We start from the raw sequence: 130,017 nt of genomic DNA, 5'->3' as shown, positions 1-130,017 counted from the left end.
ATAATTCCTGATCACAAATATAGAAAAGGAAGAAACAATATAATGATAGCAAATTTTGAGAAAAGGGATCATAATAGGTAAATTCATTACATTAATTAGGAATGAACCAAAAACAACACAAACACATTAGGTCTTTCAAATAAAACTAAAAATATGTCTGCAGGATGCTCAAAAACAAAAAGTCATCACATAGAACTAACTGAAAATGGTTTCGCCACTTGAAAAGGAAGAAAAGAAATAACAAGCCCTATCATCTCTAATCTTCAACACGCGGAACAGGGTTCTGTTCCATCTTCAATTTCATTGTCCCCTCTGCATCTGGCTCAAAGTTGGCCCGAAAAGCCTGTGAAACTGCATCAGGCACTGATGGACATACTTTGATTACCCCTCTCACCTTGCCCAGATGGTATTTCAACCTTGTGACTCCTTGCACCTCGTGACCACAGTATATGCATTTAGCATAGGCTTTGCCTTTGTTGCCCCTGTAAAGTTTTTGGGCATGTTGCCAGGCACTATCTGCATAATATCATTTTGAGGATATTTCTCGTGAGATTCATATCATAACTTGTTTATACAAAAAATCTTTTTATTTTAATATGTATTTATAATATATAGTGCATTATAGGAGTATTGTTTTTATTTGAACACCCTATAAATAATTCTAAAAAAATATATGACAAGAATCAATTACAAATACTAGTTGAAGCTGGTGAATCTTTTAGTGTAGCATAAAAAATTATTAAATTAAATATAAATTATTTGTGATCCCAAATATTTTAAAAAATTTGAATACACCATATATATTAACCCTGGTGCTTTTTACTCTTGAAAGCAAATCATCAGCAGTCGAACTACTTCCACTAATATTGACTATTACTACCACCAGAACTAATTCTTCTTTAATATATTTGATAGATGCATCTTATCAACAAAATACATATGCAACTCTAGACATATAGATTGGAAAATTAGAAATAACTGAGTAAAATCAAATATTTAATCATTTATCTATAATTTTCGGACAATTAATCTACTATAAGTCCACACAATATATAATTTGATCAACTTTAGTGATAATTACTATCGATGAATGAGTGCAGAGATCAATTCACAAATAAAAAATAAGTTAAATAAGATAAGAACAAAATTAAAAAATTACAACAAATATAACATAAAATGAAATCTATGTGATGACGAATAACAATTAACAAAACATATATGCAACACTAGACATATAGATCCGGAAATGAGAAACAAATCGACAAAAAAAATTAATCCCCAAAACATAAAGGGTTAACTAAAATAATAATAACATAGATGAACATTTATTTGTATTATAAATTAGTAGAATTGAGATCAAGATCAACTCACTAGACATACCGATCGAGAAATGGGAAACAAATCATAAATGCAACAATAGACATATAGATCGGAAAACGAGAAACAAATCGACAAAAAAAATTACCCCTAAAACATAAAGGGTTAAATAAAATAATAATAACATAGGTGAACAGTTATTTGTATTATAAATTAGTGAACATTTATTTGTATTATAAATTTATATGCATCACGAATAACAATTAACAAAACATAACTCTAACACTAGACATATAGATCGGGAAATGGGAAGCAAATCAATAAAAAAAATAACCCCAAAAAATAAAGGGTCAAAAGAAATAATAACATACTTGAACATTTATTTGAACTATAAATTAGTAGAATTGAGATGAAGATCAACTCACCTGGATCCATGGAGACTAGGGCTAAGATGTGGCAATAGATTGGCTTTAGGCTATGAAGAGGGCTGAGATGTACAAAAGTGAGGCACAAAATTATGATTCAAAGAAGATTAAGACCCCTATACAGGATGAAATGTCACTCTGTCCTAAATTTTATATTCTTATAAGATGGGCCGATGAGGGTTTCACCTTAATAATGGGCTATATCAAGTTGGGCTTCTTAAATTTGTTATTATAATTATAATTAAATATTATCATTAAAACCGGGTTTAATATGAACTAAACATGTATACTTTAAAATACTATGCAAGTTGAACAAATTAATTGCAATGAATTATTTTTATATGTATATTTGTTTAACTTTTAATATTTGAAAAGTCTAATCTGAATTTAGATAATTACATATATAAAATAATTGAACATTAAATTTTTAGATATTATTTTAATATTTTAAATATATTGAATTTTTGGATAGACAGTATATTAATTACCCCTCATACTTTAACTCTCAAGAGCTGGACGAATTAGAGTAAAATGTAAAATAATAGCTAAATTCAAATTTTAACAGTTTAGTGGTGCAAATTTACAAATGGGTGTCCAAGTATTATTCTTAAATTTCATAAAATTGGCCACCTCCACTTATCTAAGATAAACTAATCCATTTCCCTAAAAAACTACTCCTAGCATAGCTTTCATTCGTCCTCTTCCTTCCTCTCAATTACCATTCTTATCAACTTACAACTAACAGGGCGTTGTGAGCCTGAATAATTAGAAATATAATACAAATTATTTATTCACACACATTAACAAATTTAAGAGAAAATTAACCAATTTCAATTAGAAACAACATTTTTAACTAAGAGACTTGATCTTATTTCATCAAGATGCTCATTTTTACAAGTGGAATGTCTTGTTCCCCTTCAATATCATAATCCAGGTGGCAGGATCGTGCTCAAAGTTTCTCCTAAAACCTTGTGAAAAGGCATATGACTGAAGTACCCATGGACAAACTTTAACAATTCCTTTTACTACAAAACCAATTCGGTGTGATCATGTAGTTTATTTTGTTTTGATGTTTGATCCTCCTTTCTTCCCCTTCTTTTCCTTTTCCTTCTTCTTCTTTGATTTTTTTGATTTTGTTCAACTTTTCAATGATGATCAAAGCTGAGTTTTTGTAATTAGGACAAAATTGACCGGTTGTCTAGATCAGGTGGTCGTTTATGTCGTTTAATTAATATACAATGACGTTGTGCGTACATATTTTCTATCTTTAAATAAGTAAGTATATATTTAACAATAAAAAATAAAGAGTTGAAACCGACCACCAGACCTGTCGGTTTTAGTGACAGTCCCGGTACGCTATCCGTTCAATTTAGCATATTCTTAATAATTAAATTAAAAATATTCAAGAATATAACCGAACGATATATCAGTCGGTTTTTAAGTGGTCACGTCAACCTTAAAACCGACCAAGTGTAATTTGCCAATTTAATTTTATGAAAATTTTGCCAACTAAGCAAGACGACGTCATCTGACCCTTAGATGTCGGTGGACTTTATCCCGTCATGTTTTTGTCGATGGATTTAGTCGGTCAGTTTTGTCGACTTTTTTTATAGTGAACCCTCATACGTACCTTTACTCTCGAAAGCAAATCATGATCAACCAATAACATTAGAACTAATTCCTTAATTCCTTGTCTTAGCTTTTTAGCTGTTCTTCTCTGGTAATTAGCAAGAGTTGCCTAACTGCCTGCTCCCGTTTTCTCCACTCATCATCTGTCAGCAAAAATTTTCCCTCGTTGACTGCTGTCTGTCCCCGGATTCTCTCCTCGTGAGCTTTCAAAGACCCAATTCACCTCTTCCATTACTAACAGCTCCTCCTAATTATTAAATTGTTCAATGGCTAAAGCAATCTGTAGAAATTTTGAAGGTACTGCTCGAAGCAGTTTTTCACCATGTAAGTCTCCTCAATCTTCTCTCTTAAGGCCCGAATATTTGTTACCAAGCCATTCGGTTTCATATAATATTCATTGAGTTTCTCAGTCTCCTTCATTTTTAAAGCCTCAAATTCACCTCCGTCTTGTGTGGTGCGCCTTGACACGCTCTCCTGATAACCACCGACGCCTCCTTGACTGTTTTTTTTTGATCAAGTGTCAACAGCTAATCCTCAAGGGATTGAATAAAAGCCGATGCTCGTTTGTCGACCTTATCTTCTATGATCGTCTTGACGTCCTTGGGTTCTATTGCTTCCCACACTCCGTGTGCTTAAATAAACACTTTCATGTTTATAGCCCATGCATAGTTAGTCTTAACAAATGACCCCTTGGTAAGCATCGTGTATCTTAAATCAAACTTAAAAAAATAGACGACTACTACTGCATGTAACTATTTTATAAGTGAAAGGTGGCAGTTACAAACCAGCAACCCCTTGCTCTTTAGATTAAATCCTAACGTAAAAACTGAAATTGCATCTACCCAGGTGCTTTTAGTAAACATACATGTCACTTGCACATTTGCTTGGAACATTTAGCGGAGAAATGAGGCCACCTACGCTTGCAAAATGGAAATCCACTTGAAATAGGTTAGCGTGCCTACACTACAAGAAAAAACACTAAAAGCCACCAAACAAAAGCGACCAAGTACAAAAGCCACCGAAAACGGTGGCTTTTGTTCAAAATAGAAATTTAATTTGACTGATAAACAAAAGCGACCGGGTTTGGTAGCTTTTATTGGCGGTCGCTTTTGTTTGGTGGCTTTTATGAGGAGTCGCTTTTGTTTGGTGGCTTTTAAATATAAAAGCGACCGGCTAAGTATTGGGGTCGCTTTTAACTTTCATATGTTTGAGCGGGAAATTTCCCGCCTAAGAGAAGTAAAAAAATATAAAAAGAAAAGCCACCATTTTATAGTCGGTCGCTTTTGTCAAGAAAAATTATTTTATGCTTTTTATAAAAAAATTCACGAGTCACACAAAATATGTTAATATGAGTTTGATTTTTGTGATTTGAAGAAATAAAAGTAAATATTTATTTATATATTTTTATTATAATCAAAATTAAATAAATTTTTTTAAATGACTAGTCTTGTGGTCTATGATATTTGATTTATTTTTCTCACCATTCAATCATAAATATCTTAATATGTGTTGATTTTAATTATGTGAAGAAATAAAAATAATGACTTAATTGTGTCTTCTCACAATATTCAAGAAAACTAAACAATTATTTTTAACTATTCATGTCACGAATGATTATTTTCATTTTTTTAGAATTATTTTTTCATGCAAAGACTTGATTTTATTGAGATAAAAAAATAAATATTAAACCCAAATATATTTGGAATATTTTTTTACAATATTTTTAAAAGTGGTCGAAGTTTGAGTCATATAATTAATTTTTTTTAAAAAACATTTTTCAATGATTCGATTGTGGACTATGTCAATATAATGTGCGTTTTTAGTTAAGGGTCTTTCATTATTCGAGTCTCTTAGCATCTCCAAGTGGGTTGGCTTGGGTATAATCGTTGCGTAAATTGGACTTGTAAGATATTATTTGTAAGATTTGTTGAATATGTAAGAGTTTGTGCTTCCATGGTGTCGGATATATTGGTTGGTTATTAATTAAAAATAATATGTTAATTAATACTTTAGATTGTTAAAATAGAATATATCAGTTCAATATGATAATAAATGAAGTGTAATTTTTTTGCAGATTTCTTACATGCTTGTAGAGGTTCGACAAATATAATCACTAATTAATGGAGGTTGTCTGGGTTGTGGTTGGAGTCTATTTTTTGGAGATATTGATTATATTTTTTATTTTTGGTATGTCAACTCGGTTTTCAGGTAAGGGCTGTGGTTGGAGATGTAATGGGTTGGATATTATTGTTGGCTAAACTAGACCTGGAAGACAATATTTTTTATATTTTTTGTTTTAACGGTACCGATTATATCGGTTGGTCATAATTTAAATATTGTATGTTATTATTATTTCAAATTGTTATAAATAAAATGTGTTGTTTTGATATGAGTAATCAATGACATGATATTTGTTACAAATGTGTAAAAGTTCTACAAATCTAACTATTCACACGAGGTTAATTAAAATTATAGATAAAACGAGTATAAGGAAGGAAGTACGAGATCTTGACGAGATAATCTTTAATTTATTTGGGCTATTTTTTATATATTTCGTTTTGATTGGTACAATGGGGTGTTATAATTGTTGACTAAGGATTTTAGAATGTTGGAATTGGTGTTCCTATTAAAGAATTACTCTCTTTGTCCAAGCCGAAAGTATATATTGAGGGAACTTGACACATATCTTAACTAGTTGAGAAGCCGCGCGTTGCGGCGGTCCATAAAAGTTATATTAATGATTCAATATTAATATTTGTAGAATAAAATAATTTTATGGCTGTCTATAAAAAGTATATTAATGTTTCAAAGTTAATATTTGTAGGATAAAATAAATTTATATCATAAAAATCTTGATTTAATACCAATACTAATATATAAAATTGCAAAATTAGACTATAATTTATGGTGAAAAAATGAAAATAAATTTATACACGTAATTAACAATTTAAAGCATGACGAATCTTAATTTTATTTGTTTTTTCTAAAATAATATAAAAATTAACAACAACAAACATGTCCGATGAACAAAACAAAAATTATAAAAGAATAACCAACAAACATACATCACTAATAGTTAATTTATTGACATCAACCATCAATATCATGTCAAGACTATATTCTTTTCCCATGTTTGGTTTTGTCGACTCCAATATAACGGTTTATAACGACATTTGCTTGCAATAACCTTTACTGTATAAACAACCTTCACTTATCGTTGCAGAAGAACGACACCTCCGAGTTAGAAATCGAGCAAGAGAAAGGTATTTCTAAGTTGATATTTTTCATCCAAAAATTTCAGAAAAATAGAACGGAGCGATGTGAGAGGCGTCACCTACCGCCCCTCGCTTCTCCTTTAAAAATCTGAGTAAGAGAACTATCAGGTAGGTTTGTGGTATTGAGAGAGGAGGTTGTGTTTAGATGATACAAAACCCTACGATCTATACGGGTATTTATAGGTGCAGAGAGACTTGTTTGCTACTCTTTCCCATAATTAAATAATCTGAACAAAATCAGATTAAAATTTTCAAGCTACTATATTCCATAAATAATCTGTCTTTCCCATAATTAAATAATCTGAAACAAAATCAGATTAAAACTTTTAAGCTACTATATTCCATAAATAATCTGAAACAAAATCGGATTCTGAAACTTGCTTCTAATATACCCGAAACTAAAAAAGGTAGTTCTAATAACAAAATCAGATTAATACTCTCAAGCTACTATATTCCATAAATAATCTGAAACAAAATCAGATTCTGAAACTTGCTTCTAATATACCCGAAACTAAAAAAGGTAGTTCTAATAACAAAATCAGATTAAAACTTTCAAGCTAATATATTCCATAAATAATCTGAAACAAAATCAGATTCTGAAACTTGCTTCTAATATACCTGAAACTAAAAAAGGTAGTTCTAATTTTTGATATTTTTCATCCAAAAATTTCAGAAAATTTAAAAAATAGAACGAAGCGATATGAGAGGCGCCACCTACACGCCCCTCGCTTCTCCTTTATATAAGTATATTGATGTTCTGTTAAACTTTCTATAATTTTATAAATATTTTTTAAAAAAAATTCCTCATATTAAAATTTCAACATTTAAATTTTAATACAAAAAACTATCTTTCTATAAACCTTCTTTCTCAAATTCAACCACATTATGAATTATATTAGTTTTTTTTTGAAAGAAATAATAATATTAGTTGAGTTTAGTGATGTCATAATATTAATTTTTTTTGGAGATATTGTTATAAAAATAAAAATAAACATAATTTGAATATCAAATTTTATTCCAAATAATTATATGAAATACAACTATTTAAAATAATAATATCAGTGTTTAATTTTATTATTACTCATTATTTTGTAATATAAAGTATAATATATATTAATTTAATTATTATATATATATATATATATTTACATAATTTTTTTTATAAAATCCAATTTTTTATTAATTTTAAAATTTAAAGTTTTATAAATAATATGAAAATAAAAAGATATTTCCATAAAGCATGTAAGAGTTAGGCGGTCTTCTTTCCCCCCAAACGAAAATTGGTGCCATTTCCCAATTTTGTTTTCCCCAAACCCACCTTAACTCCTCAGCCGCTCATTCACTCTCCCACTCTCTCATTTCCGCTTTCTTTCTTCATCTAATTTACTTTTATGTGCTTGAATTTGGGATATCATCCTTTGGTTTTAGTTATTTAATTATCGCTGGTTTGGGTTTTTTCAGGTGATTAAGGGTATTCTACTGATATGGATTTCGATTCATGCATCATCCTTTGGTATGACTCTGTTCCTACTTTCAATTGGTGATATTAGTTATGCTTTTACTTTCTTTGTTTATTCCAGGAACTGGTACTCCGAGTAAAGGATTGGTGTCTACTGTTTTGTGTTCAACAACTTGGAGGCTGGCAAGGTTAGAATTTGCAATTGATTTGTAATTCGACACGCAACTCGTTATTGTTTAGTGGTTTCATTGAATTACCTTTCTTGTTTTATCATTCCATTTGATTTGTGGTTGATTTATGCGGTAGAAAATAAGTCCGAAAGGAATATATAAGAAGCAGACTAGGTTGAATTGATTGTAAAACTTTCTAGAAAAGCTTAAAACTGGTTATTAATAACACATCTTGGGTTGTTTGGCTAAATGAGTCTAAAATTAGACAAATCATATTTAGTTATTAACAAACCAAATGGATGTGCTATGGAAGGAGGTCGAGAGCTATGACGAAATTATGTGAGAAACAATTGCTTGATTTTTACAAGAAAATTATTTCAGAACTTGCAGTTGTAAAATGTGTTCTGATTGTTGCTAGGGAACAGCCACCCCGGTTAATAGTTGGTGCCTCAAGTGAGTATGTGTTGCTCGGACCTTATAAACGATCGACTTTATGTTGGAGAGGTACTCGACTTCTCTTTATTTTTTATACTGCCAGCATTATGTTGAAAGAGGTTATATATATTTAAAACGTTTTCTAACGAGAAGAGTCCTACAACTATCTGACCAGCGACACAATGTTATCAAATGCAATGACTGAGCATGGGGTAATTAGTATGTTACAAGTATCTTTAATCCTGTTTTGTTTAGCTAACAGAATTCATTTGCATGATTCTACTTACACTTAACAGAGCATAGTGTTTTGATTTGCTTATACCTTGAACTTAATTTTGTTAGGTTTAAATAGGAGTCCTTGTAATGGGATGAGTATCCACTTACAGAGTAAACAGCAGATCATGTTGCTTTAGTTTATTGCGACACCAAAAATATTTGTCATAAATAGTTTCAAGTTTATGTATTGTCTCTTTAGATGGACCGAGTTAATTTTATAATCTTTCTGCTACAGACTGATGATCTTAGGGGTAAGGTTCCTGCCCATCGTTCAAAGGAAGGAATGTCGAATGCTTCATTCCTATATCTCTTAGTCCCTGGAAAAAGCATAGCTTGGCAGCTAGAAACTCTTCTCATCAACCAGGTACCCAGTAAGGGGTTTCAACTAACCAATTTAGCCGACGGCAAACATAGAAATTTTGGTACTTCTGACGTCTCCATGGAAAATTTTACATTGCATAGATGTACAGTCCAGGTGCCAAGTTATTCGAGACTGTTTGCGTTAATGTGTATTGTTACTTCTGTTTTCTTTTGTGTACAATACTTAGTTTCTGAATTATCCATAGGACTAGCAGTTTCTTTGTGGTAAGGATGTAACAGTATATCAAATTAACTTAACTTTCTGTAGTTTGTAATGGAATTTTGTGTTGAAGTCATTGAATGTTATATTTGGTTAATGATTTTAAGTTTAAGATTGTGGCAAGTTTATAATATTTGTTAATAATCCCCTTCCCTAATGTTCAAACAGGAGGTACAAAAAAAAAAGGCAGAATTTGTTTATAAATTGCCATATAAAAGCGACCAGAAGAAATCATGGTCGCTTATCAAATTCCACCGATATTGGTAGAATTTAATATATTTAGGCGGGAGATTCAAATTTTCATCAAAAAATAGAAGTAAAATTATTAATCTAAAATTGAACAAAAGCGACCGAAAAAACGGTCGCTTTTATATAAAAGCGACTGGAAGTGATAAAAGCGACCCCCTTAGAAGCTACCACCCGTTTGCGGTGGCTTTTAATCAAAAGCGACCACTTACGGTCGCTTTTAGCTAAAAGCGACCGCATTTAGGTGGTCGCTTTTAGTTATTTTTCTTGTAGTGCTATAAAAACTAAAATTGCTTCTACCTTCAGTAAAAATACATGTCAACCGCACATTTGCTTGGAACATACTGGAACATATATATAACGGAGAAATGAGGCCCACCTACGATCAAAATGGCAATCTACTTGAATAAGGTTAGTGCGCTCTTAAAAATAGGATTGTTGCCGATATAGATGCAGATCATTGACCAACACAGAATAAAGGGATAGCCTTGTTATGCTGAACACTGAGATTTTCCCAACAAACCTTTCAACCATTTTAACTCATAAGTCATGTATGCTAAGCTAAGTTTGAAATTTAATTAAGATTTGAATTTAAATTTTTCTTTGAGAAGTGAATTATATATCCCTATTGATCAATCTCGTGCAATTCACTAGCTACAATGAAAAATATATACCTTCAATTTAATTTGTGTGTTTCCCGGCATTGTGCCAGCGACATCGCAGTCTGCGATCTATATAAGAGTGGAAATAATCTAGTATCACTAATATAAATTACTGCAGAGATTAGATACTGGAAGATCATATCAGATATTGTAACACCTTCTCTGAGGGTTTTAAATTCGGAACTTTCCATGTAAAAGATGAAATTGCCAATTTAAAAAGACTGCATTTAAGTTTGAAAAATTTTTTCATTGGAGAATAAATCAGAAGCTAAAACATGTACACAAAGGTTATTCAATAAAACTAGAAAGACAGGTTGACCATGAAAGAAAAAACACGCCAAATAAAATTTAGAAAGACCCTTAGAAAGTTGATAAATCGTCCATTTCATTGGGAACAAACCAAAAAACAAGAAGAATATAACATGACATTACAACTTCTTGTTTTATTATCCCATGCAAGGGTCGCTTTTAAGAACAAAGGAAATGACAGACGCTCTATTTTGCACCTTGAGTGGACTCGTCCTCAGCTTCTTAGTTTTTCCAATACAGTATCCAAAGCCATAAAGCTTCCTCTTGAAGTGCTTTTTTTCAGCTCAACAATTTCGGCCTCAGCCTTGTGCAACTCAGCTTTCATCCTCTGCACCTTATCCTCCTTCCTTTGAATTTCCATTTCCATTAATTAGTTCACAGGGCGTTGGTTCACAAGAACGATCCTGCAAAATTGAGATGTATTACAATATCCTTATATAGTACGACAAATTCATATAAGTGAGAAAAGAACAATCAAATTTTGTTTAACAAACTACAATAAGAACTAAAAGGCTTGATCTTACATCAGTAAAATTGAGGATTATTTGGCAGAAATCCATAATGCTACCTCAAACACGAGTAGTAGCATTGATAATTCTCAGATCTACCAATTGACGAGGGCAATTAATTAAAAAGTCATTTATAGGAAGGTGACAGAATAATAATGTAAGATTTTGCAACCTGACAACTGCAGAGAAGAACTCGGGCATGTTAGGAGGATACACTATATCACGAACCTGCATCTTGAACTTCGTAATATAGTGTATCCTGCTAACATGACCGAGTTCTTCTCTGCACTTGCCAGGTTGCAAAATCTTACATTATTATTCGGGCATCTTCCTATAAAAGACTTTTTAATTAATTGCCCTCATCAATTGATGAATCTGAAAATTGTTAATGCCTACTCGTGTTTGAGGTAGCACTATGGTTTTCTGCCAAAAAATCCTCGATTTCACTGATTTAAGATCAAGCCTTTTAGTTCTTATTGTAGTATTTTAAATAAAATTTGATTTATTTTTTCTCACTTATATGAATTTGTCCGACTAGGGATATCGTAATATATCTCAATTTTACACGATCATTCTTATGAACCAATGCCCTGTGAACTAATGGAAAGGGAAATTCAAAGGAAGGAGGATAAATTTAGCATTGAGTTTGTCACCCTTATAACTCTCTTCGGCCTGCTCCCAGGCACTGTCCCAGCTGGGACAACAATCTGTGCATAATACAATTTAAAGATGATAATAAAAACTAGTAATCATTGTAATCACACATGCACGCACAGAGTGATAAATATACAGGGTGACCATCGTGTAAAACAGATACATAGATTAAACTTACATACCAAGATCCGTGGCGACCTCAAAATATATATGAAGAGGCTAAGATGTAGACTAGAAATTTTAGAGGGGTAGAGTTACAGAAGTTGTTTTTAGGACAGAGGACCAAATGATAGGGAAAGTTTGTTCTAGGTTGAACTAGATTAAAATGGAGGAAATGTTGTTGCTGTCAAATGAAAAACTGTGTTGTTGCAGGTAGATGAAAGAGATATTGGTGCGGCGATAAAATGATACTGATAATGTTATATATTTATAAGGGTGAGGCATGACTAATTAGGGTTTTGTGTTGAAAATGGAAGGGTGAGGCATGAGTAATTAGGGTTTTGTGTTGAAAATGGACTAATTATAGCAGCCCACAACTACATGTATTCCGGACCCAATAACCCAATCACAGATCGGCCCAAAAATATTAGCATTAGTATATATATTAGTTTGCTTGTTTATAAAAGGCCCAAATAATTTTTAACTGATTGATATGAAATGTGACAACAATAACCCTTGATTTGATATTATATTATTTTTTGAATAACTTTTTCATGATTAAGGTCAATTATATTCATTATATCCATGTGTTTAGAAACAACTAATTAATCTTAATATATTATTTTAATTTATAAAACTATTTATTGTTGATATCTGAAAAATTTCTATATTAACTATTAAATTGGGAAGTTATATCTTTAAAATGGATAAAATAATAGCTTACTAAATATTATAAACAACTATATATTTTAGTCATTTTACAAATTATTAATAAGAGATTTATTAAGAACATGACTAATTTAAAAGAAAATTGGTCTCTAAGTAACCAACACATCTCTCGGTAGTTAATTATTAATGAAATATTAATCTATAATGAAAATAAAATTTATATTCCAAACAACTCGAATTATGCACAAACAACTCCTAAATTACGCACTGCATTTCTATAATGGGATCCTTTTCTTCAGAGCCACTGGCCGGCTGTCGAAAATTTAGAATTTGACAATAATATTTTAGCAACAAATCTAATAAATCTAGTCGTTTGCTCAAAAATGATATATAACACATACCCGATAAAACTTGCAAGTAAATCAGATATAGAGATGGCTACTAAAGTTGTCGCCATTATTATACAAATCTATGATAAAGATCGTTTATCAGGCATTTTTTATCTTACTTTTTGAATAATAAATGCATTTTTTTATCTTACTTTTTGAATAATAAATGACAAAAATATTAACTGATACATCAATCATATATTTGGTCCGAACATAATAATATTTATTATAGCATGGTTTTTTTTCTTGGGGTGTTGGTCCTTACTGTCATCATTTTCAAGAAAAGGACCCCAAATACCAAATGTCGGAAAAAAATTACCCCGACCTATCATTTTACAATCCACAACGATAGATCGGGCGCTACAAAATCAGATATATTGAGACCCAAAATGTTGTAACATTTTTACTAAAATCGAACCCCTAAATTATCCGGTAGTATTTTAGTCTATTTCACACTCTTGATAATACAACTATAAGTTGTAATGCCATGTTATATTCTTCTTGTATTTTGGTTTATTCCCCAATAAAATGGATTTATCAACTTTTTAAGGGTCTTTCAATTTTATCTTGGTGAGTATTTTCTTTCATGGTCAACCGTCTTTCTAGTTTTACTGTATAACCTTTGTACATGTTTTAATTTCTGATATATTTCCCAATGAAAAAGATTTTCAAACTTATATACAGTCTTTTCAAATTGGCAATTTCATCTTTTACATAGAAAGTTCCGCATTTAACACTCTCACATATGCTCATGAGAAGGCAATTCTCATACGATCTTCGAGTATCCAATGTGCACTAATTTAGTGATACTAGATTATTCCCACTCTTATGTAGACTGTAGACTAATATTCCCACTCTTATATATGTAGACCGCAGACTCCAATTAATGTCGGTGGCACAATGTTGGGAAACACTTAAAATTGAAGGCAGATATTTTTCATTGTAGTGAATTGCATGAGAAAATCAATCAATAGGGATAATCCACTTCTCAAAGAAAAATCTAAATTCAAATCTTAGGCTAGCTTAGCATACATGACTTGTGAGTTAAAATGGTTGAAAGGTTTGTTGTTCATCATACCAAGGCTATCACTTTATTCTGTGTTGGTTAATCTGCATCTATATCGGCAACAATCCTACTTTTAAGAGCGCGCTAATCTTATTCAAGTAGATTGCCATGTTGATCGTAGGTGGCCTCATTTCTCATATGTTCCAAGCAAATGTGCAATTGACATGTATTTTTACCAAAAGCACCTGGCCATAGAAGCAATTTCAGTTTTTAGCTGGTGGCAAACTTAGGCATTTACAACCCTCGTATATGCTCCAACTTAAAGTTGGATCGATTACAAACTGTAATGCAATCTTTCACGAACAATCAACACTAATTTACTAATTTATGGATATACTATATTTTTTCCAATATTTAGACCGCAGTACCAGGTGGGAAGTGCCACCGGGCACCGCCAAGAAACTTATGAGGGTGACAAACTCTATGTTAAATTCATATACTCTAATCATGTGGTTTAAGGCACGACAAGGCTAAAATACCATCTAGCCAAGGGAAATGGAATTGTGAAAATTTGTGCACTGGTGCGGTTTCACATGGTTTGGGGGCTAATTTTAAGGATGATCTTGGCGACCTAATCATGAGATTGAAGGTAGATGGGATCTCAGACAACACAAATAATTCATCCAGAAACATAATTCCTGATCACAAATATAGAAAAGGAAGAAACAATATAATGATAGCAAATTTTGAGAAAAGGGATCATAATAGGTAATTAATTCATTACATTAATTAGGAATGAACCAAAAACAACACAAACACATTAGGTCTTTCAAATAAAACTAAAAATATGTCTGCAGGATGCTCAAAAACAAAAAGTCATTACATAGAACTAACTGAAAATGGTTTCGCCACTTGAAAAGGAAGAAAAGAAATAACAAGCCCTATCATCTCTAATCTTCAACACGCGGAACAGGGTTCTGTTCCATCTTCAATTTCATTGTCCCCTCTGCATCTGGCTCAAAGTTGGCCCGAAAAGCCTGTGAAACTGCATCAGGCACTGATGGACATACTTTGATTACCCCTCTCACCTTGCCCAGATGGTATTTCAACCTTGTGACTCCTTGCACCTCGTGACCACAGTATATGCATTTAGCATAGGCTTTGCCTTTGTTGCCCCTGTAAAGTTTTTGGGCATGTTGCCGGGCACTATCTGCATAATATCATTTTGAGGATATTTCTCGTGAGATTCATATCATAACTTGTTTATACAAAAAATCTTTTTATTTTAATATGTATATAAAATAATATAGTGCATTATGTTATATGACAAGAATCAATTACAAATACTATTTGAAGCTGGTGAATCTTTTAGTGTAGCATAAAAAATTATTAAATTAAATATAAATTATTTGTGATCCCAAATATTTTAGAAAATTTGAATACACCATATATATTAACCCTGGTGCTTTTTTACTCTGGAAAGCAGATCATCAGCAGTCAACTACTTCCACTAATATTGACTATTACTACCACGTACCAGAACTAATTCTTCTTTAATATATTTGATAGATGCATCTTATCAACAAAATACATATGCAACTCTAGACATATAGATTGGAAAATTAGAAATAACTCGGTAAATCAAATATTTTATCATTTATCTATAATTTTCGGATAATTAATCTACTATAAGTCCACACAATATATAATTTGATCAACTTAATTTAGTGATAATTAGTATCGATGAATGAGTGCAAAGATCAATTCACAAATAAAAGAAAAAAAGTTAAATGTGATAAGAACAAAATTAAAAAATTACAATAAATATAACATAAAATTAATGAAATCTATGTGATGACGAATAACAATGAACAAAACATATATGCAACACTAGACATATAGATCGGGATATGAGAAACAAATTGACAAAAAAAAAAAAATTAATCCCCAAAACATAGAGGGTTAAATAAAATAACAATAACATTGATGAACATTTATTTGTATTATAAATTAGTAGAATTGAGATCAAGATCAACTCACTAGACATACAGATCGGGAAATGAGAAACAAATCATAAATGCAACACTAGACATATAGATCGGGAAATGAGAAACAAATCGACAAAAAAAATTAACCCCCAAAAACACAAAGGCTTAAATAAAATAATAATAACATAGGTGAACATTTATTTGTATTATAAATTAGTGAACATTTATTTGTATTATAAATTTATATGCATCACGAATAATAATTAACAAAACATATGTGCAACACTACACATATAGATCAGAAAATGGGAAGCAAATTGATATAAAAAAAAAAAATTAACCCCAAAAAATAAAGGGTCAAAAGAAATAATAACACACTTGAACATTTACTTGAACTATAAATTAGTAGAATTGAGATGAAGATCAACTCACCTGGATCCATGGAGACTAGGGCTAAGATGTGGCGAATAGATTGACTTTAGGCTATGAAGAGGGCTAAGATGTACAAAAGTGAGGCACAAAATTATGATTCAAAGAAGATTAGGACACCCAAGAGAGGATGAAATGTCACTCTGTCCTAAGCTTATAAGATGGGCATGTGAGGGTTTCATCTTAATAATGGGCTATATCAAATCGGGCTTCTTAATTTTATTATTATAATTATAATTAAGTATTATCATTAAAACCGGGTTTAATATGAATTAAACGTGTATACTTTAAAATACTATGCAAGTTGAACAAATTAATTGCAATAAATTACTTTTATATGTATATTTGTTTAACTTTTAATATGTGAAAAGTCTAATCTAAATTTAGATAATTACATATATAAAATAATTGAACATTAGATTTTTAAATATTATTTTAATATTTTAAATATATTGAATTTTTGGATAGACAGTATATTAATTACCCCTCTTACTTTAACTCTGAAGAGCCGGACGAATTAGAGTAAAAATGTAAAATGATAGCTAAATTCAAATTTTAACAGTTTAGTGGTGCAAATTTACAAATGGGTGTCCAAGTATTATTCTTAAATTTCATGAAATTTGGCCAGCTCAACTTTTCTAAGATAAACTAATCAATTTCCCCAAAAAAACTACTCCCAGCATAGCTTTCATTCATCCTCCTCCTTTCTGTCAATTACCATTCTCATCAACTAATAGGGCGTTGATCCATATATATAACAGTGAGCCTGAATAATTAGGAATATAATACAAGTTATTTATTCACGCACATTAACAAATTTAAGGGAAAATTAACCAATTTCAATTAGAAACAACATTTTTAACTAAAAGGCTTGATCTTATTTCATCAAGATGCTCATTTTTACAAGTGGAAACCTGTCTTGTTCCCCCTTACAATATCATAATCCAGCTGGCAGGTTCGTGCTCAAAGTTTGTCCTAAAACCTTGTGAAAAGGCATAAGACTGAACCCATGGACAAACTTTAACAATTCCTTTTACTACAAAACCAATTCAATGTGATCATGAATTAAGAAGAATGGTTTAATTATTTTGTTTTGATGTTTGATCCTTCTTTCTTCCCCTTCTTTCCCTTCTTCTTCTTTGATTTTTATGATTTTGTTGAACTTTTCAATAAAATGATGACCAAAGCTGAGTTTTTTAGTTAGGACAAAATCGACCGGTTGTCTAAATCAGGTGGTCATTTATGTTGTTTAATATACAATGACGTTGTGCGTACATATTTTCCATCTTTAAATAAGCAAGTATATTTAACAATAAAAAATAAAGAGTTGAAACCGACCACCAGACCTGTCGGTTTCAGTGACAGACCCAGTACGCTATCTTGTTCAATCTAGCATATTCTTAAAAATTAAATTAAAAATATTCAAGAATATAAGCGAACGATATATAAGTCGGTTTTTAAGTGGTCACGTCAACCTTAAAACCGACCAAGTGTAATCTGTTAATTTAATTTTATGAAAATTTTGCCAACTAAGCAAGACGACGTCATTAGCCCTAAAACCGACCCTTAGATGTCGGTGGATTTTATCCCGTCATGTTTTTGTCGATGGATTTAGTCGGTCAGTTTTGTCGACTTTTTTTATAGTGAACCCTCATACGTACCTTTACTCTCGAAAGCAAATCATGATCAACCAATAACATTAGAACTAATTCCTTAATTCCTTGTCTTAGCTTTTTAGCTGTTCTTCTCTGGTAATTAGCAAGAGTTGCCTAACTGCCTGCTCCCGTTTTCTCCACTCATCATCTGTCAGCAAAAATTTTCCCTCGTTGACTGCTGTCTGTCCCCGGATTCTCTCCTCGTGAGCTTTCAAAGACCCAATTCACCTCTTCCATTACTAACAGCTCCTCCTAATTATTAAATTGTTCAATGGCTAAAGCAATCTGTAGAAATTTTGAAGGTACTGCTCGAAGCAGTTTTTCACCATGTAAGTCTCCTCAATCTTCTCTCTTAAGGCCCGAATATTTGTTACCAAGCCATTCGGTTTCATATAATATTCATTGAGTTTCTCAGTCTCCTTCATTTTTAAAGCCTCAAATTCACCTCCGTCTTGTGTGGTGCGCCTTGACACGCTCTCCTGATAACCACCGACGCCTCCTTGACTGTTTTTTTTTGATCAAGTGTCAACAGCTAATCCTCAAGGGATTGAATAAAAGCCGATGCTCGTTTGTCGACCTTATCTTCTATGATCGTCTTGACGTCCTTGGGTTCTATTGCTTCCCACACTCCGTGTGCTTAAATAAACACTTTCATGTTTATAGCCCATGCATAGTTAGTCTTAACAAATGACCCCTTGGTAAGCATCGTGTATCTTAAATCAAACTTAAAAAAATAGATGACTACTACTGCATGTAACTATTTTATAAGTGAAAGGTGGCAGTTACAAACCAGCAACCCCTTGCTCTTTAGATTAAATCCTAACGTAAAAACTGAAATTGCATCTACCCAGGTGCTTTTAGTAAACATACATGTCACTTGCACATTTGCTTGGAACATTTAGCGGAGAAATGAGGCCACCTACGCTTGCAAAATGGAAATCCACTTGAAATAGGTTAGCGTGCCTATAAAAACTAAAATTGCTTCTACCTTCAGTAAAAATACATGTCAACCGCACATTTGCTTGGAACATACTGGAACATATATATAACGGAGAAATGAGGCCCACCTACGATCAAAATGGCAATCTACTTGAATAAGGTTAGTGCGCTCTTAAAAATAGGATTGTTGCCGATATAGATGCAGATCATTGACCAACACAGAATAAAGGGATAGCCTTGTTATGCTGAACACTGAGATTTTCCCAACAAACCTTTCAACCATTTTAACTCATAAGTCATGTATGCTAAGCTAAGTTTGAAATTTAATTAAGATTTGAATTTAAATTTTTCTTCGAGAAGTGAATTATATATCCCTATTGATCAATCTCGTGCAATTCACTAGCTACAATGAAAAATATATACCTTCAATTTAATTTGTGTGTTTCCCGGCATTGTGCCAGCGACATCGCAGTCTGCGATCTATATAAGAGTGGAAATAATCTAGTATCACTAATATAAATTACTGCAGAGATTAGATACTGGAAGATCATATCAGATATTGTAACACCTTCTCTGAGGGTTTTAAATTCGGAACTTTCCATGTAAAAGATGAAATTGCCAATTTAAAAAGACTGCATTTAAGTTTGAAAAACTTTTTCATTGGAGAATAAATCAGAAGCTAAAACATGTACACAAAGGTTATTCAATAAAACTAGAAAGACAGGTTGACCATGAAAGAAAAAACACGCCAAATAAAATTTAGAAAGACCCTTAGAAAGTTGATAAATCGTCCATTTCATTGGGAACAAACCAAAAAACAAGAAGAATATAACATGACATTACAACTTCTTGTTTTATTATCCCATGCAAGGGTCGCTTTTAAGAACAAAGGAAATGACAGACGCTCTATTTTGCACCTTGAGTGGACTCGTCCTCAGCTTCTTAGTTTTTCCAATACAGTATCCAAAGCCATAAAGCTTCCTCTTGAAGTGCTTTTTTTCAGCTCAACAATTTCGGCCTCAGCCTTGTGCAACTCAGCTTTCATCCTCTGCACCTTATCCTCCTTCCTTTGAATTTCCATTTCCATTAATTAGTTCACAGGGCGTTGGTTCACAAGAACGATCCTGCAAAATTGAGATGTATTACAATATCCTTATATAGTACGACAAATTCATATAAGTGAGAAAAGAACAATCAAATTTTGTTTAACAAACTACAATAAGAACTAAAAGGCTTGATCTTACATCAGTAAAATTGAGGATTATTTGGCAGAAATCCATAATGCTACCTCAAACACGAGTAGTAGCATTGATAATTCTCAGATCTACCAATTGACGAGGGCAATTAATTAAAAAGTCATTTATAGGAAGGTGACAGAATAATAATGTAAGATTTTGCAACCTGACAACTGCAGAGAAGAACTCGGGCATGTTAGGAGGATACACTATATCACGAACCTGCATCTTGAACTTCGTAATATAGTGTATCCTGCTAACATGACCGAGTTCTTCTCTGCACTTGCCAGGTTGCAAAATCTTACATTATTATTCGGGCATCTTCCTATAAAAGACTTTTTAATTAATTGCCCTCATCAATTGATGAATCTGAAAATTGTTAATGCCTACTCGTGTTTGAGGTAGCACTATGGTTTTCTGCCAAAAAATCCTCGATTTCACTGATTTAAGATCAAGCCTTTTAGTTCTTATTGTAGTATTTTAAATAAAATTTGATTTATTTTTTCTCACTTATATGAATTTGTCCGACTAGGGATATCGTAATATATCTCAATTTTACACGATCATTCTTATGAACCAATGCCCTGTGAACTAATGGAAAGGGAAATTCAAAGGAAGGAGGATAAATTTAGCATTGAGTTTGTCACCCTTATAACTCTCTTCGGCCTGCTCCCAGGCACTGTCCCAGCTGGGACAACAATCTGTGCATAATACAATTTAAAGATGATAATAAAAACTAGTAATCATTGTAATCACACATGCACGCACAGAGTGATAAATATACAGGGTGACCATCGTGTAAAACAGATACATAGATTAAACTTACATACCAAGATCCGTGGCGACCTCAAAATATATATGAAGAGGCTAAGATGTAGACTAGAAATTTTAGAGGGGTAGAGTTACAGAAGTTGTTTTTAGGACAGAGGACCAAATGATAGGGAAAGTTTGTTCTAGGTTGAACTAGATTAAAATGGAGGAAATGTTGTTGCTGTCAAATGAAAAACTGTGTTGTTGCAGGTAGATGAAAGAGATATTGGTGCGGCGATAAAATGATACTGATAATGTTATATATTTATAAGGGTGAGGCATGACTAATTAGGGTTTTGTGTTGAAAATGGAAGGGTGAGGCATGAGTAATTAGGGTTTTGTGTTGAAAATGGACTAATTATAGCAGCCCACAACTACATGTATTCCGGACCCAATAACCCAATCACAGATCGGCCCAAAAATATTAGCATTAGTATATATATTAGTTTGCTTGTTTATAAAAGGCCCAAATAATTTTTAACTGATTGATATGAAATGTGACAACAATAACCCTTGATTTGATATTATATTATTTTGAATAACTTTTTCATGATTAAGGTCAATTATATTCATTATATCCATGTGTTTAGAAACAACTAATTAATCTTAATATATTATTTTAATTTATAAAACTATTTATTGTTGATATCTGAAAAATTTCTATATTAACTATTAAATTGGGAAGTTATATCTTTAAAATGGATAAAATAATAGCTTACTAAATATTATAAACAACTATATATTTTAGTCATTTTACAAATTATTAATAAGAGATTTATTAAGAACATGACTAATTTAAAAGAAAATTGGTCTCTAAGTAACCAACACATCTCTAGGTAGTTAATTATTAATGAAATATTAATCTATAATGAAAATAAAATTTATATTCCAAACAACTCGAATTATGCACAAACAACTCCTAAATTACGCACTGCATTTCTATAATGGGATCCTTTTCTTCAGAGCCACTGGCCGGCTGTCGAAAATTTAGAATTTGACAATAATATTTTAGCAACAAATCTAATAAATCTAGTCATTTGCTCAAAAACGATATATAACACATACCCGATAAAACTTGCAAGTAAATCAGATATAGAGATGGCTACTAAAGTTGTCGCCATTATTATACAAATCTATGATAAAGATCGTTTATCAGGCATTTTTTATCTTACTTTTTGAATAATAAATGCATTTTTTTATCTTACTTTTTGAATAATAAATGACAAAAATATTAACTGATACATCAATCATATATTTGGTCCGAACATAATAATATTTATTATAGCATGGTTTTTTTTCTTGGGGTGTTGGTCCTTACTGTCATCATTTTCAAGAAAAGGACCCCAAATACCAAATGTCGGAAAAAAATTACCCCGACCTATCATTTTACAATCCACAACGATAGATCGGGCGCTACAAAATCAGATATATTGAGACCCAAAATGTTGTAACATTTTTACTAAAATCGAACCCCTAAATTATCCGGTAGTATTTTAGTCTATTTCACACTCTTGATAATACAACTATAAGTTGTAATGCCATGTTATATTCTTCTTGTATTTTGGTTTATTCCCCAATAAAATGGATTTATCAACTTTTTAAGGGTCTTTCAATTTTATCTTGGTGAGTATTTTCTTTCATGGTCAACCGTCTTTCTAGTTTTACTGTATAACCTTTGTACATGTTTTAATTTCTGATATATTTCCCAATGAAAAAGATTTTCAAACTTATATACAGTCTTTTCAAATTGGCAATTTCATCTTTTACATAGAAAGTTCCGCATTTAACACTCTCACATATGCTCATGAGAAGGCAATTCTCATACGATCTTCGAGTATCCAATGTGCACTAATTTAGTGATACTAGATTATTCCCACTCTTATGTAGACTGTAGACTAATATTCCCACTCTTATATATGTAGACCGCAGACTCCAATTAATGTCGGTGGCACAATGTTGGGAAACACTTAAAATTGAAGGCAGATATTTTTCATTGTAGTGAATTGCATGAGAAAATCAATCAATAGGGATAATCCACTTCTCAAAGAAAAATCTAAATTCAAATCTTAGGCTAGCTTAGCATACATGACTTGTGAGTTAAAATGGTTGAAAGGTTTGTTGTTCATCATACCAAGGCTATCACTTTATTCTGTGTTGGTTAATCTGCATCTATATCGGCAACAATCCTACTTTTAAGAGCGCGCTAATCTTATTCAAGTAGATTGCCATGTTGATCGTAGGTGGCCTCATTTCTCATATGTTCCAAGCAAATGTGCAATTGACATGTATTTTTACCAAAAGCACCTGGCCGTAGAAGCAATTTCAGTTTTCAGCTGGTGGCAAACTTAGGCATTTACAACCCTCGTATATGCTCCAACTTAAAGTTGGATCGATTACAAACTGTAATGCAATCTTTCACGAACAATCAACACTAATTTACTAATTTATGGATATACTATATTTTTTCCAATATTTAGACCGCAGTACCAGGTGGGAAGTGCCACCGGGCACCGCCAAGAAACTTATGAGGGTGACAAACTCTATGTTAAATTCATATACTCTAATCATGTGGTTTAAGGCACGACAAGGCTAAAATACCATCTAGCCAAGGGAAATGGAATTGTGAAAATTTGTGCACTGGTGCGGTTTCACATGGTTTGGGGGCTAATTTTAAGGATGATCTTGGCGACCTAATCATGAGATTGAAGGTAGATGGGATCTCAGACAACACAAATAATTCATCCAGAAACATAATTCCTGATCACAAATATAGAAAAGGAAGAAACAATATAATGATAGCAAATTTTGAGAAAAGGGATCATAATAGGTAATTAATTCATTACATTAATTAGGAATGAACCAAAAACAACACAAACACATTAGGTCTTTCAAATAAAACTAAAAATATGTCTGCAGGATGCTCAAAAACAAAAAGTCATTACATAGAACTAACTGAAAATGGTTTCGCCACTTGAAAAGGAAGAAAAGAAATAACAAGCCCTATCATCTCTAATCTTCAACACGCGGAACAGGGTTCTGTTCCATCTTCAATTTCATTGTCCCCTCTGCATCTGGCTCAAAGTTGGCCCGAAAAGCCTGTGAAACTGCATCAGGCACTGATGGACATACTTTGATTACCCCTCTCACCTTGCCCAGATGGTATTTCAACCTTGTGACTCCTTGCACCTCGTGACCACAGTATATGCATTTAGCATAGGCTTTGCCTTTGTTGCCCCTGTAAAGTTTTTGGGCATGTTGCCGGGCACTATCTGCATAATATCATTTTGAGGATATTTCTCGTGAGATTCATATCATAACTTGTTTATACAAAAAATCTTTTTATTTTAATATGTATATAAAATAATATAGTGCATTATGTTATATGACAAGAATCAATTACAAATACTATTTGAAGCTGGTGAATCTTTTAGTGTAGCATAAAAAATTATTAAATTAAATATAAATTATTTGTGATCCCAAATATTTTAGAAAATTTGAATACACCATATATATTAACCCTGGTGCTTTTTTACTCTGGAAAGCAGATCATCAGCAGTCAACTACTTCCACTAATATTGACTATTACTACCACGTACCAGAACTAATTCTTCTTTAATATATTTGATAGATGCATCTTATCAACAAAATACATATGCAACTCTAGACATATAGATTGGAAAATTAGAAATAACTCGGTAAATCAAATATTTTATCATTTATCTATAATTTTCGGATAATTAATCTACTATAAGTCCACACAATATATAATTTGATCAACTTAATTTAGTGATAATTAGTATCGATGAATGAGTGCAAAGATCAATTCACAAATAAAAGAAAAAAAGTTAAATGTGATAAGAACAAAATTAAAAAATTACAATAAATATAACATAAAATTAATGAAATCTATGTGATGACGAATAACAATGAACAAAACATATATGCAACACTAGACATATAGATCGGGATATGAGAAACAAATTGACAAAAAAAAAAAAAATTAATCCCCAAAACATAGAGGGTTAAATAAAATAACAATAACATAGATGAACATTTATTTGTATTATAAATTAGTAGAATTGAGATCAAGATCAACTCACTAGACATACAGATCGGGAAATGAGAAACAAATCATAAATGCAACACTAGACATATAGATCGGGAAATGAGAAACAAATCGACAAAAAAAATTAACCCCCAAAAACACAAAGGCTTAAATAAAATAATAATAACATAGGTGAACATTTATTTGTATTATAAATTAGTGAACATTTATTTGTATTATAAATTTATATGCATCACGAATAACAATTAACAAAACATATGTGCAACACTACACATATAGATCAGAAAATGGGAAGCAAATTGATATAAAAAAAAAAAAAATTAACCCCAAAAAATAAAGGGTCAAAAGAAATAATAACACACTTGAACATTTACTTGAACTATAAATTAGTAGAATTGAGATGAAGATCAACTCACCTGGATCCATGGAGACTAGGGCTAAGATGTGGCGAATAGATTGACTTTAGGCTATGAAGAGGGCTAAGATGTACAAAAGTGAGGCACAAAATTATGATTCAAAGAAGATTAGGACACCCAAGAGAGGATGAAATGTCACTCTGTCCTAAGCTTATAAGATGGGCATGTGAGGGTTTCATCTTAATAATGGGCTATATCAAGTCGGGCTTCTTAATTTTATTATTATAATTATAATTAAATATTATCATTAAAACCGGGTTTAATATGAATTAAACGTGTATACTTTAAAATACTATGCAAGTTGAACAAATTAATTGCAATAAATTACTTTTATATGTATATTTGTTTAACTTTTAATATGTGAAAAGTCTAATCTAAATTTAGATAATTACATATATAAAATAATTGAACATTAGATTTTTAAATATTATTTTAATATTTTAAATATATTGAATTTTTGGATAGACAGTATATTAATTACCCCTCTTACTTTAACTCTGAAGAGCCTGACGAATTAGAGTAAAAATGTAAAATGATAGCTAAATTCAAATTTTAACAGTTTAGTGGTGCAAATTTACAAATGGGTGTCCAAGTATTATTCTTAAATTTCATGAAATTTGGCCAGCTCAACTTTTCTAAGATAAACTAATCAATTTCCCCAAAAAAACTACTCCCAGCATAGCTTTCATTCATCCTCCTCCTTTCTGTCAATTACCATTCTCATCAACTAATAGGGCGTTGATCCATATATATAACAGTGAGCCTGAATAATTAGGAATATAATACAAGTTATTTATTCACGCACATTAACAAATTTAAGGGAAAATTAACCAATTTCAATTAGAAACAACATTTTTAACTAAAAGGCTTGATCTTATTTCATCAAGATGCTCATTTTTACAAGTGGAAACCTGTCTTGTTCCCCCTTACAATATCATAATCCAGCTGGCAGGTTCGTGCTCAAAGTTTGTCCTAAAACCTTGTGAAAAGGCATAAGACTGAACCCATGGACAAACTTTAACAATTCCTTTTACTACAAAACCAATTCAATGTGATCATGAATTAAGAAGAATGGTTTAATTATTTTGTTTTGATGTTTGATCCTTCTTTCTTCCCCTTCTTTCCCTTCTTCTTCTTTGATTTTTATGATTTTGTTGAACTTTTCAATAAAATGATGACCAAAGCTGAGTTTTTTAGTTAGGACAAAATCGACCGGTTGTCTAAATCAGGTGGTCATTTATGTTGTTTAATATACAATGACGTTGTGCGTACATATTTTCCATCTTTAAATAAGCAAGTATATTTAACAATAAAAAATAAAGAGTTGAAACCGACCACCAGACCTGTCGGTTTCAGTGACAGACCCAGTACGCTATCTTGTTCAATCTAGCATATTCTTAAAAATTAAATTAAAAATATTCAAGAATATAAGCGAACGATATATAAGTCGGTTTTTAAGTGGTCACGTCAACCTTAAAACCGACCAAGTGTAATCTGTTAATTTAATTTTATGAAAATTTTGCCAACTAAGCAAGACGACGTCATTAGCCCTAAAACCGACCCTTAGATGTCGGTGGATTTTATCCCGTCATGTTTTTGTCGATGGATTTAGTCGGTCAGTTTTGTCGACTTTTTTTATAGTGAACCCTCATACGTACCTTTACTCTCGAAAGCAAATCATGATCAACCAATAACATTAGAACTAATTCCTTAATTCCTTGTCTTAGCTTTTTAGCTGTTCTTCTCTGGTAATTAGCAAGAGTTGCCTAACTGCCTGCTCCCGTTTTCTCCACTCATCATCTGTCAGCAAAAATTTTCCCTCGTTGACTGCTGTCTGTCCCCGGATTCTCTCCTCGTGAGCTTTCAAAGACCCAATTCACCTCTTCCATTACTAACAGCTCCTCCTAATTATTAAATTGTTCAATGGCTAAAGCAATCTGTAGAAATTTTGAAGGTACTGCTCGAAGCAGTTTTTCACCATGTAAGTCTCCTCAATCTTCTCTCTTAAGGCCCGAATATTTGTTACCAAGCCATTCGGTTTCATATAATATTCATTGAGTTTCTCAGTCTCCTTCATTTTTAAAGCCTCAAATTCACCTCCGTCTTGTGTGGTGCGCCTTGACACGCTCTCCTGATAACCACCGACGCCTCCTTGACTGTTTTTTTTTTGATCAAGTGTCAACAGCTAATCCTCAAGGGATTGAATAAAAGCCGATGCTCGTTTGTCGACCTTATCTTCTATGATCGTCTTGACGTCCTTGGGTTCTATTGCTTCCCACACTCCGTGTGCTTAAATAAACACTTTCATGTTTATAGCCCATGCATAGTTAGTCTTAACAAATGACCCCTTAGTAAGCATCGTGTATCTTAAATCAAACTTAAAAAAATAGACGACTACTACTGCATGTAACTATTTTATAAGTGAAAGGTGGCAGTTACAAACCAGCAACCCCTTGCTCTTTAGATTAAATCCTAACGTAAAAACTGAAATTGCATCTACCCAGGTGCTTTTAGTAAACATACATGTCACTTGCACATTTGCTTGGAACATTTAGCGGAGAAATGAGGCCACCTACGCTTGCAAAATGGAAATCCACTTGAAATAGGTTAGCGTGCCTATAAAAACTAAAATTGCTTCTACCTTCAGTAAAAATACATGTCAACCGCACATTTGCTTGGAACATACTGGAACATATATATAACGGAGAAATGAGGCCCACCTACGATCAAAATGGCAATCTACTTGAATAAGGTTAGTGCGCTCTTAAAAATAGGATTGTTGCCGATATAGATGCAGATCATTGACCAACACAGAATAAAGGGATAGCCTTGTTATGCTGAACACTGAGATTTTCCCAACAAACCTTTCAACCATTTTAACTCATAAGTCATGTATGCTAAGCTAAGTTTGAAATTTAATTAAGATTTGAATTTAAATTTTTCTTTGAGAAGTGAATTATATATCCCTATTGATCAATCTCGTGCAATTCACTAGCTACAATGAAAAATATATACCTTCAATTTAATTTGTGTGTTTCCCGGCATTGTGCCAGCGACATCGCAGTCTGCGATCTATATAAGAGTGGAAATAATCTAGTATCACTAATATAAATTACTGCAGAGATTAGATACTGGAAGATCATATCAGATATTGTAACACCTTCTCTGAGGGTTTTAAATTCGGAACTTTCCATGTAAAAGATGAAATTGCCAATTTAAAAAGACTGCATTTAAGTTTGAAAAACTTTTTCATTGGAGAATAAATCAGAAGCTAAAACATGTACACAAAGGTTATTCAATAAAACTAGAAAGACAGGTTGACCATGAAAGAAAAAACACGCCAAATAAAATTTAGAAAGACCCTTAGAAAGTTGATAAATCGTCCATTTCATTGGGAACAAACCAAAAAACAAGAAGAATATAACATGACATTACAACTTCTTGTTTTATTATCCCATGCAAGGGTCGCTTTTAAGAACAAAGGAAATGACAGACGCTCTATTTTGCACCTTGAGTGGACTCGTCCTCAGCTTCTTAGTTTTTCCAATACAGTATCCAAAGCCATAAAGCTTCCTCTTGAAGTGCTTTTTTTCAGCTCAACAATTTCGGCCTCAGCCTTGTGCAACTCAGCTTTCATCCTCTGCACCTTATCCTCCTTCCTTTGAATTTCCATTTCCATTAATTAGTTCACAGGGCGTTGGTTCACAAGAACGATCCTGCAAAATTGAGATGTATTACAATATCCTTATATAGTACGACAAATTCATATAAGTGAGAAAAGAACAATCAAATTTTGTTTAACAAACTACAATAAGAACTAAAAGGCTTGATCTTACATCAGTAAAATTGAGGATTATTTGGCAGAAATCCATAATGCTACCTCAAACACGAGTAGTAGCATTGATAATTCTCAGATCTACCAATTGACGAGGGCAATTAATTAAAAAGTCATTTATAGGAAGGTGACAGAATAATAATGTAAGATTTTGCAACCTGACAACTGCAGAGAAGAACTCGGGCATGTTAGGAGGATACACTATATCACGAACCTGCATCTTGAACTTCGTAATATAGTGTATCCTGCTAACATGACCGAGTTCTTCTCTGCACTTGCCAGGTTGCAAAATCTTACATTATTATTCGGGCATCTTCCTATAAAAGACTTTTTAATTAATTGCCCTCATCAATTGATGAATCTGAAAATTGTTAATGCCTACTCGTGTTTGAGGTAGCACTATGGTTTTCTGCCAAAAAATCCTCGATTTCACTGATTTAAGATCAAGCCTTTTAGTTCTTATTGTAGTATTTTAAATAAAATTTGATTTATTTTTTCTCACTTATATGAATTTGTCCGACTAGGGATATCGTAATATATCTCAATTTTACACGATCATTCTTATGAACCAATGCCCTGTGAACTAATGGAAAGGGAAATTCAAAGGAAGGAGGATAAATTTAGCATTGAGTTTGTCACCCTTATAACTCTCTTCGGCCTGCTCCCAGGCACTGTCCCAGCTGGGACAACAATCTGTGCATAATACAATTTAAAGATGATAATAAAAACTAGTAATCATTGTAATCACACATGCACGCACAGAGTGATAAATATACAGGGTGACCATCGTGTAAAACAGATACATAGATTAAACTTACATACCAAGATCCGTGGCGACCTCAAAATATATATGAAGAGGCTAAGATGTAGACTAGAAATTTTAGAGGGGTAGAGTTACAGAAGTTGTTTTTAGGACAGAGGACCAAATGATAGGGAAAGTTTGTTCTAGGTTGAACTAGATTAAAATGGAGGAAATGTTGTTGCTGTCAAATGAAAAACTGTGTTGTTGCAGGTAGATGAAAGAGATATTGGTGCGGCGATAAAATGATACTGATAATGTTATATATTTATAAGGGTGAGGCATGACTAATTAGGGTTTTGTGTTGAAAATGGAAGGGTGAGGCATGAGTAATTAGGGTTTTGTGTTGAAAATGGACTAATTATAGCAGCCCACAACTACATGTATTCCGGACCCAATAACCCAATCACAGATCGGCCCAAAAATATTAGCATTAGTATATATATTAGTTTGCTTGTTTATAAAAGGCCCAAATAATTTTTAACTGATTGATATGAAATGTGACAACAATAACCCTTGATTTGATATTATATTATTTTGAATAACTTTTTCATGATTAAGGTCAATTATATTCATTATATCCATGTGTTTAGAAACAACTAATTAATCTTAATATATTATTTTAATTTATAAAACTATTTATTGTTGATATCTGAAAAATTTCTATATTAACTATTAAATTGGGAAGTTATATCTTTAAAATGGATAAAATAATAGCTTACTAAATATTATAAACAACTATATATTTTAGTCATTTTACAAATTATTAATAAGAGATTTATTAAGAACATGACTAATTTAAAAGAAAATTGGTCTCTAAGTAACCAACACATCTCTAGGTAGTTAATTATTAATGAAATATTAATCTATAATGAAAATAAAATTTATATTCCAAACAACTCGAATTATGCACAAACAACTCCTAAATTACGCACTGCATTTCTATAATGGGATCCTTTTCTTCAGAGCCACTGGCCGGCTGTCGAAAATTTAGAATTTGACAATAATATTTTAGCAACAAATCTAATAAATCTAGTCATTTGCTCAAAAACGATATATAACACATACCCGATAAAACTTGCAAGTAAATCAGATATAGAGATGGCTACTAAAGTTGTCGCCATTATTATACAAATCTATGATAAAGATCGTTTATCAGGCATTTTTTATCTTACTTTTTGAATAATAAATGCATTTTTTTATCTTACTTTTTGAATAATAAATGACAAAAATATTAACTGATACATCAATCATATATTTGGTCCGAACATAATAATATTTATTATAGCATGGTTTTTTTTCTTGGGGTGTTGGTCCTTACTGTCATCATTTTCAAGAAAAGGACCCCAAATACCAAATGTCGGAAAAAAATTACCCCGACCTATCATTTTACAATCCACAACGATAGATCGGGCGCTACAAAATCAGATATATTGAGACCCAAAATGTTGTAACATTTTTACTAAAATCGAACCCCTAAATTATCCGGTAGTATTTTAGTCTATTTCACACTCTTGATAATACAACTATAAGTTGTAATGCCATGTTATATTCTTCTTGTATTTTGGTTTATTCCCCAATAAAATGGATTTATCAACTTTTTAAGGGTCTTTCAATTTTATCTTGGTGAGTATTTTCTTTCATGGTCAACCGTCTTTCTAGTTTTACTGTATAACCTTTGTACATGTTTTAATTTCTGATATATTTCCCAATGAAAAAGATTTTCAAACTTATATACAGTCTTTTCAAATTGGCAATTTCATCTTTTACATAGAAAGTTCCGCATTTAACACTCTCACATATGCTCATGAGAAGGCAATTCTCATACGATCTTCGAGTATCCAATGTGCACTAATTTAGTGATACTAGATTATTCCCACTCTTATGTAGACTGTAGACTAATATTCCCACTCTTATATATGTAGACCGCAGACTCCAATTAATGTCGGTGGCACAATGTTGGGAAACACTTAAAATTGAAGGCAGATATTTTTCATTGTAGTGAATTGCATGAGAAAATCAATCAATAGGGATAATCCACTTCTCAAAGAAAAATCTAAATTCAAATCTTAGGCTAGCTTAGCATACATGACTTGTGAGTTAAAATGGTTGAAAGGTTTGTTGTTCATCATACCAAGGCTATCACTTTATTCTGTGTTGGTTAATCTGCATCTATATCGGCAACAATCCTACTTTTAAGAGCGCGCTAATCTTATTCAAGTAGATTGCCATGTTGATCGTAGGTGGCCTCATTTCTCATATGTTCCAAGCAAATGTGCAATTGACATGTATTTTTACCAAAAGCACCTGGCCGTAGAAGCAATTTCAGTTTTCAGCTGGTGGCAAACTTAGGCATTTACAACCCTCGTATATGCTCCAACTTAAAGTTGGATCGATTACAAACTGTAATGCAATCTTTCACGAACAATCAACACTAATTTACTAATTTATGGATATACTATATTTTTTCCAATATTTAGACCGCAGTACCAGGTGGGAAGTGCCACCGGGCACCGCCAAGAAACTTATGAGGGTGACAAACTCTATGTTAAATTCATATACTCTAATCATGTGGTTTAAGGCACGACAAGGCTAAAATACCATCTAGCCAAGGGAAATGGAATTGTGAAAATTTGTGCACTGGTGCGGTTTCACATGGTTTGGGGGCTAATTTTAAGGATGATCTTGGCGACCTAATCATGAGATTGAAGGTAGATGGGATCTCAGACAACACAAATAATTCATCCAGAAACATAATTCCTGATCACAAATATAGAAAAGGAAGAAACAATATAATGATAGCAAATTTTGAGAAAAGGGATCATAATAGGTAATTAATTCATTACATTAATTAGGAATGAACCAAAAACAACACAAACACATTAGGTCTTTCAAATAAAACTAAAAATATGTCTGCAGGATGCTCAAAAACAAAAAGTCATTACATAGAACTAACTGAAAATGGTTTCGCCACTTGAAAAGGAAGAAAAGAAATAACAAGCCCTATCATCTCTAATCTTCAACACGCGGAACAGGGTTCTGTTCCATCTTCAATTTCATTGTCCCCTCTGCATCTGGCTCAAAGTTGGCCCGAAAAGCCTGTGAAACTGCATCAGGCACTGATGGACATACTTTGATTACCCCTCTCACCTTGCCCAGATGGTATTTCAACCTTGTGACTCCTTGCACCTCGTGACCACAGTATATGCATTTAGCATAGGCTTTGCCTTTGTTGCCCCTGTAAAGTTTTTGGGCATGTTGCCGGGCACTATCTGCATAATATCATTTTGAGGATATTTCTCGTGAGATTCATATCATAACTTGTTTATACAAAAAATCTTTTTATTTTAATATGTATATAAAATAATATAGTGCATTATGTTATATGACAAGAATCAATTACAAATACTATTTGAAGCTGGTGAATCTTTTAGTGTAGCATAAAAAATTATTAAATTAAATATAAATTATTTGTGATCCCAAATATTTTAGAAAATTTGAATACACCATATATATTAACCCTGGTGCTTTTTTACTCTGGAAAGCAGATCATCAGCAGTCAACTACTTCCACTAATATTGACTATTACTACCACGTACCAGAACTAATTCTTCTTTAATATATTTGATAGATGCATCTTATCAACAAAATACATATGCAACTCTAGACATATAGATTGGAAAATTAGAAATAACTCGGTAAATCAAATATTTTATCATTTATCTATAATTTTCGGATAATTAATCTACTATAAGTCCACACAATATATAATTTGATCAACTTAATTTAGTGATAATTAGTATCGATGAATGAGTGCAAAGATCAATTCACAAATAAAAGAAAAAAAGTTAAATGTGATAAGAACAAAATTAAAAAATTACAATAAATATAACATAAAATTAATGAAATCTATGTGATGACGAATAACAATGAACAAAACATATATGCAACACTAGACATATAGATCGGGATATGAGAAACAAATTGACAAAAAAAAAAAAAAATTAATCCCCAAAACATAGAGGGTTAAATAAAATAACAATAACATAGATGAACATTTATTTGTATTATAAATTAGTAGAATTGAGATCAAGATCAACTCACTAGACATACAGATCGGGAAATGAGAAACAAATCATAAATGCAACACTAGACATATAGATCGGGAAATGAGAAACAAATCGACAAAAAAAATTAACCCCCAAAAACACAAAGGCTTAAATAAAATAATAATAACATAGGTGAACATTTATTTGTATTATAAATTAGTGAACATTTATTTGTATTATAAATTTATATGCATCACGAATAACAATTAACAAAACATATGTGCAACACTACACATATAGATCAGAAAATGGGAAGCAAATTGATATAAAAAAAAAAAAAATTAACCCCAAAAAATAAAGGGTCAAAAGAAATAATAACACACTTGAACATTTACTTGAACTATAAATTAGTAGAATTGAGATGAAGATCAACTCACCTGGATCCATGGAGACTAGGGCTAAGATGTGGCGAATAGATTGACTTTAGGCTATGAAGAGGGCTAAGATGTACAAAAGTGAGGCACAAAATTATGATTCAAAGAAGATTAGGACACCCAAGAGAGGATGAAATGTCACTCTGTCCTAAGCTTATAAGATGGGCATGTGAGGGTTTCATCTTAATAATGGGCTATATCAAGTCGGGCTTCTTAATTTTATTATTATAATTATAATTAAATATTATCATTAAAACCGGGTTTAATATGAATTAAACGTGTATACTTTAAAATACTATGCAAGTTGAACAAATTAATTGCAATAAATTACTTTTATATGTATATTTGTTTAACTTTTAATATGTGAAAAGTCTAATCTAAATTTAGATAATTACATATATAAAATAATTGAACATTAGATTTTTAAATATTATTTTAATATTTTAAATATATTGAATTTTTGGATAGACAGTATATTAATTACCCCTCTTACTTTAACTCTGAAGAGCCTGACGAATTAGAGTAAAAATGTAAAATGATAGCTAAATTCAAATTTTAACAGTTTAGTGGTGCAAATTTACAAATGGGTGTCCAAGTATTATTCTTAAATTTCATGAAATTTGGCCAGCTCAACTTTTCTAAGATAAACTAATCAATTTCCCCAAAAAAACTACTCCCAGCATAGCTTTCATTCATCCTCCTCCTTTCTGTCAATTACCATTCTCATCAACTAATAGGGCGTTGATCCATATATATAACAGTGAGCCTGAATAATTAGGAATATAATACAAGTTATTTATTCACGCACATTAACAAATTTAAGGGAAAATTAACCAATTTCAATTAGAAACAACATTTTTAACTAAAAGGCTTGATCTTATTTCATCAAGATGCTCATTTTTACAAGTGGAAACCTGTCTTGTTCCCCCTTACAATATCATAATCCAGCTGGCAGGTTCGTGCTCAAAGTTTGTCCTAAAACCTTGTGAAAAGGCATAAGACTGAACCCATGGACAAACTTTAACAATTCCTTTTACTACAAAACCAATTCAATGTGATCATGAATTAAGAAGAATGGTTTAATTATTTTGTTTTGATGTTTGATCCTTCTTTCTTCCCCTTCTTTCCCTTCTTCTTCTTTGATTTTTATGATTTTGTTGAACTTTTCAATAAAATGATGACCAAAGCTGAGTTTTTTAGTTAGGACAAAATCGACCGGTTGTCTAAATCAGGTGGTCATTTATGTTGTTTAATATACAATGACGTTGTGCGTACATATTTTCCATCTTTAAATAAGCAAGTATATTTAACAATAAAAAATAAAGAGTTGAAACCGACCACCAGACCTGTCGGTTTCAGTGACAGACCCAGTACGCTATCTTGTTCAATCTAGCATATTCTTAAAAATTAAATTAAAAATATTCAAGAATATAAGCGAACGATATATAAGTCGGTTTTTAAGTGGTCACGTCAACCTTAAAACCGACCAAGTGTAATCTGTTAATTTAATTTTATGAAAATTTTGCCAACTAAGCAAGACGACGTCATTAGCCCTAAAACCGACCCTTAGATGTCGGTGGATTTTATCCCGTCATGTTTTTGTCGATGGATTTAGTCGGTCAGTTTTGTCGACTTTTTTTATAGTGAACCCTCATACGTACCTTTACTCTCGAAAGCAAATCATGATCAACCAATAACATTAGAACTAATTCCTTAATTCCTTGTCTTAGCTTTTTAGCTGTTCTTCTCTGGTAATTAGCAAGAGTTGCCTAACTGCCTGCTCCCGTTTTCTCCACTCATCATCTGTCAGCAAAAATTTTCCCTCGTTGACTGCTGTCTGTCCCCGGATTCTCTCCTCGTGAGCTTTCAAAGACCCAATTCACCTCTTCCATTACTAACAGCTCCTCCTAATTATTAAATTGTTCAATGGCTAAAGCAATCTGTAGAAATTTTGAAGGTACTGCTCGAAGCAGTTTTTCACCATGTAAGTCTCCTCAATCTTCTCTCTTAAGGCCCGAATATTTGTTACCAAGCCATTCGGTTTCATATAATATTCATTGAGTTTCTCAGTCTCCTTCATTTTTAAAGCCTCAAATTCACCTCCGTCTTGTGTGGTGCGCCTTGACACGCTCTCCTGATAACCACCGACGCCTCCTTGACTGTTTTTTTTTTGATCAAGTGTCAACAGCTAATCCTCAAGGGATTGAATAAAAGCCGATGCTCGTTTGTCGACCTTATCTTCTATGATCGTCTTGACGTCCTTGGGTTCTATTGCTTCCCACACTCCGTGTGCTTAAATAAACACTTTCATGTTTATAGCCCATGCATAGTTAGTCTTAACAAATGACCCCTTAGTAAGCATCGTGTATCTTAAATCAAACTTAAAAAAATAGACGACTACTACTGCATGTAACTATTTTATAAGTGAAAGGTGGCAGTTACAAACCAGCAACCCCTTGCTCTTTAGATTAAATCCTAACGTAAAAACTGAAATTGCATCTACCCAGGTGCTTTTAGTAAACATACATGTCACTTGCACATTTGCTTGGAACATTTAGCGGAGAAATGAGGCCACCTACGCTTGCAAAATGGAAATCCACTTGAAATAGGTTAGCGTGCCTATAAAAACTAAAATTGCTTCTACCTTCAGTAAAAATACATGTCAACCGCACATTTGCTTGGAACATACTGGAACATATATATAACGGAGAAATGAGGCCCACCTACGATCAAAATGGCAATCTACTTGAATAAGGTTAGTGCGCTCTTAAAAATAGGATTGTTGCCGATATAGATGCAGATCATTGACCAACACAGAATAAAGGGATAGCCTTGTTATGCTGAACACTGAGATTTTCCCAACAAACCTTTCAACCATTTTAACTCATAAGTCATGTATGCTAAGCTAAGTTTGAAATTTAATTAAGATTTGAATTTAAATTTTTCTTTGAGAAGTGAATTATATATCCCTATTGATCAATCTCGTGCAATTCACTAGCTACAATGAAAAATATATACCTTCAATTTAATTTGTGTGTTTCCCGGCATTGTGCCAGCGACATCGCAGTCTGCGATCTATATAAGAGTGGAAATAATCTAGTATCACTAATATAAATTACTGCAGAGATTAGATACTGGAAGATCATATCAGATATTGTAACACCTTCTCTGAGGGTTTTAAATTCGGAACTTTCCATGTAAAAGATGAAATTGCCAATTTAAAAAGACTGCATTTAAGTTTGAAAAACTTTTTCATTGGAGAATAAATCAGAAGCTAAAACATGTACACAAAGGTTATTCAATAAAACTAGAAAGACAGGTTGACCATGAAAGAAAAAACACGCCAAATAAAATTTAGAAAGACCCTTAGAAAGTTGATAAATCGTCCATTTCATTGGGAACAAACCAAAAAACAAGAAGAATATAACATGACATTACAACTTCTTGTTTTATTATCCCATGCAAGGGTCGCTTTTAAGAACAAAGGAAATGACAGACGCTCTATTTTGCACCTTGAGTGGACTCGTCCTCAGCTTCTTAGTTTTTCCAATACAGTATCCAAAGCCATAAAGCTTCCTCTTGAAGTGCTTTTTTTCAGCTCAACAATTTCGGCCTCAGCCTTGTGCAACTCAGCTTTCATCCTCTGCACCTTATCCTCCTTCCTTTGAATTTCCATTTCCATTAATTAGTTCACAGGGCGTTGGTTCACAAGAACGATCCTGCAAAATTGAGATGTATTACAATATCCTTATATAGTACGACAAATTCATATAAGTGAGAAAAGAACAATCAAATTTTGTTTAACAAACTACAATAAGAACTAAAAGGCTTGATCTTACATCAGTAAAATTGAGGATTATTTGGCAGAAATCCATAATGCTACCTCAAACACGAGTAGTAGCATTGATAATTCTCAGATCTACCAATTGACGAGGGCAATTAATTAAAAAGTCATTTATAGGAAGGTGACAGAATAATAATGTAAGATTTTGCAACCTGACAACTGCAGAGAAGAACTCGGGCATGTTAGGAGGATACACTATATCACGAACCTGCATCTTGAACTTCGTAATATAGTGTATCCTGCTAACATGACCGAGTTCTTCTCTGCACTTGCCAGGTTGCAAAATCTTACATTATTATTCGGGCATCTTCCTATAAAAGACTTTTTAATTAATTGCCCTCATCAATTGATGAATCTGAAAATTGTTAATGCCTACTCGTGTTTGAGGTAGCACTATGGTTTTCTGCCAAAAAATCCTCGATTTCACTGATTTAAGATCAAGCCTTTTAGTTCTTATTGTAGTATTTTAAATAAAATTTGATTTATTTTTTCTCACTTATATGAATTTGTCCGACTAGGGATATCGTAATATATCTCAATTTTACACGATCATTCTTATGAACCAATGCCCTGTGAACTAATGGAAAGGGAAATTCAAAGGAAGGAGGATAAATTTAGCATTGAGTTTGTCACCCTTATAACTCTCTTCGGCCTGCTCCCAGGCACTGTCCCAGCTGGGACAACAATCTGTGCATAATACAATTTAAAGATGATAATAAAAACTAGTAATCATTGTAATCACACATGCACGCACAGAGTGATAAATATACAGGGTGACCATCGTGTAAAACAGATACATAGATTAAACTTACATACCAAGATCCGTGGCGACCTCAAAATATATATGAAGAGGCTAAGATGTAGACTAGAAATTTTAGAGGGGTAGAGTTACAGAAGTTGTTTTTAGGACAGAGGACCAAATGATAGGGAAAGTTTGTTCTAGGTTGAACTAGATTAAAATGGAGGAAATGTTGTTGCTGTCAAATGAAAAACTGTGTTGTTGCAGGTAGATGAAAGAGATATTGGTGCGGCGATAAAATGATACTGATAATGTTATATATTTATAAGGGTGAGGCATGACTAATTAGGGTTTTGTGTTGAAAATGGAAGGGTGAGGCATGAGTAATTAGGGTTTTGTGTTGAAAATGGACTAATTATAGCAGCCCACAACTACATGTATTCCGGACCCAATAATCCAATCACAGATCGGCCCAAAAATACTAGCATTAGTATATATATTAGTTATTTGTTTGTTTATAAAAGACCCATATAATTTTTAACTGATTGATATGAAATGTTACAACAATAACCCTTGATTTGATATTATATTATTTTGAATATCTTTTTCATGATTAAGGTCAATTATATTCATTATATCCATGTGTTTAGAAACAACTAATTAATCTTAATATATTATTTTAATTTATAAAACTATTTATTGTTGATATCTGAAAAATATCTATATTAACTATTAAATTGGGAAGTTATATCTTTAAAATGGATAAAATAATAGCTTACTAAATATTATAAACAACTATATATTTTATTCATTTTACATATTATTAATAAGTAATTTATTAAGAACATGACTAATTTAAAAGAAAAGAAAATTGGTTTGTAACCAATACATCTCTCAGTAGTTAATTATTAATGAAATATTAATCTATAATGAAAATAAATATTTATATTTCAAATAAAGGATCTATTTCTGTAAAATCCTCTCTTGAGGGGGAGATAATTTCATCCTTCAAATTTTGCAACCCCATTTCCATCTCCAATTTTATGGACACTCAGGGTCTTGTTTGTTTCATAAAAATGAGCATGCAAAATGAGAAGTATAATACAACAATTTTAGCCACAGTATTTTATAAGCGCAATTAATATATATATATATATATATATATATATATATATATTAAATTTTATATAACAACCACGTTCAGAAATTATGGTTCAAAACTAAATAAATGAGCCCTTAAATTATCTAAACATAAGATCATATACCGTAAAATAAATATATTATGAAACCAAAAATTACCAATGAATAATATGTATAATATGATTTAAATTCTATGAAAATCACTATTTCCTTGTAGATCGTGGAGACGATGTATCTTTGAAAACTCATATTTTTTGATTAAAATTTTGTAAGATGTATTCTTTTGTTGAATTTGCTAGATTATATAAAGACTATTTTATTTAAAATCATGTATATTATCTACAAGCAAAACATGTCTTGCAGCTTGCAATACACGACTTATTAAAACCTATATTTTATTGTATATAATGAATAATAAATTTATAAAATAGTGTGTATAAGATAACCCATCACATTATGGTTATGTCATAATTAAAAGATTTCATATATTTTCAAACCAATTTTCACATTAATTTATTTATTATCAAGATGTAATCAACTCTTCGATGATTTTTCAGTTGTATTATCGTTAAAAAAAAAAAAGTCAAACCAATTCTCACATTAGTGCATCAAGTTGTAAACAACTCGAATTATGCATAAACAACTCCTAAATTGCGCACTGCATTTCTATAATGGGATCCTTTTCCTCAGAGCTCGTCGGCTGTCGAAAGTTTAGAATTTGACAATAATATTTTAGCAACAAATCTGATAAATCTAGTTGTTTACCAAAAACAATATATAATACATACCTGATAAAACTTGCAAGTGAATCAGATATAGAGATCGCTACTAAGGTTGTCACTATTATTATACAAATCTATGATAAAGATCGTTTATCAGGCATTTTTTATCTTCCTTTTTGAATAATAAATGAATTTTTTTATCTTACTTTTTGAATAATAAATGACAAAAATACTAACTGATACATCAATCATATATTTGGTCCGAACATAATGATATTTATTATTGCATGGTTTTTTTTCGTGGGGTGTTGGTCCTCACTGTCACCATTTTCAAGAAAAGGACCCTAAATACCAAATGGCGGAAAAAATAACCCCGACCTACCTAGAGGTAGGGGTGTCAAACGGATACGGATTTGCCCATATCCGTATCCGTATCCGCCTACTCAAAATCGGATCCGGATCCGGATATGGATATGCAAATTTTAGAATAAAAAGATCCGTATCCGTATATGGCCGGATATTATCCGGATACGGATAATATCTGTATCCGTTTTTTCAAACATCACCAAAAATCAAATATACATTCTGAGATTAATTAAAAAATATATTGAACCATTCAACAGAAAATGTATACCCAGTCATAAATTAATAACATACTTTAATAGAAGTTTGGGCATTCAGGCCAAATATTTCGAACAAAATATTAATTTTAACAACTTAAAATCACAAAAAAAACAATATCTGCAACGATTTTAAAAAGAAAAAGCTTGACGAAGATAGTTCCATTTTCTCCATTTGCAAGATACTTAATGTTTCTTTTTTATTTTAAATATTAATTCTTTTTCAAAATTTATATGATAAAATAAAAAATATAAGTAAATAATAAATTTATATAAGTATTATTATATACATATAATAATAATTTCGGATACGTATATTTTCGGATACGGATACGCCTATATCCATATCTGTATCCGCAAACCCCGGATTCGAATACGGATAATATCCGTTTTATTCCGGATACGGATTATATTCGCTTTTTCCCAAATACGGTAACGGATTTTTCGGACGGATATCGGATATTTCGGATTTTTTTGACGGCCCTACCTAGAGGTGTAAATGAGCCGAGCCGAGTCGAGCCGAACTCTAGAGTGCTCGTGTATCGTTTGTTAAAAAATTAGCGAGCTCGAGTTCGAGCTTGAATCGAGCCAAAAATACTGTTTGAGTATCGACTTATTAAGGAATAACTATGTTCACGAACGGCTCGCGAACCGCTCACGAACATATCTTACGAGCTGTCTCATGAGCTTTTGCTCACGAACTGCTCATTAACTTATGCTCACGAATTTTTGCTCACCAGCCGCTCATTAATTTTGTTTACGAGCTTGTTTAATAAACTTTGCTAACGAGCTAGCTTATGCTCATAATTAAATTTATTTACGAGCTTGTTTGTTATTTAATTTAATTAAAAAAAATAAAATTCTAACAATATATTAATTTATGCTCTAAGGAATCATAAATTCATAATAAGTCATCCATTAATAAAACTCCCACATACACGAGCCATGTTCATGAGTCGAGTTCACGAGCCAAGTTCACGAACTCATAATTCGAACTTATTCGCGAACTATCGAGTCAAACTCTACTGTGCTCAAGTTCAGCTCATTTATAAAACGAACCTTAAAATTGTGCTCAAGATCGACTCATTTAAGAATTGAACCGAGGTCGAACCGAACACCGAGCGGTTATCGAGCGTATCAACTCATTTACAGTCCTAGACCTACCATTTTATGATCCACAACGATAGATTGGGCAACGTTTATACTCTTTTTCTTCTTACGCTACAAAATCAGATATATTTTTTTTTTTGAAACCCAAAATGTTGTAACATATTTACTTGCATTTTGTAGGATTTTTCAGACCTAAACACTACACGGTCTAACATATTTTTTCAAAAATCGAAACCCTGAATTATCCGGTAGTGTTTTAGTCCATTTCACTCAACTATATTTTTTTGAACATTACTTTATGATTTTACTTTTTTGAACATTACTTTATGATTTTACGGTATCTGGTAACTTCTCTTTACTCTGTTGATTTTGTAGCATCTAGTACCTTCTCTTTTTGTGATGGTTAAAAATGATAATTTTCCTTAATTAATTAATAATAGCTTAATTTAATAATATTACTTGCCCAGAACTATTAATTGCTAAAAAAATTAGTTACAAGAAAAAAGCATGAAAACGAGGAATACAGAGATTACACGTTACTTGCACAGAATTACAGTCCCAAAGTATTCTGTTTAAAACAAATAAAATCAAATTTCGGCTCCAATAATTAAAAACATCCATCATAGTCCATCGTATGCACCGGACTGGAGGCACTTCATGTTGTTTAATTTAATACGTCTGTAGTATGTATATGATAATTGACCTGATGAGTACTGAGCATTAAGGTAGCTGCCTATGTCATCCACTGTTGTGCTGCTAAATAACTGAAAGTATACTGAAAGATGAACCCACTTGATGAAATCAACCCAATACCTTGTTTAGTCTAAACATTACTGGGTTTTGTAGTTGTAATTGCTACACAGATGAATAACACTCTAAACACAGTAAACATGGTGGGAGCATCTTTATTTTACAGTTAATATTATACAAAGCGAATAAACACAGGAAACATGGTGGGAGCATCTTCATTCTACAGTTAACATTACAAATCGAATACAAGAGCCTTCAATCATTTATTTCCCTTTTAACAAGATAAATAAAATAATTTGATAATCTTAAAAATAACGAAATTTCTATAACAGGAATACACTGATCCTATGAAATTTTAAAGTACTAGAGGAACTTGATAAACTAGATGCCCTGCAAGTTAGCAGCCAGATCTTCCCGAAAGATTGCTCAAAATATGTTCACCCCCAAAAAATCATGGCCAATACCGTTACATCCTCAGTTTATGGGTGTAGGAGAGCTACATTTCATTCTAATTCCTCACTTCAACCCAAATTGACAAGGCAACTGTATCTGTGCTCAAGCACAAAGTAAAGATAAAATAAATTAAATAGGCACCAGAGCACCAAGCATGAAGGAGATTTGAAGGGTAGAGATGATTGCTGCCCAGTTGTTTCCCAATTTTCAAAGAGAGCCTAATATCTGATCAACGGCATAAAGGGCATTTTCTACATATTTTACGAGGCATTAGAATGCGAAAGGGAAATTATCAAAATGTTTGGGGAAAGCCCTCCATCAGAAACCCAAAGTATCAAGCCAAGGGAATAACATTCTATCCAGACCCATATCTATGCATAATACATGTACAAACTGTTTGCAGCAGCACATGCAATTGAGTTTTCACTTGGATGCCATGCCAGATGGAGCAACTTGGTGGTGAAATCAAATGAATTACCATTGGCATCAATCCCTGGGCTTTCGGCCCCTGTCATAACATATTTAGATATTTGTAAATATAACTTCGTGAAACATGGGTACAAGGAGAGGAAAAAAGACGAAAAGATGAAAATGTGTTAACCTCGTCTAACAACACGAGTTAGACTGCTGCTTAAGGATCTAGCAGGCCTTGCAGGTGTCTGAACTTGTCGCCTGTGGAAGAGGTATTTCAAACATTTGACATCAGTACTTAGACGAGCCCAAAGAAGATAAGAAAAAGGTCAAATGCATTTTTATAAGATGTTACAAGAAATGAAAACCTGGAAGCAACTGTAGAAAGTAATTTAAAGTTTTTAGTTTTTTAGGTATCCAATCCATATATTAGTGACGCTGACGCAGAGTGCAATTTAACCAATCAATGTATTTCAAGTATCAAAAGTACAAGAAAATGATTAATCAATAATATAGTTCATATTACCTCATAGGATTTTTGCTAGCTTCCAATGTGGTCGCTTCAGTACTACCAGCAACAGATCCAAACACCCGGAACAAATTACTGAAATCATATTACATAATAATATAATATTTACAGTGTATGGCAAAGATAAAGGCAAATATAGATAACTAATGAGTTGTGGCAGACCTATAAGAACCAGTTGCTACCCGCTGACCATCTCCGCTCAAGCAACACTCAAACTTATCAAAGATGGAATCATTTTCATACAAATCACATAACTGCACAAAAGAAACGGTAAATACCACAAATCAAACTGCAAACATATAGCAGCAGATATATTGATCCAGAAGTACTCACCTTCGGTCTTAAATACTCGTGAACCTGAAAGGTTGAAACTGGGCCAGAATCCATATTGATATCCCACAACTAACATCACAGAAATACATAATGCCATCAATTGAAAAAATCAATGTCACTGGAAAAAATAGAATTTAAGCAAAAGTTGTACACATTATATATAAAACAAAAACAGAGGGTGAGACAATAATTTTCCAGCTTTAAGCAGATGCAACAAGATACACACAGATAGTTTGAGAGAGAGAAATTGCATAGCTAACATCATCAGTACTTGATATGCTTACACTTCCAGACATACTAAAAATATTTATTACATTGAAACACTTACAGACCTTAGAGAATTCCTATCAACATACATCTTAACATACTGTTGAGTGTTGTCCATAATATGTTATCAGACATTTAGGCTTTAGTTTCTATAGAAAAAGCTTGTGAGAACCACTATTTCTTTTAACTTCATGCATTCGTGTTTTTATCAAGTCTGATATGGTGCACAATGTGTAATAGACCCACAAAACACACACCCACACACGTCTCTCTTCTGTGGAGTGCAGCGTTTGCCTAACAGAACTAAAGGATTATTCGCTTTAGTCCTCAAATTCCAGAGATACTGTTCTAATATGTTGCTTCTGCTTACTTCTTCCTACCACGACCTAAAATATACGTTCTACCTACAGATGCAAATATAGCAGATTTAAGATTGTCATTGGTTGGATGGAAGTTCTTATTACTTTCAAGTTGAGACTGAATGATTCAAATTAAATTTCCAACCATTATATATACTAGGCTGGGATTTATTGGTCGTCTAGTCTTTTTTTGCTAAAAAAATTTGTCATCTGGTCTTTCTTTTAAAGTCATAATCCTAATTATAACACATTTACACATACAAAAGAACACACTGGCCACATATAAATAGAATGTTATATTCTGGAGAATAAAACCATGCACTTTCTGTCTATAGTTACCACAAAGACACAAGGAAAATGGACGTTTCATGCAATTCAATGTCCGACTTTTATGGATAAGGGACATTTCTAACTCCTCGTATACACATAATAAGCTACAATATGAGAAATTGACCAACAAATTAATTAGCACATAACGGTACCAAACCTTGAGAGTCATATAATCACGACTTAATATATATCTTCCATCTTTCCCAAATTTTATATCAGAAATAGAGGCGATAATCTCAGTGAAAAAAGATCTTGTACCAGGTGCTTCCTGTTCCTCAAATCTGTAAAAAAAACAAATACCAAGTGCATAGTCAGTAGAAATCAACAGATGCAAAAGACAGACCACAAATGAGTACTAAGTACTAACACTTACAGTTTAGAATGTGTGTCGCATAAAGCTGATTGTCGCAAATCAATAAGTCGGATTGATCCTTTCGAACTACTATATGCCAATGTGTTACAATGGGTAGGATGAAACTCTGCTGAGGTTATCACCTCTACAGCAAGAAACCAGTGCACATAATTATTTACATGATTAATAGCCAAAACCTATAATGTACACATTATTATGAATGGACAGCAACGAAGAACCAAATACATTGGTTATAAAAGGATCTTTCTTTTTCTTATTTCTTTTTTTTCTTTTTTTTTGGTGGGGTGGGGGGGGGGGGGGGGGGGGGGGGGGTAATATCTTTCTTTCAACCTCGACAATATAATAGATAAAAATAAACTAAATTCAAGACATATTTTCAGTATCATAATGCATTCGTCTTTCAGAAACATACCAGTTAGATCCTCCATATTTGCGGGTTTCACATCAACAATGTTAAAACTCTGATTACTTATTTCTAGGTTCCATAAGTTAATCCGCAAATCGTCCGCTGAAACAAATGTTTCCCCGTCACTAAAATGCAAGTAACATGAGAGAGTTAGTGATACAGAAACTGTGCAGCTATCAAGAGGTGCTACAGTACAATTCTAAGGAAAATCAAGCCAAGTAATTAACCATACAAATTCGAGACGAACGAACCATAGTTGTTCGTGGAGTAAAATCTAAAAGTCAATCTATATAAACAAACTAGACGGTGAGGCTTATTTTCTTGTTGCGACTTGCTAAATAACAAGGCAAGCAAAACATATCCTGAAATTAAAGTGATTGACCAATATATCATGTACGAAATCAAACCTATTAATCATGGAGGTGAATATTTTTCATTGAGGATATAAAGAAAGAATGCTACTGGATAACAATCTCTCATCAGTCCAGATGAATGGTTTTAGTTTATATCATTATAGTCAAGTAGAATAGATTTCTTCACTATTGAGCCTCGTGTGAAACTAAAAGTTTGGAAAGCATCAACAGTACAAAACAAAATACAAGCAGATAGAAACCTAGTTACTACATTACCATCCTGAGTTGCTGGAATTATAAAATAACCTTATTCCAAAAAGAATTCTAATTTAGGTTCTTGCATCATTGAGGGGACAACATACAAAAACTGAATCCATCTATCTGTGTAAACTATAAGATCTCAATATTCCTTCACTTTTAAGTTATAAATTGTATCTATAAACATACTTGTGTGCTATCTATGTAATAATTTTTTGTTGAGGACAAAATCACCTGGCTTGATGAGGTCTATACAATATCAATTAACTTTACTGAGATCGAATTTTGTGGTTCCATATTCTAGACCTACTGTTAACAGGAATGGACGTACTCAGTTGATCAAATATTTACTATCAAAATCTGATTATGTCTTCTATTATGGAATAGAATACATAGATTAGTCATGGAAGAAGGGATTGGTTAAAGCATAGCAACACATAAAAATATAGGTGCTCGAAATGAGCTAAGCATCTAAGATTCAATGATGAAAAAACTGCACCTATTATTCGAAATCGAGTTAATATGATAGTCATGTGCATGGGCATATACTCTTCTGCATCGTGCCATGAGGCTGGTCTCGTTGCTGGTTACCTACAAAAAAGTGCTTGTAATTTGTTGGACATGTAAAGGTAGATACACATATAGTTAGTTCAATATATCATATACGTATCCAAAAAAATATATTATTCATTTTCACATGCCAAGGAAACTATTGTATCCTACATGCATTCATATAAACAATCAATAATCTTAAGGAACCTAAATATAAGCAATACCCCCCCCCCCCCCCCCTCCCTCTCCCAGACCCACCCACCAAAAATATAGTTTGAGTATTCCATTAAAAATCAAGTTTCTTTCTGACGTCAAGTAATATACATGTCTTGAAAGTTACATAACCAGGGGCAGAGTGTTTGAAACCAAGTGCAAGTAATATAAAGATACTTTAAGGGGTAAAGGCACCTAAAAGGACATAGAAAATTGCATGAATCCTAGTGCAGGAAGATACACTATAGAAAAGCTTGACTGCAAAAGTGTACCCCACCAAAAATAATCTACAGAAGGCAGACTACAAAGCAATATATTTCTGTCATCCTAAGTACTCCGATTTGAGTCCTTCAAATTTTGGCATTATTTTATGAGCCAATTACCAGATTGACATCATGAGATGACATCAATTAATATTACTCACACATTACAGCAGTAAAAATTTGAAAGTCAAGTACAACTACCACAGGTAAATGTAGTGATGAAATCCCCCCTGGTGGGAATGATAAATCATTGCTTGAAAAAGATAAAGATGTATCTGAGCATCCTCCATTCGAACGATACAAACTTGGGCTTGAAGAGACACTTGAGCTGGCAATACTGCCATTCCCGTTACTTTTTACAAGGTCAGTGTTCATCTCTGATATTTTTTTGACCTTTTTCTCTTGAACCTATCACACGAAAACAATACATAAATACGAGGAATAAAGTATACTATTATTTAAGACAAATTTGGCTGTGGAAATAAACAAAAACTCTCAGAAGTACCTTTACAGATAGCATAATTTGTAACTAAGAATACTCTCAATTGTATGATTAGCATCAAATTGTTTCTATTCTTCAAAAGAGAAGGATTACTAGCTGTTTTCAGATCTCAAACAATTTCGTTTTTACTTGCATTAGGACAATAATATCGAATTTCTATACTGTATATAAAGAAGTACTGCTCTCATAGATTACACAATATTACACTTTTGTCTAGCACCACAGGTCTTCTGCAATCCATATTTATCATGAGAAGAAGCCATATAAATGTCTCCGCACCCAAATTGTTCCAATCTGATACTTGTTTATTACAACTATTTTTCCGTAGGACCTCCCCTACAGTACATTTAGAAGATACTTATTTTTGTGTAAAGTGCAGATACTTTAATTAGCAAAAGATTATTAATTTTATGTTTTTTGGTTAACAGTGAAACATTTTTTAAATGATACAATTTTAAAATATGATTACTAAAAGGTTTTACATAATGATTTCTAATTGGTCTACAGAACACATATAAACAAGAAAATAGAATTCTTATAAAAGCTTATGGTTGGAGATAAGGACTCTGTCGCTCACTGGAATTACTTCCTTCACACTATAAAGGAAACACTTCTTTAAAAAAGCACGTTGTTACATTAGAATACTCCAAGTACCTTCTTCTAATAACTTCAAAAAAATATTTGTGCGCTGATTTAAAGCCTACCATTATACCAATAAAGAACACAAATATAAATAAAATTTATGGCTTTTAGCTCCCCTTATATCTCTAACTCTACTTAGGCAAAGGTTGTCAGATCAAATATTGTTGTCCAAAATTTACTGTAGTGGTTTGCCCTGAGTGGTTGGCAAAAGTTATACTGATATTTTTAAAATATTTCCTTTATGACTGGGTCAGGTCTGCTGTAACTATGGTTATCTCACTGTCCACTGAACTTGAGAAAACATAGTTAATTTGAAAAACCAAAACCTTAAAGGTTTGCAAAGTGTAAAGTAGAAGATTTAATCAACTGGTAGGAAAAAACTTGCAAGACATACATGATATAAATTATGTAGTAAGTAGTAACACTCCAGATTTTCAACTACAACAGTAGTGGGTTTTAAAAGGACTGATTGAGATAATGCATTAACAACTGCAACTCTGGGAATTCGGATTGTAAAGCTTGCAATATCATAGGGGATGGATACATGGGATAACTTATAGAGAATGAACACTATAAATGTACAAATGAGTTTTCCTGCAAGCAGAAGTTATTATCAATAATTACTTGGTTTTGATGTTGCTTAAAACCTATTTGAGATTGTTTGTGTGAAACACTAAAGGATCAACAAATCATCTACCTTCCAAAATTTAATGGTCTTGTCATTTGTAGACAAAAGAAAAAGAGCCCCATTTGCTGTTTGGCACCATCTGATTTTGTTGATTTTCTCCTCAATCTCTAAGCTCTTCAGATAATCAAACTGAAAGAACAATATTTAAATGAAGAGTATAAACATTCCAAACTGACGAACAATACTATAACAGAAGTTACTTTGAGGATGCGAGGTTCCAACTATAATAAGATACATAACTTTTTTCCGGCTTCTTTTTTAGATTTCAGAATCAGAAATACGGGGTACTCACGCAACATGTTTCAATTCATTTGTGTTTAGGAAATTAAGTAACATACCTCAGGTTCATGACTTTGAAATTCTGTCTTGTAGCGGAATTCAGGATGCCTACTGACTGGATAATCTATCCTCTCCAAATCCCTTCTGCTTCCACCATGCTATGTACATCAAATTTTAAAGTTTGTAAAACAGATTAGGAGTAAAAGGAATGTAAGATCATGCATATGAAAATTTAACTAATAAGATGAAAAGGATATACAGCTCTACCTCTTTTGCATCAGTCCTTTCGAATAACACTACTCTACCCCCACGATCACCAGTAGCAAGATGGTCACCAGATTTGTCGAACTCAATAGCTGATATGATATCAACTGCAAAATTGTGAAAATTAAAGTTAACTGTTAGAGCCAATGTACTTAAAGAAAACAGCTAGATCCAAAAAATGTGCAACAGAGCATCCCTTTCTGGATCTATCAAATTCATATTCCTTTCAGCATAAGCATGTGCTCAACATATAAACTCCTAAAACAAGGGATTGAAGACAACAGTATTTAGTTTGATCACTTTAGTCTTTCTTGGCTTCTGAGAGAAATTCCAAAAACATCATTTAAGAACATATACACAAACACACAATTAACGAAGACAATTAATATTATTATCACACTAAAACACAAATTGTAAGAAATAACATAGGTAACTACAAAATTAATACATACAAGTAAAATTATTCAGAGCATGACTTACATACCTAAAGCGTTAAAAACTCCTAAAGTCTAACCAAATTCCACAGTCAAGTTTGGGAAGCTTCTATTCGAGTTTTTTAAATTTTTTAACTAAAAAATAACAATTATTTAAAAGGAACTAGAAGTATGACCAATTCAAGCCCATCGTTTTTTGATCAAGCATTATGGCTCAGTTTTAGCTAAGTTTAATGTCACTAAATCAGTCTCTTTCTATCTAAAAAATCGTGTTCAGGGATACAATCTTCAGAAAGAAGGGCAATAGAAGATTGATGAAGTTAAAACTGCAACTAAATCGTCAAGGAAAGCTGACACAACATACTGTATGTATATGATACGTTTCAAAATCGGTATTGTGTAAAGTTAAGCAACTCTCCCCTCCCCGCCCTCTCCCTCTCTCTTACCCCTCGCTTCAATTTGAGAGCTGAAATTACTAATTTACATGAAAACTTTATACCCTGAGGTTAAAGAGATGGTAAATACTAATCAGTAATCACCACATCCATTTTTCAGATTCGCAAAATTAACAACGCTGTTAACATATCAAATTATCAAAAATGAAAAGACCAGCAGACATATGAATGTCATGAACACAAATATTTAACCCAGATGGTATGATGTGGAAAAAATCATATACGAAAGACATAGATATAGATGTGAGTGTGACATTCAGACTTACTGCTGTGTTTGATTCAACTTTTACACACGCGCGCGCGCACACACAAAAAAGAACAAACAATATGGAATTGATAAGAAAGCCTCTTAACCAATGCTGAACAATTTGAAAGAGTGACTTTAGTGTAACTCGAAAGAAACATATCTTGTAAGGCTGACCATTCCATTATAACTGGAAAAGCTAAAAGAGCAAATGCAATGAACACGTATACTCATAACCTTGCTAATATGATGTATTAGGAAAGTTATAAACTTACAATTAAGATAATGATATACAGTAAAAGCAACTTTGGGAACTCAACTCATTTTGTTTATCTTCTTAATAATGAACCGCAAATATGGACCCCTTAAATCACGTCAAGGAGAATGACAAAGTAGCCAAAGCACCTATCCTAAGATACTAATGGCACAGAACGATATAATTAGATACTTCCAATAGTAACTTTTCTTGTAAGGCTGATGGTCTGCGATAAACAATTGCTTGTACAGCATATATTCAGATGAAAATGCCAACATCCAAATGTCAGGAAACATTAATTATTACTCTGACAACATAAAATGGAAGAATTCACAGAGCTAAATGTTCTAAAGTACACAAGTAACTGTAAAATAATATATGTCAAAAGAATATCTTGTCCTGGTACCAAACAAAATATTTTTAGAGAAGCTTTTTTTTTGTTAGTACATGAACTAATTACAATTATGCATTTACCTATATAGCAGCTACGAATCCAACTAAAAGACCGCCAAGTGCTCGTAGATAAGCTAGAAAGTTCTTCAATTATATAAAAATACCGTCTAAAATTAAATAATTAGGACACGGACACGAAACGTACAGCTTAAAGATCTAAAACAAAATCCAAGACACCATATTCGAGTAATAAACACTCGAGTAAACTCGCTTTCTAAAACTTCTGTAATAATTACTTAAGCAACTAATGAATCCAAATAACCGCCACATCTCAATTAAGTCGAATTGCATACTTCAATCAATATTACTCCAACACTCTCACGAGTAACAGTCTCTCGATTCTCCGACATCGCAATCAATCACTTAATAAAGCTAAATCTACTCAATTAATCACAAATTACAACACAAACAATCAAAAACCAGATCAACGCCACTAAATCAAACCCTAATTAACCAAAACACCGAACACAAAATCGGATCTCCGTACCTTCCTGAACTTCCTCGCCGGCGGTGCGCTCGCCGAAGACCTGCGAGAATTTCCACTCAAGCGGCGGTGGCGCTGCCACGACCTCTCCATCGCCGCCGTTCATCTCTTCTCGAAATCACCTAACCGAACCGAACCGACTCGCTGTGTCGAATAGATAGATGTATAGATACAGAATCTGTGTGTATATACAGAAGGAGATGATTGGATTGAGAATTGATCGGGTTTGTTAGGTATTGAGCTCGATCGGAAGCTTAATGATTAAGCAAAATGCATCAGAGAGTACTAGTAATGTAACTGTGTGTGTGTGCGTGCGTTAAGATTGAAGCATCGTTTTTACGAGCACCTCGATTACGAAGAGGACAACAATACAATAGCACAACACCAACACTCGGGATTTTCTATGAAGTCGGAGGGTAAGTTGGGGATTTTAGGCGTTCTGGAAGGAAACACAATGGCACTGCGTCACAGCCTTGGGTTTTTTTATTTTCACTTCATGTCTAATTTTGTTGTTGAATATTGAATTATGAAAAGGTAGATCAATTGCAAAATATTGGTCCGTCTTGCTTATTCTAATCTTAAACGATCAATTGTTTATTTTTAAATATATATATTTTTTAATGAAAATATGTTATTTTTGTAAAAAATTATTAAAATAATATTCCAAAAACAGAGTTAGATGAAATGACATTAACCAAATTGTTTCCAGGTGAATTCATTGATTTAAACTGATTAGTTTTGATTCAATAAAATCACTGTTTATATTTAAAAGCCCACTCCTATATTATGAAAAAGAATACACATATAAGTCCACGAAAATATTTTGCTTCTTTTTAAAGTTAGAAGCACTAGAATGTATGTGAGAAAATACTCGGATTGAAATCGAATTGACTTTTCGAGATAATAAGAATATACTTCTATGACATATATGACTATTTAAAGATATTTTCATGTCGTATTTAATCTACTACAAACTTATAAACATAATGTCTTTTTACTTTTTAGAGAAGACTATACAATTCAAATAGTTTACTATAGAATATAAAAAATACTCTTGATGTGATCTAGTTTTAAAATTGTGATACATTTCTAAGACGTGTGATTGGAACGCCTAATATGTATAATTTCGTGAATTTCTTTTCAAATGATTATTCTTAAATTAAAATTCGTGATAAATAATAACCAACATATTATTACAAACGATAATATAGAATTTACATAAGATTTCTGGACTGTATATTAAAATTAGATCGGTGTTAGAAACAGATTAATTTATTAGCCGTTCCGCCACGGAGCCTTCACTCGCCGGTTTTATAAATGATCATATTACAACTTCAATAAAAAAAAAATAGTTCAATACAAATATAGCTCTTCTTATTAGATTTGTAATGAGACATGTTTGCATGCAACAATCATGATCAAATATAACAATGTATTCGATGATAAATATAAATATGGAGCATTATTTATTACATTTAGAAATAGATGCATACTTGAAAATTACCGCACTTTCGAGTAGGTTTTTTAAATATCTTTGCGAAATATCGATTGCTCAACCCTCAAGTAACCCTAAGAATAAGAGGAATAAGAGAAAGAATTTGGGATAAGTTTACCAACAATAATATTATACAATTATCATTTTCTTTGTATAAATTCTATATTTTACAGTTATCAATTATCATATAATCTTATCTATTTCGATTTTTTTAATACAGATCATGCAAACATGTCTAAATAATGTGCATGGGGTAAACCCGCAGATAAATTTTTAAATACCATTATCATACATTCATAATTTGCGATATATAATCGGACGTAGAAACATTACATAAAACACAGATTTGATATTAATTATTTAAAAATTATATCATTCAAAACAAAAATTTCAAATCTTTACAAGACTTATCATAAATATTTTATAATCATTTTCTTACAATATATGAGGAGCATACAAATGAGTGAAATTTTATTCATGAAGGATAACAGACGATGGAAGTGGATGACTCGAATTATTAATTGAACTATGCATACACATGTATGTGTCACGTCATATACGTTCATGTAAATTTCGGATTTCATATATATTTTAAATAATAATTTACGTGTTTCAAACTATTATAACTAAATTAAATAACAATAAAATTAAATAAATAAATAAATATATATTTATGTATTTTTATTGTTGACATAAGTCTTACAAAATAAATTAGAAAGATAAAAATTTGAGTGTTATCAGCATTGAAAAAAAATACCATATTTGACCATATAGGCGTGCCTAAAAATATATACAGAAACCCACATGTAAATAAGAAATGTAAGAAGAAAACATAAAAATCCCCAAATTACAAATCCCGGTTGTGTGTTTGCCGGAGTGGCATCTCCACCTTCAATTCCATTTCAATCTCCAGCCCTAAATGTTCGGACCCTCCGGCAAGTCCGGCCGGGGTGGCCGCGGCGGCGGGAGCTCCGGCGCCAAGCGTAAGCTCCAGTCCAACTTCCATTCCGCCTCTCTTAATCGTCCTTCCGGTCGCCGTCCCTCCGCCGGCGCCGCTGCCGGCGGCTCTTCCGCGTCTCGTAACAGCCGGAAGACCACCACGACGCCGCCGAGTCCTTCGGCAGCAGCTCCTTCGGCTGCGGTGGAGGAAAGTTTCAGTCTTGTGACTGGAAATCCGCTGGATTTCGCTATGATCATTCGGCTGACGCCGGACCTTGTGGACGAGATCAAGCGTGTTGAGGTGCAGGGGGGGTCGGCGAGGATCAAGTTTGATGCCAATGCCAAGAATACTTCCGGGAATGTGAGTATAAAGTTCTTGAATTTCGCAGTTTTGAATGCTTTTTATAGTAAGTTATTTTGTTGCACAAGTAAAATTGGAACTAACTTATTGCTAGTTATTCAATGCCAATGATTTTGGATTATTATTACGGGCTGATTGGTTGTAAAATTATAGTATGCGCGCCTTTATTTTGTTGAAGATTGTCGGTTGCATAACAATGATCAGGCAATCACATCGTAGCTTACTATTCTTTTTATCTTTAGTTGTGCTAGGTTATTTGGTTTAGTCTAATTTATGTTCAAATAGTGTTCTTTCACATAAAAAGGAAGCCTTTTTTGTGTTAGAAGCAACTAAGGTTTATAGTGTTTTCGAATTTTGATGCATAATGCACATGCTAGTATATTAAGCGTTAGCCCGGTATTGGTTTCATAGGAACTCAAGTAACTAATATGGCCGAAAAAATTGAGGAGGTTTTTTTCGTGCCAAAACGCTCTTGATGTAATTCGTAATAGCCCGACTTTCCTAACTAATTATGGATTCAACCAGTGTGTTATGGGATTATGATCCTTATCTCCACTCAGGCGCTCACTGTTATATGTGAATGCTAAATAGCTTTAGTTGATGAATTTAACCTAATATTAATAATATATCATATCGGGGACATAGCTACATTAGGGCAAATGGGAACCATGGCATATCGCTATTTATATTGGATTCATGTATAATATGTTCCGTCAAAAATTCAAATTTTTTTTTTGGCTTTTCCTATTAAAGTTTAAACCTGGTATAACACGAGTATATAGTTTAGGCCACTACATCTTACTTTTGATTCATGAGTGAACTTTTCAAATAGACCCATAATCATGCATCAATCATGATTGGTGGATTTAATAATTAAAAAAAATGCAGAGAGCTGATTTAATATATCGGTAAATTGCGGTTTATGTGCATATTATTATTCTGCTTTATCACATTTCTTGCCGTCTCTTGTAATTTTTTAATGTTCCCTAGAATTGTACCTAGTGAATACCCTTCACTCTAGGGGTGGTGGCAAGATCCAATACAGCCTGGAGACTTGATACAAATTCAATCCGAGAAATAGTAACTGGGGCCAGAGGTTTTAGGGTCCAGTTTGGCCCAAAAGTGACCCAAAAGATCGGTGTATGTATTTGGTATTTATATAGTATATGTTCGTAAAGTTCACTAAATAAACTACTGCTTCTAGATCAAATTGAAGTGAGGAAACCCTTTTGCAGCGCATTCGAAAACCTAATCTTGCCTCAATACTAGATCTTATCCCTCATCCGAGCTGCTCTCTAAAAATCTCTTCACTTTCCTTTCCTCATCAGATCCGAGCTTTTCCTTTCCAAAATTCTGTAAGATTTCTCATTTACGAGCCCCATTATGAATTGGGGCTATTCTCTTTGGATCTATCACTGAATCTCAAGTTTAATTTCATCTACAGCTTAATTGAGTTCTCCACCCCCCCCCCCCCCACACCCCACAACACACTCTCACACACACTTACACACACACACACATGTTTATACATATTCGCACACTAAACTTAGATGCTGAACTATTTTTTTTTTTTTTTGGAATGGCTGTGTTATCTTAGATTTAATTTTTTAGATCTACTGATCAGTCATGAGTTCTTTCGGGTTGGTACCACCTCAAATTTGGTCCGGGTAGGCTACGGGTGAAACTGAGATCAATATATATATATATATATATATATATTAAGGGTTCAAGTCTCTGTGAAGTTAAATTCTGTGCGATTATTTACAGTTTCTGTAATTAAGCTTAAGCTTACCCGAATATACAGAAACAGAACAACACTAAAATTTGGCCTATCGTTCTGTTTTACCACCGTAGACAAGGATTCTTTTCATTATGACATGTCTTTAGCACCTCTTTTAAGTTTTACATGGTTTTGACTCTACAGTTTTATCATTACAAGCATTAACACTGTAATTTTTTAACAGGTTATCGACGTGGGAGGTAAGGACTTCAGATTTACATGGTCGAGGGAGATGGGAGACCTTTGTGACATATATGAAGAACGACAAAGTGGGGAAGATGGAAATGGTTTGCTTGTGGAATCTGGGTGTGCTTGGCGAAAGCTCAATGTGCAGCGAGTCTTGGACGAATCAACAAAAAACCATGTTAAGATGCGGTCGGAGGAAGCTGAGCGGAAGTCTAAATCTCGGCAGTAAGTTTAAATTTGTAGTAGTGGATGTTGAGTTTAAATTTGTGGAATACTTTATTTTGTGACAGCTGTGTTTTGCTTCGGTCTATTATTTTGGTTTGTGTTTATGTTTTAGTATGTTCCAATTTTAAATAACATTTATTATAGTTTTTTTTAGTACTAGGTGTGGAGCTGAATATTGCATAATCTGCATTCTAGAATGTATTTAGATTTCATATAAAAAGCAACAATTTGCCTATATTCGAATGTTGGATATTGAGACGTGTTTACAAGTAGGTCCTCTTAGTGTGTAGTTAATCTAGAATTCTTACTGCTGTGTTGCGTAACATCTTGATCAGAAATGAGTTAGACCATTTCTTTTTTGATATATTGACCACTAGAGCTGTTATGTTGTCTCTCATATATATATGACTGCTAAATACATTTGTCATGTTTTATATATTTTTACAGTAAAAATTTCACATAAGATCATTAGTTGTCGGATTCTATGGTTTTTGTTGATGTGTATATTTGGTTGTTTGTTCACTGTTCAAATATGCAGAGAAGTAAAAGGCAGTCCTCTTCCTACTGTTGAGTGTGCGGGTGTGTGTATACTTATTAAGGAGTGACAAATATAAGATTATCCTTCTGGCTTGTTTTTACTTGTAGTACTCCCCACAATAGTTCACTTGATTATCACCTTACATTAGATTATAAAGTATTTTTGTTTTCACATTATTTTTTGCGTGGTCATCTCTGATTTTATTGCTAATCATAGAATTATAAAATGCCTCTCAACAGAGCTATTATTCTGGATCATGGAAACCCATCAATGAAAAACCAAATGAAGGCGCTTGCTGCTGCCGAAGGTATGCTTTATGTCTAGATTTTTTGTCAAGCTTTGTTTTCGAACGGGCTTGGTTTCCCTCTGACATAATGATCGGATGATACGCCTGATTGGATAAATGTGCAGAGGAGGTGGATCATATAAAGTCTTTCACTTTGCTTTTTCTAAAGACACCACAAGTAGAAGGGCAAATCCTTACTATGCAAACAAAGATCTTTCTTGGTTAATTATAGTTGATATGAACCATATGTAGTAATATTTTATAAGTGGGCCAATGGTCAATCTGAACAAAAGACACGACTAGATGTTATTAAACACAGATAACTTACTTGAACTTGTGGGGAAAAAAAGACCAAGAGCTTGTTTGACTTATAGCTTAAATTTAAGTACTTTGTAGAAGTAATATTACATAAATGTTTTTTTTTTCATTAATATTCAGTAGTTATTGTTTTTATAGTCTCACATGTAAGTATATGCATATTTAATAAAGTGTTGTTTTAAGATAAATAAACGATTACTCAACAAAAAGAGGATGAACATAATTAGATTTTAGTGAATAAAATGGTGAGATATAGAAGGGAATATATGTAATTGTAATGGTTTGAGTAAATAGGTTGAAAGGCAGAAAAAAAAAATTGGGGGAGGAAGCATGCTCCAATTAAACTATGTCTGATTAATGTTTGTTAAGTTTATTTTAGTGATCTCCCTCGGTTGTTTGTTATTGTATGATCCACATTTAAGATGTATGCACATCTTAATTGGAGACTAACATCTTTTTACAATTCGAGTGCTCATGTGACATTTACATTTTCTATTTTTTGCTGCAGCTAATACCTGGAAAATGCCTTTTAAACAAAAAATAGAGCCTCCTTACAAAAAAAGAAAATCTGAACCTCCTCCAGGTAGTTGGGTGTGATAATGTTTTATTAATCTTTTTCTTGTAATGTTTATCTCTTATATAATGTGTTTCTGCAAACTGTATCTTGAATATAACCTTGATTAACTTAGGTTGTTGGCATCGAAGCAGGTTCAACAAGCTGATAGGGCATTGGCACTGATAGTTCATGCTGTTTCCTGATTGTTTTAATTGTAGGTCCACCTAAATCAGCTCACAAACATGGCTTCTCCTTGTCATCTTCGAAAGGGAGGATGTCGCGTTCACCCCTACCATCTACACCTGAGCAACCTCCTGCATCAGCATCCCCACTTGGACCTAGCAGTATCACTAGGGGATATGCAAGTGTAGAAGATACTATGCCAACCCAAGCAACTAGTAAAGAAAAAGCTTCCAGCTCTGAGAAAGGAACGCCCAGCAGAGTTGCTAGCACTGCATTACTAGATAAATCAGCTCGCAAGGGGAGTTTGGTAGTCAAACCTACTGACTTGAGAAGCATGCTGATTTCTTTCTTGACAGAGAATCCAAGGGGGATGAGCCTTAAGGTAAACAGTCGCAGAAAGCAAAATTATGACATGTAATTTGTTTTTCTAGAGTCTTTATCTTATTGTGGCATTATTATAATGTATGTAGGCATTGGAGAAATCTGTGGGCGAATACTTCCCCAACTCTGCAAGACAAATTGAGCCCATTATCAGAAAAGTAAGCTATTCCACAAACTCTATTTTTAGATGTCTATGTTAACCTTATTATATTCATTTATGTTATTTTGAACCTCAGATTGCAACTTACCAAACTCCCGGAAGATATATCTTGAAATCAGAAGCAGAGCTTGAAAGCCTTAAAAACCCTGTTCCCGGAAGGTATCAGCTATTTCTTATTACCTTGCAGTACTTTCTAAGAGATCCTACATTGCAAATCTTATTACTCATTCTTTTGCACATATATTTGCTCAATGATGTTATTTCTTAAGCATGTTGCTTGTATTGTGAATAATAAGTTTATGCTTGGTATATGGGTTTCATACTAAGTTGGATGTAGTCAAATTAAAAATATCTAGGATTTTTCAACTAATAATGTTAACTGTTAGGCCTGTATATGTTTATTTTTTGTTTTATTAAATAATAGTCCATCTTCTACTGTTTAATAAATGGGGTATATCATCGTCATTTTAAAATAGAATATATGGGGGAAATCATTAGAAACCCAGAGATCCAATCACACATCTCCATTACATGATTACAATCTTAGAGTAACACATACTAATACAAATTGACAATATATTTTCCATAATTTCTCATGTTAAGCATTTTTCACAGTTGTTTCAAATTATAGTTATATAATATATCCACCCCCTTCGTTAAATTTTTTTCTCAAATATTATTATAATTATAATATTTAGATTCTTGATAGTATAAGCTGTAATTTTTTTTCTTTGAAAGGTTGTTAAATTATAGGACATAATTATAATTTCGATTCTTTAAATTGTTTTTTTAGATATTTTGTGTCAGTATTTAAATTCTTTATAGTATATATTATAATCGTTATATTTTTAAAGTGTTCACTAAAGTATATATGTTATATGTTTCTGATTCTTCGAAATGTTTTTTATTATTATAATTTGTTGAAATGTTTTCGTTAGTATGTTGTTAAAACGTAAAAACTACAGAGGACAGACTATATACATTTATGTTAATGAATGATGCATGCATCCTGAACTTTTTTTCTCAGAAGGAATATTCTTGTATCTACTTCTTTTCCGTATGTTTTATATAATAGATAATATACTAGGGCTGAATAATAGATAATAATTATGTTTTAACGAATATTCTAATACAGATTCTAGAATACATTTATAGATTTTTTAAATATCCAATTTTGATTTTATAAAGTACTAGCTTGTATCCCGTGCATCCTTGGTTAAAATTTTAATTTCCAGCTTAATGATAATATAAATTATAAGATTTTAATTTTGTAATAACGATGTGATTGGACTTTGTATTGGGAAAGCACGTGCCTTGGAATATGTTTTCCAATAATTAGTCTTTTAATTTAGATCTACAATAAGTAGGCATAAAGATGTGCTTGGATTAATATGTTTTATTAAGTTCATTAATAAATTTTATTAATTTGATTCATTAAAACAGATTTAAAAAACAGAGAGGCCGAAATAAATATAAGTTTTAACAATTTTGATAATAGTTAATGAACCTGTTCTTGGTCAGTTATAGATTTATATTGTATATCTGGGTTAAGTCTATTGATCAACTGCTTTCTTGCTAGAATCTCTTTGTTTTCTGTAATAGCATAGTTGCTTGATCTTGTTAGTCGACCTATCAACTTTATGAGGCTCATTATGTTTTACTCGTGGGTCATGTTTAACTCCATATTTCTCAAATTTAAATGTTGTCACTTTCCTTTGCTGGCTATTCACGAGATATACATCTCTCTGTACCTCTTCAGTTCACCTGAAAATAATCAACAAGCACCTGTCCCTGGTAACAATCGCGGTGATACATCTGATCCCAAAAACAGTGCTTCCCCGAAATCCCGTGCACAAATCGATGAGCCTGTAAATCTTAATTGTGAGCCTGGGGAAGTAACAGTTTCTGAAAAAAATGATCTTCCTTCACCTGATCATTATGTGGAGGAAAAAGTTCCTGACAATAGCGAAGGGCATGTAGCTACGTCTACTGACAGCGGAAGTGATAGTGACAGTGAAAGTGATAGTAGTGATAGCGAAAGTGACAGTGGAAGCAATAGCAGAGGCAGAAGTAAGAGTAAAAGCCCTGTTGGAAGTGCGAGCGGGAGTAGCAGTGACAGTGAGAGTGACGCCTCTTCCAATAGTAAGGAAGGTTCTGATGAGGAAGTGGATATCATGACCAGTGATGATGATAAAGAACCAAAGGATAACTTGCAAGCTCACAGACCCGAATCACATGTATCGCCACTTCCATGGAGACCGGATGGTTTGATGGTGCAAAATATTCCTGATGAAATGGAAGATTTTCATGCTTCCGAAGTAGTTGAGATTATGGAAAACTCACCTGTCTATGCTCAAAAATCTGAAATTGATGCCTCTAATGGAGTAGTTTCCAATAAAGAAGGTGAAAAGCATGCACCAGTGATCAAAGCTTCTCCTGGCAATTCCTATGTGCATCCTGAAAGTCGAGTGTATACAGAAAACTTGCACAGAGGAAGGGACAAGACGGCGAGGGATGATTTGAGACATGAAGAATCTGATAGATATCAAAGAAAATCTGAAGGAAAATCGAAAAGACGTTCTGACGACAAGCATATTGATGGTTATGCTGTGCACTCTGATAAAGTAAAAGCAGGAAGTGCGACTCAAGCACCAATGTCCGAGGACACTAGCTTTATTTTCTCTGGAAGTCCAGGAAAGTGCTCTCCTGACTCTTACAAATCCCTGCATCCTCAAATTACACCCAAAGCTGTGAAGGAAAGAACTGATTCTGGTGTACATAGAAGTTACAACCAATCACATCCTGGTAAATCAATTTCTGATTCCCAGCTGTCTGGTCCAAGGCCTGATGATATTAGTGGACGAACGAAAGCTCCTTCCGGTATATATGCTGAGAACCTGGGCAGCAATGCTAAGTCTACTGAAAGGAGCCTTCAGACTCCCGAAGCCATACCTCTGCACAAAGAAAAAATTAAGCGTGATATACAAAGCGAAGATGGTTATAACAATGAAAAAAGACCACCAAAAAATCCTAGAGAAGGTGCTGTTGACAAAAACCTGACACCTACCGATTCCCATAGCAGGAAACGAGGTGAGTTACCTGGAAAGATCAGGGAGGTTGGATCATTTCCAAACTCACATGCGGGGTATCCATCAAAGGGAGGCAACAGATCTGACATGGACAGATCCCCTATTGTAAATGAACGAGGTCCATATCTTAGAAGGGAGCCCTCAGAGTTAGAGCTAGGGGAACTTCGTGATCCCTTGCCTGAAGAGACACCTGGAAGTACGAAGCAATTTGATAGAAAAGGTTCCTTCAAACAGTCAGAGAATAAGGTTACCTCTTTTGATTACTGGAATTCTGATCTAGGTAAAGGAAGACCTGCTGGGAGGACAGGTGTAGACCCCATGAAGCCTTCGCCACCCAATTCAGATTTTGAAGTTGTTGGTAATCTTAAAGGCTCGTCTAAGAAAAGGAGCCCCGGACATTACGAAGATTTAGCAAAAGCTCAGCACAAGGTTGTGCAGTCTCACCCTTCGCATCTAGCAAGAGTTAATCACGCCGAATTTAGGTCTCAGCCGACTGACCCAGCAGACGTTAATACTAAAAGCAAATGGAATGAACTTGTAGCATGTCAGGGAATTGGTCCAGAAGGGTCTGGAGATACTCAAAGAAAAGTTTTAGTACTTACTGAACAACATGATGCTGTACGCGGAAGACCACATTCTGCCAAAGGAAGTAAAAGGAGAAAAACTGATATATCTGCTGACCTTGGTGACAAATGCAAGGATCCTCGGTTGATTGACGATCATGCTGGGGGTAAGAAGACCAGAGAATTCTTTTCCAACGACAATAGTTTTGAATATTCCAAGTACGAAAAGGATGAACCGGAGCTTAAGGGTCCAATTAAGGATCATTTACAGTAAGTAGTATAATCTGTCTTATATATGAAGTGCTTGACTTGCTTATATATATATATAAATGTTTCTGAGTTGAATTATTACATCTTTATTTTAAATAAATATGTTTATAGGTATAAGGAATACGTGCAAGAGTATCAAGAGAAATATGATAGCTACCTCTCTGTAAACAAAATATTGGAGTCGCTAAGGTACCTCTAATGTTTCATCTTTTACTCTTGGAATTTTATGGGAACTTGTTTCATCCTTCGTCACTCTCGATTTTTGATGCAATTTATTTTCATAATTGCTTAGGAATGAGTTCCTACAATATGAGAGGGACCTTGAAGCTGCTAAGGGAAGGGATCTGGCTAAATGTAAAAGTATAGAGGAGCAAATAAAGAAATCTTATAGCCAGTGTGGAGCGGTACATTCTTCTTTTTCTTGTCATTTTTCATTATGCTTTCAGTTGTTCTCAAGTCTCCGTGCTTGATATGCATGATGCTTTGACTATCTATAAAAAACAAAAGAACATATATTATTGATAAAAGAAACAACTGTTAATCCCGCATGAACCTTTCATGCTACAATGACTGCTCTCACTGAAAGTCAGTTTGCAAGTCGATTAATTTAGCATTTGAAGATGTACAAGTATTACATGATTATTATTTCATTTACCCATCTGTGCTTAAAATTAAGTGAGTTCCAGTACATATCAGTGCAGAAAGTTTAGTTGGGTCCGTAAGTTTAGATAATCAGTACCATAGCATTTTGACTTTCTGGTGACTTTTTATTCTTTTCTGGTGAAATTACATTGACTACGTTATCATTTATAATCCATTCATGTTTGACTGCTTTCTCTTGCAGAGACACAAGCGACTGAAGAATGTATTTATTGTGCTTCATAAAGAATTAGAGGTATTGTCCTCCAGAATTAGAACTTTGAATTTGTCACCTTTATATTAGAGGCTATTCACCTCTTATGCTACTCACACCTGCCAAATTGTTTGTGTCCACAGAGGTTGAAGGAGATGATTAAAGATTATGCTAATTCATACACCCGAGATTGATGCCATCTTGTAGCGTCACAGATTCGCATTGCATAAAATTATATTCTCCTTCTCCAGTCGGTGTGGGCTTTGTGGGGGGGGGGGGGGGGGGGGGGGGGTTGTAAGAGTGGAGTGTGACTTTTATGCAGAACATGTATCTGTGTAGTGATTATGGGAATTGCATAGCGTATGTTTTGGAGAAGAAACGTGGTTTAAAGAGATGATGGATCAGAATGTTTACAAAAGAGTTTCGTTCCATGCTTTACAAGCGTGGACTTGGTTCCAGACAATTAAAGTTCATCTTTGCAAATTCAAAAAATGCAATTTTTTGTAATTAGGTTGGAGAGTTGGTGGTGTATATGTACATAAGCTGTACAATACACTCTTACATTTCAGTTCCTTATTGATAGTCTTGTGTTAGCATATTTGTGCTCCACAGAGTCTTAACTAGTTTTGCTGTGTCGACACAAGAGAGCTTGGATAGCTTCGTGTTAGACATTTCGGTCTGTTCAGGTTTATTAGTAGTCTTGCGTTAGCATAGTTGTGCTCTGCCTTGTCTTCACTAGTTTAGTAGTTTTACTGTGTTAGATACTCCCTCCGTCCCAAAATACATGTCACTTTCACTTTTTTCACGTAATTTGATATGCAAAAAAAATATATTTCGACATATTATTTTTCAAAATTTCCTTTTCTGAATAAAAATATAGATGTTAAATTTTTATTCAGAAATAAGAAATTTTGAAAAATAATATGTAAAATTATATTATTTTTGCATCTCAAATTACGTGAAAAAAGTCAAAGTGACATGTATTTTGGGACGGAGGGAATACAAGAAAGCTTAGATAGCTTCATGTTAGACATTTCTTCTGTTCAGGTACCATTATATTTCAAACAGGTAGGTGAGTTTACATGCCTCAAATTAAGTAACATTTTGAAGTGCCAAAAAAAATAAATAGCACAACCGAATCTAGAGCTGTGCCAAGTATTAGCGCATTATTAAAATTTCGGGTGCATACATTAGGTACTATTAGTGGTACATCTAGTATTTCAAACTGAAAATTTGTCTTTAATTTTTGTCGTTAGGGATTTGTATTACTTTTTTAAGTTTTCTTTTTTACGTATTTTAAACTGAGAGTTGGAATTAAAGGGGGGAAAAATCAATTCGATTTGAAGCTTGTAATATAAATGAAGTAGTCCTTGCATAGTTCTTTATAAACTTATACACGTCCTTTAAAATTTGAATTTTTTTTCTAAACCCAATTAATTTAAAATATTAAAATCGGGTCGGAACAAAATTCGACTAACGTTATTGTCCATAATCGTGCAGTTAGTTACGCCAACTATATAAATCATTAAACCGCGCTAAGCTTTCACTATCCTTCTCGTCTCTTCTAAACTCAACCCAAAATACACATTTTTCCAAATCAAACCTTATCGCCATGGCAACAACCAACCTAACCGCCCCGCCGAAAATCTCTCCGCCGCGGCTTCCTCTCCGGCGATCACCGGCCTCGAAGAGCGCGACAATGATGATGGCAAAAGGAGCGGCGAAATACAAAGGCACGAAGATGAGAGCAAAGAAGCTAACGGATATGATCGAGGCGAAAGTGATGGAAGCGAAGCAAGTTTGTGAAGGTGATCGAAGATCGAGCGAGTGTAGAGTTGCGTGGGATGAGGTTGAAGAAGTGAGCCAAGCGATGGCTGATCTTCGCCGGAAGCTTGCGAAACACGAGGATCCGCTCGAGTTTTTTTGCTCGGAGAATCCTGATATTGATGATTGTGTTGTTGATTACTAGTGTGTGTGTGTGCAGGGTTAGATTGTTTATGTTCATCAGTTTAGATCGTACCGTTTTATTTACCGTGACTCGATTCTCGCTCATCCCGAAATTTATATGTACTAAAATTTCGCTGATCGATTCTCGCTATCGCTCATTCCGAAATTTAGTACACAAATTTATATGTACTCGTGTGTATTTGTACAAGTCCAATTATTCAAATTAACGGGGGTGTATTCGATTGGGATTTTAATGCATTGTTTTTAGTCTATGGATTTTAATGGATTGTATGAGATTTTGATTTTGTGCGAATTCTCAATGCTTCAAAATCCCATTGAATTTGGTAGGATTTCAAAAAACTTAAAATACACTGACGAATGCCGCAAAATCCATCATTTTATGAAATGAAAAAAAATCCATCAGCATTTGAATACCATCAGATTTTAATGGATTTTAAACAATCCCAATTGAATACCATCGGATTTTAAAACATAATTTAAAATCTCAATTGAATACCACCTGAATTTGTAGCATAATTTAAAATCTCAATTGAATACCTCAAGATTTTAATAGATTTCAAACAATCCCAATCGAATACCCTCGGATTTCGTGAATGCAAAAAAAATGCTTTAAAATCTCAATCCAATACACCCCTCTAAGTTATTATATTTCTGTGCAGTTGTGTTGAACTTTCATGATTCGAACTGCACCTTATGTACACTTGTTGCTGCTTTTTTCCTGTTGATATATCAGTTTCACGATGGAGACGAGATTTCCTCATTCTATTATTGTGCAAATTTTCTTGCACAAAACTTTTGCTTAGAATCTCGCCTTAATGTTTATTCCAAGACACCTTTGAGGGTGTTTGGAAGTTAGAAATTTGGGGCAAAATTAGAGGTTTTGAATATTTTAGAGGTTTGACCATTTCAATCCGCTAATTGTAGTGTTTGGTAGTTAGCGGATTGAAATAGAGGTTTGCGCTCAAAAAGCTAATTTTCAAAAAACTAGTTTGGGGAGCTTTTAGGGTTAGCGGTTTGGGTATGTGTCACAAAAAACTCCTCAAACAGCTATTTTTACCAAACAGTTTTACAAGAAACCGCTAATTCAATCCGCTAGTCAAAACATCTATTTAAATCGGCTAGTCAAAACATCTAATTCAATCCGCTAACAGCTAACCGCTAATTCCCAAACAGGGCCAAACTAATTGGTCCACACTTAAGGAGATGAGCAACAAATTCACTTAACTAGAGACCGGGCAACCAAAGAAAAATTCCAGAAGGAATAAGCTGATAATAATTTTACATAAAAGCGTTACTTAGTTATGGAGTGAAAATCCTCATTTCTCATAAAGTTTCACATCATTGTACATTCTTGTTTGGGTCCAAATTTTGCGAAAGTAAGATCCTAACAGGATAATACTAGGAAAGAACGTCTCTCGCTAATATTTGCTGTCCCAAATTTGTAATGGATGAACTCAGTTCGTGTTCAAAATTCTGTTGTTTGCTGTTCCACACAAATATTCTAATTAGCTCTTTTTGAAGAATGGGCGGATGAGTCTGATTTTTCAGCCAGGTAGTGCTCGAGCATATCTTCTTCATCATCTGCAGAAAGCCAACAATATTATCAAAATATTCCTAATAAACATAGGAAACAAAATTACTGTGAACTGTGATCACCTTCAAAGTCTTCATCATCAAAGTCGATGTCGTCATCATCATCTTCCTCGGAATCTTCAGTAATTGCTGCTGCACCTTTCTGCAGATTAAAGGTAGCAATACTGATATTAGAGGGTGCTAGGAAGTTAGACTCGTCTCACAGAACCTCTCATCTGCCATTACTGGCCACAACTCAGATAGCTTATTTACATCAAGAGAATATGGGAATCATAGTCATTCAGCACACAAGAGTTGTTTAGTGCTCTCTAGCCTATATTAGAGCTATAACTACACATAAAGTATGGCCAAACTAGATATAAATCTTACTCATGACGTAATCCAATCTATGAACTTGGAAGATTCAGTTTGGTGATTACTGCTTGATCACCTTAAAATCAATTAAATTTGACATATCCACTGCCCGATATGTTTAGTATACACGCTAAATTCTCTGGAAATTTGGACAATTACTTGATAAAATTTAGATTATGTCAATAGAGAGCCTTTCATGACTTCTGCTACCAGATTGTTTTTGTGATTGCGCATGTAATTTGGAGTTTGGACTTGATGACACATTTATGATAGCAACAACCAGTCTGATACGCTCATATATAACTATGGATGAGGGTTGTAATAATTCCTTGATGTAAAATTAAAGAAAATCATACATACCATAGAAGCTCTTCCACTTTCAAACCACTGTCTACCAGTCAGCTTCTTTTCCTTGGTTGTTGTTAGTGCTATCTCAGGCATTAATCTGGCACCAAATTTGACATGTTATTACATGCTTAATGCCAAAACTCTAATTACATATTTATACTATCAATAACAATGGTCTACTTCAACCAAAGCACTTATTTTGCATCACACAAACATGTATCAAAAGGTTGTAATGCGATCCTGATCCACATATAAAGCCTGAGGGTACTATTGATTTAAAAACACGTGAAACTCAACTAAAACTTTGTAAGGTGATCTTGAATATCTAAATTTGTACACACATATTTTTGTAGTATGTTTATTAATCATTAGTCTGTGAAGTCCCTTCAAGTCCAACACAAGTTTTAAATAGTTATGCATTTGTTCGTTTAGTAATATTGACCTTTTAACCTCAAGATCAGAGGCTTTGCAAAAGAAAATGACCGAGAAATATGTCAAGTGCCCTTGTTCTGGGACATGCCTACAATGGAAAGGAAGAACTGAAGTTGGCTACATCAACAACTTACTTGGCTCTTTCCAAGGCTAGTTCTGCTTCAAATCTCTCTCTCCACGCCAAGAACGTATCAACAGTAACTGGTTCTCCATGTGGCACAATAATCTGAAGTAAAATACAGGCAATCATCATAATCAAATAATTGACAAGAAAGTACATGTAATGATTAAATGAAGTTATTGTTGTTGTTGTTATATTATTGTTATTATTATTATTATATAACATATAGATCTAAATAGCAGATACTTTTGTGATTAAATATTAAATATGAAAAAAATTATATATATATATATATATAGGGCCCTATTCCACTACAAACCACACTCCCATACAAACCTAAAAACCACTATTTCCACTCCCATTTTTGCTATGAGCACTCCAATCTATATATTTTTTTATTTTTTCTTAATTTTCTGGGGGGCCCCACTGCTGACGTCATCTGCCACGTCAGCAGGTCGGCAGTGGGGATCCCAGTGCTGAAGTGGCAGATGACGTGGCAGTGCCACGTCAGCAGTGGTGGACCCCAGTGTTGACGTGGCTGCTGACGTGGCAGTGTCGCGTCAGCAGTGTGGGACCCCAGTGCTGACGTGGCATGGTGACGTGGCGGGGTGGCGTGGCAGGGTGGAAAGTGTATGATAAGGTTGGCTCATGATCAAATAGAAACCACTTTTAAAATAAAAACTAGAAACCAATACAAGTTAGTGATATTCTCAGTACAATTTAGTGATATTCTCTTTAGGATTTAGTGATCTGTGTTGTAAGAATTAGTGAAAACTTGCTGAAGCCGCCCAGAATCTTCATATATGTTCCAAACACTGCTCAAAATCTCCAGATCTGTTTAGGTTTTCGATTCAGATGGTGGTGACGGTGGTGGAGATGGTGGAGGTGAAGGTGGAGATGGAGGAAGGATGATTGTAACGAAGGTGTGGGCGGCTTGAAGTAGGGGGTTGGAGCGTTGCCGGAATAGTGGCGGGTCCACCGCGTTTTGAAGTTGAGCCGAGGTGGAGAAAGAAGTATGAACGGGGGTGAAGGAGGTTGAAGCATCGACCAAGATGGGGTTGATGAAGATGGAGGTGGAGATTGTGTTGTTAGAGAAATAATGGAGGTGGAGATGGAGGGGGCGGGCGGCATAAAGGTGATGGTGGTTATGGAGGAGGTGACGACGGAGGTGGTGGCAGTGGCGGATGTGGGGGTGGGGTTGGTGAAGATGGAGGTGCGGTTGGTGAAGATGGAGGTGGAGATGGGGTTGTTTAAGAATTTAGTGGTATCTGCTTTAGGATTTAGTGATATTTCAGCTTGGTTTTTAGTTTCTAGAATAAGATGGTTTCTATTGGAGTAAGACTCTATATATATATATGTTTTTTATAATTATGTCAAATAAAATTATATTATGTTAAATTATATTATATATTTTATATCTTGTTAAACAATAGCTAATTATTATTTTATCAATCTCGCATTACCATTATATTACCATTATACCAAATTTGTATGATATGATTATATTATTATAATATGTTTCTTAGTACTCATATTTATTATTATATTTACACTTTTATGTGCATTATTTTTGTAGTTGTAGTTCTGAAATGATAAATATTATATAAATTCATTACAAGAAAAAATTTTAGTTATTTTATATTTAAATTTTATTACTAACTTCAACTAAAAATATTTATTCTTAAACATACACAAACCGCACCGCACCACACCGCATTTTTGTGGTGCGGTTTACGTGGTTTTTATCCTAGCGCGGTGCGGTTGCGGTTTGAGTTTTCAAGCAAACCGCATACGCGGTTTGGTTTGCGGTTTTGATGAAAAACCGCACCGCCCGCACCGCGATCACCCCTAGTATCTATGTTGAAAATTATTGAAAAAACATCACAACTTTAAAAATAATGCACAGATAAATCGTGCATTCAACACATTTGTAACTGGGGTTCAACATTGGGTGTAGAACACTAATTACCATTGTGTTGAATAAATCTATAGAGATACTTAAACTATACCTTTGGGGTTTGGGTAGGGTCTAGAAATATAAATATCGGTTAGATAATACGTTTAACTTAGTTCTTACATTGAAAAATTAGTTTATGTACTTCTCCAACACAATTTTAATTGATGTTCAACAAAATATCTTAAAAAAAATGTTGAACTCAAGTTATATATTTGTTGAACAAAAAAAGTTTGTGAGTTTGTACCAGAACCCTCCCCTATATATATGTGTGTGCGTGTGTGCGCGCGCGCGTGTGTGTGTATATGTCCTTCTCAGATATCGTCCTAACATTGTACAATCATAAAAAGTCTGCATATATGAAAGAGCACTAGACGGACCATTCACCATCTTGGACCGTCTGTGTATTCTTAGGAAACTTAAAAAACTATTCACAAGCTTATACCTCAAAGGATACTAATTGTCCCTTTCTTTTCTCTGTTTCTTTCACACCATTTAAAAAATATAATTATTTATAAAGAAACTCCTTTTGGCCTACTTAACAAAAAGTCGGGTGCTTATATAATACAAGCCTACAAGATGTATGTTCTTATTTGCAATTAATCTAGTTTCCTATAGACGTACCATTTCACCGAGCCACATTCTTCCATTCTTTTATATTTATCTAGTTAAAAGTGAAAGATTCAGCCGAAGGACATAAGAGGACACTGGGCAACAGTATTCTCTTACACATCCTGGATTAAAAACCTTTTTTTCTGTTTCTACATAAGTTAAACACCTTTTAAAGCTAGGGCCACAAATACATACTTCATCTTTTTTTTCTTCTGCTTCAGCGATTCCATCATTGTCATCTTGTGCAAACCTCTCAGCAAGCCACTCCTTGGCTGTTGAAAAAAGTGTGTAGACCATAGCCATACCAAGATTCTCTAAAGCCTGAAATTTGGAAAAAATAATAAAAGTTGCACAAAATTTTGCAGCCAATTAATGCCTATTTGATTTTACGATTAGCGGAATATTTTCATGCAACATTATTCTTATGCGTTTTACATAAGTGTAGAAGTTATGTTTTCTGCATTGATACGGATAAAAAGTTCTATATTGCTCTATCTTTGTTCTTTTTATCTATTACTTTAAAATATAATTATTCAAGTATCTACTTAAACCTACTATCCAATTGATAGGTTTAACTTTCTATAATTTGTTGTGGAATAACCACCTGTGACTTGATATTGACAGTGTAGTAGCATATATAATTTATTAGCCAACACAAAACTGTGATACATTTAAACAAACATGTGTCATTACCAGGACTTTCATGGACCATGATGTTCTTCGGAAGCTCTATTATATCTAATTTAATAGGAGTAACTGATGTATAACGAGGTTAGGAAAATACCTCTTGTTCGAGCCTGTCTTTCAAAATTTTTAGATCTCCTGTGTGAATGCCTTTCAAACTGCAGAGGTACAGAAGGTCATAAGCTACACGTACAAGAAGTGATGCTAATGCAAAATCAACTATTTCTACCATCTTTGTGTATAAACAATTTGATGCCTAAAAAAAGGAGCCTACTTGCATATACCAATACAAAGCACATAATTACACAAATAGTACACAACTATAAGAAGTACCATCACGTACACAACTATCATAAGTGCCGTCACAAAGAAGACTAGGAGTTACTGTAAGTATTAATGACAGAGGAACTAGAAAAGAAAATGGGTGAAACATGGTGATACCCACTCAGAAGTCAGAGGTACACAAAATGCAAGGCATAAAGGTACCATGACAAAGAAGAATAAGAGCTACATCAAGTAGTACTGACAGAGGAACAAGACAAAAAAAGGTGAAATTTGGTGATAGTGATACCCACTAAGAAGGTGCAAGTACACAAGACACAGGGCATACCTAATCACATTCAAAAGTGGTGGATCATCAGGATATTTCTCCGTGTGTGAGAAAATCAAACCCAACTGAACTGCAAGCAAATATAGTTGTTAACAAGTACTAAACATCACCTCAACTAAGAGTACAAGCTAAAAACAAGAATACTGCTCTGCTGAATAAAATAATGGATTATGTTTTCCCAGACCTGGAGTAGTCATTGAATTGTCAAAATCATCTTCCTGTTGGGAATGAACAGAGAGAGAATCTCCTCAGAATATCCAGATATACTACTTGACAAATATTTTGTAGTCATAAGAGCAATTCCTGTTCCTTGATTATAAATACATACCTCTGGAGATATCGTAATTTGGAAACAACGACTAGATGTGTTCAGCCCACTTTCACTGGGATGAATCTCTGAAAATTTGTCAAACATAAACACTGGTTAAATATTTTAAGAAATTAATAAAAAACTTCTTAACTGCTTAAATCGCATGTCTAACTGACAGACCTTTGAACTCATCCATAAGTATTGCTTCTAAAGCTTCGATTTCCATCTCCTGCTCCTGCAAATAATCTGTCCAGGGTTCAGCTCACAATATTTCTTTGCCAAATGATATTATGGCAGGCACAAATACAAAAAATTGCCAAAAGGCATGCTTCATTTGTAACTAGATGTGCATAACAGGCACAAGTTAACTTAAGCATATTACCTCCTCCAGGATGTAACACTGGTAGGTTGTAAGGACTGGCATGGGGTGGGCTAATAAATGCTTAACGAAAAAAACTAAACTAGACAAAACTTCATGAACTTTCGTTCATATATTACTTTATTTTTTTTGTTACGAGGGGAAGTGGAATGAGTGTTGTACAGACTTCATTTTAACATTAGCAACATGCCATTACCATCCGGATGTCCCTGATACTCAACATGTATTCATGATTCCATTCCTTCCTCATTCCCATTCCCTAGAATGTAGCTAGAGCTTAATACCATTGACAAAGGAATGCTCATTTCTTCTGCCTACTAATGTTTTTACAGACTTAATCATAGAAATTTAAAATCTTTTATTTTCTTCACTAATCATTCTTCTCTCTTCGATCCTTAACTTCACCTTTAACGGGCCTGAGATGAGGTTTAAGCAATAGATTTTTTAAGGATATAAATAAGATAGGCCCTGGGTTGGAGCCTTGGGGGGATTGAGCTATAGTTCATATTTTAACAAAAGCAAATATAATTGTGCATAAATACTGTAAAGTAAAACACCAACTCATTCCATTATCATCCCATTTCATTCCTTTAAAACAAATTGAGTGCAACCAACTAAGCTAAGATGGTGACGGCTTTATACATGTCCCAAATAAATTCGAATACAATCTATTCAATGTAAGTGAACACAACATGATAAGCTCTTTGATTGGAAAGAAATGGCATTAATTTCGCGAACAAAATTAAAGGTGAAAGAAGTAGTGAAATAATATACGAGTGCAGAATTCCTATGATTAGGATCATGAATAATAATAGAACTAGGGAAAATGCATTCCCATACAAATTTGTGGGGTTGGGATCTACATTTTTAATTATATGAATGAATTGGAATGCAGAACAAAAATACCATCCAAGATAATATAATTTACATTCCGTCCCAACCTGAATCCATTTCCTCCACCCAAACAGAGCATAACTTTCATTGTAACTGCTATGCTGTTCTTTAAAACCGAACATAATAAATAAACTTCAGTGAATTACTAAATTGCAGCTACAAATACAAGAAAGTAGCCAGCCACGTCTCCATTATCCAATCAAAACTACATACATATCAGTAGCTCCCAAGACTTTCAATTAAATTTGAATCAACCAAATCAAAACACAGTGGCGCATAGTCTGAAGTCACAAACTAACAATGAATTCAAAAAAACGAAGCCGAACTTAGAAAGCTCGATAAACCAATCACATAAACATTCCCTCACCAATTCCTACCACAAAACCCCGGTCAATTTAATAAAGGTTGCAAATTCATTAGCATTCGAAGCTCGTATCAAGTAAATAAAAGTAAAAGCAATCGAAACAGTTGTATTTGAGTTGAATCTACTGGAGCAACACGGAATGAAGGAGATCAAGATTATTAACAGAAATAAACTTAGATTATCAAAAAGAGTGTAAAAATTGAATCTTTAGAGTAATTACCAGTCATGATTGCGTGTATTGAGTCTTCTCAAGCTTCTTTTCCGGCAAAATTGCAGCGTCGGAAACCTAGATTGCTCCGGCGACAACACTGAAACTTTATCCCAGCACAGAGTAATTTTTATGCAAACTATCCCAATTCCCAGCCACGAGCTATTTGGTTTATATTTTTCTTCTATTATATTGCATTGCGTCTTTCGGTTTATAGCTTTATATTTTGGAAATGTATTAAGAAATACAACATTTTTAAAAATATAACAATTATATCATTTTTTAAAAATATTTATTAAAATACTCCTCACAACTAAAAACTATTTCTTTTATGGCTTATAACTAAATATAAATTAAAAAGATCTTTTAAGAGAAAATAGAATTATTTTTAATTCAACTGAATTTTAATTTTGATTGTATATAATTAAATTTAGATTGTATAATAAAATTTAAAGCTTATATGTTTATAAATTATTTATTTAAACAAATTCGTGTTAAAATTATCATCGAAACAATTCGTTATATAACAACTTGACTTAAGCTTAATTTTTAAGCCAATAAAAATTAAAAAGAAAGATTATTACACTACTCAAGTCTCAACATACCATCTTATAATATTTTTATATAAAATTATTTTGCAAATTTTATGAAAAGGGAAATCTTCTAGGTGCAAAATCGTCATTCCACAAGAAATCCTGCCCTCATTCTCCTCGCTAGGGTTTTAAGAGCAGTATAAAACGCAAACAATATGTCTGTCTCGCCTCTCAACTGAATCACTCATCGCCGCACCAAGCAAACCCTAGAAACCAGAGCAGGTTAATCTCTCCCCCGATCTCTCTCCCTCTTCTCTCTCTCTCTCTCGCTAATCTTGTGATTTGTGAATACAGCGAAAATGACAACAGTACCAGGACAGCTGATATGGGAGGTCGTCAAGAGGAACAATTGTTTCCTCGTCAAAGAGTTCGGCAACGGAAATGCCGGCGTTCAGTTCAGCAGAGAGCCTAACAATCTCTACAATCTCAACTCCTACAAATTCTCCGGTATTTTTTTCACTATTATATTTTGCATTATTTATTTGCTTATCTAATTGTGAGTTTAATTAGTGATTCTGTTGATCTGATTTTAATTAATTATGCCGTGTTTGTTGTGATATGTGGGTAGAAAATGCGTGTCTATGTATTTGATAGGTGATTGATAATTCATGATATGTATGTTGATATAATATGTGTATTTGCTTATTAATGATGGAGTAGAAGTTTAATATAGATAGTTGTTTTTGGTTATTGATGTTTGAATAAAGCTGAAGTCGGGATATAAATGCTTTTTATGTATACTTAAATAATACACGAGCATGATTTAGAAGGTAAGTTGTAAACCTAGTTTATTCTGATTTGAGACTCCTCTTTGGTTTTGTATTTTTTTAACTTGTTTGCTGGGTTTGGTATGTTACTCTACTGTACTAAATATATAAAGATGAAATTTGAGATTTATTCAATTCAGGAAACAGATTAGTTTACAATTTGGTGATATTATTGTGGTTCTTGTAGGGTTGGCACAAAAGAAAACTGTTACCATTCAGCCAGCTGGTAAAGATCAGGGTGTGCTTCTTGCTACAACAAAGAGCAAGAAACAGAGCAAGCCATCAAGTGTGCTCAACAAGTCCATCATGAAGAAGGAATTCCACCGTATGGCAAAGGCAGTTTCTAACCAGGTACTGATTGTCATGGAGCCTTGTTTATTGAGAATATTATACCTTTGTGTTTTTGTATTAATATGTAGATTTTCATTATTTTTTTATTAATCTTAATACAAGAGGATTATTTACCTGAACTTGCACCAGACGGACAGTAGATAGTCTGTCGGTAGTTTAATGCCTAGCATTGGATGATAAAATTACTCTGTACGGGGGAACTAGGCCCTTCTTAATTCTTTTTGCAAAGTACTTCACTAATATTTGAATCCTTTCCTCTTTAACCTGTACTTCATAGCCATGTGACCAATAATATATCTGTATACAGTATACACAAAAGACTTTTATATTTTGCCAAGCACATTGATTGTAGCATATAAGTTTTACTGGAAATGAAACTGAACTATCAGATGCTGGCCATGTGGCTAGTTGTAGACTTATTCTTTCAACTACACATGATCAAAGATTACAAATTCAGCTGGCATTTCATGAAACTTAACAATTTGATGCAGGTAGGTTATTGATGAGTAATGACAATACACGTACCTCAGTTGTGAGTTTTTACCTGGGAGAATCTTATTTTTTACTTTATTGCAACTTGCAAGTGTGCTTTATGGTTGGATGAAATGGAAAGAGTGAAAAAATGATGTTTGAATTAAGAATGTGCAAGGTTTAAAGTTGTGAGAATTGCATGGAAGAAGGAATGATAATCTATTATTAAAATGTGTTGTATTTTCGCAAATAATTGAAATTTTCACCCAGTTTCGTTCCTTCTTTTTTAAGATGCCCTCGGCCATATTTCCATCTGTTTCTCTTAATTTAATACAGCTTCTCGGCTGACAAACTTAGTACTTGTGAACTTAAGATGAAGTTATTATGTCTACTTGTCATGAATTATTAATCAAATTTCTTGCTTTTTGCAGGTGGCTGACAACTACTACAGGCCAGATCTGAAGAAGGCTGCCCTTGCAAGGTTGAGTGCTGTCAACAGAAGCCTGAAGGTTGCCAAGTCTGGCGTTAAGAAGAGGAACAGACAGGCTTAGGTCTTCCAGGAAAGAGATCTAAATGAGATGCTATGCTTGGTCTGTGGTCGGAAATTGTGTTCCCGTCTGTTCTGATCCTTTTTTGTTTTGGGATTGTAGTAGATTAATAGGTTTGTGGACACAGAATTATCATCATAATACTCTTCCTTCTATTAAGTTGTTTTTACATGGACATGTGTTACTTTTGGATTAGTTTGAGTTCTTGCTTATAAATCTTAAAGAACCTCTCAACATGGCTTGTTAATTATATCGTTTGGCTGTATGCTACTTTAGATTGGAAGCTTATTTTAGCTAGTTCTTGTATGAGTGTTCTGTGTTCTTTGTTTGTTAGTATGATGCTGTCTATTCTATTTCTACATATATATTTCAACATAATTTTTTATCAACAATTTTTGAGGAAAAAAATTAAGGAAATAGGGACTTTAAAAAATGATTAAGTATTTGTTTTGTGGTCAATGTGTTCTTGTACTATCGAGTATATATAATAATATTAGGTACCATGAAAAATATTTTCAGAAAGTTCTCAAATTTCACATATCATCTTTTTTATTGGAATTGGAATATTAATAATAAATAAATATGTAACTTTTTGTACCACCCATTCCGTTGTCATTTGAATTTATTTCAAGATAATGATTTGGAATTACAAACACTACTCATTTTATAAACATCACATTAGAGCAAGTCCAATAGGTGTGCTAAATCAAGTCTTAAATCCAAAAATAGGGAATATGGGATAAAATAGCACTCCAACACTATGCTAGTGATGTGCTAAATCACTAGCACAAGCCTCCCATTCCCTATTTTTAGAATATGCTAGCCACTTCTAAACTATTTGTTATCATTAAAATATTCATTTCTCTCTCTCCCCCACATCATTTCTCTCTCTCCTCCACTATAAAGTTGTTTAAATTTAATATTATTATAATAATAGGGAACGGATATAGGGAGTACTATTGGAGCTCATGTGCTAAATCTTGTGCTAAATCACTAAGACATATTATTTTATAATATTTTTAGGGAACCTCTTAGCATAGTGTTGGACTTGCTCTTACAAACTTACCCAACAACCCAAAACTTGTATATTTATATAACTTGGAGAAGTGAATATGCTGAAAAGTCCAAGTCAAATTATCAGAATACTTGCTTCGTACGCGGAATGAAACGAAAGTACGAGACACATTGTGACGAGTGTTGATGAAATGGCAAACTTTCCCTATAAATGTACGTAATTTTCTGGAGCAAACTTACAAAATTCGATCCTTAAATGCTCCCTATGAAAGAAAGCTCCAAAGACAGGGCTTTACCAAAGACGCCTTCAACCAACGAGCATAAAAACAAAGAAATTGCCAAGCGTTCGCGCTCCGATAAGTGCTTCTCTTATATTGAAGTATCCATGGAGCCGGGGATCAAGTCGTTGAAACGCCTGGACTCGAAGAAGTTCAAGGCTCAGATCAAGAAATGGGCCAAAGCTGTTGCGAATTACACTAGACAAGCTAGTGATCGTTCTGGCAGCTCTCGTTGAGCAAGAATTGGTTCTGTGTTTAGACCGTCATATGAAAAGTTGTAGTTGTACATAAGTGGAGTCGAGTCGAGTCGAGTTTTTGTTTTTCAAATTGTTCGGAGAAATCCACGTGTACGGAATTTCGTGCTTAAACAAACCGTGGATCTGAAAAATTTTTAAATTAGATATTATTATATTATTCTAATATTTAACTACTTACTCCGTCTCTTATTACTTTGCTCATTTGCTTTGGATTGGACACGTTTGTCAATGCACACTTTCTACCATTAATATCTTTAGTTTCATATTAGTATTAAATATAAAAACTTTATCGTATTAAAATACTCATAAATACGAATCCAATAAGATCACTCATGACTATATTTGATCTTATAGATTAGGCGTAAATTAATCATTTGTCTTATGTTATGAACAGTCCCGACATCTCAAATAAGCAAAGTAAAAAAAAACGGAGAGAGTAATTTTTTATAAATTCTCGATAAATTCTTACAACTAATTAAATCCGGAATTACTGCTTTTCCAAACACTATCACATGTATGAGTATGACGACTTCTAATTTCACATATTTTGTGGGTGTTGAATGATAATCATGATCCATGTGAAAGAAAATCACATATCATCTGTGTGTATTATTGGAAAAACCACCTTTTATCCTTGCAAGATATTTAGATAAACATCACTCATAATGAACAGAGTGCAGTTTAATGATTTGGCGCACATAAAACACAAGATTCATGATGTGTGTTAAGCAACAACATAAGAATCATGTGATAATTTATATCAGCACGAGGAGTCTATTATAACATGAAATGCATTAAAGTAACAGACGTTAGGCTCAGAGAGGACGGCTCTACATGTTTTTAACTACTTTCCAAGCATTTATATTCCTCCGTTTATTACTGGACACGTGGACCCTGTCCATCAATAATTTATGATTATTTTTTAGTAAAATATTTGTGTTAAATAAATTAATATATTTGTTGTAGTTTTATAATATATAATAACCCGCTAGGAATTTAATATTTTATATATTTTATATAGTAGCAAACTAGGTTTCTGCCGGGTATGCTATAAAATTTCCGAGATTAATTTGAATGGTTATATAAATCGAGATTTTTTTATTATTATTCCACATTTTTCTCATTTTTATGATTTAAATTTACACACATTAAGACAAGAATGGTAGTATTATAAAACCAACACTTGCTTGTTCCACTTGCATACACCAACACGACTGTTCTTGATTTTCTTGATCTTCTTGACATCAGAAGCTTCATTTTTGGAGATCCAAAAATGGGTTTCTTGGTATTAATACGGGCTTTCTTGATTTCTAATCTTTTAGTCTTTTGCTCACTACCCATTTGCTCAGATGCTTCTTTTAGCTCAGTTTCTGCTTCTGAGATTCCCGAAAAGTTTCTAAATTTAGCTAAGAGCCCAGAAGTGTTTGATTGGATGGTGAGTATTAGGAGAAAGATACATGAGAATCCTGAACTGGGCTATGAAGAATTTGAGACCAGTAAGCTTATAAGAGCAGAGCTAGATAAGTTGGGAGTCAAGTACAAATATCCAGTTGCAGTTACAGGTGTTGTTGGTTACATTGGTTCTGGTGAAGCTCCTTTTGTGGCCCTGAGGGCTGACATGGATGCACTTTCAATGCAGGTTTGTTTCGAGTTTCGACTTTTTTTAAGTTTCTCCTTTTGTTTTATGATAATCTGTAGATGAATCATGAATTATAATAGGGTATGAGTTTGGTGTGGTTGTGATGGAATGCAGTTTTGTTTTGAGTTTCCACTTTTTTTTAGTTTCTGTTTTATGATAATTTGTAGATAAATCAATGAATTATTATAGGGTATAAGTTTGGTGTGAGTCTGATGGAATGCAGGTTTGTTTCGAGTTTCGACTTCTTTCAGTTTATGTTTTATGATAATTTGTAGTTGAATGATGAATTATAATTGGGTATGAGTTTGGTGTGATTGTGATGAAATGGTGATTTATTTGATGTTATGTGTAATAACGTTGAGGGTTGTTTAGATGACTTGTAAATATATGTGTTTATGATTTTAAGTACTATTTTTAGTAGTCTTGTTGTATTGTATTTTGGCAGGAAATGGTTGAATGGAAGCACAAGAGTAAAAATCCTGGTAAGATGCACGCTTGTGGGCATGATGCACATGTTGCAATGCTGCTTGGTGCCGCAAAGATACTTCAAGAGCACCGTGAATCTTTGAAGGTTGGTTTTAATTAACCATTTATAACTTTTCTTTGCTTATATCAGTATTATTTTGTTTCTAAATGAAAACAACTGAACCAGTCTTACTTGATATATCTCACTTTTTAAGTAGGTCAGATGTACACAAACCTGACACATTCTCAAAAAATAAAGAGACTGCTTTAACAAAAAGACCTGAATTAGCTTTTCTTATTAAATTGGGGAAGCTTGATTAACATCTGTGTTTGTGTTAGTTAAAGTTTGGCATTGTCTGTGTTAGTTTACCATAAAAATGACAACCTGGGTTGAAGGTAAGAGTTGAGAGTGTCTAGAATTCTAAGCGATTTTATGCTAGTTCTTTGGCACAGGTGAGGTAACTTTTTCTTTTGGTTTGTTTTGAACTAGAAGTAGAAAAATGTTTGTCTATACACAAAGAATTGATTTTTGAGAACTTTAGGTACCATCTCCCAGATACTTGTAAACTAGAAAGAGGCTCGGAAAAAAAGAAAGGGAAAATCCAAGTTCGTAGAGTTCAGATAATGGTTGTTATGAATACAGATAACTGATTGATGTGATTAAATGCAAATAATAGATCATTGACATATAAACATGCTAGATTGGTTGACATGTCTTCCATTAAAGTTATGCAATAGAAAATTAACATGTAGAAGCGCCTACGAAAATATTATCTCATGCAGAAATTTAGTTATTAGCTTAAGTTTCCTTTTCTTGTAAGCTGTGGGTTAGAGCCTAGAGGTATTTACAGCCGTTATATATGTTCTTACTGAAACAAAAAAAATTGATATTGAGAGAGTAGCGGGCCTATGTGAAAGTGGGTGGTTTGATATGAAGCAATTTCAAAATCACTCAATTTCAGCAAAAAAACGCCTTGTGAAATATGAGAGTTTTATAGCAATCTTTGCCGTGTTGGCATTTTCAAGTCAGAATATCTCGGCTCTTCAGTTTGTATCATTTGAGTGCAAATTTGTCATTGAGGAACCTGATTTCTTCTCCTTGATTGTGAAAGGTTTTTTCCTTCACCAGTGATGGCTGACTTGTATGTTTAATTGCTGTTGACAGGGTACAGTTGTTCTTATTTTTCAACCTGCGGAGGAAGGAGGTGGAGGAGCAAAGAGAATTGTAGATGCAGGGATACTAAAGAATGTCAAAGCCATCTTTGGTTTGCATGTTTCACCTGGATTGCCTGTAGGGAAGGTGTCTTCCAGGCATGGCCCTCTTTTGGCTGGAACAGGCTTTTTTGAAGCTGTGATAAGTGGGAAGGGGGGTCATGCTGCCATTCCGCACCACTCAATTGACCCTATTTTAGCGGCTTCATACATAGTTGTAAGTTTACAGCATCTTGTCTCACGGGAAGCAGATCCTCTTGACTCTCAGGTTTTAATCCTTACCTTTCTATCTCTTAATACACACATCCACGGGATCATACCTCACAGTGCTGAGAAGCAGGAGCCAGGAATATGAATCCTAATTAATAGGCGTAATAATATACCTGTATGTGCATATCAGAGTTGCTACATCCATAACCAAATTAAAATAGTCAGTGTAAGCCTGAAATCTGAACTTTCATTACCTTCACTTGAAGTGGAAATTTGAAGCGGTGTAAAAGAGTACTAGTTACACAGATATTTTGTTAGTGTATAATTCCAAAGGTTCATTTAGCATATAACTTGCATTTTAGGTTGTTACAGTTGCAAAATTCCAAGGAGGCGGTGCATTCAACGTCATTCCTGATTCTGTAGTCATTGGTGGCACATTCAGAACATTCTCTAAGGATACATTTGTGCACCTGAAGATGCGAATTGAGGAGGTAATGTCATGTGATGCATACTACTCAACTGTGAATTTTACACGCTTCATTTTTTTTTGCTAAAGAACTTTAAACAATTCATTGTTGTGATGATCACAATTTTGACCAAAAATAAATAGTTAGTTATCGCTATGAGCGATCAATTCCCTTTCACATTAATCTCAATGAAGGCATTGAATGTCATAGTCTGACCTTATATATCAAACTTTAAATGAATGCAAACTAATCTACATGATGACACTTGGCTTACTTCTGTCAAGTTGATAGTTGCTTCTAATATGTTCTTAAAGATTTGTACAAAAAGAACTCCTGAAGATATTGTGAATATAATTGAATCCTTTATGACTATTGTTTATTTCTTTTTAGAATTCCTGTTTTTGCTTGGACCAAAAAAACTCCTGAAGATATTGTGAATAAAATTAAATTCTTTAAGACTATCCTTTATTTCTTTTTAGTATTCCTGTTATTGCTTGGGCAAAAGTTAATTCTTTTCCCTAACAGGTTATAATTCAACAAGCAGCTGTACAGAGGTGTAATGCAACTGTAGATTTCCTATCAAGTGAGAAACCGTGTTGTCCGCCTACTGTAAATAATGAAGCCTTGCACCAGTACTTTCAAAATGTCGCAGGAGATGTACTGGGCATTTCTAATGTGGAACACATGCAACCATTGATGGGATCTGAAGATTTTTCATTCTACCAAGAGGCCATACCAGGCTACTTTTATTTCCTCGGTATGAAAAATGAAACAAAGGGAAAATTTCCTTCACCACACTCACCTTATTTTGAAATCAATGAAGATGCATTTCCATTTGGTGCTGCCCTTCACGCTACACTAGCTGCTAGACACCTTATTGAAATCCAAACAAAAACTCCTCTGATAAGGGATGATCATCACGACGAATTGTAAGGTGCCTTGTAGAGTTATATGGACCCAAAATTGGTCCAAACACCTCTAGTATTTGATGGAGGCTTAAATCACACAGAGATGTAAAATATCCGATTCATTCAACTCCTTATTGCTAAAAATCAGGATATCTAAATAAGAAAGTGAAACTTAGAGTACCCTATCTTATGTAAATAGGGGTCAGATTTTGCATCAGGTATCCTGTGAATTTTTGTATATTTAAATCTCATTTCATGTAAAAATAGCTTCTTGCTTACAGATACAATGATAAGAGCAAGTCTGTTCTGGTTTATGCAATTTTTGAAACTGCTTCTCATCTCCGTCTTCTGATAACTGAAACTTTAATAAACATGAAGCTATGATGCAGAAAGATTGCATCAGGCTACTTCTCTCAAAGTTTCGGTTGATGATCATGAGCAGGGCCATACAGGAACTTAGTAGTACATATAATCTTTGAAGTCCAGATATTTAAATCATAGATCATCTTGATCATACATTGTTCGATTTGTACAGTGAAAAACTCAGCAGGTTCTATCTACATCGGCTAAAAAATCTGAAGATACATGCAGAAAGTTAATCAACAAAAAAGGTGTTTGGAAGGGCCAGGAGAAATCTTTGTCAATACCCGAAGTATTCTAATGAATGTTCTAACAATGTGTCTAAAGTTTCTGGAGCAAACTTTCTTGCGAAAAATAAACAAGCCTTGGATGGCTGGTTATTGTAAGTGCATGTCTGTTTTTTAGCTATTTTCGTAAAGAATTCCTTTGTGACATCGGCTTTTGTATAAGTGGTCGGATGAGGACCGCCCTGAGACCAGTCGACCCATGTAAGGGTCCTGTTTGCCAGAAGCTGAGGCGAACGGATGCTCAGCATTGTCTGGAAATAGTGCTCATCAACGTAGCATGCCGGTCTGCAGAACTGCTCAAACTTTGGGTAATAAGTGTCATCTTTAATAATGTCAACTGCCAGTTTTCGGTCTATTTCAAACCACTGTGATCCTTTACGCCAATTAGTGAGGTTCACTACTGGTTCCATGTTATGGTTATAGCGCCCTCTGCCACAGGGTCCAGGATCGTCGTATATCTCCATGAAGCTTAACCGGGAATTTGATATGTAGAGGTAAACAGCCGGGAAGCTTTGAAGAGGAATGCATGCCTCAGACAGGAGAATGAACCATTCGTTTGACATGTCGAGTAAAGCATTAGCAAGGAGTCGTCTCTCTGCATTACACATGCTCATCATCCCCCACTCCGTAACCTGCACACAAGGAGAATTCGAGATACAATTACAGATAATTCTAACAAAGGTAAGGAAAACACAATAAGGGATGCTTAAAAAACCCTAAAAGGAATCTAAGACCAAGCTCAGTCCCTCGTCACAGAACGAGCAGAGGCATAAGATCAATTTGGGACTTTCCTGGTCTGGAACTACCCGAAGGTATGATAACTAGAAAGAACAATCAGACGATTTCATAAACCAATCATATGAACATTTCAGCTTGTAGCGAAGAACAGAAACAAGCAACTGCTAATACCTTACTCGGAATTTGCCTCTGATAGAACGGTGAGAAAGGCGGATAAGTCTCATTATACGTTGGCAGGGCATGAATATAAATCGAGTACATCTGTTCATGCCCCTTGAAAAACCTCTCCCACAGAGGAGCCATAGGCAGTGGCCCTCTGGTCAAGAACATAAAGGCAATCTTCGGAACCCTCTCAAACGGGTAAGATTTGATCTGAGGATCAAACGAAGCCCGCCACAACAACTGAGCATCACTCATCCGATGCCACACATTCAACGGAGGCCTAATCCAGCTCTGAAAATCATTCGATTGCTGAAAACACAGATGAATTTTACTACTTGTTGCGGGGATAACAACATTCTCAAAACTAAAATGCCGGCTCATGAAGATACTAAAAACCGTAAAGACAATGCCGAGGCCTAGAATCACAGAACAGAACCGCAGAGACCTTGGGAAAGCCCTAGGCTGATTACTAATTGGCAATGAAGGCTCCTTACCTTCCTCCATTGCCACTAATCTCGCCTGCATCATTTCCCAGCTTTAATCGCATCCAATTCTTTACAACTCCGCGCAAAAAAAAAAAAAAATTCCGAAAATATTTCACATCAAACAATCCAACAAAATCTGTCACCACCGTAAGGCACCCCTGGAAACCAGAAAAAAAAAAAATCAAAATCACAAATTAACAAACATGAATCAACAGAACTCCGAAAAATCACAAAAACATTAATATACTCATCGCGGCATTTGAAATACACAAATTTATGTAAATAAATCGAAAAATCCAGGATTCAAATGTCTGTCACCTTTTGGCCTGTCTTCCTCTGTTACATCTGAGATTTCTATGTTCTCCCTGTTGTTGAATGTGTATTCTATATCTGTATGAATTTACACAACTCATGCAGTAATAATAAACAATGTTGTCGAAATGATCGAGATAAGTTTCGGAATGATCGAGGAAAATTTGTAGATTTTAACGTCCGAAAGAACGGCTTTAACGTTTGGGAAAGAGACAGAGGATGAGAGCGAGACAGAAAGATTTTGCGCACGTGTTGTAATAGAATTAGTTAGTTTCTTCTTTCAAACTGCTTCTCTTCTGTCTTGTGATATCTAGTGTCTTGTTTAAATTTATACGAAATTACATGATACTAGATCTTTCGATTCAGACTTCATTACCAGGGGCAGATTAGGATTATTTTCTTGAGGATATCAAGCACATTTTCGAAAAGCACATGTACATTTTCAAATTTTGTGGGTCACTTCAATAATTGTGTAAAATTTAGAATTGTGAAAACATGTAAAAAGAAATTTAGGGAGGAAACGTGTCCCCCGCGCCTCTTACTAGATCCGACCCTGAACCTGACCACGAAACATGAAATTAGATGATACGGAAATGTATGAAACACAAAAACGCGATACTATTGACATGTCTAGGAATAAATTTAAGAGATAAGAAACTGCTCCAACTGCATTTGATATAATTCAGTGACTCAATAATGGTAAGATCATACAATTGTACAGTGAAAAACTCTCAGGTCTTATCTACTACTTCTGTCAAGAATCCAGAATGCTTTACTATCTATGGATTACGTTAAGAGAAGAGAGCTATTTGTCAGTACCCAAAATATTCAAATGAGTGTTGTAATAATATGTCTAAAGCACTTGGAGCTATCTTTCTTGCAAAAAGATAACAAGCCCAGGTCGGCTGGCTATTGTAAAGGCACGTCTGACCATCAAACATTTTCTTAAAGAATTCCTTTGACATATCGGCTTTCCCAAATGTGCCTGGATGAGCACCGCCTCGAGACCAATCCACCCATGTTAGGGTCCTGTTTGCCAAACGATGAGGCCAACGGATGCTCAACATTGTTTGAAAATAGTGCTCATCAACATAACAAGCTGGTCTGCAGAATTGCTCAAACTTTGGGTAAAAAGTGTCATCTTCAACGACGGCAACCGCCAGTTTTCTGTTTATTTCAAACCACTGTGATCCTTTACGCCAATTAGTGAGGTTCACTACTGGTTCCATGTTATCATTATAGCGCCCTCTACCAAAGGGTCCAGGATCATCGTATATCTCCATAAAGCTGTACCAAGATCTTGATATGTAGAGGTGAACAATGGAGAAGCTTTGGAGAGGAATGCATGCCTCAGACAGGAGAATGAACCATTCATTTGATAAATCAAGTAATGCATTAGCAAGGAGTCTTCTCTCAGCATCACACATGCTCATCCTCCCCCACTCCGCAACCTGCATAGAAGTGGGATTCAAGATGACAACGACAAGTGATATTTAGAAGTTGAGAGACAACTGCCAGTATGAGAGATGTAAGTAAAATATGACAAAGGGCTATTAAAAAACCCGAGGGTAGCCTGTCATTGATCATGACATTGATAGTCAGGTAGGTCATCACATACCCAATATAATAAGATTTCACTGAGCTTCTATTAAGTGATAGATTTATTATATGGAGAACGAAAGATCGGTGGAAAGCAACTGTCTAGGACAGAGGATGAAAACTCCACCTCTTCTCTAAGCAGTCAAATATGGAAAACTCTGGCATGAACAAGCTAATAGCTGTGATGAGAGAATCTCGTCAGATATAACATGAAAAAAAAAACCCGTGTCAAATCCCACTTCCTTGGTCGTTGAAATGCAAAAGATATATAGCAAGAGTTTGATATTTGTTTGTTACTGCACTGGCAAAGTTGCAGGTTTTTACAGACACACCTCTCAATAGTAGAGGAAGACTTGCATACATATTACTTTAATTATAATTGGAAATTAAAATATTTGTCTGTCCTAATAAAAATAAATCACAGCTAGTTTCTCTGCTTTATATCGCCTGCAACCAGGCTCTCATTTATAGATGCCTGATTTTTTAAGTCAACAACAGAATGACAGCTAGTTCTCTGTTTTCCTGTTATAATTAAAGAGACACTTACTACCCTACAATGCATAGAAATACCTATTCCAAATGTATTAAATTTTTATAAATAAATCTTAAACTAATTTTCAGCAAACTCGTACTTTAGAGGATGTAGAAGGTACGATATCAAAGCTGAAAACCAGTTTTATATACAAAAGCATGGTGAATTAGTGTTGGACACAATCTTTGAGTTTCAGTGCCTCAACCGTTGAACGCATAAAGCAGACTCAAAGTTCTCCAATTCCACCTTGAGAAACAATAAATTATCAACAAATATTGGACTCGAATATAATGAAGCTCAGTAAATATAATTACTTTATTGCAATTCACATAAATGATTCTCTGCGAAAGCGATTAACTTTTTTGGAGCTACCCAAAGGTATGATGGTATCATGGTACGATGTAATACACAAAAACTCCCGCACCAAGATAGTGTATATCAATCATATAATACATTCAAACATGTGAAGAAAGTTGTCAAAAAGAAAAGCATGTGATGAGATGAAAAATATAGGGATTGTCATACCTGACTGGGAATTTGCCTCCGATAGAAAACTGATGAAGGAGGATAGCTTTCATTATACATAGGTAGTGCATGTATATAAATTGTATACTTCCCTTTATGCCCCTTAAAAAACCTTTCCCATAGAGGAGCCATAGGCAGTGGCCCCCTTGTCAAGAACATAAAGGCAAGTTTAGGAACCCTCTTGAATGGGTATAATTTTATTTGAGAATCAAATGAAGCCCGCCAAAGCAGTTGAGAATCATTCATCTGGTGCCACACTTTTGATGGAGGCTTTATCCAACTCTTAAAGTCATTTGGTTCTTTAAAACATGGCTGAATTTTACTACTTGTTACAGGGATAACAACATTCTCAAATCTAAAATGCCGGCTCATAAACATACTAAAAATCGTCAAGGCAATGCCCATGCCTAGAAATATCAAAAAGAACTGTAATAACCTAACCGGCAAAACCCTAGGCTGACTACTTCTAATTGCCATCGAAGGTTCCTTACCTTCCTCCATTGCCATTAATCTCGCCTGCATCATTACTTCAGCCTCTAATCACTTCCAATTTCTCCGAAGCACCCAACAAAACTTCCACATCCAAAACCACAATCCAAATAGATTTCACACTACACAAATCCAACCAAATCTATTACCACCAAATGGCAACCCTAAACAACAACAAAATAAAATATAAAATATAATCAAACATAATAAATTTAACAAGAATCAACAAAACTCAAAAAAATCACAAAATATTAAACTACACAGCTAATATAAATGAGCAACATACACAATCATGTAAGCATATTCAAGGATCAAAATCCATGGCATTTTGCAAAATAAATAAATAAATAATGGATGATTTGAACTCAGAAAATTCACAAAATATTTACTCTACACATATTCAAGCATCAAATCTATGCCATTTTTGTAACAATAAATAAACAAATAAATAAATAAAACAAGAATTGATGTGGGTGAGTCACCTTTTAGCTTATGTTCCTCCATTACATCACACATTTCTATCTTTTCTTTCATCTTGAACACATAATTTTACATATGTATAATTATATGTAGATGTATACGTATAGGTGTATGTATAGGTTCATACAGTGATTTCTGGACAACCCATGTCGAGATGATCGAGATAGAATCGTAGATTGAAATGTCCGAAAGAATGGTTTAAACGTTTGGAAAAGAGAAAGTGAGTGAGGGTGAGACACAGACAGATTTTGCGCACGCGCGCGTGGTGTAGTAGAGTGGGATTATGTTTGTTGAGTTTGTCTTTACATGGTAACTAATGTCATTTTTTTTTGTCATAAGCTAATGTTCATATTTAAATGTACGGAGTGACTTAGAGCATTCACAACGGGTTTACCACTTTTTTTTGGATCGGGTCAAATAACTAAATAAGCATCAAATGAGAAGGGCCCTTTTTAACATAATTTTTATAAAAAAAATAAATGACAAAAATTTGAACAACTCAATTTATTTGGTTGTCTGCAAGTGCAAAGAGAAGTGTTAGGTGCATATAATTGTATCCATAAATTTTGTATATAATAATATGATAATTGACGTGGAGTGTTTTAATTAGGATGATTGATGTGAATTTAGGGGTCTCATTCCAATTAAAATCCATCACATGTCATTATGTACAAGATTTTGTACACAATTATGTGCACCAAGCATTTTCCAAATGCAAATGTAAAACTTATTTAATGAAATATTACAGAGAAAGTGTCCCGCGACGGCGTTGAGAAAAAAAAACCGAACTCGTAAAATCGAACCGAATCGTAAAATTTCAGTTCGGTTCGATTTTTGATATGACATTTATGTTTAAACTGAAAAAATTGAAATTTTTGTTACATACAAAATAAAAATATTTGCTTAGCAAAAAAAAATATATATATTTTATACACATCCGGTAGAGTATCTACATGATATCGTAGACGCTAAATCTAATTTTCAATCTATACACTTACCTTCATCAGCTTACACTACACCTGAACAAGACAGTATTCTCGTAAGTGTATTTCTATCGCATAAACAAATTTTGAAAACAATGATTTTAAAAATAGTATGATTTTAGTTGCGACGAATTATAGATAAAAAAAACTTAGAATTTGAAATTGAATCAGTTTTTTTCAATTTTATTTTCTAATTGAAATTATTGCAGTTTTAGTTTTAGTGTTAGAACTAGTTTGGTATCGAAATATGTAAATGTGAAGATTATAAAGATACTGTTATATTTATAATATTGAATCCGCTGTTTCTAAACTCATATTTAGATAATATATTGAAAAAATGGTACTCCAAACGCTATACTAATAATTATTTAAATTTTAAATTAAATCACTAGCCCATTTCTAAATTTTCTAAGCATGATCTATTTTTCGATAACCTCCGTTCATTATCTACTCAATATATTATGAATAAAGATTTATTTTCCTACTTTATTTTCTTCTCCTTTTCCTTTCTTCTCCTCAAATTTATTGTTAGAATAATAATATAAAACAAAAATACAGATTGCTGCAGGAGAGTGAGAGTTCAGTACTCGCTAGGAACCTAACTTGCTGTTATAGATCAGAAGCCCTTGAAATCGAGAAATGGGGACTAGAGGCGACGACGGCGAAAGGTTAACGGAAGTGGACTTGTTAATTGAGGTGCTCTCGAGGCTTCGTGTGAAGCCCTTGCTTCGTTGCAAATCCGTGTCTAAATCATGGTACGCTCTCATTTCTAGCCCTAATTTTGTCAAATCTCATCTTCAACGTGCAATCACAAGCTGTGTTGTAGACGATGAGGATAAAAATAATTTCATACTTCACTTACATAGAGATTGGGCTCGTCTTAAATATAGAAAAGCAGATGGCTCATTTTCACTCTTCAATCTCGAAATTGGTCATACTACGACAAATCTTAAGTTTCCTTACCCTCAAGGGGAGTATGACACGGATCCTCCCTCTCTTCTTGTTGGGTTTGTCTGTGGAATTGCTTGTGTTTGTGTCGATGACTCGTATAATTTTAGTAAATACTGGGTGCCTACTGCTGATCTTCCAACTAAGATATACCTTTGGAATCCCGCAATTAGACAATCTAAACTTATTCGTCCGCATACTATACATGATGATGGTGGGGCGGGAGTTGCTTTAGGCTTTGGATTTGATCCCATTGATTTTGATTTTAAGGTTGTTAGAGTTGTTAAAGCTAATTCGTGTGCCATTTCCGCCGCGGTCTATTCTACAAACAGGGATGCTTGGCGAAATATTGATTCTAAGTTGACTGATGTACCCCGCAGCACAAGGTTAAAGGTATGCCTCCATGGGTTTTTAATTACGACTGGAAAAAGGGGTCTGATTGCTTTTGATCTAAACAAGGAGGTGTTTGTTTGTGATATTAAGCTTCCTGTCAACATTAAAAGTGTGCATTCCTTATATGATACTCAGGACGTTGTCTTCAAGGATTCTATTGCTTTTATTGCCTATATGATTGATAAACCTCATAGGATCAACTTGTGGACATTAGATGACGAGGCATGCCTTCGTGGTGGTGGAGTCCAAGCATCATGGACGTTAAAGCTTAATATTGGTCTTGATGAACAATTTTTCGATGTCCAGGGCCTTAATAACATCGTTGACTTGTTATTTTTTTCTAGGGGATGGTGGTACAGTTTAGGCAAGATTGTGAACAGATATATCTATCCCAGAGATGGAGAGTTTATTTATTTTGAAGAAGACTTTTTCAAGTATTCGGAGAGTCTGCTTTCATTTGAAGGATCTATACCAGTCAATTGGTGTGCTGATGAAGATGTTGACTCGGAAGATGAGGGGGAAAGCATTGAAGATTTCAAATATGATCCTGAGGAGAGCATTACTGATTCCGAAGATATTGAGGAAAGCTCTGAAGCTGATAATGGGGAATGTCGTGATGATTCTGCTAGTGAGTAATGAGAATAATTGTCACAATTATCGTATTTCTGTAGCCTTCAATTTTCTCAATCAATTTTATTTTTTTTTAAATCTTTTGTGTTGACATTGTTAAACTTCTACAATATATTGAAATTGTTTAACTTTTGTTTTGATTTAATATCTTTTCACTCCAATTTTATATGTGATTTTTCCATTGTCAAAGAATCTGATGCATAAAAGTACCTTCTAACAATACTTATTTTGCTACTTTTATGCCACTGTTCTCATTATAAATTTTAACAGGACTTAAATCACAAACGTTTGAAACGTTAGTGATAATATTGAGTAAAATAATTGTTTGGTTAAGTTTCTAAAAGAAGTGAAAAAATATATCTACTATCGGATTAAACAAAGCAAATTGGACGTGCAATTCTCTCTTGTGATTAGTCACTTTATCCTTCTGCAATTTGGTGATTTCAAACAGTGCAGTTCCTGCTGTCTTTGAGGTTGCTGGCTTGAACCTATCAGTGGAGGCTGATTTTTAAATTTTGAATGGAATATGGGTGCAAATGTTGTGAGCTTGTTATAGTCAGATATAAAACAATTTTAGGCTTGTAGCACCCCTACGCTTGAAGATTCAACAAAGCCAGATAATGCTGTTGGTATCTTTGGTTCTGGCAGCAGGGGTTATCACTTATCTAAATTTCTTCTTAGGTGACTAGTCCATCTACTATTCTACTTTTTCTTGTTGACCAGAAGGAAGTGACAGCAGCGTTGTGCAGTTTACTTTTCTTACCTGCTTTAGGAATTCATTTAATAGCGAGCAGGATAGCAAGGATCATCTTCCAAGACTTGTAGCCGGCTCTCCAAAAATTCTCAACAAATCTGGCGAGGTAACTTCTCTCCTAATCTCTATATTTTATTACTTCAATCTTGACCCCTTTTTTTCTTCACACCTGTTCCCCTACGGGCTATATCTTTCACATTCTTTTCCCTAACTATCAGTCTCCTAATTATTATTATAATCTTTCCGGAATGGCAGCTATATGAAATACAGGTAGATACTCTGACTTATGAGTCACTTTTCAAGTAATATAGGTGGCTTGGAGCAAGGCTGATTGCAAACCTTAATCATCAAGGAGATTGTATGATGTACCTGTATCTTAATATTTAAGATCCTTACATATTAATTTCCTAATATACCTGTTTCTGTGTTGTACTTGTTCTATTCAGTGACCGACATGCTTTTAGTCTGATGGTGGAATGTAATATCGAGTCTAGCAAAGTTGTAGAGGATGAATGTTCTGTCAGCTGTCTCAGTGGAGGAAGAAAATAGTCCAGAAGATGAATATTATAAATAATAGTTTCACTGATTTAAGATCCTTATTTCGTATGTCAACACTACAATCACTATATCTATTCTTTAGTACTAATACTCCCTCCGTTCCCCTGAATTGTATATACATTGGGGGACGGGGATGCGGCACACACTTTAATGCTCCTGTAAAGTATAGTTCTATAACTTATTTTTAAGATTTTCTTTTTCTAAATAAAAATTTGATATTATAGTGCGCGTCGAGCCCCTGTGCACACATACTTGTATGGTAATTGGCTTTAATCTTAGACATTGGATAACGATGCACGCCTTTGTGATGCTGAAGTTAAGGCTTCGTGGATACAATGTTCACGGGTAAGTTTTCTGAAGGGCTACTTTAACATACTGATTTCTTATGTTATGTTGATGATTGTGACCTCTGTGTGTATAATTCCGGCTTGGAAGTGGTCACTCACGTCCCTACTTGTGTTATTTGGAGTGAAGATTTAAAGTATATACGGAGAGCATGGTTTCAGTTAGAGGATCTAAACTAATCAACTGACTGGCTCATGAAGATGATAAGTAGGAATGAAGAGCTGGACAGTCAAGTAGTGCATTTCTTCAATGTTCACTTCCTTAATAGTACTATACTACTTCTCAATCATGTGAAATAGTTGCAGAATGATGAGGCCCCTGCTTAACTTTTTAGAAGATCAAAATTGGTGTTACACAAACCCGAAGAGGCAAGGCAGAGGGAGTAGAGAGTTGCCTGAATATATCACAAAGATCTTAGAAGACGCAGATCAGTAACACAGGTAGATACTCCGACTTATGAGTCACCTTACAACTAACATAGGTTGATACTTATGGATTCTTAATGGTGTGAGTCCAGGAATTATCTGGTACTCGCGCATATGCATCTGTCTTGTAATTCATAGCTTCTTATTCTGTTCTACAATAAGAGTTTCTTCAATTCACTATAGTCTACCATATTGATTTTACGCTATTGTATCCGAAGTTGCCTGTGAACCGAACTTTGACAGTCACTGTCAAGACCATGTTCAGCCACTTTTCGGAATAATAAGATGATCAGCAGAGATGGGCTGCCACCGGCACTTCCAGAGTTAGTTCTGGAAACTGCTTGGGAAAATGACTGGTCGTTTTCGAGATGGCTGGTACCTCATCCATCCCACACGGTTTTTACCCTTTAGTGTTTTGTCCGAAAATCGACATTGAATAAGACACGGCTCTGCATTACTGTTCATGCATCTAAAATCAGGACCTTTGCCATCACTGTTGGAGCCCTTAACTTATTGCATATGCTATCTTTTTCAGTGCCGAGTGCCGACATGCTCTTCCCCACAGTTTGTCATGTGTTTTCCTGCTCTTAGGATTAAGCAATTTGTATTTTTTTTCTAGATCAGGTATTGCTTGATTTTAGATTTGTGGGTTTATTATTTGAACATTGCTTCTAAATTAACTTCCACTTCTTTCTTTTTTTTGACTTCTACGGAGATTTAAAATTCATAAGTCAAATGTGTCCTGTCTTCACGAGATGTGAGGAGGATACGGTATTATAATCTAGTCCTTTAGAAGAATAAAGGGCTCTTTTCCTGAAGAATATGCTAATGGTGGCTATTGTAAGTCTCACTTCGTTAAGTACGATGGATAACTTTTATTTCAGCAAAAAAAAATTAAAAAATAATACACAAAAATAAAATAATACGCAGAAATATGTTTTTTGTACACCTCAAATTACGTGTATAAGCGACTAATATAAAGAAAAGGATAATACAAAGGAAAGGAGAAAGGAGGGAGTATATAAAGACAATATATTACAAAAGTCACGAATCTGTATGATATAGGAAATGTTGGAGATGAATCAACATATATAACAAACCATTCGAATATTGCATTAATAATTTCATATACACTTTCAAAAGATGCAATCAACATATATAACAAACCATTCGAATATTGCATCAATAATTCCATATACACTTTCAAAAAATGCAATAAAGGCTTAAGATTCGAGACCAAAGATTTCTCGACTTGAGTTGATGAATCCAAAACAGAGTTGTCCCGGAAAGAAGATACAGTGAACGAGTGATTAAAAATGGTCCCCGCCGCTATCGAAATCAATTAATCGCTCGATTGATTGAACCGGAGCTTATATATATTACTCCTCTTCAACACTTCATCTGTTTTTCAAATTTTCCACCACGTGGGAGATCGTTATCTCGCTGCTTCATGTGCCACTCATGTCACGCCAGGTGTGCATTCGAACCTTGCTTCACGTGTGGATCAACCCATAGAGATATCCCGGGACCACCTGTGAGTTGTACTCCCTCCGTCCCAGTCAATAGTATACATTGGGGGACGGGGGCGCGGCACGGACTTTAATGCTTCAATATAATATAGTTATGTAAATTATTTTTAAGATTTTCTTTTTTTGTATAAAAATATAACATTTATACTTTTATAAAAAAAAAGAAAATCTTAAAAATAAGTTGTAGAACTATGTTTTATAAGAGTCTTAAAAAAGCGTGTCGAGCAGTGAAAAAGAAACGTATACAATTGACCGGGACAGAGGGAGTAACACGATTTCGAGTTAAAAGTACCCAAAACACGAGGGTGACTCTCGGGTGTATATTCCATTCGTATTTTAAAATAATTTTTTATTTATAAAATTCAGACTTATTTGATTAAGATTTTAAAAAATATATAAAAAGTAATGATATTTTATTTAAAATGTTAGTTTATGTTATAAAGTTTGGTGTAATTTGATTTTTAAATTGTATTAAAAGTCTGATATATTCAATTGAGATTGTTTTAAAATCTGGTAGCATGTAGATGGATTTTTTCTCTTCATAAAATGATGGGTTTTGCGGAATTATTGAGTATATTTTATATTTCTGAAATCTCAACATAATTCATGATATTTTATGTTTAAATTTGCATCAACTCTATATCAATTTTACATGTTTTATTTTATTTATAATCTGTATATAATTAAAATTATATATACGAAACTACTCCCTCCGTCCCTATTTATCTGTCCATTTTGGAAGTAAAAATTTGTCCCTATTTATCTGTCCATTTATACTTTCAAAACTAATTTAATGATAGTTTTTCAAATATATCTCCATAATTTCAATTTTCAAGGTTTGACTTATTTAAAACTTGGTTGAATTCATGTTTTCAAGACATAAAGTAGGGGTATTCCACCATTTTCAAGATATTAATTAGAGGTATTTAATGAAAAAATTTATACAATCAATTATTTCTTGGTATGTGTTTTTTTTCCAAAATGGACAGATAAAAATGGACGGAGGGAGTAATAAATAACAGTTCTTCAAATTTCTTGATTACATGTTGTTTGTAAAAATTATTTGTAATTGTTTCGGTTTCGATTATCATTCAGCCGGAAAAATAACATCCAAATTGCAAGTATTGAATGAATATGATGATTAGATGTATATGTAGATCAAAATAATAAAAAATTTAAAAATAAGTAATGAGTCCATGATTAAAAATAATTAGCAGAAAAAGTGATAGATAAAAAGGGTCAGATTGGATTAGCCGGTTTGGTGAAGAAAAAAGAAGCAAGTTGATAAAGAGACAAGGGAAGGGCCTGGTGGGAGGCCATTAGTCTCCTCTCAGCTAGCTGTAGTGTTATGGGGCGCATGTGTGCCTACAACTCTTCATTGTCATGTTTATGCATTCTATTCAGATTTCATGCGGATATTGTGTCGAGCATTGAAAAAAAAAACGTATGAATAGGATGGAAGGAGGTACTACCTAAGCATGCATGCTTACTTTAACAAGAACTTGCTACATGGATTCTCACGAAAGCAGGCCGGTCTTTTTCATACCATCAAGGATTATTTTATTACTGATCGACTAATGACCACTTGTTCAGATGGTATCTCCCTCGCGTTTAAATATCGGAGAGAATAAAAAAATGGAGCAAATAGGGAATGTAAACTGAACCAAGCCTGTTTACATCCTTTTCTCTAATAAAGTTGTACTGCTGGTATTTAACACTATATATAAGTTGGCTGTTCTGTGACACTGTTCACTCTTGTCAATTATATTCAAGTCCTTGCAGTTGAGCACAGATTTACACTCTTAACATAGCAAGCAATTAAGTCCTCAGTAGCAGCTTTCTTATCCCTTCTTCACACACAAAAAAACAAATTGCAGTCTGTAATTTTCCCCGGAGTACTATACTAATCGAGTCGTTTCAACTGTGAATAATCTGACGTTATCAATGCTTCTGTTTTGTGATGATCACAGCTCCTAGTGGATTTTATACAAGTTGACAGATTGAGCTAGCTGCAGCTTCATCCAACCGTTTTGCGTTGTCCAATTTTCTTTAGGCCAGGCCAGTTCATAAGCTGTCCTTATTTGACTCGACTCGTATCAGAGTAAGTCTGTTCTCAGCTCTTCTTTATTTTGCATGATTATGTAAACTGATATTGCAATCTTTCTTTAGGAATAGAATTCGATGGACAATCTGGATTGGGAATGCTCAGCAGCCGCGACAAATGTGGCATCCTCATGGAGCAATCAGTTAAATGATATGGGGGAAAGATATGCTGCTATGGTTAATAGTTGTTCAAATCTGAACCAGAAGTCGAATCAGATGGAACAACAGATGGCAAGTGTGAATTATTTACGAAGCCAAGAGGCCTTAAGATTGGCTGCTGAGAAAGTGTTGGCCAACTCTTGTTCTTGGGGATGGGGAGAAGGCTCCAGTACTGCAGAACTTTTTTCTCCTCAAGTCATGGACCCTTTGAGTGGCCTAATGGTTGATTTAGACGTGCCAGTTCTTGGCCAGCCGCGGTATATTGAAGGCAAGGCTGCGGATACAGCTGGTTCTTTAGGGTCCCTTGATTGTCTGATATCTGCAACTAATAGCAACACGGATACTTCAGTTGAAGATGATGACATAAGTTCCATACTTTTCTCCGATGGAAAAAAGTTATGGAATCCGAGATTCATGCCTTTGGGAGACTCTGAGAACATCACTGCCAAAATCAAAGCTGAACATTGCAGTAGAAACAGCCTAATGTGTGAAACAAATGAAGCTGTTTCTCGATGTTCTGCCAAAAGGACTAATCAGTCTTCTGGGTTCATTTCTGACAATCAGCCTAAAGGAAAGAAGCCCAGATTGGAGAAGCGCCCGAGTTCATCAAACATCAACTTTCAACATCCTGATCATTCATCTAACTGTGATGAGGAGCCAGATACAGAGGCGATAGCACAGATGAAGGAGATGATGTACAGAGCAGCAGCATTTAGGCCACTGAATATAGGAGAGCTGGACACTGCTGAGAAGCCAAAGAGAAAGAACGTCAGAATATCTAGCGATCCCCAGACGGTTGCAGCAAGGCAAAGAAGAGAAAAAATAAGTGAGAAAATTCGGGTTTTGCAAAGGCTGGTTCCTGGTGGAAACAAGATGGACACAGCATCAATGCTAGATGAGGCTGCAAATTATCTAAAGTTCCTAAGGTCACAGGTTAAAGCTTTGGAATCACTTGGTCCTATCACCACTCAATTCTATCCTTTTCCCTCACATTCTCCATTCCCATTCAACCACTCATTTCCTATGCAAATCACTAATAATTTCTCCTTCCCAAAACCTTAAACTATCAGGTACTCGAGGCAAAATAAAGAGTCGGGGTAATACAGACGTTAACCAAATTCACTACCCCGCAAAGTGAATTTATTTACATATACCTTCTTCTTCTTCTTTTCCTTTTACCATCCCACGTATGACATATATAATCATGGTTTCATCATCAGTGATCAACTCGAAAGTCAGATTAGTTGCTTTAATACCGAAAAGTTTCATCATATCCTCATCATTACATATTTTTTACTGTTATTGCATTTTGCATATATGATTGACTCAGTTATGATCATCATGATGAATCCCACTGTATATTCTGCAGACTTCAGAAACCTTTCTTAATTTCTCTTTAATTCTTCTTCTTTCAGTACTCAGAACTTAATGCATGCAAATCACAATAATTTCACTAATCAACATAGAACATTATCATAGCTTTAGTCGAAAATTAAACACTCTTTTCATCAGTAATTATAACATACATGATTGACAAGATCAGAAGGGGGAAAAGTCACAACTTTACTATGCACTTTATATTAAAAAAAAAGCCGACAATTTCTTTAAGCTGCTAATTAGTTTAATTACTGGGAGCTAATCAATGCTGCAAGTACAGACATATATTCTCTTGTAGCCATTGAGTCAGAACTGTTTTCTTGATTAACTCCAGATTAGCAAGCGTGCCCCTCGATAATCTCCACTAATCCCTGAAACTAAACACTATATTCCTCAGCACATGTGCTCCATCGACGTATATTCTTCTTTTCTATCTTTTCCTCTTGGCCGGCTACTTGTTTACAGTAAAATTTTAATCCGACATATTTATTAAGTACTAATCGAGCCACGAGTTTCTTCTTCCACATTGGGGATAGAGTACTTTAAATTAGAAGATGTCACACACATTTGGGCACAGATATATTTAATTCAATAAGATAACAATAGATGGAGTATACTATTCTGTTTCGGTTGCAATAATGGATGCAGGAGGATTAGAAATTTGCAGACGGTTTCTAAATTTAGAAATTTCTGTTGCATAATAATGCAACAGATTAGGAACCAGTGGATCATCGTAACAATCTCATGACACAATCACACCAAAGTCAGGGGACTCAAACTCGACGCCTCTCAGAAACTAAAAAGATAATGATATTAGTAAACAATAACATAAGTTACGATGGCCTCAGAGTGCAGATGCACAAAAAATCTGGTCTGCAAGGTCTGCTCCCGGTTTAAAAAAGACCGGGGTGATTAAGAGGCGGGGCAGTTCAGATCCTTCTAAGGGAGCCGTGTAGGACAGGACTCAACAACTTAAACAGTTGTGATAAATCATATGCGTGTGATTAAAATATTTATGAGGATCATGTATTATAGTACTTCTTTTTGCTAACGACAGCTACATGGAAGATCGAGGCTGAATCAGAGGAGGACCCCTTCATTTTCTTTTCAACAGCCAACAACTACTAGTCTGCTACATGTAGTTAGAGCAAGTGGTTCTTCATTAATTATGTGAGCCTCCATGACTGTTTAACATGGACACATCTTTGTAGTCAGACTTGCTTCCCCATCTGTCCTGTTACAACAAGATGTTTGATTTATCATCGGATCCTTAAATAAGTGCATAGTTAGCCTGATACTCATTCCCGAGGGCCAAGCTAGGAACGCGCAATGAGTTTGGAACTAGTAATATGTAAAACAAAAAATTACACCTTGTCGATTCTGTTTCTTATTTTAGTTGGTAATTTGTTTGCATCTGCTTGTATATGACTTCTAGCCTGTGCATTCAATCTTCTGTTAAGACTTAACGAAAAAGATCCAAGCTACTAATTCAGTATTTGTACTTTTGTGTTTGTGTATGATCAGCATGAGCACATAGATATAAGACAATCTTCTTGACCAAATCAGAGAGTTAATTTATTCGCATCTATGAACTTTTTGCATATAAATAAGCTCAATGTGCAATCTTTAACAAGTACCATTTCAAATAGTACTAGTTCTGGAAATATATTAATCTTTCACAAAGTAAAAATCAATAGGCAATGGAAAAGTTTGCTCTTCCACCAAGGTTCGTTCTATTAGCAATGTTAATGGTGGTCGTAATAGCCTTTCCTAAGCCCTTGTTCTGTGAGGCAACTCAGCTGTTGCATCGAGGTACACACACACAAACACACACATCTGATATTTTTTTGATGAAGATATTAGGTACATTGCATGTTTGAAATTCTTTTTTCCTCTTTTTCTTATTACGTCGAAATCATAATTTATTTATTTTTGCAGGCCTGCTGCAGAGTGGTGGAATTATATGCCCCGATTGTGTATGTTGTGAAGATCCAAGGCCATCAGTGCGTCGTACCTCGTGTTGTGCTTGTTGTTCCACCCCCACTGCTCGTCAATCTGATAAAGGATTAAAGGGAGCTGGTTTTTAGCTTGATTTTAACCTGCTTATAATCAAATTGAAACAGTTTCGTGGTTTTAACAGATTTCACAAAATCTGTTCATCGACATATGTTTAAGTCTGTTAAGCTTGCCTCAAAATTTCATTACAGTTGCCTTTGTTCAGTTCGTGTTGGTGAGCTAGGATTGATGTCATTCATGGTTGTTCTAGCTTAATTTCAGTTGTGCAAGTATCAAATTGTAAGCACCAAGTCGTTGTAATGAATTTTAAGAACTTGTTGATCCTAAAATCCAAGACCTGCTCTGATACCACTTTTTAGGACCCAAGAGTTAACCACTACACTAAAACCACCAAAGCTTTAAACACTACTCTTGATACATGTACTTATGACGTAACTATAATATTTACAGTGTAGCAGTCAGCGTCACGGTTCGAGTTAAGGAAATGCTGGACACCCGACATTGATACCGTGTTAAAGTCCGTGGCAATGGGAGAAGATCATGCAAAAAGATTAGCAATCGGTGTAGTTGTATAATGCGAAGAATCCTTGATAGAATTTAACTAAGCATCTCAGCTCCTGGTTCCTTAACGTAGATGCCTTCAACTGATCGAAGCAAGTGAACGTGTAGTAAAAGTTAGTGGAAAATCTTACATGAGGCGTGCAGGAGCAGATAATAAAAATGAAATAACGTGGGGTGGAGAGAAATGAAAGCAACACGATATTTTGAAGCTCAAGGATGATCACAACTTGTGTGTCAAATATTAACACTGACAATCTTCACAAAAAACCTGACAACTTGGTTGGTTCATAACTTAAACGCACACCAAATTTTCATAACCATATACTCCATGCTACTAAGGATTGCACCACCCGTCTCTGTCATCCTTTCAATCCTTTATTCGACTCTGGCTCATCATATCTGGTGAGTTTTAGTAAAATTAGTGTTTTAGAAAAATCAAAAAGTTAAACATAATTGATCTAAAATCCAGTAAAAATTTAGGTGTGATTGGTTGATCACATGCTGGTTAAACTTTTTATAAAAAGAAAATTAAAAAATAAATGTGATTGGTCTAAAATTTAACTATGATATCTGATTGGTTAAAATTATTTTAAGGGGCCGTTTGGAAACATGCATTTCATTTGAAATATGGATTTCAAATGATAGGATTTGAATTGTCATTTCAAATTCTCAAATTTATATTAATATTTGAATGTGCGGATTTCAAATGAAATACAAATCCAAATTCCCAAACAAGTTATTTGTTCAAATCCAGAATTTCAAATTAAATCCAAATTTCCAAACAGGCCATAAAACTCAATCGATTAACTGAAAAATACGATGAACTTATTATAATAAAAGATATAACTAAAACCAAAATAACATAATTTTATTCCGATCTCCAGAATGTGTTATAAGAATTGGGATTTTAATATATGGAGATTATATTATTAAAGTAATAAAAATACAGTGAATATTCGAAGTGGGCCCACATGAAATACTGAGGCAAGAAAGTTCTAGCGAAAAAATAAAACAACAGTATATAACACAGTGTGGTCAGCGAGAGTCTTTGATAAATCAGATCGAATTCAAACCCGAAGAAGAAGAAAAGCGAAGAGATAAAACGATGTCGTGGCAAACATACGTTGACGATCACTTGATGTGTGAGGTGGAAGGCAATCCCGGTCAACACCTCTCCGCCGCCGCTATCATCGGCCACGACGGCAGCGTTTGGGCTCAGAGCTCCACTTTTCCCCAGGTTCATCTCATTTCTATACACACTTAATCGATTGTTAATCTGTGATTAATCTGATAATTATGTGAATTCTGTTTGTTGATTTTTTTTGTTTAATTTTATCTGTGAGATCCGATGTGGACAATGGATCTGAATCTGTGCTGTTTATTTTGATGTGTTAGCTGATTCGTTTGGATAATTTGCGAGGCTGATTTTAATCGTGTTATGTGTGTGTAAGTATATGCTCGATTTTGTGATTAGAGAATGTTGATGTGTTAAGAGCGAGTTAAGAGATTGTTGCTTGATGTATCGAATGACGAAAGCTTTGTTTTTGGAATTGAGTAAATGATTGGCACCAATTCGCTAAGACAGACACCGTGGTTTGTTATTGTTTGTTTTGATCCTGCTGTATAGTTTGTGAATTTGTGCTTCTAGTTTTACTTGTGTCTTGGAGTCGTGTTAGTTCAGGTTATGTCAAATCTGATTTTTATTACCTGTTTTGTAGTAAAGTTTGTTGCATTGTGTGATCAGAGCAATGCTTCGCAACACTCTCTACCCTAGATTACGTGTTTTTAGGGTTATTAATAGTCATTGATGTCATGATTCGTGTCGTTTAGCGGGTTTTTTTTCCGGTTAAGATTTGTCGATATATATATTTTTTTTGTTTACTATTATCCCAACATTTTGAACATTTATAAATCAGGAATAGGTGTTATAGTCTGTCTATGCCTTTTTGATGAATTGAGACTATGGAATTGAATTAAATTTATTGATTATTTATCAAATCACTTTAAATCTTTAATGTTTATTGGACCAGGGAGTTTGTAGAAGTAGTTATATATTAGTATATCAGCATTTATTTCCCGCCCTGCATTCAGGTTTCATGATTCTGATCAATCTTTGAGGCCGAGGACACCTTTTAAAGTAGGACCTAATTTTGTGTATTTGCAAATGTGTACTGAAGTAACAAATCCACAAAGACGTGTAGTTTCAGATTTGAGAGTTAAGACCCCACTACAAATTAGTGTCTAACTTCCATTTTTCTTTGTTAGCTTATGTTTATTGTTGTCGTATTAAATGCTGCCTTTCCATTTAGTACATCTATTCGCCTATGGTTTTTGTGTGTCTGTTTTTGTTGATATTTTTTTCTGACTTTTGAGTTGCAATAATTGGGTGATCTAGTTTAAGCCTGAAGAGATTGCTGGTATTATGAAAGACTTCGACGAGCCAGGCTACCTTGCTCCCACTGGATTGTACCTTGGTGGAGCAAAGTACATGGTAATTCAAGGAGAGCCCAATGCCGTTATTCGCGGCAAAAAGGTACATTCCAATACTGTATGTTATTTCATATTAGGCTTGTTATGCGGCTCATCCATCTGTCACCTAAAATTATCTAGATTTAGTATGCCATGCTTTACTTAATGCGTACATCGTAACCACACTTCTTTCACTCTTTAATTATCATATAGACACATTTTAGGTTATATATCACACATACTTCATACTGTTTTTGTTAAAGACAACGTTTTTGGCTCACTTAAATTTTATTTATGGATTTAGTTTATTTGAGAATTGTGCATTACTATCATGCTGCATTAGTACATAAGAAAAGACCTTTGTCCTGGACATATCAGAAGCATCTGCTTCATTGTGTAGATATATCTTATTTCTGATGTTAGTTTATTGGCTGATGCCCATCTGGAGTTTGCTTTATCTATATAAATTGGATATTTTGAAGTTCCTAGCTTCCATTTCTCTTGTCCACGCAATGTTGATCTTATTCTGTTACATATTGGTAACACCTAGTCACCTACGGACATATATTGGCTGCCTGTTCTTTTTAATATCAATGATTCGATAGTCCAAGCATCATCGAAAGCACATGTGTCAATAGACTCAAAACAAACAACTGACTTGACAATATAATATCAATAGTGCAGCTGTATGACTCTTAAGGCATTAGTTATTATCGAGAAAATGTCTGTAATTTGTCAAATATAAAATTCATATAAGAAATTGAAGGAAAACGTGTTTAAGCCATAAGCTGGCCTGGTTGTTTGACGGTGAACTTATTTTGATGTTGGCTCTTTCTACATATGCAGGGCTCTGGAGGCGTGACCATAAAGAAAACTGGCCAAGCTTTAGTTTTCGGAGTCTACGATGAACCTGTTACCCCAGGACAATGCAACATGATTGTTGAAAGGCTTGGGGATTACCTTGTCGAGCAGGGCCTGTAGGTCCCTTCACAAGTCATACCATTACTTTCTATAATTTCAATACATTGGCTATATGGTTTTGTTGCTTCAAGTTACATGTATGACTGAACTGGCAGTGCAGTGAAGTGTTGGCTGTAATATAACAGTGGTGAACTTGTTTGGTTTTTTTAGTTAGTGTTATGGTCTTCTGTTACTGCCCATCTACATCTACATTATAGTGTTTCAAATTGACTGATGTTACCTTTGTAAGAGTTCGGATGTCCGAAATTGGTTGTTATTTGACACCTCCATTGATCGTGATTCAACTGATATCTTATTATCTGCTTGCTTATCTGATTTGTTGCATCTATATCAGCAAACATCATGATTGTGTATGTGTAGTTTAGAAATGATCCTAATTGTGTAGGTGTAGTTCAGAAATGAATTACAATACCTACAAAGTAATGCTCATTTCTTCCGCATTTTTTTCTCTCTTAAATATTTTCAAAACTTTCCAGAGATGGTAAATTCTTAGAATATAAATATTATTTTCATCCATTTTTATATGTATATTCATTAAATATTAATGAGTCTCTTCACATTATCACCTTTTTTATTTTTTTAAAAAAAGATTCTTTTATACAATTTTCATGGAGAGTAAATTTTTGAACCAGTTAGTCAGAGATTATATGCCCTCCTGGTGAGCGGAAGAGTAATGGTTGTAAAAATCAAAAATGGTCTGTTGGTCTAAGTAATGATCGTATAAATTGAGAATTGTCGTTTGATTTATAGATTCAGAATTTATAGAAGTCTTTCGATAATCGAGAACTTTTTAAGAACTCGGTAAGAAATTTTTTGTGTTGTTTTAGCTGAGTGTGATGATAGCTGTGTTCTGCTTGCTAAAAATGTTCCGTGTATTTAATACGGCGACAAGTCATTATAATAAGGGGCTTTAGTTTTGAGTACAAGATCATAACAAATATTAATAAGATTGATATAATTTTTTTTAGTGAACATCATTATTAATAAAATTGGAAAAAAAAATATCTATCATTTAACTGAAAGGTGATTATTAGTAAGTGTTCTCATCACACTTGAAAAACCATTATAACAATTTACAAAGAGGTTGTTGGGTGTAAGGTCGTCTCATATAACACCATGAAAGTATCAAAATTACAATAGTAAATTAGTCATCAATGTTTTATGCTTATGCTGTAATTTGTTCGAGTCTAAAAAACAGTCCGGGCAGCCAGTTTTCTCCTAATCTCCTTCACAAAACATACAGTCGCAGCAAAATTATGAGTCCGCACCTTTTTAATCTACTACTACTTGCTATAGCAGTAAGGTCAGTGGGTCCAGTTGGAAAACCGTGGGCATCTTTTCTTAATACCAGGTGCGAATGTCTTAGGTCAATTGTTTCCTCCTCAGCTTATCTAAAACTTTATTTCTATATAATTATTTCATACTATAAGATACCAAAATAATGATCATAGATAAATAAAAAGATAAGATGCGGTTTGTGTGAGATGTGTGAGTAGGAAAAGAGGTGGAAGATATGGACGGTTTCCCAACTTTATCAAGCTTATCCTTTCCCTTTTTGATTCTCCTCTTTCTTGTTGTAGAATATCTGTTCATACAATTAACAATTCCCAAGTCAAAAGAGTTGCAACAACAATATTCACAAGATAATATCGAATCTACAAGATAAGACCATGTAGCAAAATGAGAGTACTTTAATAATAAATCCCGTATGATCCAGCGCTAAACAATGATGTGATAATTACGGATAAAGGAATGATGGAGAGCTTGAACGATGATCTGATCCGAACATGATAAATCACGGATGATTGAGAGTCGAACAATGATTGATTAAAACTGTTATTTTAAGTATTTTTTTTGTTATCATGTTTTTATTTCAGAATATTTTATAATTTTATTTTGAAATTTTTTGCAATTATTATTTGTAACTAAAAAATATAAATAAAACTAAAATTTTATAATTGGCTACGGAAACAAATTATTCTACTTTAAAAACATGGAAAAATTCAAAGTGGCCAATTAGTGATAGATAAGAAGCAAAAGACCTAATCCACACATTATTTTATGCATGCATGCCAATGCCACCTTTGCCATTTCATGTTCATAAAGTTCCTTACAATTTACAAAAGGTCCCCCCTGGACCAAACATCTTCTCTAACCAACTCATAAATTCTCAAGTTTATTTCACTTGCTTGCCTCCTACTATCAGAATTTTATTAGTTTCTGCGCTACAAGAAAAGCGGGTAAATTCGGCCAGAAAGAAGTTGTGAATCCGATATATATGATGATGACAATGGATCATACACAAGAACAAAGACAATTGTATCAAGATTCATGTAAAGAGTCATTGATGATCTTTTCGAGAAACTTGAAAGATGATCAGAACTGGGATTTAATTGGCAAAGAAACCTGTGATTCCGAAAAATCATCATCGATTGGAGAAGCTTCGATGAATTCGAACGGATGTTCAATATCCTCTTCATTAGACACAACAGATGATGCATCTTCTTCATGTTCTTCGTCTAATTCTGCAAATTCAAGTGGATCTTTATATGATTTATCAGACCTCATGTCTCAGTTGCCTATCAAGTAAGTCATTGCTCTGCACATAATTTGCAACTTGCAATTCGGTCACTTTGCTTTTATTAGTTATATTCTGAGAATATATTCATTCCATAAGCTATTCACGATGAGTTGAGTATTTGATCATTGTATTATCTTTATCAACTAGACAGGTTATTTCCGTAAAATGAATGTATGTTGGATACTAGATTTCGAACTTCATAAAAAATTTATTATATGCAATAATGAGTTGAGCACTTGACCATTGTACTATCTTTTATTAAACAGACTTGTTATTTCCGTAAATGAATGATGTCGATTGTCGGATAATAGATTCGAACTTAATAACATTTGATTAAGATACTGGCATGAGTTGAGCACTTAATCATTGAGTCGATCTATGTGTACTAAACAAAGTTTATACATGTGATTTTCAGGAGAGGGTTATCAAAGTTCTATCAGGGGAAATCTCAGTCATTTACTTCCCTAGCAAGGGTGGGAAGCGTAGAAGAGCTAGCCAAGAAAGAAAGTGCTTACAACAGAAGAAAATCAATGAAAGGATGCAGAAGCTATGGAGGTAGTTTGAACAATTATAAATCACACACCCTCCCAAAGCCCATCATTTCGAAGAAAAATTCCCGGGGATTAGTTTCTTCTTCGTCTTTTTCAAATAGAAGGGGATTTAAGGCTCCGTTTGTTTGACCACCGAAAATTATTTTTCGGAATGTAAACAGATACCAGAAATGAGATACATATTTTTTTTCCTTTATCAAATTGGCTTTAGTTGAAAATTGCAAGTTGATCTTTTATAATTTTAGAAAATTAAAGTATACATCCAAAAGAAGATTATACTTTTTATTAATAAATTTTACAACTTTTTTTTAGATGATATATGCAAATTTGATTACAAAAAAATATATATATAAGGACTCGAATTACCGGAAAATCTTTAAGCCTAGGATCATTTTTTGGTCAGGTCTAAATGTCAGGATTAAAAAATGAATAAACACACAATTGAGATTAAGGGACCGTTAACTTTAAAGATAATCAATGATCAAGATCAGAGTGCACCTTCAAATTCAAAGTTTAAACTTCTGATTACTGCATTAAACTAACCTCTATCCCATTTAGCAGTATAATAATCACTTTCATAGTACTAATTTGAAATTAAGATCCTGATGACGAGAGCATAGCCGTTTACAACCAACCACTAACAGCTCACTTTACCTCGAACCAAGTGTGTTTCAATAATCTAATCACATTATTTCGTGTTCTAAACAGAAGAGACAGACCACTTTAACATAGTTTAACGTCTAATCATGTGATTAGTGCTAATTTTCTATCTGTTCAAACCGCAAATCTGTAGACCTTATGAAGGTGATTTAATTATGGAATTGTAAGCCTTTCTCTGAAAGAAATTACTTATCCTCCCTTTTCCCACTTATTTACTTATAATTTTTTATTGTTTATTACAGATTTCGAAGTCTATATAAATTATAACATAGATTTTTTACCTTTTTTTTCAAAGTTTGTCGCACATTTATCTCAGAATTTATATTAAATTTTATTATTTGAATAAAATTTAAAAAATAAATAAAATAATTTATAAAATTATATAAAAGTAAATAATATGTATCCTTGACGAGAAATTAAAAGTGTTTTACATACCTTGACTTTAGTTACTTGATTTGATTTTGATTAATCAAATATTCTGCTGTATTAGCAAGGTAATTTTGAAAACGAATTTTCTATGATGTGTCATGGGTACATAATGGTCACTAACTTCTATGAAAATATTAACTTTTGATTGATTGATGGATATTAAATGTTAATGGTCTTCCGGCATTTATATCAGTTCCACCGATCAAATTAAGACATTTTCATGAGAGTTGGTGCTCAGTATCTACCTATGAGCACAGACTATAAAAAGCGTTTTGAAAAACTAGTGTCGGAGAGAGAAATGCATTTGTAGATCTTATCTGCACACTGCACAAAGCCCAAGTGTGATGTAAGCTCGCACTATAATAATCCAGTCAAACTAATTTTATTACCAATGTACCCTCGTGATCGCCTTTTGTGAACGACACTAGGAATTACAGAGGGCTGAAATGACTACTGATGACTACAAATTTCAATGGAATCTCAGCTTATGAATCATAGCAATACCCTTAATCATTGTTCATAAGAAATTTTATATTTCTGTACCTCCCTCTACTATTATGCTGATATCATGGTACATGATAACATTTTCCCTCCGTTTCAAAATATGCATGTTACTTCCGTTTTGAAATATAAGTCAGTTACGGAATCAGTGACAGTCTTAGTTCCGCAGCTGGTAGCTGATGTATAGCTGGAAATGAAATCAGAACTGAAATAAACAAACTAGTTAGATAAAATTTACAGCAAGCACTCAGCTATATTCTGTTGCTTTCATGACTACTGCTACTTGAAGAACAAAGCGCTAAAGAAGTTCATGAGAATGTAACTTCCCTATTAACTAAAATCTACTAGTATATATCCAGCCATTGACTCAGTTTCGATAGGACATACAAATTTTTCGGAACAATGAGACAGCTATCGCTGCATTTTAACACTGCTGAAGCTAGACCTCGACGCCATTATTTCAGTGAGTGACATCTTTTTTGGCCCCTGTTCTGGTCTTTGCTTAGGAGCACTGTGAGACCGCAATTTTGCTCTGAAAGACTGCGTGTTGGCCATGTAACTAGGGTGGTTTGAGTATGGCCTTAAGAAGCTGTCGCCGTATAAGCTCTTGGGCGGTGTGGCTGGTATGTTTGAGTATTCAGAGTTTGCAAATCGCGGAGTGCTATGTGCAGTTGGAAGTTTATGTTTTTCACCGATGAAATTCCAATCAAATTCTTCAAAATGTTGATGATCAGGGATGTGGATACGAGCAGGAACTGCGCTTGAAACAGGTGAACTGCTACTTTGGAAATACGGGTCTTCGCCAGAATCGGATGAAGATGTTACAATCCTGCGTGACCTTGATCTCGTTGTGTCAATTTCAACGTTTTTGGGGCTTTCGTCAAAGGCAGTATATTTTGTTTCATAAGAAGCTGAAGACCTCTTGCTATGAAATTCATGTCTCTCCTCAAACTTCTCCTGAGAAACATAGTAATCATCAACGAGTTAATAATTAGCACAACATGCATAAGTTTTATGAAAATCTGGTTAAATAGAAGTATTTGATACTTACAATTGACTTTCTATGTCGGGTTACTGGCTGACAATGCTGATCATAGTTGAAAGAACGACGAGCCCTCTGAGATCTAATAGAGGCCTGAGCTCTGATGAGAGCTTGCATACTATAAAGAGTGGCAGCAGCTCTCTTCCTCACAAGGTAGCCTCTGACAAGAGCTTGTAGTTTCACCAGACCTTTCAGAGCCCGGAGAGCTTTCCGTGACTGGCAGTTAATCATAATTAGACAGATACCACAATCTAAACGCAGAGTCAACAAAGCAGATTCAAAAAATGATACAAATACAAATAATTTCTAGCTGACGTTTCAAATTCCTCAAAGTAATGAAACTTGAAAAAGACACAAACAGAATATAGATGCAATTACAAAAGAAGAACCTTAAATAACTTAACCTGGTGATTACTCAGAAGACTACCATCATCATTCATAGTAAGTTCTAAATTTTGAAAATTTCTAATCAAAACAGGATCATATAACGATACAAGTGCTTGTGGCCATTACAGAAAATCAGATGATTAAACTAGTAATGCTGGACAGAGGACATTTTGATATCGGAGTAAGCTGATAATTAGCACTAAGAATAAGACGTCAATTTTATTGTAATAGGATCATATATACAAACTGTCTTAAACAATCAGATACTAAAAATTAAAAAGATGGTATTGAAACAATTAAGTATAACAGACACTCACTTACCAGAAAACCTCGAAACACAGACTGAATCTTGATCGCAGCCCACTTCTCCCTGCCAGTAGCCGATACAACTCCTCTCCCTTGGCTAGTAAGTCTAACAACAGTCATTGCCGCCTGAGCTGCAGCAACAGCAGCATCAGCCGCAGCTGCTGTGGCCGCAGCAACAGCAATTGCATGCCTATTCTGCTCTTTCTCCGACTCAGACGTATAAGATCTCGACCTATTGGAATCACTTGCATAATTATTCTTCCCTCGAGTTTTATCCACAACACCGCGATCCTTAGCAGCCTTAACAGAACTCTGCCTCCTCTTATCATTCGTCTCACTTAAATTAGAATTATCGACATTTTCCTTCTCCTTCTTCTTCCCCAATAAGCCCCTCAACCATCTAGTAGCTCTCCCCATCTTCACTTTCACCGCAAAAACTAAAACCACGAAATATAAATAATAAAAATATATAAGCAGTGAAAATGAAGGAGCAAAAGAGAAGTGAGGAGGACACTTAGAATCTTAACATGTTAAGAGCAGAGAGGTGATGAGAATAAGTACAAGGTGTGGTGTAAAAGGTTAACACAAGGCATCGAATCTTAGAATAATACCTTATAGCTAAAATTTAGGTTTTTTCACTTCTCCAAGTTTGAATCTCACCTTTAATTCTGACACTACCTCGGAGAGAAATTAGTTACAAGACAAACTTGTGTCATATAAAGAAACAGATTAAACAACTCCTCTTCCAATATTTTAATACACACCCTCTCATGTTTACCAATCAACAAACCCAAGAATTTGCCCATAAGACCTCAGTTTATAATCAGTGTTCTAAAAATCGATCTAAGCAGCCACCTAGAAGCTAGGCAACATGAAATCACTCGGACTCGACCTAGACAGTGAATTAGGCCTTTTTTTTCAAAAATGGGTTCTCATTCATAATTTGTACATCCTAACTATCATGTACAACACGTGTTCTAGAAATCGGTCTACGCAGCCACCTAGGCGCTACGAGTTGGGCAACATAAAATCACTCAGACTCTGACCCTAGATGATGAGTTAAGCGTTTTTCTAAAAATAAGTTCTCATTTATAATTCGAACATCCTAACTGTCGTGTACTCAAAACGAAAACCCGAGAATTTCAAAAAATTAGGGAACCAAAGGAAGTAAGCAACTAAAAACCAAGGAGAAACACAAACAGAAACAGATCAGGCATAAAAACAAAAGCACATTCATGTAACAGCCCTTACACTTCCATCCCAAGAACATGCAAACTACAGTACACCACAACTGCAACTACAGTCAAGAATCTAAACGAGTAAATGTTATCAAAAAAGGAGCAATGATTACAGAGAAATATGCTCACCTTTTTGAAATTCAAAAAAAGGTAGGTGATTTCTGAGGGAGCCAGAGCTTAAAAAAGTTAGTAGTATTTGGTTATGTTTGGGGCCTGCATGGCTCTTACATAAATCTCAGCTATCTCTATCAAACTCAAATAAAATATGAGATTGAGACAACTGATAATGTGGGTCTTCTACAAAGCTTATGATTGTTCACTGTACGCCAATCCTCTGGGCTCAATATTTATTGCATTTCACCAAACTAGTGCTCGTGGGGATGCATTTTTTGATATCATATTAATGTTGAGAGATCTCTTAAAATATGGTGGCAAAAGATAAAGGAGAAGAGGGTTTTGTTGGGTTTTTAAGCTGATTATGGATAAGAATTTATAACGGCAGAGAGGTTTTATTCGGGGAATTGGTAATCCAGATTATGAATATGGTAGTGTATATTTATGGTCGGTGACTATAGATCGATTTTTAATTTGAAATGTAGTTCTCTTTTGAAAAATTAAAGGCGTAAGAGAATCGGAGTCGGAGGGATTTTCGACGGACATATTACAAAGTTACCAATCGCGTAGTAGTTGTTAAGATTCAAAATAATCACAAATTCCGCTAGAATTTTATACTGACAAAATCAAACAAATAAATAAGATGAAATCGAAAGATATGATTCAAATAGATTTGTTAATCTCTCAACCCAATTTATCAAACTCGAGCAGAATAAATACGAGCGAAGTTACAGAATTGTACACCTAATTTACAATTCTAAAATAAAATTGCTGCAGAGTATTGGAAAATTTTGAATCAAGTATAGGTTCAATAAAGTATTTAAATTACTCGAATTTAGATTTAATATGATTATATTCTATAAATTTCAATATGTTATAGTTGATCGTAATTTTACCAAAATCTAACGGAGTTGATCGTAATAAAAAAAAATCTAAGTAAAAGTCAGCGTAAAGTTTTCCAGACCTTTAGAATCTCATAGATATTTAAAAAGTTTCAAATAATAGTAAATAATAAAAAAATTCAAATAATATATGCGTTTCTCGGAAGTTTCGTTTAGTATTACTGAGAACTCTAAATCTTTTTACTCGTTTTTTATTCACCGACATGTTTGTTTGTACAAAAGTTTTGGAAGTCTGGGGAGATAGTCAAATCTTAAGAACCTTCTTTCTTCTTTTCCGAACTCTTGACTAAATTTGGTTAAGGAGTATCTTTTCGCCTTTACAGTAGCACAGTACTCTTATTTTCCATCCATCGAAAGCTGGCACCAGCTTTACCGAACCCTCATATTTTCATATTTTTAAGTAATTATAAATGGTTCAGAATAGCTCATTTCTTTTCGGGCAGGAAGGTTAGTAATATTATTATTATTAACACGCTAATAAGGGATAAATTAACAGAAAAATATAAATAAGTCTTTCTTTCCTGTCGAAAGGAAAAAATTATAAAATAAATCATATTTTCATTTTGAAAATGTGAGATCACTATTTTCCGAGGAAAAATTGTTGATAAATTAGTCTCTCACTAATGAATAATATTTTTATATATTAAAATATAAGATATTATTAAAAATAAATTAATAATTATAAAATTTTGATATTAGTAATTTAATGAAAGTTTAATTTATACATGTAGTCAATATATCATGGCATGGAGTAAAATGGTACAACACATTATTATTGTATTTATCTGTTTGTTTTTAGAGATAAAGTAAAACAAACCATTTTCAAGTTGTGCCTACTGGCTACTACCCTATCGTGTGTCGAATTGTCAATCACCGGCAAATTTGAAAATTTTATCATCCTGCAAATTAATGATTATCTTTCCATGTGTTACATGTTTGTACACTTGGTTGACCGGATTTATTTTTTTTTACGAAAGTTGACCGGATTTATTATTGGGGATGTTTGTTTCCGGTTTAAAAGTCGGATTTTTAGTTTATAAGTTACAAGCAATTATTTGTGCCGTTTGTGTAAAAAATTAAGAAGCACTTATAAAAAGCTAGGAATGATAATTTTTGTTTCAGGGCTTCTGTGTAACGCCCCAACCCGCATAACTTAATAAAAGAAGACTTACTACAATAATATTGCGAATTCATCATAAAAGCAATAGCATTTTTTTATTTTTTTCCAACAAAACCATATTACACACATATAAAGTCTACTTTCATTCTTTAATACAAACCATACTCGTGTCATTACTAGGTGACATATAACAAAACATATAACTAGGCCATCCCCAGGTCAAAGTAGCCATATGTACATCATCCAGGCAAGATTCTGCTTCAGCTCGGTCCCCCTTCTACTTATTTTTATCTTTACCCTTGCCTGCAACATAAGAAAACTATGAGCTACTTCGCTCAGTAAGTAAAGTAACTGAAGATAATTTAACACACAAAAATAATCCAACAGGTATAAATGCATTTCATCTTATCTTTAATCTTTATGAATCCTGACACATTTAATTAGTGCACCATGTTCAACACAATTGCCTGCAGGGCTTTCTTATAACATAATATCCCATGGGAAACCTCCTCAGGCGCCATTACCAACAGAGTGGCTCGTTGTATACCTTATTCTATCGTTGCCCCGTCGAGCTCAAGACCTAAGGCGGCCTTGCTCTGTGGTATCTGATCACATAGATCTTAACAACATAGAGGAGGCAAGATCAATTCATATTCGATAATCGAACCTGGCCTGCCCTTAAAGGGCTACCCTTACAAGCCTACAAAAGGCTTAATAAAAACTTTATCTTATCTCACAGTTACACAGTTCAATTAAACCATCATATTCTCATTTGATCACATGCATAATTTCATATTATATGTTATCAAAATTTCCCGATAAATATACACAGCCAATCACGTACTACAACCACTTCAATCTTCACAAAGTAACAAAATTGAAGGACAGATCAAACAAGTAATCTTGTGTTGCAGTTAAGTACTTTACTTACCTCGGGTCCAACTTAAACGATAAGATGCTTTCAATCAAGGTCACAGTCACCTAAAATCATACATATTTTCCTTTGTCATAAATCATTCTCTATGCCACTTACAAAATTTATAACTATCGTTCAGTTAATTAAACCATAATTCCACCATTAAATAAATTAATAACTACTTATAATAATAATATTATACGTAGGATCTAAAAAGTTACTAAATAAAATATTGAAATATTATTCAATAAAATAAGCAGAAATAACAACTACTTAAAAGAAGTAGTTACCTCAAAGCTGAACTTAGCTTTTACTCCTCCTCCTACATTAAAGGAGGACTTCCCTCACTTTATATGGATGAGAGTAAACCCCTATTCCTCTATTTATTCGATGTGGGACATTTGATTTAAGTGAAATAAACCACAAGCAACAAGTGCACTCATGGCAAATACCCTAACAAAGTGTTGTTTAGGGGTGGCAATTTCGGGTAATGGGTCGGGTTCGTGTCGGGTTGTCTTACCTGGTCCAGTTTTTGGGTCAACCCGAACCCGACCCGAACCCGAAATGGGTCGAAAATCTCAACCCGAACCCGACCTGTTTCATACCCGATTGACCCGAAAATGACCCGTTTTGACCCGAAATTTATTAAAAATTAATTATTTTAATTATATTTAATTATAATATATTAATAATAATTTAATAAGATTATATGTGACAAATATATTCTTAATATTTTATAAATATATCATAAATATATGTAATTTTAAAATATAAATATATATAATTAATATAATATATTTATATATAAATATTTCGGGTCGGGTTCGGGTACACTGGGTCAACCCGAACCTGACCCGAGTTTTTCGGGTAAAAAATTACCCGACCCGAACCCGACCCGAAATGTAAAAACCCCGACCCTAATTCGTATTTTTTCGAGTCGGGTTCGTGTCGGGTTTCGGGTCGGGTCTGATTTTGCCACCCCTAGTGTTGTTGCCTTAGTTTGACAATGCCCCCGCCAACTCATTTGCGCAACCGACTATCCATTATAAGGTTAGAAGTATTAGATATATAGCAGCCTATTATCTATAAACAAATCGATGTGGGGCTATAATACAACTTGAAAACTACATTGCAAAAGTGTGCTTTCTAATTCACTTGCTAGCCTTCCCATAGTTCAATTTATAGACACAAGTTCATACTCTTTAATCACTCAAGTTCATATTCTTTTTATCACCTGTTGGATCTCAGGAAATAGATTTATTATTATAAAGCATTATTAATAATCATGGGCGTTGAAACCCAAGCCTAAAAGCCATTGCTCTTGTGTACAACACTTGGGAACCTTTCAAGTTTAAGTAGGCTCCTTGAGCCTAGATCTCCTACACCTTTCCGATGTGGGAGGAAAACTTAGTTCCTTTAAACATTTTCTTAGCATATATATAGGAGTTACAGTTCCATTCATCTTATTTGGTCTCGATGTGGGATACTAACTCAAAAACTTTCAACCCACTATACACAACACTTAAGTTGTTTATTATGCTAGGTAAGAGAGGACTAATTAGAGCTATTCTCTTTTAACCAAGCTTAGTAAAAATTCAGTTTGATTAAAGAACATGGACTAATAGAGCAAAGGCTTTAAGTCCATATAAACTTTAACTTATTTTATAATGGGTTGAGAGTCGCCCATTCCTTCTTCTTCTCGATGTGGGAAGTAGAGAAGAAAAGTTTCAAACTTGGAAACTTACTTATCAAGTCCATTATGTTAAAGAATTCAACACCTCCATATACTTATATAGATATGTGGCTAGCACCTCTATCAATTTGTCTCGATGTGGGACAAAATACCAATACATTAAATTTAAACTAGCACTTGGGAGTACATAACAAAAGCTTGTGCTTTCATTTATAGATTAATGATCCATCTTTGCTCACATTCTCCCCAATGTGGGAAGTGAGCCAAGTCCCAATTACACAATCTAGCCCCAATACCCTCCATACATTATATAGTGCAAGAAGGGGTTCCCCTCTTATTTCTAATCAATGTGGGACAATGGTCTAAATAACAACACACAATATTACCCTAATATTAATAAAACATGTCTCACATAGTCAATAAATTTAATCAACGCATATCTCAAACATTATTGTAATAATATAAAATATCTCATATTTTATTATATAGTCAAACCTGGATATTACAAGTCTCCCCACCTTATAAAAATTTCGTCCTCGAAATTTGTTATTGAAATAACTCTGGGTACTTAGATCTCATTTCATCTTCTCGCTCCCATGTACTTTCTTCTATTTTTGAGTTCCTCCACAAGACTCTTACTAGTGAAATCTTCTTATTTCTAAGCTCTTTTTCTTTTCTATCAAGAATTTGCACAGGCTTTTCCATATAGGTCAGATCTTGACTTAATTCCAAAGGTTCATAGTTAAGCACATGAGATGGGTCGGTCACATATTTTCTTAATAACGAGACATGGAACACATTATGAACCTTTTCTAATGATGGAGGCAAGGCTAATCTGTAAGCTACTTTTCCAACTTTTTCGAGTATCTCAAAGGGACCTACAAATCTTGGGCTTAATTTTCCCTTCTTTCCAAATCTCACTATCCCTTTTACTGGTGCTATTTTAAGAAATACTTTATCTCCAACCGAGAACTCAACATCTCTCCGTTTTGGATCCGCGTAGCTCTTTTGTCGACTCTGTGTGGCTAACATTCTCTCTTTAATTCTTTTAACCGCTTCTGTTGTATCTCTGACCAGCTCAGGGCCAAGATAATTTCCTTCCCCCATTTCATCCCAATGGATAGGAGATCGACACTTTCTACCATAAAGAATCTCGTATGGAGCTGCACCAATTGACGCTTGAAAACTATTATTGTACGAAAATTCTATTAGTGGAAGGTACTTACTCCATGAACTTGAGAAGTCAAGAACACACGCCCTAAGCATATCCTCTAATGTCTGAATCGTTCTTTCACTTTGACCGTCTGACTGTGGATGAAAAGCAGTACTAAACTTTAATCGGGTACCCATGGCTTTATGCAAACTTTCCCAAAACTTAGAAGTAAACCGAGCATCCCTATCAGAAATTATTGATACTGGCACTCCATGCAATCTAACTATCTCTTGAACATACAATTCAGCTAACTGATCCATACTATATGTCATGCGTACTGGAAGGAAGTGTGCTGATTTTGAAAATCTATCAACAATAACCCAAATGGCATCGTGCTGTTTAAGAGTCTTTGGCAATCCAACTACGAAATCCATGGTGATCTCTTCCCATTTCCATTCAGGGATCTGTATTGGTTGTAATAATCCAGCTGGCCTTTGATGTTCAGCCTTAACCTGTTGACACGTTAGACACCTTGCAACAAATTCTACCACATCTTTCTTCATTCCTGGCCACCAATAATGTATTTTTAAATCGTTATACATTTTGGTTGTTCCTGGATGTACAGAGTACGGGGTACTATGAGCTTCCGTAAGGATTTCTTTCTTTATCTCTTCATTGTCAGGAACACATATTCTATCTTTAAACTTTAAGCTCCCATTTGTCGATATCTTAAACTCTGTTGCTTTACCACTTTCCACTTCACCTCTTCGTTTATTCAACTCATTATCTTCGATTTGACCTTGCTTGATTCTCTCGAGTAGTGTTGACTCGATACTCATTTTATCCAATCTACTGGTAATCAATTCAATTTCTGATCTACTAATATCCTCTTGAAGAGGTTTGGGCAATGACCTCAACACTGATAAGTTACCATAAACCTTTCTACTAAGTGCATCTGCAACTATGTTTGCCTTCCCTGGATGATACATGATCTGGCAATCATAATCCTTGACTAATTCCAACCATCGTCTTTGTCTCATATTCAACTCCTTTTGAGTAAAGAAATACTTCAAACTTTTATGATCCGTGTATATCTCACATCTCTCTCCATACAAATAATGCCTCCAAATCTTAAGAGCAAATACAACTGCTGCCAACTCTAAGTCATGTGTAGGATATCTCTTTTCATAATCTTTTAGTTGCCTAGATGCATAAGCAATAACCTTACCATTCTGCATCAGTACGCATCCTAAACCCTGTTTGGAAGCATCACTATAGATAACAAATCCTCCTGATCCTGACGGAATGGTAAGAATTGGAGCAGACACTAAACGTTTCTTTAATTCTTGAAAACTCCTTTCACAAGCATCCGTCCACTCAAACTTATGACTCTTTCTAGTTAGTTGTGTCAATGGGGTAGCAATTTTAGAAAAGCCCTCGACAAATCTTCTATAGTATCCTGCTAATCCAAGAAAACTTCTCACTTCTGACGCATTCCTCGGTCTACTCCAGTTGCTCACTGCTTCAACTTTGGCCGAATCTACTGAAATACCTTCTTTTGATACTATATGCCCTAAGAAAGTCACTTTTTCCAACCAAAACTCACATTTCTTAAACTTGGCATATAACTTCTCTTCTTTTAACTTTTGTAAGGTCAATCTCAAATGCTCTTCATGCTCATCTCTAGATCGAGAGTATACCAAAATATCATCTATAAACACTATCACAAACTTGTCAAGATAATCCTTAAACACTCTATTCATGAGGTCCATAAATGCTGCTGGAGCATTGGTTAGTCCAAACGCCATCACTAGAAACTCGTAATGACCATATCTCGTTCTAAAAGCGGTTTTGGGTATATCTTCTTCTCTTATCTTTAATTGATGATACCCAGACCTTAAATCAATCTTTGAAAATACCACAGATCCTTGTAATTGATCAAAAAGGTCGTCGATTCGTGGAAGGGGGTATTTATTCTTAATGGTAACCTTATTTAACTCCCTATAATCGATGCACATTCTCATGGTTCCATCTTTCTTCTTTACAAACAGTACTGGGGCTCCCCAGGGTGAGAAACTAGGTCTAACGAATTTCTTTTCTAATAGTTCATGCAGTTGAGTTTTTAACTCTTTCAGTTCTGCGGGGGCCATCCTATAAGGTGCTTTAGATATTGGAGCCGTACCAGGTATTAAATCTATTTCAAACCGTATTTCTCTATCGGGAGGTAAACCTGGTAACTCTTCTGGAAAAACTTCTAAAAATTCTTTAACTACAGGTATCTCCTCGGGCTTATTTCCTACTACGAGATTAGTACCTAACACATTTCCAAAATAACCAACACAACCGTCTTGTAACATTCTCCTTGCTTGTATAGCTGAGACGGTAGATATCATGTTATTGGGGAAGTCAGCAACAAACTCAAATTGATCCTCCTCAGAAGGTTTAAACATCACCTTTTTGTTTTTACAATCAATAGTAGCATTATACTTAGATAACCAATCCATACCTAGTATCACCTCATAGTCATACATCTCTAAGACCACTAAATCAACATACAATTCGTGGTTATCAATACATACAGGAACCGCTCTTAACCATTGATTAGAATATAATATCTCTCCAGACGGTAATATTGCACTAAACTCACTTGATAACTTTTCAAAAGGTCTTCTAAGTCTTTTCAAATAATTCATAGACGCAAATGAATGTGTGGCTCCTGAATCTATCAATGCATAAGTAGGAATGCCATCAATAGTGATATTACCTGACACCACCGTATTGCTAGCATCTGCATCTGCTTGCGTGATAGCAAAGATTCTGGCATTAGTCTTTGAAGGCTCCTCCTTCTTCTGCTCATTTTTCCACATCAGACAATCCTTGATCAGATGATCCTCCTTTCCGCATTTATAACACCTCCTTATTGCTGCTTTGCATACCCCGAAATGACGTTTTCCACACTTTTGACATTGTGGCCAAGGTTGTTGCCCCGACTTGTTGTTTTGTGGTTCACCTTTAAATCTTTTATTTGGATCAAATCTATTCTGAGATCCTTGACCACCTCGTTTGTTTGAAAACCGATCTTGATCCTTATTAAATGGAACATCCCTTCTAGGCATTGTAGTAGAACCCTTCACCCTCATTATCTTTTGTTCCCTATGTTCAGCTCTCAAAGCTTTTTCAACTGCTTGAGAATAAGTGAGAGGCCCAGTACGTCCCATGTCAACATCTCTAGCTAACTCTGGTTGTAATCCCTCAAGAAAACGATTCACCCTACTAGCCTCAGTGACCACCAAATCCGGTGCAAACTTAGCTAATCGATCAAACTTTCGAGCATACTCAGCAACCGATAGACTCCCCTGGTACAATCTACTAAACTCGTTTACTTTAGCACTTAACATAGCTTCACTATAGAACTTCTCGTTAAAAAGGGTCTCGAAATCAGCTCAAGTCATCTGACTAACGTCACGTGTAAGCTTAACAACATCCCACCAAATCTTAGCGTCTTTCTTTAACGTATGCACGGTGCAAGACACCTTTTCCCTATCATTTAATTGCATAAACTCAAAGATATCTTCTAGGGAACTCTTCCAATCTAGTGCTTCTAATGGGTCACTGCTACCCTCAAAAGTAGGTGGGCGTTGTTTTCTAAATCTCTCATATAAAGGTTCCATCTGATGTAGGGGAGGTGGTGGAGGAGGTGGGACAGCTTCAGCATTACGTCCTTGTCGCAACTCTTGAGCTAACTTCTCAATCTGCTCACCTTGTCTACGAATAATTTCTTGTAATTCAGCTAATTCCCTGACATGCCTTTCTCGGGTGGGACTATCACTAGCTTCAGATGTTTGCCTTTCAGCCATCTCTTTCTACTCAATAAATCATACAATTTAATTATTTATCTATACCGAGTAGCATATCAACATATAGGCAATTGAACCAACATATAACTAATAAATATAAACACTTACTACCGAGTGAAGCATTTCCTTCCTTGATGTGTACATATGGCCGGTCTACAGAACCGCTTTAAACCTGGGCTCTGATACCAAACTTGTAACGCCCCAACCCGCATAACTTAATAAAAGAAGACTTACTACAATAATATTGCGAATTCATCATAAAAGCAATAGCATTTTTTTATTTTTTTCCAACAAAACCATATTACACACATATAAAGTCTACTTTCATTCTTTAATACAAACCATACTCGTGTCATTACTAGGTGACATATAACAAAACATATAACTAGGCCATCCCCAGGTCAAAGTAGCCATATGTACATCATCCAGGCAAGATTCTGCTTCAGCTCGGTCCCCCTTCTACTTATTTTTATCTTTACCCTTGCCTGCAACATAAGAAAACTATGAGCTACTTCGCTCAGTAAGTAAAGTAACTGAAGATAATTTAACACACAAAAATAATCCAACAGGTATAAATGCATTTCATCTTATCTTTAATCTTTATGAATCCTGACACATTTAATTAGTGCACCATGTTCAACACAATTGCCTGCAGGGCTTTCTTATAACATAATATCCCATGGGAAACCTCCTCAGGCGCCATTACCAACAGAGTGGCTCGTTGTATACCTTATTCTATCGTTGCCCCGTCGAGCTCAAGACCTAAGGCGGCCTTGCTCTGTGGTATCTGATCACATAGATCTTAACAACATAGAGGAGGCAAGATCAATTCATATTCGATAATCGAACCTGGCCTGCCCTTAAAGGGCTACCCTTACAAGCCTACAAAAGGCTTAATAAAAACTTTATCTTATCTCACAGTTACACAGTTCAATTAAACCATCATATTCTCATTTGATCACATGCATAATTTCATATTATATGTTATCAAAATTTCCCGATAAATATACACAGCCAATCACGTACTACAACCACTTCAATCTTCACAAAGTAACAAAATTGAAGGACAGATCAAACAAGTAATCTTGTGTTGCAGTTAAGTACTTTACTTACCTCGGGTCCAACTTAAACGATAAGATGCTTTCAATCAAGGTCACAGTCACCTAAAATCATACATATTTTCCTTTGTCATAAATCATTCTCTATGCCACTTACAAAATTTATAACTATCGTTCAGTTAATTAAACCATAATTCCACCATTAAATAAATTAATAACTACTTATAATAATAATATTATACGTAGGATCTAAAAAGTTACTAAATAAAATATTGAAATATTATTCAATAAAATAAGCAGAAATAACAACTACTTAAAAGAAGTAGTTACCTCAAAGCTGAACTTAGCTTTTACTCCTACTCCTACATTAAAGGAGGACTTCCCTCACTTTATATGGATGAGAGTAAACCCCTATTCCTCTATTTATTCGATGTGGGACATTTGATTTAAGTGAAATAAACCACAAGCAACAAGTGCACTCATGGCAAATACCCTAACAAAGTGTTGTTGCCTTAGTTTGACAATGCCCCCGCCAACTCATTTGCGCAACCGACTATCCATTATAAGGTTAGAAGTATTAGATATATAGCAGCCTATTATCTATAAACAAATCGATGTGGGGCTATAATACAACTTGAAAACTACATTGCAAAAGTGTGCTTTCTAATTCACTTGCTAGCCTTCCCATAGTTCAATTTATAGACACAAGTTCATACTCTTTAATCACTCAAGTTCATATTCTTTTTATCACCTGTTGGATCTCAGGAAATAGATTTATTATTATAAAGCATTATTAATAATCATGGGCGTTGAAACCCAAGCCTAAAAGCCATTGCTCTTGTGTACAACACTTGGGAACCTTTCAAGTTTAAGTAGGCTCCTTGAGCCTAGATCTCCTACACCTTTCCGATGTGGGAGGAAAACTTAGTTCCTTTAAACATTTTCTTAGCATATATATAGGAGTTACAGTTCCATTCATCTTATTTGGTCTCGATGTGGGATACTAACTCAAAAACTTTCAACCCACTATACACAACACTTAAGTTGTTTATTATGCTAGGTAAGAGAGGACTAATTAGAGCTATTCTCTTTTAACCAAGCTTAGTAAAAATTCAGTTTGATTAAAGAACATGGACTAATAGAGCAAAGGCTTTAAGTCCATATAAACTTTAACTTATTTTATAATGGGTTGAGAGTCGCCCATTCCTTCTTCTTCTCGATGTGGGAAGTAGAGAAGAAAAGTTTCAAACTTGGAAACTTACTTATCAAGTCCATTATGTTAAAGAATTCAACACCTCCATATACTTATATAGATATGTGGCTAGCACCTCTATCAATTTGTCTCGATGTGGGACAAAATACCAATACATTAAATTTAAACTAGCACTTGGGAGTACATAACAAAAGCTTGTGCTTTCATTTATAGATTAATGATCCATCTTTGCTCACATTCTCCCCAATGTGGGAAGTGAGCCAAGTCCCAATTACACAATCTAGCCCCAATACCCTCCATACATTATATAGTGCAAGAAGGGGTTCCCCTCTTATTTCTAATCAATGTGGGACAATGGTCTAAATAACAACACACAATATTACCCTAATATTAATAAAACATGTCTCACATAGTCAATAAATTTAATCAACGCATATCTCAAACATTATTGTAATAATATAAAATATCTCATATTTTATTATATAGTCAAACCTGGATATTACATTCTGCTTATTTTCCAAACATTTTAATTACTTATAAGTTTTATCTTGTTTCTAACTTCTACTCCACTTTTTTATTTTAAACAAGAAGCACTTATTTTAATCTCACCCAAACGGCCTCATTATTTTTTGGCCAAAAAAGCGTATGTAACTCGTACGATGGCTGCGTTATTCAATTTGTACTTTTTTGTTCATACGAAATCCGTAAACTTTTCATATACATGTAACAAATTTAAGATCACAGGCGAGAAAACATGTGCCCTGGTAAAATTCTCATCGTGATCAAGTATCTTTTTAATAAACAAGCACATAAACTTCATAGTTCATACATGCTGAGCATCTCGTCACAATAAACTAATTTCAAAATACAAAATAGAAATTATATATAAAAATAAACAAAATGGATTTATATACAAGAGATTTATTTTCTCTCAAACTGATGAATATTTATTTCATAGAGATTTTACCATAATCCAAATTACCAAGATGAGCCCAAAATCTCAGCCTGCCATGACAATAATTTTGTAATACGTTGCGAAGATTTGAGAAAGTATCTAAGATATTCTGTACCAGTCTTTAGACTGACTCAGTGGTCCAAATTATCAAACTTCCATGGCTCCAATCCCATCTCAGTGGGTTTTAAACCCCAGCATTGACTTGTACTGAAGGTGTGATGATTTTGATACGCACAATCAAGTGGTTGAGTTTGACTAGACTGTGCTATCAACTTCAGCCTTAACAAACTTGCACGATTTTGAGTCTGCTTCGTACACAGTACTCACCATCAATTTAGATGGATTGGTTGGTGTGTATTTTTGACTCACTCCCCTCTTCTCTGAACCAGATTATGAAAATCTTGAATTGATTAGCACCTCATTTGGAGTTTATTATTAATTCCTCTGTTTTAAAATATAAGTTGTTTGACTTTTTTCGCATGTTCCAAGTCATTTGACCGCATGCTAAAAATTACTCCCTTCATTCCTTTTTAAGTGTCGTTTTTGACCGGGTTTGAATTCCAAATTAAGTGTCACATTTATATTTTCAAGACAATTACTTATATTCTCAATACAAGTGTATATTCCTTTTACCTCAATACCCTTACCTTTGAAACTCTCATTAAAATTTATTCATGATAGTTTGATGGACAAAATTGGAAAATAAAACTTACATTAATGATAATATAACTTAATAATTACACATCTTAATAATTGTGCTAAGTCAAAAAACGACACTTAAAAAGGAATGGAGGGAGTATAATTTTTGAAAATTTCCTTTTTTGAATAAAAATATATGATTGATATTATTATTCAAAAACAATGATTTTAAGCATGCAGTCAAAACACTTAAAAATACGTGAAAAAAGTCAAACGACCTATATTTCAAAACAAAAGGAGTATAAAGGTATCATCGACCATGAACTGCTCTTTATTCTAAACTCTCAGTGAGCATAGCAAAATAAACATATAGCAAATCTTTTCAAAATATCACTCCAACCACGCACGTCCGAGTCAACGTATTACATATTAATTATTAGGGGTTTTTTCATAAATATATAGGAAAAAGTAAATTTTTGCAAATTTACTTTTCTCAATAATAGCTATTTGCAGTTTTACTACACTAAGTTTCTAAATTGCAAAAATACTACCCCTCCGTTCTGCAACTGAATGCAACCTCATATGCAACTGCAACTCCTGATTTCAAATTCCAGTTCTCAAATGTCATTTTCGACCTCATCCTTGCAATCCATATATGTGTGTGTGTGTGTATATATATATATATATATATATATATATATTGAAATCAGGAGTTGCAGTTGCATATGAGGTTGCACTCAGTTGCATATGGTTGAATG

At 34.0% G+C, this 130,017-nt stretch overlaps 12 protein-coding genes and 4 long non-coding RNA genes across 28 annotated transcripts; 9 read left to right on the top strand and 7 right to left on the bottom strand.

Annotated features, from left to right (window-relative positions):
- Window positions 1–7,946: 7,946 nt before the first annotated feature.
- On the top strand, window positions 7,947–9,618 carry LOC135147669 (uncharacterized). The gene is made up of 3 exons (XR_010285390.1): window positions 7,947–8,293; window positions 8,694–8,779; window positions 9,222–9,618. It is a non-coding gene; the product is annotated as an uncharacterized LOC135147669 (long non-coding RNA).
- A 34,317-nt stretch (window positions 9,619–43,935) lies between these two features.
- LOC108196369 (serine/threonine protein phosphatase 2A 55 kDa regulatory subunit B beta isoform) lies at window positions 43,936–53,955 on the bottom strand. Its single transcript, XM_017363626.2, has 14 exons — window positions 53,554–53,955; window positions 51,228–51,331; window positions 51,020–51,118; window positions 50,691–50,810; window positions 49,051–49,257; window positions 48,321–48,412; window positions 47,217–47,335; window positions 46,805–46,928; window positions 46,589–46,712; window positions 45,476–45,544; window positions 45,305–45,396; window positions 45,140–45,217; window positions 44,804–44,874; window positions 43,936–44,710 (listed from the first exon to the last, which is right to left on the bottom strand). Exons 1-14 carry the CDS (start codon window positions 53,654–53,656, stop codon window positions 44,574–44,576), a joined length of 1,539 nt encoding a protein of 512 aa, XP_017219115.1. The 5' UTR covers window positions 53,657–53,955; the 3' UTR covers window positions 43,936–44,573.
- A 1,887-nt stretch (window positions 53,956–55,842) lies between these two features.
- On the top strand, window positions 55,843–66,340 carry LOC108196192 (uncharacterized). The gene is made up of 12 exons (XM_017363359.2): window positions 55,843–56,345; window positions 58,310–58,536; window positions 59,314–59,381; window positions 60,187–60,261; window positions 60,453–60,799; window positions 60,888–60,956; window positions 61,035–61,117; window positions 62,718–64,880; window positions 64,992–65,069; window positions 65,173–65,284; window positions 65,725–65,775; window positions 65,877–66,340. Exons 1-12 carry the CDS (start codon window positions 55,965–55,967, stop codon window positions 65,925–65,927), a joined length of 3,705 nt encoding a protein of 1,234 aa, XP_017218848.1. The 5' UTR covers window positions 55,843–55,964; the 3' UTR covers window positions 65,928–66,340.
- A 916-nt stretch (window positions 66,341–67,256) lies between these two features.
- LOC108195261 (calvin cycle protein CP12-3, chloroplastic) lies at window positions 67,257–67,993 on the top strand. Its single transcript, XM_017362215.2, has one exon. It carries the CDS (start codon window positions 67,346–67,348, stop codon window positions 67,700–67,702), a length of 357 nt encoding a protein of 118 aa, XP_017217704.1. The 5' UTR covers window positions 67,257–67,345; the 3' UTR covers window positions 67,703–67,993.
- A 945-nt stretch (window positions 67,994–68,938) lies between these two features.
- On the bottom strand, window positions 68,939–76,758 carry LOC108193845 (uncharacterized). Its single transcript, XM_017360676.2, has 11 exons — window positions 76,577–76,758; window positions 74,900–74,965; window positions 74,738–74,805; window positions 74,594–74,627; window positions 74,410–74,479; window positions 73,900–73,957; window positions 73,311–73,436; window positions 70,563–70,654; window positions 70,009–70,093; window positions 69,358–69,436; window positions 68,939–69,282 (listed from the first exon to the last, which is right to left on the bottom strand). The coding sequence occupies exons 1-11, from the start codon at window positions 76,581–76,583 to the stop codon at window positions 69,203–69,205; spliced, it is 765 nt and encodes a 254-aa protein (XP_017216165.1). The 5' UTR covers window positions 76,584–76,758; the 3' UTR covers window positions 68,939–69,202.
- Window positions 76,759–77,240: 482 nt separating this feature from the next.
- On the top strand, window positions 77,241–79,489 carry LOC108193285 (large ribosomal subunit protein eL28y). Its single transcript, XM_017359882.2, has 4 exons — window positions 77,241–77,379; window positions 77,452–77,604; window positions 78,112–78,275; window positions 79,178–79,489. The coding sequence occupies exons 2-4, from the start codon at window positions 77,457–77,459 to the stop codon at window positions 79,295–79,297; spliced, it is 432 nt and encodes a 143-aa protein (XP_017215371.1). The 5' UTR covers window positions 77,241–77,379; window positions 77,452–77,456; the 3' UTR covers window positions 79,298–79,489.
- A 2,523-nt stretch (window positions 79,490–82,012) lies between these two features.
- Window positions 82,013–86,082, top strand: LOC108196899 (IAA-amino acid hydrolase ILR1-like 4). Its single transcript, XM_017364381.2, has 5 exons — window positions 82,013–82,482; window positions 82,928–83,053; window positions 84,113–84,427; window positions 84,732–84,860; window positions 85,362–86,082. The coding sequence occupies exons 1-5, from the start codon at window positions 82,117–82,119 to the stop codon at window positions 85,767–85,769; spliced, it is 1,344 nt and encodes a 447-aa protein (XP_017219870.1). The 5' UTR covers window positions 82,013–82,116; the 3' UTR covers window positions 85,770–86,082.
- LOC108195747 (glycosyltransferase BC10) lies at window positions 85,568–88,158 on the bottom strand. The gene is made up of 3 exons (XM_017362703.2): window positions 88,095–88,158; window positions 87,301–87,934; window positions 85,568–87,023 (listed from the first exon to the last, which is right to left on the bottom strand). Exons 2-3 carry the CDS (start codon window positions 87,817–87,819, stop codon window positions 86,385–86,387), a joined length of 1,158 nt encoding a protein of 385 aa, XP_017218192.2. The 5' UTR covers window positions 87,820–87,934; window positions 88,095–88,158; the 3' UTR covers window positions 85,568–86,384.
- A 578-nt stretch (window positions 88,159–88,736) lies between these two features.
- On the bottom strand, window positions 88,737–92,016 carry LOC108193713 (glycosyltransferase BC10). Of its 2 annotated transcripts, none has more exons than XM_017360499.2 (3): window positions 91,716–92,016; window positions 90,745–91,355; window positions 88,737–89,539 (listed from the first exon to the last, which is right to left on the bottom strand). In XM_017360499.2, exons 2-3 carry the CDS (start codon window positions 91,267–91,269, stop codon window positions 88,901–88,903), a joined length of 1,164 nt encoding a protein of 387 aa, XP_017215988.2. In that variant the 5' UTR covers window positions 91,270–91,355; window positions 91,716–92,016; the 3' UTR covers window positions 88,737–88,900. The 2 variants fall into 2 exon arrangements, with proteins under 2 accessions (XP_017215988.2, XP_017215987.2); XM_017360498.2 differs by having other exon boundaries at window positions 90,745–91,397; window positions 91,716–92,015.
- Window positions 92,017–93,219: 1,203 nt separating this feature from the next.
- LOC108193663 (F-box protein At5g07610-like) lies at window positions 93,220–97,443 on the top strand. 10 transcript variants are annotated; one of them, XM_064082147.1, is made up of 5 exons: window positions 93,223–94,665; window positions 95,124–95,348; window positions 95,440–95,527; window positions 96,204–96,764; window positions 96,993–97,443. In XM_064082147.1, the coding sequence occupies exons 1-2, from the start codon at window positions 93,336–93,338 to the stop codon at window positions 95,177–95,179; spliced, it is 1,386 nt and encodes a 461-aa protein (XP_063938217.1). In that variant the 5' UTR covers window positions 93,223–93,335; the 3' UTR covers window positions 95,180–95,348; window positions 95,440–95,527; window positions 96,204–96,764; window positions 96,993–97,443. The 10 variants fall into 10 exon arrangements, with proteins under 10 accessions (XP_063938219.1, XP_063938217.1, XP_063938214.1 ...); XM_064082144.1 differs by having other exon boundaries at window positions 95,677–96,764; XM_064082149.1 differs by having other exon boundaries at window positions 93,220–93,451; window positions 93,977–94,665; window positions 95,124–96,764.
- A 2,487-nt stretch (window positions 97,444–99,930) lies between these two features.
- LOC108193542 (transcription factor bHLH87) lies at window positions 99,931–101,882 on the top strand. Its single transcript, XM_017360248.2, has 2 exons — window positions 99,931–100,379; window positions 100,448–101,882. The coding sequence occupies exon 2, from the start codon at window positions 100,460–100,462 to the stop codon at window positions 101,600–101,602; it is 1,143 nt and encodes a 380-aa protein (XP_017215737.1). The 5' UTR covers window positions 99,931–100,379; window positions 100,448–100,459; the 3' UTR covers window positions 101,603–101,882.
- Window positions 101,883–105,458: 3,576 nt separating this feature from the next.
- On the top strand, window positions 105,459–108,255 carry LOC108193139 (profilin). Its single transcript, XM_017359662.2, has 3 exons — window positions 105,459–105,731; window positions 106,890–107,027; window positions 107,810–108,255. The coding sequence occupies exons 1-3, from the start codon at window positions 105,600–105,602 to the stop codon at window positions 107,942–107,944; spliced, it is 405 nt and encodes a 134-aa protein (XP_017215151.1). The 5' UTR covers window positions 105,459–105,599; the 3' UTR covers window positions 107,945–108,255.
- Window positions 108,256–110,073: 1,818 nt separating this feature from the next.
- Window positions 110,074–111,277, top strand: LOC108195196 (uncharacterized). Its single transcript, XR_010285246.1, has 2 exons — window positions 110,074–110,530; window positions 110,941–111,277. It is a non-coding gene; the product is annotated as an uncharacterized LOC108195196 (long non-coding RNA).
- Window positions 111,278–112,872: 1,595 nt separating this feature from the next.
- Window positions 112,873–116,061, bottom strand: LOC108194246 (protein IQ-domain 26). 3 transcript variants are annotated; one of them, XM_017361183.2, is made up of 4 exons: window positions 115,769–116,061; window positions 114,417–114,838; window positions 113,718–113,924; window positions 112,873–113,623 (listed from the first exon to the last, which is right to left on the bottom strand). In XM_017361183.2, the coding sequence occupies exons 2-4, from the start codon at window positions 114,816–114,818 to the stop codon at window positions 113,078–113,080; spliced, it is 1,155 nt and encodes a 384-aa protein (XP_017216672.1). In that variant the 5' UTR covers window positions 114,819–114,838; window positions 115,769–116,061; the 3' UTR covers window positions 112,873–113,077. The 3 variants fall into 3 exon arrangements, with proteins under 3 accessions (XP_017216672.1, XP_017216670.1, XP_017216671.1); XM_017361181.2 differs by having other exon boundaries at window positions 115,653–115,781; XM_017361182.2 differs by lacking the exon at window positions 115,769–116,061 and adding an exon at window positions 115,013–115,618.
- A 1,792-nt stretch (window positions 116,062–117,853) lies between these two features.
- Window positions 117,854–119,012, bottom strand: LOC108195649 (uncharacterized). The gene is made up of 3 exons (XR_001801557.2): window positions 118,982–119,012; window positions 118,707–118,756; window positions 117,854–118,078 (listed from the first exon to the last, which is right to left on the bottom strand). It is a non-coding gene; the product is annotated as an uncharacterized LOC108195649 (long non-coding RNA).
- Window positions 119,013–124,696: 5,684 nt separating this feature from the next.
- Window positions 124,697–126,812, bottom strand: LOC135147699 (uncharacterized). The gene is made up of 3 exons (XR_010285472.1): window positions 126,783–126,812; window positions 126,508–126,557; window positions 124,697–125,879 (listed from the first exon to the last, which is right to left on the bottom strand). It is a non-coding gene; the product is annotated as an uncharacterized LOC135147699 (long non-coding RNA).
- Between the last annotated feature and the right edge of the window lie 3,205 nt (window positions 126,813–130,017).

This window comes from Daucus carota, chromosome 7 (genome assembly GCF_001625215.2).
Source record: "Daucus carota subsp. sativus chromosome 7, DH1 v3.0, whole genome shotgun sequence".
In the NCBI taxonomy this organism is placed as follows: domain Eukaryota; kingdom Viridiplantae; phylum Streptophyta; class Magnoliopsida; order Apiales; family Apiaceae; genus Daucus; species Daucus carota.
This window is presented reverse-complemented; position numbering and strand designations above follow the sequence as displayed.

What these genes read in the sequence shown, in the direction of transcription:
- LOC108196369 (XM_017363626.2), bottom strand. Translation starts at nt 53,656, where the DNA reads ATGAACGGCGGCGATGGAGAGGTCGTGGCAGCGCCACCGCCGCTTGAG. An exon ending in CATCACTACATTTACCTGTG is followed by an intron (nt 48,413 to 49,050) that starts GTAGTTGTACTT and finishes ACTTTTTTGTAG; the next exon opens with GTAACCAGCAACGAGACCAG. An exon ending in GTAGCAACTGGTTCTTATAG is followed by an intron (nt 45,218 to 45,304) that starts GTCTGCCACAAC and finishes ATATGATTTCAG; the next exon opens with TAATTTGTTCCGGGTGTTTG.
- LOC108196192 (XM_017363359.2), top strand. Translation starts at nt 55,965, where the DNA reads ATGTTCGGACCCTCCGGCAAGTCCGGCCGGGGTGGCCGCGGCGGCGGG. An exon ending in AAAATCTGAACCTCCTCCAG is followed by an intron (nt 60,262 to 60,452) that starts GTAGTTGGGTGT and finishes TTTTAATTGTAG; the next exon opens with GTCCACCTAAATCAGCTCAC. An exon ending in CAAGGGGGATGAGCCTTAAG is followed by an intron (nt 60,800 to 60,887) that starts GTAAACAGTCGC and finishes TAATGTATGTAG; the next exon opens with GCATTGGAGAAATCTGTGGG.
- LOC108195261 (XM_017362215.2), top strand. Translation starts at nt 67,346, where the DNA reads ATGGCAACAACCAACCTAACCGCCCCGCCGAAAATCTCTCCGCCGCGG.
- LOC108193845 (XM_017360676.2), bottom strand. An exon ending in CCACTTTTGAATGTGATTAG is followed by an intron (nt 73,958 to 74,409) that starts GTATGCCCTGTG and finishes GTACCTCTGCAG; the next exon opens with TTTGAAAGGCATTCACACAG. An exon ending in CTAGCCTTGGAAAGAGCCAA is followed by an intron (nt 70,094 to 70,562) that starts GTAAGTTGTTGA and finishes ATTTGGTGCCAG; the next exon opens with ATTAATGCCTGAGATAGCAC.
- LOC108193285 (XM_017359882.2), top strand. Translation starts at nt 77,457, where the DNA reads ATGACAACAGTACCAGGACAGCTGATATGGGAGGTCGTCAAGAGGAAC. An exon ending in CAACTCCTACAAATTCTCCG is followed by an intron (nt 77,605 to 78,111) that starts GTATTTTTTTCA and finishes TGGTTCTTGTAG; the next exon opens with GGTTGGCACAAAAGAAAACT. An exon ending in CAAAGGCAGTTTCTAACCAG is followed by an intron (nt 78,276 to 79,177) that starts GTACTGATTGTC and finishes TGCTTTTTGCAG; the next exon opens with GTGGCTGACAACTACTACAG.
- LOC108196899 (XM_017364381.2), top strand. Translation starts at nt 82,117, where the DNA reads ATGGGTTTCTTGGTATTAATACGGGCTTTCTTGATTTCTAATCTTTTA. An exon ending in TGGATGCACTTTCAATGCAG is followed by an intron (nt 82,483 to 82,927) that starts GTTTGTTTCGAG and finishes GTATTTTGGCAG; the next exon opens with GAAATGGTTGAATGGAAGCA. An exon ending in AGCACCGTGAATCTTTGAAG is followed by an intron (nt 83,054 to 84,112) that starts GTTGGTTTTAAT and finishes TGCTGTTGACAG; the next exon opens with GGTACAGTTGTTCTTATTTT.
- LOC108195747 (XM_017362703.2), bottom strand. Translation starts at nt 87,819, where the DNA reads ATGATGCAGGCGAGATTAGTGGCAATGGAGGAAGGTAAGGAGCCTTCA. An exon ending in AGAGGCAAATTCCGAGTAAG is followed by an intron (nt 87,024 to 87,300) that starts GTATTAGCAGTT and finishes CCTTGTGTGCAG; the next exon opens with GTTACGGAGTGGGGGATGAT.
- LOC108193713 (XM_017360499.2), bottom strand. Translation starts at nt 91,269, where the DNA reads ATGATGCAGGCGAGATTAATGGCAATGGAGGAAGGTAAGGAACCTTCG. An exon ending in GGAGGCAAATTCCCAGTCAG is followed by an intron (nt 89,540 to 90,744) that starts GTATGACAATCC and finishes ACTTCTATGCAG; the next exon opens with GTTGCGGAGTGGGGGAGGAT.
- LOC108193663 (XM_064082147.1), top strand. Translation starts at nt 93,336, where the DNA reads ATGGGGACTAGAGGCGACGACGGCGAAAGGTTAACGGAAGTGGACTTG. An exon ending in ATGTCGTGATGATTCTGCTA is followed by an intron (nt 94,666 to 95,123) that starts GTGAGTAATGAG and finishes CAAACAGTGCAG; the next exon opens with TTCCTGCTGTCTTTGAGGTT.
- LOC108193542 (XM_017360248.2), top strand. Translation starts at nt 100,460, where the DNA reads ATGGACAATCTGGATTGGGAATGCTCAGCAGCCGCGACAAATGTGGCA.
- LOC108193139 (XM_017359662.2), top strand. Translation starts at nt 105,600, where the DNA reads ATGTCGTGGCAAACATACGTTGACGATCACTTGATGTGTGAGGTGGAA. An exon ending in AGAGCTCCACTTTTCCCCAG is followed by an intron (nt 105,732 to 106,889) that starts GTTCATCTCATT and finishes TGGGTGATCTAG; the next exon opens with TTTAAGCCTGAAGAGATTGC. An exon ending in CCGTTATTCGCGGCAAAAAG is followed by an intron (nt 107,028 to 107,809) that starts GTACATTCCAAT and finishes CTACATATGCAG; the next exon opens with GGCTCTGGAGGCGTGACCAT.
- LOC108194246 (XM_017361181.2), bottom strand. An exon ending in CTGTGTTTCGAGGTTTTCTG is followed by an intron (nt 113,925 to 114,416) that starts GTAAGTGAGTGT and finishes ATTAACTGCCAG; the next exon opens with TCACGGAAAGCTCTCCGGGC. An exon ending in CCCGACATAGAAAGTCAATT is followed by an intron (nt 113,624 to 113,717) that starts GTAAGTATCAAA and finishes TATGTTTCTCAG; the next exon opens with GAGAAGTTTGAGGAGAGACA.